Source organism: Mytilus edulis, chromosome 4, assembly GCF_963676685.1.
Source record: "Mytilus edulis chromosome 4, xbMytEdul2.2, whole genome shotgun sequence".
In the NCBI taxonomy this organism is placed as follows: domain Eukaryota; kingdom Metazoa; phylum Mollusca; class Bivalvia; order Mytilida; family Mytilidae; genus Mytilus; species Mytilus edulis.
Genome location: NC_092347.1, coordinates 22,975,052 through 23,119,230, shown reverse-complemented (window position 1 = coordinate 23,119,230; position 144,179 = coordinate 22,975,052). Strand labels below are relative to the sequence as shown.

The 144,179-nt window shown below is 32.5% G+C and overlaps 1 protein-coding gene across 6 annotated transcripts; it reads left to right on the top strand.

The window, feature by feature from the left end:
• The first annotated feature begins 49,244 nt into the window (after positions 1-49,244).
• On the top strand, positions 49,245-107,089 carry LOC139519243 (neural cell adhesion molecule 1-like). Of its 6 annotated transcripts, none has more exons than XM_071311191.1 (13): positions 49,246-50,123; positions 62,066-62,189; positions 64,865-64,989; positions 68,906-69,116; positions 74,964-75,002; positions 75,810-75,830; positions 96,389-96,682; positions 99,523-99,561; positions 100,414-100,434; positions 102,222-102,512; positions 103,253-103,276; positions 104,216-104,236; positions 106,077-107,089. In XM_071311191.1, exons 2-13 carry the CDS (start codon positions 62,093-62,095, stop codon positions 106,175-106,177), a joined length of 1,284 nt encoding a protein of 427 aa, XP_071167292.1. In that variant the 5' UTR covers positions 49,246-50,123; positions 62,066-62,092; the 3' UTR covers positions 106,178-107,089. The 6 variants fall into 6 exon arrangements, with proteins under 6 accessions (XP_071167295.1, XP_071167292.1, XP_071167291.1 ...); XM_071311190.1 differs by having other exon boundaries at positions 49,247-50,119; positions 103,250-103,276; XM_071311188.1 differs by having other exon boundaries at positions 49,248-50,123; positions 103,250-103,276.
• Positions 107,090-144,179: the final 37,090 nt, after the last annotated feature.

Sequence of the window (144,179 nt, the reverse complement as noted above, 5' to 3'; positions counted from 1 at the left end):
AAATAGGGGGGTCGACCTATTCCACGGCTCCTAGAGAAAAATAATGAGGGGTGTCACGGGGTATGACTATATAGGTCTTGTAGAGGAGAAACAGGCGCTTCTTTTGCGCAAGGTATCGAAGGGCGCTATGTTCAAAAATCTGAAACTAGAGCCCAAAATTTGAAAAAAAATGGTCCAAAATAGGGGGGTCGACCTATTCCACGGCTCCTAGAGAAAAATAATGAGGGGTGTCACGGGGTATGACTATATAGGTCTTGTAGAGGAGAAACAGGCGCTTCTTTTGCGCAAGGTATCGAAGGGCGCTATGTTCAAAAATCTGAAACTAGAGCCCAAAATTTGAAAAAAAATGGTCCAAAATAGGGGGGTCGACCTATTCCACGGCTCCTAGAGAAAAATAATGAGGGGTGTCACGGGGTATGACTATATAGGTCTTGTAGAGGAGAAACAGGCGCTTCTTTTGCGCAAGGTATCGAAGGGCGCTATGTTCAAAAATCTGAAACTAGAGCCCAAAATTTGAAAAAAAATGGTCCAAAATAGGGGGGTCGACCTATTCCACGGCTCCTAGAGAAAAATAATGAGGGGTGTCACGGGGTATGACTATATAGGTCTTGTAGAGGAGAAACAGGCGCTTCTTTTGCGCAAGGTATCGAAGGGCGCTATGTTCAAAAATCTGAAACTAGAGCCCAAAATTTGAAAACAAATGGTCCAAAATAGGGGGGTCGACCTATTCCACGGCTCCTAGAGAAAAATAATGAGGGGTGTCACGGGGTATGACTATATAGGTCTTGTAGAGGAGAAACAGGCGCTTCTTTTGCGCAAGGTATCGAAGGGCGCTATGTTCAAAAATCTGAAACTAGAGCCCAAAATTTGAAAAAAATTGGTTCAAAATAGGGGGGTCGACCTATTCCACGGCTCCTAGAGAAAAATAATGAGGGGTGTCACGGGGTATGACTATATAGGTCTTGTAGAGGAGAAACAGGCGCTTCTTTTGCGCAAGGTATCGAAGGGCGCTATGTTCAAAAATCTGAAACTAGAGCCCAAAATTTGAAAAAAAATGGTCCAAAATAGGGGGGTCGACCTATTCCACGGCTCCTAGAGAAAAATAATGAGGGGTGTCACGGGGTATGACTATATAGGTCTTGTAGAGGAGAAACAGGCGCTTCTTTTGCGCAAGGTATCGAAGGGCGCTATGTTCAAAAATCTGAAACTAGAGCCCAAAATTTGAAAACAAATGGTCCAAAATAGGGGGGTCGACCTATTCCACGGCTCCTAGAGAAAAATAATGAGGGGTGTCACGGGGTATGACTATATAGGTCTTGTAGAGGAGAAACAGGCGCTTCTTTTGCGCAAGGTATCGAAGGGCGCTATGTTCAAAAATCTGAAACTAGAGCCCAAAATTTGAAAACAAATGGTCCAAAATAGGGGGGTCGACCTATTCCACGGCTCCTAGAGAAAAATAATGAGGGGTGTCACGGGGTATGACTATTAGGTCTTGTAGAGGAGAAACAGGCGCTTCTTTTGCGCAAGGTATCGAAGGGCGCTATGTTCAAAAATTTGAAACTAGAGCCCAAAATTTGAAAAAAAAATGGTCCAAAATAGGGGGGTCGACCTATTCCACGGCTCCTAGAGAAAAATAATGAGGGGTGTCACGGGGTATGACTATATAGGTCTTGTAGAGGAGAAACAGGCGCTTCTTTTGCGCAAGGTATCGAAGGGCGCTATGTTCAAAAATCTGAAACTAGAGCCCAAAATTTGAAAAAAAATGGTCCAAAATAGGGGGGTCGACCTATTCCACGGCTCCTAGAGAAAAATAATGAGGGGTGTCACGGGGTATGACTATATAGGTCTTGTAGAGGAGAAACAGGCGCTTCTTTTGCGCAAGGTATCGAAGGGCGCTATGTTCAAAAATCTGAAACTAGAGCCCAAAATTTGAAAACAAATGGTCCAAAATAGGGGGGTCGACCTATTCCACGGCTCCTAGAGAAAAGTAATGAGGGGTGTCACGGGGTATGACTATATAGGTCTTGTAGAGGAGAAACAGGCGCTTCTTTTGCGCAAGGTATCGAAGGGCGCTATGTTCAAAAATCTGAAACTAGAGCCCAAAATTTGAAAAAAAATGGTTCAAAATAGGGGGGTCGACCTATTCCACGGCTCCTAGAGAAAAATAATGAGGGGTGTCACGGGGTATGACTATATAGGTCTTGTAGAGGAGAAACAGGCGCTTCTTTTGCGCAAGGTTTCGAAGGGCGCTATGTTCAAAAATCGGAAACTAGAGCCCAAAATTTGAAAAAAAAATGGTCCAAAATAGGGGGGTCGACCTATTCCACGGCTCCTAGAGAAAAATAATGAGGGGTGTCACGGGGTATGACTATATAGGTCTTGTAGAGGAGAAACAGGCGCTTGTTTTGCGCAAGGTATTGAAGGGCGCTATGTTCAAAAATCTGAAACTAGAGCCCAAAATTTGAAAACAAATGGTCCAAAATAGGGGGGTCGACCTATTCCACGGCTCCTAGAGAAAAATAATGAGGGGTGTCACGGGGTATGACTATATAGGTCTTGTAGAGGAGAAACAGGCGCTTCTTTTGCGCAAGGTATCGAAGGGCGCTATGTTCAAAAATCTGAAACTTAATTGCTCAAAACTAGATATAAAGGATTAACAGATACAGTTAAGTCTTCCTCATATCTTAACTTTCATCTAGAAATTGACAATGAGGGTCGGTTGAAAACATTTCCGACAAAAGAGATGATTTCAGCTTCCCAATTTTGAACTTTCCATTTCTATGTAGCAACATTCCAACAGCGCCTACATACTGAGTACATATCTCCAAATCGATACTATTGCCCAGGCTTGTATTTCCTATCATGATTTCCTTGAAAGAGTGTTGGTGATCACAACGAAGCTATTAAATCAAGAGTTCGAAAATATAAAGTTGAAATTATCCTATCGTAATGTTAACGGACGTCCCGAGTTGGTTGACAGTTATGGAATACCCGTTTCACAGATGAAATCGGATATGTTACTTACGTCGTAACTTCAACCCATTCCCCCATAAACAACGAATGTGACCTTCAGAATTAGACTATTTACGGGGTTTGTAATAACACTATCAACACAACGGGTGACGCATGTGGAGCATAACTGCTTCCTCTTCCGAATCACCTGAGATCAACCAGATTTTTTGGTGGTGTTCGTGTTGGTTAGTCATTAGTTTTCTATGTTGTGTTCAAAGTTAAAGGGTGCATATCCGATGTATTTATCCTTGTTTTCAGATCGTTGTCCGAAGGTTAAGTCTACATCATTAGATATATTTAAATGTAGATACTCCTGTTCACGATGTCTGAGGATAGCATGTTCAGCTGATTTGATAGGTTATGCATCTGCAAATCAGATGTTGGAGAAGCCAATGCATGTAGCGGTAAGATCGCAAAGAGGTCGTCATTCGTGTTGGTGGTCTGAGAAGCAGTTGTTTTCTCTGGACAAGCTACGAATGGTTGGAGGACTTGTTGAGTTCTTTACTCAACCTTGTTTGCTAAGTCTTTATTGTAAGTCACTAGACTTGATGGTGTGCTTTTATCCGGGACTTCTTGCAATTAAAGAGTTTCATGCTGTTTGGGATCGACAATTACTAGTATTACAAACATCATTTTATATATCGTTTGTAAAAACTCCATTAAACGTTTGAAAATGTTTTAGAAAACATCCCTTAGTGTTTGATAGCATTTGAAAAAAAAATCGATGCAACTGACTGTCTCTGTTTCATGTCAAATGCTAAATATGTTTCGAAGCTTTTAAACACATACCCTATAATGTAGTTGAATATAAGTGAAGGTAATTTAAAGTTCGATTCTCTCTTAATCGGTTGCTGTGGTAGTCTGTAGATTTCTTGAACTCTACAGATCGGCCTACATGATGATATCATCACCAATGTTGATGTTGAAACTATCGCGGGAACATACCGTCTAAACTATTGTACTTTCTCATGATCGACGTCGTTTTGTCAGTGACGTCGCCTTTGGTGGAAATAAGTACTTGTAGATTTAATGTAATGGCTGTTGTTGTAGTACATATTGACTTAACTATCATCTATATGTATGGTGCCGTGACCGATGGATCTCGAAAAATTGAAATCATTCATATCGGGGAACAGGAGTGCTGTTACCAGATTATTCAGAAGATTAGATAAAGCAAAAGAGAATTCAAATTTCAATTAAATAGAAATCATTGCAACGCTTGCAAAACTGATACAAAAACAAACATTGTTTGAGGACTTAAACGAACAAATTTTAAAGTTAACAGAACCGAAAAATGTGGAAAATGAGGTAATAGATTCAGTGACTATGGAAACGAAGATTCGACACATACGTAAGTTCATAAAAAATGTCCAAACCCCGCAGTCCAGTCATATTGAATCACATACAACAACCCACACTATTTTAATCCAGAAACTATAACGTTTGTTCCAACGCACAACATGGCCAACCCGAACAACGCATAGTCGTTTGAAAACCCATCTGTAAAACCCAGTTACACATTCAACATGCAACAAAGTACGTTTTCGTCAGCTAGTAATCAGAGTCACCGCCTACCAAAACTTTCGCCTCCAACATTCTCGGGTAACATTTTAGAATGGCAACCTTCTGGGACTCATATGAGTCGGCCGTACATCTTAACATGTCACTTACAAATATACAAAAATTGAATTACTTGAAAGCACAGCTAGAACATGAAGCCCTAGCATCAATAGCAGGTTTTGCACTCACAAATGTAAACTACAATGACGCCGTAATTTTTTTAAAGAGAGGTTCTGTCAACAAGACAAAATAATAAATGCATACATGTAGCCATTATTAGAAATCCCTTTGCTTAGAAATCAACTAACAAGCTTACAAAGTTTTTACGATAAAATGGAAGGTTACGTCAGGTGATTAGAAGCTTTGGGTCAGACACAGGAAACATACGGCCCTCTACTTGTTCCCATTATCATGAACAAATTACCCGGGGAAGTCAGACACCATATCGCATGAGAACACAGAACAAAACATGGCTATTACGGGACCTCCGTAAAAGCATATTAGATGAGATCAATATAATTGACGCAGGACAAGAGATGGAGTCGACATACGATTTGCCCGCAACACTGTCTTTCTTTTGCCGGATTATTACAAGAATATTGAGACTAGACCTTGCGCTTTCTGTCATGAAATACACGCACCTACTCATTGCAGTTAAATAACCGACGCAGAATCCCATATGATCATAGTAAAACGTGATAAGTTATGCTTTAACTGCGTTGGTAAACACAGAATAAATGAATGTTAATCTAAACACACATGAAAACATTGTAATAAGAAACACCATACAAGCTTGTGTAATGCACGTCCAACAAACAACATAAAACCAGCGAATGAGGTAAGCCATAGAAACGGGAATAGCAGCTCGTCAGGAATATGGTTATTGTTTTATTATAATTCTTTTCTGTGTGTGATACATTATAACGTTGTGTTTATGTTGTGTCGTTTGTTACCTCATATATTTGAGTGTGCATTCACATTACTATTAGACGTGTCACGGTACTTTTCTATCCAAAATTCATGTATTTAGTTTTGATGTTATATTTGTTATTCTCATTGAATTTTGTCTAATGCTTAGTTCGTTTTTCTGTGTGTTGCATTTTAATGTTGTGTCGTTGTTCTCCTCTTACAATTAATGAGTTTCCCTCAGTTTTAGTTTGTAACTCGGATTTTTTTCTATCGATCTACGAGTTTCGAACAGCGGTATACTACTGTTGACTTTATTTATTCAGCGCATATGAATTTTCGCGAAAAAGATAATCAGACCAGCAACCCGCCTAACGTTCATCTTGTAAATGACATTCATGATACGGAAGAAGATACTACCATTTTGTATTCTCAATCGATACTTTTGAAAACCGCCGTAGCTCAAGTAGGCTCGAATCAGCACTTTATCGATACGAACATTCTTTTTGACGAAGGAGCTCAAAGATCGTTTTTGACGCAGAACTTTGCGAAAAACCTCAATTTATAGATAGAAGGAACAGAGGTAAAACATTAACCGACATTTGGGGGTGAAGAGAAAAACATGAGACACTTAGAAAAGATAACAATCTATCTGAAAACCGATGCAGAACATGTATTGCCAAAGTACTGATAGTTCCGATGATCGCCACGCCTCTACAGAATCACATACGTAATAATGATACACAGAACAGTTATTTGCGTGGTTTAAAGTTAGCGCACACGATGACACAGCAAGATTCATTCGAGATATCGTTGCTTGTAGGCGCAGATCACTACAGGGATATTGCAGAAGACCATATTCTACGGAGAAACGGTCCAACCGCCGTGAAATATCCAATATCGGATATTTGCTTTCGGGACATACAAACGGTGAGAAAACTCACACGTCGGAAACTAGCATGTTTAATGTTTTAATATCACACAAAGATGAATAAAACAATCTAGAGATATTTTGGAAATTAGAATCAATAGGTATAAATAGTAAGGAGTTAGATAAAGACGACGATGCCCATATTAAAGCATATCAAGAAAGATCAATTGAGTTCAGAAAAAATAAATATTTCGCTTAGTAACCATGGAAACAGGATCATGATGAATTGCCTTCAAAAGCAGTCATGAAAAGAAGGACAGAAAACACCATTAAAAAGCATACTCTAAAATCTGATATATTAAAGAAGTATGGGAAGATAATACAAGAACAGGAACGAACTGGATTCATAGAGAGAGTGGATGAAACAGCTTACACTCAAGAAAAAAAACTGTATTCCTCATCATCCAGTACAGAAGGAATCAAGCATTACGCCTATCAGAATTGTTAATGACTGCAGTTGTCGCCAGTTGCCTAATTCACCAAGTTATATGGCTGCCTCTTTGATACGCCGTTGAAGCTAAATGACCTGACAAAAATTCTAATGAGATTTAGAGCCAACCCTGTCGTCATAACAACGGATATTGAAAAAGCCTTATTGCATGAAGGATTAAACGAGGATGACCCATACGCTACACGTTTCTTGTGGCTCAGTAACCCATCCGACCAAACACGCTATCTACAAACTTACAGGTTCATATCCGTTCTGTTCGGAGCACTTTTACGTGGACAATGTGTTGACAAGTTTACAGAACGAGGATGAGGCTAATACGTATTATAAGGAAGCGAGAGCAATGTTGAAGAAAGCCGGATTCAACCTATGAACAGTGAGAATGTACGCCAGATATATATATATATATATATATATACAACTCGTCTAAACATCAACCCAACAATGTTAGATCTGTAAATTTGCTTTCGCAAATTTTTTGTTCTTCCCTCGCCGGGATTCGAACCCATGCTACTGTGATATCGTGACACCAAATCGCCTGCACTGCAGCCGTCCCGCTAGACCACACGACCACCTGGGCTCTCAAAAAAAGACCTTTCGGTGGGCATGTGTTACCTTTCAACGTCAGTTTTAATCTAGCGGCGTACTACAGTACATGATATATAAGGCATGAAGATGTTATTGTTACAGATCAGCTAAATTATCTATAGTAAAGGATCCTACAAATTAATGTAAGATACAGTCACAGAAAATAATTATATTCATAAGTACGTCTGAGTCAGTGACAACCCTACAACAGATGTATTCATCGGATCGCCATCAATGATGGTGATACATGGCTGTGTACATAATGTATATGCAACTCGTCTAAACATCAACCCAACAATGTTAGATCTGTAAATTTGCTTTCGCAAATTTTTTGTTCTTCCCTCGCCGGGATTCGAACCCATGCTACTGTGATATCGTGACACCAAATCGCCTGCACTACAGCCGTCCCGCTAGACCACATGACCACCTGGGCTCTCAAAAAAAGAGCTTTCGGTGGGCATGTGTTACCTTTCTGCGTCAGTTTTAATCTAGCGGCGTACTACAGTACATGATATATAAGGCATGAAGATGTTATTGTTACAGATCAGCTAAATTATCTATAGTAAAGGATCCTACAAATTAATGTAAGATACAGTCACAGAAAATAATTATATTCATAAGTACGTATATATATATATAGCCAAGACCGAAAATGTACGGAAAAAAGATACGGACATGAACACAAAAGTGCTTGTTATGTTATGGAACAGAAAATCCGATGATCTGATGTACCAGAAATGTGAGATTCTATTACGAGACATTGTAAGGGAGATTTTGAAACATTCTTCGAAAATATGTGAATCACTAGGAATATTGAGTCCGTTAATAATACGAGCAAAGACGCTCATACAGGATCTATGGAAAAGTAAACTTGATTGGGATGAACAAGTTCCGGAAAACTTGAAGGCTACTTGGATTAATGTTGCAAGCGACTTACAGAAAGGGACACAAATCGTATTTCCGAGATATAATTTTCCAGTAATTCTACTTCGGAACGACTTGAACTACACGAATTTTGCGATGCGAGTCTAAAAGCGTATGAAGCGACTGCATATCTGAACAACGGAAACGAAAAAACCTAACACTACAGCAACTAGAACTTATGGTCGCAGCTATCGGAACTAGACAATCGTCACATGTAAAATCAACTTTTGAATGTAAAAAAGTAGTTTTCTGGTCGGATAGCATATTATTACACTGGTTTAAATCATCGAAACCGTTGAAACGATTTAAATGCGATTTGAGTGCGAGAAATTACGGAATCTACAAATCAATATGAATGGAGATATTGTCCAAAAGAATGCAATCCAACAGATCTCTTAACACGAAGAATTGACGCCGATCAATACATCAATAGCGTCATTTTGTAAAAAAGACCGAATTGGTTAACGAATCGGACAAAATGACCAGAAATAACTCCTACAAGTAAAACAGTATTGACAATTACAAGAAAAAACGACGACGAGGAGTTTAAAACAATGACGTTCATACTGGTTACTATGGTATTTGTAACATTATATTATTTCCGAACTTCCGATGATTGCATTGATGTCCTTGTATCGCTACAGAATGGTTGTTCAGCTTTCGATTAACTTACGAAGTTTTCGAATTACTAAGGAATCAATACCATTTAAGCCTCGGTCACACCTTACGCATGAACGGACGCCTAACGGATGAACATAAAAGTTGTCCGTTGACAAAATTGTTATCCGTTGGGAGTCCGTTGATGTACTGACCGAATAAAACGGACGTTTAACGAATGCATAACGGACTAACATCGGATATGCAACGTACGAGAAATGGAAACGTTCCGGACAGAACGGCTGTCGAACGTACATCCAACGGACGAGTACCGCATAAAACGGACACTTAACGGAAGCGTACCGATTAAAACGGATGAACAAGATATACGGAAAAATTAAAGGCGACAATAATAATACATGTAAATCTCATAAATATTCCAAATGATTCTGTGTAACTGGTTTTGGTTTGCTCTTCAAAATGCCACCAAAGCGCAGTGTCTGGCCTGAATAAGAGCTGCTTGATTGTGAAGGCGTCCCCATACTCTAAGATCGATTATGAATAAAAAGAATTCATGAACCTTAAGAAATCTGACAAACCAATAATTGGCATTTCTGACACGAATTTTTCAATTGGCATTTATCCGTTTCAGATCCGTTCATCATCCGTTTTATCCGTTATACGTCCGATAGAAGTCCGTTTCTCATTCGTTCAATATCCGTTTTATCCGTTAAACGACCAGTATAAGTCCGTTGGTAAAGCACCTTACCGGATAGCTCGAACGGACGCTTAACGGATAACTTTTTTTCAATCCGTTCATGTCCGTTAGACGTCCGTTCTTATCCGTTAGACGTCCGTCCATGTCCGTTAAGCGTACGTTTTATCCGTCGACGTCCGTTCTGTCCGGTGGAAAATTTTGAACGGACGTCCAACGGATAAAATGTCCGTTGAACGTCCGTTAGGCGTCCGTTTTGTACGGTATTCGTCCGTTTCGTTTCCGTTTTGAATCCGTTACGTGTCCGTTATACATCCGTTGGAGGTCTGGAAGATAAATTCACCAACGAACTTCTACCGGACGTGTAACGGATAAAACGGATGTTGAACGAATAAGAAACGGACTTCTACTGGACGTATAACGGATAAAACGGATGATGAACGGATCCGAAACGGATAAATGCCAATTGAAAATTTCGCGTCAGAAATGCCAATTATTGGTATGTCAGATTTCTTAAGGTTCATGAATTCATATTATTCATAATCGACCTTAGAGTAAGGGCGATTCTTCACAATCAAGCAGCTCTTATTCAGGTCAGACACTGACCTTTTGCGGTATTTTGAAGAATAAACCGAAACCAGTTACACCTAAACATTTTTATGCGATGTACATGTACTATTATTGTCGCCTTTAATTTTTCCGTATATAATGTTCATCCCTTTTATCCGGTACGCTTCTGTTAGGTGTCCGTTTTATGCGGTACTCGTCCGTTGGATGTACGTTCGACATCCGTTCTGTCCGGTACGTTTCCGTTTCTCGTACGTTGCATATCCGGTGTGTGTCCGTTAGGCATCCGTTACACGTCCGTTTTATTCGGTCAGTACATCAACGGACTCCCAACGGATAACAATTTTGTCAACGGACAACCTTTATTTTCATCCGTTAGGCGTCCGTTAGTGCTATCCGGTAAGGTGTGACAGATGCTTTAGTTATCCTCCAGACCTTCAACGGATGTATAACGGACACGTAACGGATACAAAACGGAAACGAAACGGACGAGTACCGTACAAAACGGAAGCCTAACGGACGTTCAACGAACATTTTATCCGTTGGACGTCCGTTCAAAGTTTTGAACATGTTCAAAATTTTCCACCGGACAGAACGGACGTCGACGGATAAAACGTACGCTTAACGGACATGCAACGGATATGGACGGACGTCTAACGGATAAGAACGGACGTCTAACGGACATGAACGGATTGAAAAAAAGTTATCCGTTAGGCATCCGTTCGACCTACCCGTTTAGGTGTGACCAAGGCTTAAGGAATGAATTACCCTATCTATTTTTGGTAAAACCTTTATGAATTTCGAGTTTCCCATGCTTTTCAACTTTATACTTAATTTGGTTATTTAAGACTACCCGTGTGATCTTTCCAGCATTGTAGTATATACTACAAATTTAAAACCTGGGGCAACCCCATGAAGGGATCGAACTCACATACGAACATACATTTGGAGGACCACCTATGGTTCGACCATCACTGGTTTTCTACGAAGAAGTATTTGTATGGATACTTTCTTTATAAAAGATAACATCTGGTTCTATTTTTTAGCTCTCTGTATATCCAAATATCCTTGGTTCTAATAGATTGAAGGTAACAATACGTAAGGCTAACACTAACAGCTGTTGCATGAGGTTTTGAACTCTTTGAAGGCTATGTCCGAACAATGATCACCGTGAATGTGTTGGATATTCGTGTTGTCTTCCTAAAAGCTAAATTGACAAACAAAGTTGGATCGACTTGCGCGAGAGTGTGGGGTAGAATTGACAGAGACAGAATCATTCAGCGTTGTTACATCCAACTCGGACGTAACAGTCTTTGCACTGAATCTGTCTACTCATCACCAAGTCATCATAGATTTTACAGTGGATGTGAATGCCCTTGAGGGTCTAGCATATAACATTCTCCTAATAGTGTTCGTAGACGAAAGCCTCGACGCTGCCATACTGCTATTGTTGGGAAAATACATCAATGAGAATGATCAGTGATGGGGGACACTCATCCCTTCGTAAGTTTTTCGCACCCCATCACGAGTTGGTTGAACGTTATGGAATAAGCGTTTCACAGATAATATCGGATATGTTCCTTACATCGTAACTACAATCCCCTTCCCTTTTATGAATGTAACCTACCGAATTAGACTATTTTTCCGGATTTGTTATAAGATGAGCAACACGACGGGTGCCACATGTGGAACAGGATCTGCTTACCCTTCCGGAGCACCGGAGATCAACCCTAGTTTTTGGTGGGGTTCGTATTGCTTATTCTTTAGTTTTCGTTGATGTGTCATGTGTACTATTTTTCATTTTCAGCCATGGCATTGTCAGTTTATTTTCGATTTATGAGTTTGACTATATCCCTCTGGTATCTTTTGTCCCTCTTTTAGTTTTACCAAACAGGAGGTTGCGTGTGTCTCCCTCTTTTAAGAATATCTTCCCCAGTGTTGTTTCTAGGAGTTGATACATAGGTGGAGGAAGAGATTTACCAAAGACGTACAAACTATCGTGACATAAACAATCCAATCGGAGCAGTAAAAATTTAGCAACGTCGTTTTACGGCAGTCTGAAGTATAAGAGAAGTACAGAGACAATTAGTTTTTTTACATTTAAATCTTTCAACGGGCGACGACGGAGGGTGGATCGAGGAAATTCCACCTTATGGGTACTACCAGTTGATGGTTGATAAACAAACTAAATAAAAACTCCCCGGTAGATGCATCGATTGAAGCAAAACTTTGCGGGACCTGGTACTACGTCGAACAAACGATTACTACAAAATCCTAAAACTTTGGACCATACCAATACGTGGTTCAAGCTGCATATCTTCGTGAATTCTGCTGTTTGTACACTCACTTCTTTGGTCCACTGAAAGGTGTGTTTACATTCTCAAAATACGGTTGCCAGGTTTCGCCGCCAAAGAATAAGACAGGTGTGACGATCAAGGATGCTTTTAAAACGGTATTTAAGTCACGCATTCCCACAAAACTATGGACGGTTAAAATACACAACAAAGAGGTCAAGGTGATATTTAAAAAAAACGACGTTGTTGTCTACTCTACCTATCCCAATGTAGCTCGGAAAGTCGAGTGTAGCCGACCGTCATAACCTCATCATGAAGGAGAATTCGAAGTAGTACACAAAGCATGATTGGTCCTTTGGATTATCACGTTGGCCAACAAAAACACTACCAACCAGACTTTGAAATGAATCTATTATAATCTGTTTATCGCTATTTTACCTATAACAACATTGTTAATTTCTTGGTTTCTATGGCTTATTTTTCATATCATTTTACTGTACTGAGAATGGAAATCATGTAAAAATTTCAAAATGTGAGTTTAAATTATAGCACCACTCAAAACCTTGCGCAACATATGCATCTGTATCTCCTCTACAAAACCTATATAGTCATACCCCGTGACACCCCTCATTATTTTTCTCTAGGAGCCCTGGAATAGGTCGACCCCCCTATTTTTGGACCATTTTTTTCAAATTTTGGCTCTAGTTTCAATTTTTTAAACATAGCGCCCTTCGATACCTTGCGCAAAAGAAGCGCCTGTTTCTCCTCTACAAGACCTATATAGTCATACCCCGTGACACCCCTCATTATTTTTCTCTAGGAGCCGTGGAATAGGTCGACCCCCCTATTTTGGACCATTTTTTTTCAAATTTTGGGCTCTAGTTTCAGATTTTTGAACATAGCGCCCTTCGAAACCTTGCGCAAAAGAAGCGCCTGTTTCTCCTCTACAAGACCTATATAGTCATACCCCGTGACACCCCTCATCATTTTTCTCTAGGAGCCGTGGAATAGGTCGACCCCCCCTATTTTGGACCATTTTTTTTCAAATTTTGGGCTCTAGTTTCAGATTTTTGAACATAGCGCCCTTCGATACCTTGCGCAAAAGAAGCGCCTGTTTCTCCTCTACAAGACCTATATAGTCATACCCCGTGACACCCCTCATTATTTTTCTCTAGGAGCCGTGGAATAGGTCGACCCCCCTATTTTGGACCATTTTTTTTCAAATTTTGGGCTCTAGTTTCAGATTTTTGAACATAGCGCCCTTCGATACCTTGCGCAAAAGAAGCGCCTGTTTCTCCTCTACAAGACCTATATAGTCATACCCCGTGACACCCCTCATTATTTTTCTCTAGGAGCCGTGGAATAGGTCGACCCCCCTATTTTGGACCATTTTTTTTCAAATTTTGGGCTCTAGTTTCAGATTTTTGAACATAGCGCCCTTCGATACCTTGCGCAAAAGAAGCGCCTGTTTCTCCTCTACAAGACCTATATAGTCATACCCCGTGACACCCCTCATTATTTTTCTCTAGGAGCCGTGGAATAGGTCGACCCCCCTATTTTGGACCATTTTTTTCAAATTTTGGGCTCTAGTTTCAGATTTTTGAACATAGCGCCCTCCGATACCTTGCGCAAAAGAAGCGCCTGTTTCTCCTCTACAAGACCTATATAGTCATACCCCGTGACACCCCTCATTATTTTTCTCTAGGAGCCGTGGAATAGGTCGACCCCCCTATTTTGGACCATTTTTTTTCAAATTTTGGGCTCTAGTTTCAGATTTTTGAACATAGCGCCCTTCGATACCTTGCGCAAAAGAAGCGCCTGTTTCTCCTCTACAAGACCTATATAGTCATACCCCGTGACACCCCTCATTATTTTTCTCTAGGAGCCGTGGAATAGGTCGACCCCCCTATTTTGGACCATTTTTTTTCAAATTTTGGGCTCTAGTTTCAGATTTTTGAACATAGCGCCCTTCAATACCTTGCGCAAAAGAAGCGCCTGTTTCTCCTCTACAAGACCTAAATAGTCATACCCCGTGACACCTCTCATTATTTTTCTCTAGGAGCCGTGGAATAGGTCGACCCCCCTATTTTGGACCATTTTTTTCAAATTTTGGGCTCTAGTTTCAGATTTTTGAACATAGCGCCCTTCGATACCTTGCGCAAAAGAAGCGCCTGTTTCTCCTCTACAAGACCTATATAGTCATACCCCGTGACACCCCTCATTATTTTTCTCTAGGAGCCGTGGAATAGGTCGACCCCCCCTATTTTGGACCATTTTTTTTCAAATTTTGGGCTCTAGTTTCAGATTTTTGAACATAGCGCCCTTCGATACCTTGCGCAAAAGAAGCGCCTGTTTCTCCTCTACAAGACCTATATAGTCATACCCCGTGACACCCCTCATTATTTTTCTCTAGGAGCCGTGGAATAGGTCGACCCCCCTATTTTGGACCATTTTTTTTCAAATTTTGGGCTCTAGTTTCAGATTTTTGAACATAGCGCCCTTCAATACCTTGCGCAAAAGAAGCGCCTGTTTCTCCTCTACAAGACCTATATAGTCATACCCCGTGACACCCCTCATTATTTTTCTCTAGGAGCCGTGGAATAGGTCGACCACCCTATTTTGGACCATTTTTTTCAAATTTTGGGCTCTAGTTTCAGATTTTTGAACATAGCGCCCTTCGATACCTTGCGCAAAAGAAGCGCCTGTTTCTCCTCTACAAGACCTATATAGTCATACCCCGTGACACCCCTCATTATTTTTCTCTAGGAGCCGTGGAATAGGTCGACCCCCCTATTTTGGACCATTTTTTTTCAAATTTTGGGCTCTAGTTTCAGATTTTTGAACATAGCGCCCTTCGATACCTTGCGCAAAAGAAGCGCCTGTTTCTCCTCTACAAGACCTATATAGTCATACCCCGTGACACCCCTCATTATTTTTCTCTAGGAGCCGTGGAATAGGTCGACCCCCCTATTTTGGACCATTTTTTTTCAAATTTTGGGCTCTAGTTTCAGATTTTTGAACATAGCGCCCTTCGATACCTTGCGCAAAAGAAGCGCCTGTTTCTCCTCTACAAGACCTATATAGTCATACCCCGTGACACCCCTCATTATTTTTCTCTAGGAGCCGTGGAATAGGTCGACCCCCCTATTTTGGACCATTTTTTTTCAAATTTTGGGCTCTAGTTTCAGATTTTTGAACATAGCGCCCTTCAATACCTTGCGCAAAAGAAGCGGCTGTTTCTCTTCTACAAGACCTATATAGTCATACCCCATGACACCCCTCATTATTTTTCTCTAGGAGCCGTGGAATAGGTCGACCACCCTATTTTGGACCATTGTTTTCAAATTTTGGGCTCTAGTTTCAGATTTTTGAACATAGCGCCCTTCGATACCTTGCGCAAAAGAAGCGCCTGTTTCTCCTCTACAAGACCTATATAGTCATACCCCGTGACACCCCTCATTATTTTTCTCTAGGAGCCGTGGAATAGGTCGACCCCCCTATTTTGGACCATTTTTATCAAATTTTGGGCTCTAGTTTCAGATTTTTGAACATAGCGCCCTTCGATACCTTGCGCAAAAGAAGCGCCTGTTTCTCCTCTACAAGACCTATATAGTCATACCCCGTGACACCCCTCATTATTTTTCTCTAGGAGCCGTGGAATAGGTCGACCCCCCTATTTTGGACCATTTTTTTTCAAATTTTGGGCTCTAGTTTCAGATTTTTGAACATAGCGCCCTTCGATACCTTGCGCAAAAGAAGCGCCTGTTTCTCCTATACAAGACCTATATAGTCATACCCCGTGACACCCCTCATTATTTTTCTCTAGGAGCCGTGGAATAGGTCGACCCCCCTATTTTGGACCATTTTTTTTCAAATTTTGGGCTCTAGTTTCAGATTTTTGAACATAGCGCCCTTCAATACCTTGCGCAAAAGAAGCGCCTGTTTCTCCTCTACAAGACCTATATAGTCATACCCCGTGACACCCCTCATTATTTTTCTCTAGGAGCCGTGGAATAGGTCGACCCCCCTATTTTGGACCATTTTTTTCAAGTTTTGGGCTCTAGTTTCAGATTTTTTAACATAGCGCCCTTCGATACCTTGCGCAAAAGAAGCGCCTGTTTCGTCTCTACAAGACCTATATAGTCATACCCCGTGACACCCCTCATTATTTTTCTCTAGGAGCCGTGGAATAGGTCGACCCCCCTATTTTGGACCATTTTTTTCAAATTTTGGGCTCTAGTTTCAGATTTTTGAACATAGCGCCCTTCGATACCTTGCGCAAAAGAAGCGCCTGTTTCTCCTCTACAAGACCTATATAGTCATACCCCGTGACACCCCTCATTATTTTTCTCTAGGAGCCGTGGAATAGGTCGACCCCCCTATTTTGGACCATTTTTTTTCAAATTTTGGGCTCTAGTTTCAGATTTTTGAACATAGCGCCCTTCAATACCTTGCGCAAAAGAAGCGCCTGTTTCTCCTCTACAAGACCTATATAGTCATACCCCGTGACACCCCTCATTATTTTTCTCTAGGAGCCGTGGAATAGGTCGACCCCCCTATTTTGGACCATTTTTTTTCAAATTTTGGGCTCTAGTTTCAGATTTTTGAACATAGCGCCCTTCGATACCTTGCGCAAAAGAAGCGCCTGTTTCTCTTCTACAAGACCTATATAGTCATACCCCGTGACACCCCTCATTATTTTTCTCTAGGAGCCGTGGAATAGGTCGACCCCCCTATTTTGGACCATTTTTTTTCAAATTTTGGGCTCTAGTTTCAGATTTTTGAACATAGCGCCCTTCAATACCTTGCGCAAAAGAAGCGCTTGTTTCTCCTCTACAAGACCTATATAGTCATACCCCGTGACACCCCTCATTATTTTTCTCTAGGAGCCGTGGAATAGGGCAACCCCCATTTCTTCAAATGTGTATGTTAGTTTAATTAAACAATGACATCACAGGTGCGATAATTTACAGGGTAGGACTACTTTTACATACGTTCTAAATTGATTTGGTACATTGGTGGCCCTACACCTACAAAGAATCCGTTGATAGATGCAGATTTACTATGGTACTGAATATTAGCCTTAAAAGAGATGTGACTAGTTTTATCAATGGATGGGATAAAAACCATTTCAAGCTTGAGTTTAAATTGCAATATTTGGACTGATTTTCTGCCTTTTTAAACATTTTTTGATTTAACGGCCGTTGCTGTCTTATTCATTTTTTTGGTTTCTCGATATATCGCCTTATTGTTCGCTGGCTTATTGTTCGCTAGCTATTGTTCGCTAGCTTCTGCCTGGTGGTTGGAAAATAAAAATATTAAATACTGTAAACCAACTTATTTTCGCGAGCGATTTATTCTCGCGACTTTCGCGAGTAGTAAAATAACGCGAATATTAATCGTCGCGAATATGTAATACTTGGATCATTCCTTATTGAACTTCAGAAAATCGTGAAATTAAATAGCCGCAAAGTGGCCTAGGAAGGGTAAAACGCGAAATTAAGTATCCGCGAAAATAAGTTGGTTTACAGTACCCTAAATTGGAAAAAGTGTGGCAAAGTGTGATTTTCAGTGGTTTTTCCCCCTTTTAACTCAATAACTGTATCGTCTACGTAAAATCCGTTGCCATTACCGAAAAGGATCAAAATAAGTACCACAAAGGTAAAGTCCGATCTAATCGGACGAAAAATTAAATCTAAAACACTTCATCAGGAATCAACCCCTTATATCTCAGAAATCGTTGACGCTACTCCAAATCTGTTGACATATTAGTACTAATGTTTCAGAATTTTATTAGCAATTAAAAAAATCTCCATTAAAATAAGTTGAAAATAAACAATCTGTATATGCCAATATGTGCTCATTGTTGAAGACCGTATGGTGACCTATAGTTATTAGTTTCTGTGTCATTTGGTCTGTTGTGGAGAGTTGTCTCATTAGCAAAGATACCACTTTTTCATTTTTTATAATTATCCACATAGCCATTTCGCATTTTGTGGGCACTACGTCGACTAAGCTTGCAGTCTTCGAAATTGGGTATTTTCTCACATAATTGGCGTTTTCTGTGGAAAAAAGATTGGTTCAAAGACAAATTAAAAGTCCTATCACACATATTTCCGACTTGGTATGGTTTTAGAGGAGTTGCGGCTCAATGAAATCGGTCTACTCCTTTAGTAGCATAGATTATATGATATACTAGATTTAATATCATTGTACATATTCAATGCTACATTGTACATCTTACCATTTACAGATTAATATTATTCAATAACATTTAATAAAACAAACCATCTCGCCATAGTATGCATCAGTAGATAATTTTATAGCTATTGTTATAAAATATTTTTTGAAACAGACTGTGATTTCAATGGTGTCTTTTGCAATGAATAGAAATAAGCAGATGTGGTATGAGAGCCACTGAGACAACTCTCCATCCAAGTCATAATTTGTAAGAGGAAACAATTATAGGTCATAGTACGACCTTCAACACGGAGCCTATGCTTAAACCGAATAGCAAGTTATAAAAGGCTCTTAAATTTGTTATCATTTTCTCCACAGCCGGAGATTTCTTCAGCTAGCTCCTGTATTAACTGATTTTAATCTTCAACCGAAATGTTTGAAACGTTGATTTTGTTAAATTACTTTGTCTCATTTTCCCTATAAATTGCACTTTCGCTAGCGATAGACACATATTTGAGCCGGGTTAATAGTTTACAGAAGCAGATCGGAATCAGTTATGACGTAGACAGTAATCATTCTAATCGTAATCATGTTCATTGACCATAACGACGATGAAAGCACATCATATAATGACGTTTCGACATCATATAATGAAGTAAACCTAACCACATAATATAAGAATACAAGCACATAATATAATGACACAACCACATCATATAAAGATGTTTGCACGTAATATAAGGGAAACTGCACATCATATAAGGATATGTACACACCATATAAGGATCTTTGCACATCATATAAGTAAATTTGCACATCATATAAGGATCTTTGCACATAATATAAGTACATTTGCACATCATGTAATAATGTTTGCACATCATATAAGAATGTTTGTACATCATATAAGAATGTTTGCACATCATATAAGTATATTTGCACATCATATAAGTATATTTGCACATCATATGAGTATATATGCACATCATATAAGTATGTTTGCACATACTATAATGATGTTTGCACATCATATAAGGATATTTGCACATCATATAAGGATATTTGCACATCATATAAAGGTGTTTGCACATCATATAATGATAAGTGCACATCATATAAAGGTAAAAGCACAGCATATAAAGGTAAATGCACATCATATAAAGGTAAATGCACATCATATAATGAAAATGGTCATAACAAGACAGTGTTGGCGTTCCATATCATCACTACACAATCATGTTGAGTATGCCAAACGTGACTATCACACAATTAGACTCCTTGTCTGTGTTGGCCATTAGAAACATAATGGTGTCGCATTCGAAAAAAGAAGTTATAATTTCCTTTAAGTTTCCCTTCGTAGGGAGTTCATTTTGTCTAAAGTTTTAGTTTCCATTATATGCTTTTGGGACAAATATTTCCTTCCTTATCCGTAAAACAATTCATCGATTAAACAGTTTGCATGCATGTTTGGTTAATCGATTCACGTCGAATGCTGTGTCTCTATAGCATAGGATACTCGAATAATAGCATAGGTATGGTTTCTCCATCCATAAATGTATTCAAGGTCGTACGGTGACATGTAGTAATTGTTAATTTCTCTTTCAATTGGACTCTCATTGAGAGTTTTCTCGTCGGCAAGCATACCACATCTTCTGATTTTAAGATATTTTAAATTAATATGACATTAATGAGTTCTGTTAGATATTAAGCATGTGCAGAATCACTTTAACGCTAATTGATATCAATCTTGTACTAATTCACTTCATCAAAAGTGCACATTAATCACAATATATATTATTGCTTTAATAGATTTGCATTTAATTTCAATCATTTATTCATAAGTTTAAAGAAAAAAGAAATATACAGACATTACATGTAAATCTTCACTTAAAATATAAAGTATGGCCATTTTTTGTTAATCTTTAGTTATATCAATGAACTATCAGCTGTCAAACAATTAAAAGTTTGATCTCCTTCATGTCTTGTTCTTACAATTTGTAGCATCTAATGACCATCCTGATCCTCATGTGCCATTAACATAGTTTTACCATGATCTCGAAAATCTTATCTTTTTATCAAAACGTTTCCCTCTACAAATTAAAATCATGCGTCTGCAAGAGGCAATTTTTTGTGATATTTCATTATTTATCTAATGTGATACAGGAGGGGTAATATCAGTTGTTTACATGTAAAAACTTTACTCATAAACCCTTGTGTATAACTAAATTATCAGCGATGATATACTTCTACAATTTTAATGTTACGTAAGAAACGAATATCCATTGAAACAAACAAAAAATACAATTTTTATTTAAAAATACATTTTGAAAACCCAAGTAATTGGCTACATATTTCTGTTTGAATTTAATTGCTAGAGGAAATGACTTACCAAAAACAAATATTAAGTCAATTACAGTACAACACTAAAAGTCTAAAAGGTTATAACTAAAATGTTACAAGTCTGTTCTAGTCTGAAATTTATATTAAAGAAAACGTACAAAAAAGTCTCTTGATAAACCCCCTGTACAATACTGTTCCTAACATTGGAGAAGAAACTGTTCTTTTTTTAATTTGTCTAGATTGATTTGCATATTCATCTACACTTCTGATTTTGATGAAGGTTGTTGTTCTCAATTTGATGATAGTATAAAGAAAACCGTAAAACGTTTCCACCAAAACCTTTAAATGCAAACAACTTAAAAACATTAAGCCAGCATAAATTACTGTTTCTCCTGTGCATGTCTCAAATCATGATCCTGTTGGCCAATGGATGTGTTTGATTACTATCGGCCGACTATTTTTCGTTCATTGAAAAGTTGTATTTTAAACTTGGCCATAGGTTTTCTCCTTTGAATTATTGCCCACTTTGATAGTTTGTATCTTTAATTATAACTCATTATATTAGAATGTTAATTTCGTCCAGGCTGACCCAATAGTCTCGAAATTACGGGTTTAAAGCCCATATTGTACATAATAAACTAACATTTAGCTAAGAAGAAGCAAATTTAATTTAAATCTTTTTCATATTGACATTATTTTGACAATACATCGACCTTTGCGTTTCATGAAAGAAACATTTTCTTGTCATATAAGAAGCAATATATATGAACATAATGATGAATAAAAAATCATGTGTGAACTTTGTTAATAATCATCTTTGTTGACTTCACTATCATTATTGGCGTTATAAAAAGCCTTAGAAATAGAATTTTATGATCGGTTTTCAGACATACTTGAGAAAACTATGTTGATACTATTAGTCGAAATGTATTTGTGTATTGAGTAATATTACAGATGAAACAAGACTTTGTTTAAAGAGACATATCGTTGACTTCATTACTGCCTTTGAACTTCAATAGTTTTCGAGAAAAATCCGGATTTCTGTTATGTTTCTTTTACCCTTGACAGCCAATGTGGTACCACAAACATTGCAATTAAATGCTTATAATGAAATACGTAGTTTCTACAAACATTTTATAAACATCAGTAGCGTTGATTAATTTCGACCTAATTTGAAATAAAACTTGGTTTGGTATCCAATTTGGTCAGATGCTTTTAACCATATGTATTTGATAATTCAACAGTTTTTCTTATTTATTATATTTTTTGATAAATTGAAGTACACACGTGTGTATCGTTTCTTTTAGTGACTAGTATATTATCCACAATATTTTTCGATATAAAAATGGGAGAATACGCTTTAAATTTATTGCTAGGGGAACCACACGCCATATGTTGTTGATAGTTCACAAAAAAGGTAAAACATGCTACACTTCTTATTTCCATTTGAGTCAGAGTGCCTTTAGACACTTGTCAGAAACAGGAAGATCAAAGAAGCCAGATTATTTAATTTCATATTTAAAATTATTGATGATGATCTTTCCATTTACAATCCAAACTCTCTTGATTGGGTTCCATTGATATATCCTTCAAAACTAGAAATATAAATAAAAACAGACACGCCTTTCCCCGCCTCATTTGTAGACTTATACCTTGAACTCGACATTAGTGATCATCTCAATATCAGAATCTATGACAAACAAGAGGATTTTGATTTTGAAATAATCAATTCCGGTCACCTTAGCAGCAATATAACAACTTAACTTGCATATGGGATATGCATTTGCCAATCCATCCAGTTTTCAAGAGCTTGCAGCTGCTACTCATACTTTATAAAATGTCAACAGTGTCGGAGCAGAAAATTGATGAACCAGGGTAACGTCACAAAACGGCTCGTATTTTTTCTCAAATTTTCTTCGAAAGATACCAAGACCTTATTGATATATATTCCATGTCAACTTCACAAATAATGCATGCTGGTCATGAAGTATAGATTTAGGTTCTGAGGTTGTTTATCATCTTTATTGCGTGTTATAGTGTTCTTTTATTTGCCTATGTAAGTTATTAACCTTTACTGTTTAGTCCGTTTTGGGTAGATCTAATATCCTTTTGTCTTTGTTTGGTACCTTATACAATGTACATCCCGCAGTTGTGTTATAGTGCTATAGTAATTTTTTGATATTCCCGTCTTTCATTTTTGATTATGTGGTTTGTCTATGTGGTTTTCTTTGTTGACATAGCTGTTTTTATGTTGTGATTTACGTTATAACACAATCTTGACTGCTGTACGCAAATGTTTGATATTTTAGCATGTTACTTTTATTTACTTTTCTACATTGGTTAGAGGTATAGGGGGAGGGTTGAGATCTCACAAACATGTTTAACCCCGCCGCATTTTTGCGCCTGTCCCAAGTCAGGAGCCTCTGGCCTTTGTTAGTCTTGTATTATTTTAATTTTAGTTTCTTGTGTACAATTTGGAAATTAGTATGGCGTTCATTATCACTGAACTAGTATATATATTTGTTTAGGGGCCAGCTGAAGGACGCCTCCGGGTGCGGGAATTTCTCGCTACATTGAAGACCTGTTGGTGACCTTCTGCTGCTGTTTTTTATTTGGTCGGGTTGTTGTCTCTTTGACACATTCCCCATTTCCATTCTCAATTTTAAGTCTGTTTATTTTGTTCACTCATTGTCAATATAAAATAAGTTTACGTGACTTTCATAAAAGTGAGAGGTTTAGCTATGCAAAAAACATGTTTGATCCAACATTTTATACATGAGGAAATGCATGTAAGAAGTCAGAAATATGACAGTTGTTTTCTACTCATTTGATTTGTTTCAGTTTATGAATTTGTCATTTCAAAAAAGGGACTTTTTGTTTTGATTTTTTATTGGAATTCGGTATTTTACGTTTTCGTGCAAAGCTGCATTTTCAAACACATACAAATCCCCGCTCCTATTTCGTGTGTGTTATTCAAAACCAGACAACAACAAAAAACGTCTTTTCAGGACAAAAGTACAAAATTACAATCGGTAATATGTAAATGTTATCGCCTGTGTAAATTGCCCCCAAGTAATTGATGATGTTCTTACATAATTCTGTTATTGTTTTAAATGTTCGGCTAATGTAGTATATTGGTCCGAAGTTAAGTGTCAGGTTATCAAATACATTGTCTATCATATGATGTATTCGAAGTGTTTTCATGGACAATTGTCGGTTAAAATTTGTCTGATTGCCGTAATTTCCTAACTACTAGACATCTTTGAGGATTCTATAACTACATTATAATGACCACTAGACCAGTTACTTTGAATACGTAGGGATATATAAACCTATATGTATGTATATAGATAGATTGGTAACCATTTAGAATGAGTTTATTCAAATGAACACTAAATATATATATTTAATATACTTTTTTGTATGGGGGAAATAAGTGGTCATATAGTTAGTTTGTACTAGTTATAAGGAGAAGTACACCATGTTTATATGGTGATGACTTTAGGACATTTTCCAGACAAATTAGTGGATGGAAACGACTAAAAAGTAGCGTTAACAGTATAATACCTGCAAGAAACTCTTACCGATAACTTGCGTTAAACAAAGAGGAAATAGATAAAATCGAGAGATTGAAGTTAAACATCGTTTTGCTTGAAATAATTTTCATCAATAAACCAATCATGAAAGTTTACTATAACTGTAGACTCAATGTTCAATTGTCTTTATCTCAAGTGCTTCATGCAATGTAATTATAGCTGCGAGAGTAAGAAATACATAAGAATATACAGGATTTAAACCGTCAATAAATCGTGTTGTTTACAAAGCAACCAAAGCAAGTGCAACATTCAAGTGGTAATTGAAAATAGAAAAATACACGACTATGCCTATACGAACAAGCTTATTTATTAATGTAATTTTTTAACGCAGAGATTGTTTGGATTGTTTTGTGATAATATCGTTTAATTTGACGGACTATCAATAACGCTAAATTCGACAATGGTTAACTTGTGTCAACGAAGAATGAGGTTTAATTGAAATTGATAGTCGTGTTTCCGTCGGAAATCTACTATTATTGATAATGAAATAATCGTTAGCAAACTGGAAATGGACATATCTCATTTTTGTAAATAAAGATGACAGAAAACAAATCTGAAACAAGAGGTCCTTACGAGTAATTTAGTTACGCATTACATATGATAACGTCAAGCCTAACAGGAACCTATAAATGTATTTTTTACCGCTGATATTGGAAGCAAAGTGAAAGTAATACTACCACTTTTTACTCAGAGGAATAAAGTTAGTTGAAGCATGGACCCTATAGTTTATTCTTATATAAAACTTTACAATCAAATTAAGTTATATTTTGATTTGATCACAAGTTAAGAAACTTATTATCTGCCAATCCAAATGTCACATTATATTTTATATCCGCGTTTTTACATTTGAAAAAAACCCGCAAATTACAAACTCATGTCTTGTTTTTTTTATCCCTACTACTTTCTCTATTCTGAATTTTTTTTCATATCGATATTAATATGGCGAAAACATCATAATAACATGTTAATCGATGCATATAACATCTTGATATTAGATTATTCACACAGGCAGTAACTTATTCAGAATAATCATATTTTCGATACTTGTTTCTTTGTTCAAAGTGACGGATCGAGTTCAAAGATAGAACAAATGTGGACTATATATGTATCAAAACCCTCCTTTAATACTATTGATCTATTTGCTTATTTACTTATTTATTTATTATATTTATTCTATTATATTACAGTCCAGTATTTTTTGAGAGACAATAAATCATCCTCCAGTCTGAAGGAGAGGTTTTTAAATGCGTGTTTGTTTTGTTTTTGTAATGAGTGCTCTGCATATTTTATATCTTCATTTTGAATAGCACCCTCAAATCTAAAAGTTACCAGTATCTATTATTATCATCAGAGTCACGTGCATATACTGTGTCCTAATATCTAGAATCTGCAAAGTATGCTAATGAGGTTTCCTTTGAATGTAGGCATTTTACATGTCATTTGATGTTGAAAGATTTCTATTAATAACATACTGTGGTCGTCCACATTTTAATTAAATCCATTACCGCATGTACAATAAACTACTGATTCCTAACCTACAGTCACTTAAATTGTCTTTAAGTATGTTTTTGTGAAGACAACACTTTTATGCTGCCAAAAACTGATCAATTAAAATTGAATGATACCGAAAGTCAGACGAAATCAATTACAGCGTTTCTGTTATTCCTATGAATTAAGAAGTTGAAAGGATAAAACTTTGTCGTGCTAAAACGAGACGTTTATTTACCGGTATTAATGACATCAAAAAAGCTACTATGGCTCCCATATTTACATTTATGTAAGTACACACTATCAACAGTCCTAGTTTAACAGAACTGGTGGACTTTAAATCAATTTAGATAATCTGATTAGGCAATATTTGCTTCGATCCTATCCAAAATTATATAAATAAAAGCAACAGTAGTATACCGCTGTTCAAAAGTCATAAATCGATCGAGAGAAAACAAGTCCGGGCTACAATTAAAACCAAGGGAAACACATGAACTAAATGAGGAAATCAACGAAACAAATGCAATAAAAACCGACAACAAGGCAACATTCATATAAACGAATTATTAGATAACAACTGCCATATTCCTGACTTAGTACAAGATATTTTAAGAACAAAATATTAGTTGAACCATTTTATGGTTAGCCAAAACTCCGCACTTTGTTTTACTAGTTGTTTTTTTACGTTATTCGGTCCCTTGTAGAGATGGATATCTCATTTGCAATCCTACCAAAACATTTCAGGTGTATAGGAGGAAGGTTACTATTATGTGCTAGAAAATTATGTCAAACGTAGTGTTTTGCTATTAAACGGTCTAATTACACAACAAACATTGCCTTTCTGTGTTGGTTATTTGTTTATTTTTTTTAGTGTGTAATGCTTTGGTATAATACTCTTGTATACTGTAATGGTGATCATGCAGTGATATCGGCGGATGCACGTAATATTCGGCTATCTAAAAGCAAATTGTCATAACACGAGACGTTTTCCCTACATGTAAATACAACAAGAAAAACATTGAAGAAACATGAAAAACATTACCAAACATGACACCAGGAAAGTTGTTTTTGAACATTTGAGCGACAAATGTAAATTTCACCTTTAAATAACAATTACCAGCTGTTGAGTAGCATAGCATTTTTGCTTTTAACAAATAGAGCTGTTGACAATTATTGACGACACCGTTGTTCATTGGCTTTGTGTCAAATTGATATAAGTAACTTGTGTTAACGCCCTATGTACTTTCCAGTACAGAATCAACATTAAGATAATCAAGGAAATAATGATTTTAGTGCAAATGTTTTTGTAGTATAATTGTTCGAAGAGAGTATTAACAAATGACAAGAAATAAATGAAATACTAATTGAACACGTTGAATTAAGATAAATAACACACATTCATCAACAACCATTTTTTTATGTAGAAAATTAAAACAAATCTTTTGTACTCAATAACACTTAAAATAGTTAAAATAAACACAAGTACCATGTTCAGCTGTCTGCCAATTGGCTTAATATTCAATCTTTCAGCTTTTTCTAGCAGGAAAAACATTTAATTATGAAAAATGTATTTTGAATTAAAGATTTACGATACTAATAAGCGATGCGATTACCTTCCGGGTTTTGATTGCTACATTAGCCATTGTGTTATCTTAGTGCAACTAATCAATTTCTTTGTGTTCTTTTACTATAGATTAGTATGATAGCATTTTAATTTTATCTGTAAAACTAATCTAAGTGAGAGAGAAAGAAAGAGTGAAAAAGGGAGAGAAACAGGCAGAGTTTAAATTGATTTAAATAAGCAAGAGATAAATATTGAATACCCTATTCTGAATCTTATACTAATAATTGATTTTTATTGTTACTTAAGCTTAAGTTGTGGCCTTAAAAGGAATCAAATATCTGTATACATAAAAAAGATAATTAATTACTAATAAAACCAGATGGTTCGTGAAAATATCATTGCTAATTACTAGCTATATGTTCTTTTTGTTTATCCATAATTAGATAAGCATCAATTTATGAAAACAACAGATACATGCTATAGTCATTGCCATTTGCAATGACAAAAGACATATTATCTGGTAATGTGTATTTCTGGAAAAACCTAACGGTAATCAACTCTTCATAACATGAACAAGTTCTTTAAAATCGAGTCGTTGACTTATATATACTGATTTAGTAATAGAGATAGGTACTTGCCATTATTATTAGCATTCTAATGATTACTAGATTTGTCTTGTAAAAAGTTATATTATAGTATTGAAGATACAGGATTATTGCGAAACAATTAAACGGGATATGTTTGGCAATAAAACTCGCATGATGAATGCCGGTTGTATCATATCTATGCAGCATTTGACTGTCCCTCTGGTATCTTTCGATCCTCTTTTATGAAAGCGCTAAAATTAATCTGGCATCTGTGTCCTTTGTTCAATCATCGCAGTAATAAATGCACTTCATAATTTCTGCAGTTACAGTACTCTAATATAGTAAAGACTATATATACAAACAACTGATAAACAGAATTTTATGTGCATGCCACAATACATCATGTACCGTGTAGTACAAGCCTATATATTACTAAACGAACGGAAGTGTTTTTTCATATAGCATAATTAGCCACGTACTCTATGCTAGGAAATGTTGGCACGATGCAATTGAAGTATACGTTCATATCCCGCAAAATATCATATTGATGGGCTGAATTTGATTACAGGTTTGATAATACTTCGTCATTTTTAATGAATATTTTGAGCCCAAGGCGTAGCCGTGAGTTTTAAATGTTCATTAAACATTATCAAGTATTGTCTGATCAATTTAAAACATATTCAAACCATCGAGTGATATAACAAAAGTTTTCCCTCATTGTAATATTCTAATTTTGATTTTAGCTCAAATCAAATTTCAACCTGGTTATCGTTATTAAAAGTTTAAAGAGATGTAAATAATTTGAACATTTCAACTAATGAAATCAAAGAGCAATGAGATAGTTTTGTGATAACAAAAAAAAGGATATATTATTAATAAATGAAGATTTCTTCTGCTTCAGGTCAATTTAACCTGGTGTATCTAGAATTCCTTCTTTTTAAAAAGCAACACTATATATCATATTTTTCTAAAATCATATTAATTTTAAAATTGAAATGAATTTTGTTAACAATCGTTTCAACATCAGATGCTTGCTGTTTTATTGACGAATGCATTAAAAAAAAACGTTATTGACTTTGAGGTCTTGTATAAAAATGAGATTCAATACTACATGTATTTTACCCTAACCTTTGCACTCTTTTCAATTCTTTTTTTTTGTAGTGGGAAGGGGTACGTCTATTTTTGTAATCAATAAATAAAATTAACAATGTAAAAATCTCAACTTAAAATGCTTTTATAGTTCTATTCTAGATCTCCTTTAATAGTATAATTGGACAAACAACAGTACTCCTCCTTTTTGTCTTTTTGTCTTTTCCTTTGGAAATTGCCTTAGGGAATTGTACACTTCGTTAGTGCAGTTTTAAAGAGTTCACTCACATAATTGATGTACAATAAAACGTCATTCATGTATAGCATTTTATAGGGCATGGAACACCATGTACTTTGAAAAATAGAAAGGGAAAATACTGACTTTCCATTGCACGAGAAAAGGTGAGTATGTTCTTAGAAGAAGTATTTGTGATTAGTGGCAGTAAAATTTTAAGATTATTGAATCTCTTGTAATGCTGTCACATACTGTATTATGATATTCTAACGCTTTTAAACAGTTGTTCTCTTCTATAAAGACACATGATTTAATTTGAAACCATTTGATGTGTTGTAATTTTCTGATTAATTGACAATATATATTAATGTTCTGATCCTATCCTCACCGGACACTGATTATTACATCCATGTCTAAACAAACAAATTGTCTGACCTTCGCTCACAGATTAAATTATCCAACTTTCATCTATATAAGTCATTCGAACTAATGAAATGTCGTGTTCTGACTGACTGGCTTCTTAAATAAACCTTAGGGCACAACAATTTCAATCAAAGTAATTGCCACAAATATTACCTTTGTACACATCGTATCAGTGTTTGAACAGAAGATACCAAAACAGAAACTAACACAATTAGACTAAGTTGTCATACATGATAGCTTGCAATATAAGGACATCATGGCAAGATTTTAATTAATTTATTGGTTGATTGATATAATACTTGACTTTAAAGAAGGATAAAAAAGAAGGATTGAAAAGAAGGATATAGAAAAGAAGTATAACTATAGCAGCTGAAGGATGACGAATGATCTTTACTGCAAAAATATCTGTAACCGGAACACTTTATTGCACCAGGGAATCCCTAAATAAATGATAGAATATCTATGTCACATATGATCAATGATATATTTCAATTATCGAAAACAAAATGGCGTCCTCTTTGCCTCGATTGTGACATCACCGAATTTATATCTATATATTTAAATCATGAGCAAAATGACGGATAGCATTAGTGTTATAAGATATTCTTACCCTTCCGTAGCACCTAAGCTCACCCCTAGTGTTTGTCAGTTTCTCTTCGACATACTATATTTGAATGTCCCCTTGGTATCTGTGTCCTATTTTTTTTAATATCATTTAAAATAATGACACGGAAAAAAATCATGATGATTACATTGACTTATAATGTAGAAATCATTTGGGACTGTTGTCTTTTATAATTTTCAATTCATTGTCTTTTGTATTGACGTAAGCATTTATTAGAAAGACAAAAATGGAAATATGATTGCGTGATCACACTGAAAAGCCGAACAGAATAAGTATATTTTTTTTAATTACAGAATTCATTTTCTTCCTAAGTCTACACTAGTATAGTAGCATAGATATAATTTCCTGTAAGACTATGTAATCCAAAACCCTGACTTTGTCATTGCAATTATTTCATATTTCATTCATTGACGATGTATTAAACTAAAGAAAAAAAAACGCTGACGATTTAGTCATTGGCGTGAGAGCACAACCTTGAATTGTGGTCATATATATCATGATGGTAAACGAAGGCAGCAGACGTATACCACTGTTCAATAGTCATAAATCGATAAAGTGAAAAAACAGATCCGGGTCACGCATTACCTATAAGAGGAAAACAAACGAATAATAGAAACACTGAACTGCTTAAAATGATCATACATAGAAAACTATTTGATAAAAACTGCCATATTCCTGACTTGGTACAGGTCATTTTGAAAACATATGTGGATTTAACCTGGTTTTATGACTAGCCGAACCTCCCGCTTATATGGCAACTATTTCACGTGAAAATCCGAAGATTAAAACATAAAGATCTGGTTTTATAATGACAAAAATTTAAATGAAACACTAATTTACGGTAAGCATTACAGAACGTTATCTTGAGATAAACTTGTCCGACTAAGTGATAGGGGAAAAATGATATTGCCTCATTCCCCCGACCACAAATTATGATCTGTTACCCATACATACATGGTATACAACTGTGCACAAACTTAAAGGTTGCGCTTTGTAAATATAGCTGTTTCTCAAAACACGCCTATTTTGGGGAGATCTTGAATATTCATAGAGAATTAAGTTTGTTTACATACTGCTTCCCAGTTATGCTCTCTGTGTTCCATCTCACAGAGACATAACTTGGGAATGTTACCAGTAAATAAATTGTGGCATATTGTTTACATTAAAATCTGTGGTAACATTTCATTCGAGGTAGGGGTAGTTAAGAAAATTAGTGTTAGTTTAAACTTTGAGAAGTTCAGGGCATATAAACGTTGAAAATATGCCGCACAGCCCTATATTTTGACCTTTGAAAAAAATTGTGGTGCATATGAACTTTCAATTCTAGGATAAGATTTTTTCAAAACTTCATATATAGTAAAAGTTGTACAGTTTTAGCCGTAAAAGGAGTTCCTATGAGAAATTGTATTGTCATTATTTACAGAAATGCAACCTATTAAAACCGAAGCTGTCTATATTCCACAATTTCATACTTATTGTAAGTATAACTTATTTCATAATACGATCGGTTTGATTTCCGAATGCTGCCCACAAAATAGTTACACGGATTTTTCATTGTTCAACAACCTTAGTAAGCTTCACCCTGAAGTGGTCATTATTTAGTTTATTAGTTTTCTATGTTGTGTTTTGTGTACTATTATCTGTCTGTTTATCTTTTTTCTTTTTTTCGCCATGGCGTTGTCATTTTATTTTTAATTTATGAGTTTGAATGTCCCTCTGTTATCTTTAGCCCCTAATTTACGAAGTATGAATGTCAAAGTTGATTTAATAGTTCCAAAAGTAAGAACTATGATATTTGCCTTTTTGTCCTTGTTTTTGAATTATTGAAAACAAATTCCGGAATTTTAATCATTATTATATCATAAACAACACGACCGGTAATTTGCTTTCTCTCTTCACCCTGTATAACCCCGATACAATTGATTCCGGACGTTGACGCGTTCGAAACGATAACCATGACAACATTTGGGATGACAACAATTTCGAATGCCTATCTAGAACTTATTTGAGTATATATAAATATGTCATGTTCATATTAGTTTATTTATTCAATTATACAGTTGTTGTAAGTTTTTGACTAGCATAAAACGTTTGATAAAACTGCTAGATGCAAAACGCACAGACATGGTGCAATTTCATACGTTTTATGAGATAAACAATGCTGAATATATTTTCGTGCATACACATTTGCGTATTAATATCTTGAGCAATAATAAATAACTATACGTTGAATTACTACGTGCCTTCAAATGTTCCCTAGAATTTAGATTAAACGTAGTATCATACTAAACAAGTTTTCTCTTACTGTATTGTTCGTTCCACCAAATGTGTCGCGTTCGTTGTGCGTTTTTAAATTATCAATGTACAGTTCGTTGACAAAAATCGTCACAAATCACTTTCTTGTCAAGGTATTCCAGATGGTGTCGGCGACTCTTTTTCTGTATTTTATTGTAAATGTTTATCTGTTAACTTAGTCAAATTAGTTGAACTTGAAATATCAGTCATAGAAAGCCAAAATTTCAATGTTTCACCAGCGTACATCATAAAGGAATGTTTCTATTGAAAATTGGGACTTTCGACGTTATTCCAGATGAAATGAACAGTTAGTAAATATATTCCAGAGGAAATAAAGTTTCAAAAAGTATAGTAAAGTCAATAAAACTTTATTGACTTACTTTTCACAATTTAAGGCTCTTTCAAATGCCGATGTTGGTCCAAATTCGCTTAGACGAAAGCAGGCATAGGAGCTCGTTGGACTTAGTTTGCCAAATGACTTACATGGCATTCCAATTGCTTTATCTTAGTTGTGGTTTTTTTTTTTACATATAAAGCTTTGTAGATGTGGTGTGATTGCAAGTGAGACAACTTAATACCTAAGTCCTATTTACAATATTTCACAATGAGGAAAACCTATTCCATATAATCTGCTAAAAAAGGCCCCGATATAAACAAAATGTGAAATAATTAAAACGAGGAAACTAACGGTTATATATTGATAACTTAAAAATTATGTATTAAAGAAGATCAAAAATATGACAGGACTGTATAACCAATGTACTACAGGCTCCAGATGTTGGACCAACACAAAAAAATGCGGCGGGATTAAACAAGTGAGTCCACAACCCCTGATTCAATATACCTCATTTTATCCAGTGGCAGTCCAGACTTCTCAGACGTAATTCCGAAGGGCATCCTTCCAGGACCTACATGTTGTATAAAAGAGGGACGAAAGATACCAAAGGGACAGTCAAACTCATAAATCTAAAACAAACTGACAACGCCATGGCTAAAATTGAAAATGACAAACAGAAAAACAATAGTACACATAACACAACATAGAAAACTACAGAATACACAACACGAACCCCACCAAAAACTAGGGGTGATCTCAGGTGCTCCGGAAGGGTAAGCAGATCCTGCTCCACATGTGGCACCCGTCGTGTTGCTTATGTGATTACAAATCCGGTAGATAGTCTAATTCAGTAGGTCACATTCATGAAAGGGAAGGGGATTGTAGTTACGACGTAAGGAACATATCCGATATCATTTGTGAAACGGTTATTCCATAACGGTCAACCAACTCGTGATGGCGTCCGTAAAATTTACGAAGGAATGATTTCAACTTCACCATTTGGAACTCTTGGTTTAATAGTTTCCTTGTGACCAGTAACCCTCTATCAAGAAAATCATGATAGGAAATACAAGCACGGGAATATCGTATCAATTGGGAGATATATTGTATCTGGTGCTACTGTGTGATTATCCTGAACACGCATGACATATCTGCAAGTGAACGTTAAGCAACCAACAATCAGCCATAACGTACGCGTGTCATTAACAAATAATTGGGTGCAGAAATTGGCCATTACCAATAGTTACTGTGAAACGTTTCATCTTTTATTGATAACTTTTAAGACATGAAAGAAGAAACAAAGCAAATGACTAAGGTTAGGTTGATGATTGATGCTTTGCTCAACCGCATAATTTACCGATGACACCAATGGTAAATGGTGAATATGAATATGGTCCCTTCTGTCTTCTCCAAAATAAGTCAAAATTTGAATGAAATGCATATGGGTGGGTTAACTTCAAGGTGCTAATAGTAACCAGAATTACGAATCATTCAGATTTTGCCATCACAGTAGAAAAACTGTAATGTTCGAGGAGGTTAAGCAGAATCTTTATACCTTGAAAATTAAACAAACAAAATAAAATTGAAGAAAGCAAACCAGTTGCATATTAAAAATGATCTCTTAATCTTTACATCTTTATATTAAAGGAACAGTATTACTATTTGTGGCTCTAAGTTATATGGTCATTGTATACACATGTTCTGTAGCCTTAATGTAACTCTATTGTAGTCTATGACCCCTAGGACTTGCCTCTTGAGATTCAGACCAAAAGCCTATAATCCATTGATTGTTTTTGATTGCTGCATATATCAAAACGAAGATGTGTCATTGAAACAACTCTTCGCAAAAGGCCAAACGACACAAAATGAACAACTATAGATCAACGTACTGCCTTCAACAATGAACAAAGCCCATACCACATAATCAGCTATAAAACACACCGAAATGACAAATCGAAAACAATTTTTACGAGAAAACTAGCGGCCTAATTAATGCACAAAATAGTGAATAAAAATATATATAATTACTGAATTACACGCTCCTGGTTTTAGACAGGCACATACAGATTATGGCGGGATTAAACATGTTAGCCAAACCCACCCTCTAACCGTACATTGACTGGTACGTAAACACTTTCAAAAATTGTATCCTATTAGAAATCGGACATGTGGATCTGTCTGCTTAGCCATATATGCATCTGTCGAGTTATTGTATCTTCAATTTTGAATGTGTTCTTAATTTAATAGATGCTTTTGTGTTATGTTAAATTGGTTCTTATAGAATTGTAAGACAATGATGACTGCTGTACCCATATTTGGACTATTTTATTTATTATGTCTGTTTATTTCAAGCATCATTGTAAATATACCGGAATTTGATGAGACTGTCGTACAAAGTGAGAGGTTTAATCCACCATTTTTTTACATTTGAAAATGCCCGTACCAAGGCAGGAATATGACGAATATGACAGTTGTTGTCCATTCGTTTTTTATGTGTTTTGTCATTTGATTTAGCCATGTAATTAGCGACTTTCAAATTTGATTTTCCTCTGAGTTCAGTAATTTTGTGATATTACTTTTTCCTACCAATTTACACTTTCGTATACATAAGATTTTTTGACATGTACAAAATACTTCTAAGAGTGTTCCAACAATACAACGGATATTTGGGGTTGCTGTCTGTATGTAATGTTGGTAAATTTTGTTTTTCTAACATGCATATTGGTTATAATCATATCAAAGAGTAATTAAATACATGAAATATTCATTGATAAACGCAATATTGTGTCAACGGAGCGTACATTATAAAAAGGAGTAATGACAACGAAGCGTACACAACATGAAAATAAAGGCACTTTAAAACGTGTATTTTTCTGTTTGTAGACACAACATAAAAATACGATCTTAAATAAGTTTGTTAATTTTAAACAATGAAATTTTCAAAAATGTATGTTTTAAAAGCTATGAGGTATTAAAACATTATTTGTTATTATCTTAATATACCAAGCACATTTTATCATTGATATCATCGTTCGTTTTTTAATGTTTGCATACAAAAATGTCACATATTTGAAAAACCTTTTAGTAACTAATGAGTATTATAGCAAAGAATATATTGGAGCAAACTATCCGAAGAATAGATATTGGATTTTCTTTCAAAGTAATAATTTTTTACTGTCTGAACTCAGTCTTACACGGTGTTTTCGATTCGAACGCGTCAACGTCCGGTTTTAACTGTATCGGGGTTATACATGGTGCTCTTGGACTATTTAAATTATGGGTCATATTCATCAATCATAAGTTTATATTTACATTATTGCCTTCTTTTTCTTTCAAATACCCATCAACAAATATTTGGATTCAATTATAAGAACGAAATTAATTATTTTTGTTACTGTAAAATTATAAGAAAACATTAATTTTACTATCATAAATACATTAAATGATACAAGTAAAAGGAGAAACGAAGGAACGAAGAGTAAAATAACAACAATACCGAACTCCAAGGGATATTAAAAAACAGTCCTTTATAAAATGATAAACCAAAAGATCATACTTATCTAAATTCCACGAAGAATAAAATGAAGATGAATCATTTTTCGCTTCACAAAGACGAAGCTATATCTCAAACAAGCTTCTCAAATACGAAAGCCTATTGATACAAGTGATTGCAGAAACATGATGACGTTCCTTGATCATACATCTTCAGCAAATGACTAATGGATAGCTAACCAATTTATATGTTACGAGTCATTTTGCTAGCATTCATTATGTGTTACATCTATAAAAATATGAAAATGGATAGTAAAAATTCAAGCAATGACTCACAACAAACCTTATATTAGAAGCAGTAAAGATTGTTAAAAGAAAGTATATTTTCTTTTGATAGAACAAGATATCGTCAAATATTAGGAACTGAAATTAGCAACCAGGTTACACCATCTCATGCAAACTAGGTGATAGGGTACTTAGAACCAATTATGTCCGACAGAATGGAAAGAATTTTGGAATTTCAAGTTAAACACAGGTCATAATTAGATATTATTAATAATTTCTCGACCGTCTTGTATAAATTTAGGTATTAAACAAAACTCTTCTATGAAATCGTTAATTCTACAAATAAAGGCAATTTTTGTATACCGATTTTCAACTATCAGACACCACAGAATAACAAGGAACAAGCCAATCAACGATAAAACAGAATACACACACGGGGACGTATTATTCTCACGAATATATACTCGTGAATTTCATACAATTCTTATCACACTACTAATACAAATCCATCGATCCAGTGTAGCATTGAGGGATATGAGAAAATAAAATTAACTTTTTTGAAACTTTCAATATAATCTCTAGGGTTTTCCTCCATCCGGGACTATCAAATCTAAAATTTATTAACGTTATTTTATATTTTTATGAACGTATATATAACAACAATTATATTTGTTAAAAACACAGAAGATACTCATCATTATATATTTTTTTGTTATGCATGTCACCCATAAAAAATAAGCGACAATCCTGTAGACATGTAGACAGTTCTCCTAGAATAGGATTGACTTGAAACTCAGGACTTAATAATATTTGAAAGACTTTATCCACCAGTTAAAGAGGGCATAGAGATGGAAGGCAGCTGAACAGCGAACAATTCAGAATTCCATGATCCTCAAAGCAGAAAAAAATAAACAGATACCTCTAAAAACGAGATATGCTTCTGGAATAAAAGCATGTTAAAGTTTATCAAATCATTCATTTAAATGTTTCAGGGATTACTGTGGCTTCCGTTTTGTTTTACTCGCATACTTTAATGTAGAGGGCTATACTAAATGCCGCCTTCAACTGCAGAAGTTTCTCGCTGCGTTGTAGACACATTAATGGCCTTTGGTATGTTTTGTGCTCTTTGGTGAGTTGTTATTCTCTTTGTTACATTCTTCTTTTCAATTTTCAATTCGGTTCATCAGATTTTATATTTATTATATACATAACAGAACATATTTTGTTTAAAAATGTGTAGTGATTAGTGATGCGAGTTATAAAGCAGAAGCAACTTTACCATTGGTTAATACCAAATTCATGCAAATATGACCTGCGAATAATGAAAGATGAGTTTCTGAGTTTTTATGTCTACCAGTGCGAATTTCAAACGCAAAATTTTACACCAGTACTGAAAACCTTCCATCCTTTACGGGTAGACTTTACATAGATAAATAAAATCGTATAAGATAAGCAAAATGAGGATGTTAAAATTGATGTATGCCTTTAAGTGCCCAGTCGTTACATTTGTTGTTTTTATAGTGATTAAGATGATAACACAATGTTGACCGCTGTACCCCTATTTTTGACATTTTTACTCTTTAAGTATGTTTGTTTTGTTCACGCATCGTTGACAATGTAATGAAATTTGATGCGACTGTCATACAAGTGAGAGGTTTAGCTAGCTATAAAACCAGGTTTAATCCACCATTTACTTCATAAGAAAATGCCTGTACCAAGTCAGTAATATGACAGTTGTTATCCATTCGTTTGATTTGTTTGAGCTTTTGATTTTGCCATTTGATTATGACTTATATCTAGAAATTGACTATAAGGGTCGGTTGAAAACAAAACTTTACGACAAAAGAGATGATTTCAGCTTCCAAATTGTGTGAATTTTCATTTTTAAACCAAGAGTTCCAAATGGTAAAGTTGAAATCATCACTTTGTAAATTTTACGGACGCCATCACGAGTTGGTTGGCCGTTATGGAATATCCGTTTCACAGATGATATCGAATATGTTCTTTATGTCGTAACTACAATCCCGTTCCCTTTTCAAGAATGTGACCTACCGAATTAGACTATTTACCCCTATTTTTGACATTTTTACCTATTGTTTTTGTTGTTTAGTTCACACATCGTTGTCAATATAATCGAATTTGATGCGACTGTCATAGAAGTGAGAGGTTTAGCTAGCTTTAAAACCAGGTTTAATCCACCATTTTCTACATTAGAAAATGCCTGTACCAAGTCAGGAATATGACAGTTGTTATCCATTCGTTTGATGTGTTTGGACTTTTGATTTTGCCTTTTGATTTTGGACTTTCCGTTTTGAATTTTCCCCAGAGTTCAGTATTTTTGTGTTTTTACTTTTTCTGCGTTACATTCAAGTAATGCAAATTCTGTATTGTGACTTTTAGGAAGTATCTATTTGCACTGTAATTGATTTTTTTGGATTTATTTTCTGTGATACTTCAAATCAATTTTGCTGGTAAGTCCTAACAAAACTTCAACCTCATTGTGTTTTAAATGATTTGCATTGCATTGGAAGATCATAATGTGTAACCCCAGTATAATGTTTCTATTTAGATGTCATTTGAATGTTCCTTTATGTCATATAGTGCTCTTGTATTTATATATTTTATGTTAGTCTTCAGTTGTTTTGTTTTAAGAAATTGCTGATGAAGGTTTATTCTAGAGACATCTTCGGATGCACCACGTTTATTAAATTCTATCATTGGGTCCTTGATGCTGTGGAGGAATGTATTGATATCAACTTTTCAAAAAAATCCGTTGATATATAATAGAATTGATTAAGAAAAGGATTTTCGACCCCTCCGCAGTAGATGATTTTTTCTCATTTGGCATATTTGACAAAGGTTTACCTGTTAAATAATTGTAACGCATCAAATTATTAAAGTGCAATAACCGTCTTTCAAGTACCGAATGGATACCGCTGCTGATGGACCGTTAGTTTGAGGGTATCATAATTCCACAAGCCTCTGGTGCACCACGGACAATATTACATATTTATAATATAAAAATAGTGTATGTTTTAACTTTTACTTGTTTCGATCTAATTAGTTTTACAGATGTACAAGAAAAGTTAATTTAATTAGTGTAAATAAAAAAAGTTAAAGAGTGTAAGAAGGCAGATTTAGAACTGTATCAAAAAAGTCACACGATTTTTCGGCATTAGTATTAGAGTTTAACTAGTACATGTAACTCCTCTGTGTATCGTTTGTCATTCATCTCTTGAAGATCAGGACAGAGTACTCAAGACGAAATATTGAAAGAACATCTGTGTACTGGTGTTAAAATCTCGTTAATTAACATTGAAGAGACAAATAAAGAAACAGAAACTCCGGGAATAATAATAAAAAAAAATGATACCAATGCATTAATAGGAATCGTCTACTTCTATGCCTCATCCCTATGGGATTCCTCTGTTCAGTACCGTGTATGGTTCAAACACACAACCGTAATGAAGATCAATCAACGTAAACATCTCGGCCGCATAGACACCTAGTTCAAATGAAACTGTAAATTTTGAATCTAACAAAAATCGGTCTAAACAGGAAGCTTACTGAGTGAATAAAATAGGCCTCCGAAGTAGACGTTCAAAGGAAGAAGACTCTTAGAATATGAAAAGTCATATATAAAATAAAAATTTAGATATCGCTAAGTAAGTGATAGAATTAAAGCATGGAAATGCAGAACACAAAATTATGCCCATATCAGATTGTTTACCTCACTGAAATTGTACAAACTTACATAATGTTGCGTTAAACTCTTCAAACAAACAAAATAAAAAATGTCAACAGAATGGAAAATATTAAGATGGATCGTTATATCGTTAACTTTAACAGAGAAGATTAAGGTTATTGTGGTAACATATCGGTCGGTGAAATTGATCACAAATGAGTAAATCCTTAATTTATCCCATTTAAACGAAATCTGTACTACTTAAAAAACATTAAAGAAAAATACAACGATTCATTGCGTTAAGTAACAACATCTTTCATCTATCGTTAAACTGATTTTTGTTCGCGTTTAGTAAAAACATATTGCTATACCTATGCACTGTTACCAATCTATCAATAGCATCCTATCAGATATTCAAATTTAAAATTACAGGTTGCCTGCAGACAGTCATTAGCCTTAATCTATTATCATCCGAAGATGTAAAAATAATTGAATGGACATAATGCATACAAATACTTAGCGCAACATTCATTAAAACACAGAACAAACTTTGTTTTGTTACTTAAGCCTATTAATTAAGAATCCGGATGTAAAATTGATTTTTTATGTAAATTTACGAAATTGCAAACTACATGTTTGTTAACATTTACATCATTTTTTTTACCGAATTTTAACACCATCATAAAACCATTTACTTGATAATGCATACATGCTATTGCAAAATTGGTTCAACTTTCCATTGCAAATTGCTGGAAAATATATATGGATTTTCATGAATTGTGATAAATAGTGCATTTTTTTTATTACAAGTTGATGTCTCTGGTAGAATTTTAACATCTGATTAAAAAGTAAAATCACAAAAATACTGAACTCAGAGGAATGGTTCCTTGTTTGCAAAAATGGCCATGAAACTCACCTAGCGGTTCACTATTACGAGATGAAATATTGTTTGAAAAAAACATGAATATAAATGTTAAGATATACCGACCATGCCTGATCACCACTTGTAGACGAGATCATCAAACACCCCTACTAGCTAGAATTTTAATATATAAGCCCAATTCAACTAGATTTTAACCGATACAAATCTGGTGAATATTCATTCTAAACAAACGAATATGCCATGACATATCTATGCTCATTGCATACAGATTGTGGAGAAAGGTAAGGACTTGCACTGGTTAAGATCCATGCCTAATTCGACCCATTTGTTTCCGAAAAATATTTCGATTAGCAGCGAAAACTATGCTGTTTATTTAATACACAATCACATATAACACATAAGTTGTTATAGAAATTATGCGTATTTAAACAAACTCTTATTTTACAGTTAGAAGCGAAATGAAATTGTAGGCTTCAGAAATATACCGATATTCAAATTACGTAAACCAATTAAAAGATACTAATCAAGATAAACGAAAATAACTGAGAGAATAAAAGTCAGACTAACTGTGTCTCGCTATAAAAATAAAATCTAAAACACCATCCCACATAAAATAAAGGATCATTGAATGTTTACAAATTGATATATAATTACACGTCTGATGCATTTATAATTTATAAGTGTAAAACCCGTCTTTTGTTGGCTTTTTGATTACGAAATAACATTACCATTTTAATGAAGTGTTTTATGCTCACTGATATGTTTTAATTCAGTTCGAACAAGTCATTGAGGACATATCTTCTCTTAACAAAACTATGCATAACTGAACGAAACATACATTTTCATTCATTTCTTTGGTGACCTCGGCTTTATCAATTACTCCAACAGATCTCAGGGTTAGTGTTGTTCGCGTTTAAATCAATTGACCACAATTTGACCATTATAGTGTTTTCAAAGTACATCAATAACAACAGTTGAAACAAGAACATTTCTGGTGTGGCAGGAGTTTTGTAATGTAGTTAACCATTTTTCTCATCGAAAATTATTTTTTGTTACCAGATACATATTTTTGTAACATGCTTTATCAATCTGCATATTTTTATTAACATATATTAGTTTGGTAAAAATAAGTAGCGTGTTAATTTATCAATTACAGTGTTTTCAAAGTACATCAATAACAACAGTTGAAACAAGAACATTTCTGGTGTGGCAGGAGTTTTGTAATGTAGTTAACCATTTTTCTCATCGAAAATTATTTTTTGTTACCAGATACATATTTTTGTAACATGCTTTTTATCAATCTGCATATTTTTATTAACATATATCAGTTTGGTAGAAATAAGTAGCGTGTTTTAATCACAAAACCTGTTTTTAGTAAATAGTTTGTCTTTATGTAATAAATACATGTAGCAGATTTATACATTTGTACCTTGCCTTGGGTTAATCTTCTAAATGCTTGGATTTGACAAGGTTGGTCGAGAAGAAAAGGGCATAAATAAGCAAAGCGCAAATTATTCATTTTGCTTTGTTATACTTATTGAGAAATTCAGAATATATAAAGTAAATAAGTATCACAAAAATACCGAACTTCGACGCATGTTTAAAACGGGGAAGTCCATAACAAATGACAAATCAATCGCTATCAATCAACGGAACAAGTGAAAAAAACAACTGTCATATTCCTGACTTGGTAAAGTTTTTTTCAGTAGGAAATATTTGGTCAAACCTGGTTTGATTACTTTCCCAACATACCACTTGTGTGACAAGTGGTTACACGTTATATATTCTTTGTTTGATGTGAATAAAATGCACTGTGAACGTCGATTAGATAGCAACACGTTGATACAAAAGAATGACATATTTCTGTGCAATTTTTTTTAACTGACAGACTTTATTTATAATTTATTGCGTTGAAGCGTTGAAAATAATGTTTGATCAGTTTCAATCATATCTGCCACTTTATTATTCTACAATGTACCATAGGGTTAACCAAAATATGAAAAGCGTTATGATAATCGTGTAATTATAATAAATAATGTATATCTCTATTGATTGATGTTTTGAATGGAATGTTCCTATGGGAAATTAACAGTATAGCACAATGATAAATATAGGATTTTTCGCCAACAGCAAAACGATATAATTAAGATGATTATTTCATGTTTAACCGAGGGTATCACCAGCTCAGTAGCAGGTTCTTCGGTACATGTCATGAAAATGAAAATATTGTTAAAATTGAGAAAGAAAATGGGGAATGTGTCTAAGCGACAACAACCCGAATATAGAGCAGACAACAGCCGAAGGCCACCAATGGGTCTTCAATGTAGCGAAAATTCCCGCACCCGTAGGTGTCCTTCAGCTGGCCCCTAAAAATATGTATACTAGTACAGTGATAATGGACGTCATACTAAACTCTGAATTATACACAAGAAACTAAAATTAAAAATCATACAAGACTAACAAAGGCCAGAGGCTCCTGACTTGGGATAGGCGCAAAATTGCGGCGGGGTTAAACATGTTTATGAGATCTCAACCCTACCCCTATACCTCTAGCCAATGTAGAAAAGTAAACGCATAACAATACGCACATTAAAATTCAGTTCAAGAGAAGTCTGAGTCCGATGTCAAAAGATGTAATAAAAGAAAAGAAATAAAATGACAATAATACATAAATAACAACAGACTACTAGCAGTTAACTGACATGCCAGCTCGAGACCTCAAGTAAACTGATTGAAAGATTATGTCTTCATCATATGAATATCAGGCACAATCCCTCCCGTTAGGGGTTTAGTATCATACTATCATAAAATATATGAGAAGAACATAACCCGTGTTATGCCAATAACTGTTTTTTTTAAAATAACTGTGTTTAGTTCCGATGCAAAGACCCTATAAGTGAATCATTATTAAAGCCAAAATATGCAATCTTTAATGACCTGACAACAGTATCGTAACTATATCCCTTCTTAATAAGTCTGTTTAAAGGTTTTGTAAGCTTTTGAGGTGAATATTGACATTTTTGTGCTTTGTAAAGAATATTACCATATAAGATTGGATGTGAAATACCTGAACGTATAAGATGTCTGCAGGTTGAGTTATATTTACAAATTAATTCCTTATACCGTTGATAAAATTTAGTAAATGTTTTGACCAGTTTCTGATATCGAAAACCCTGGTGTAATAATTTTTCAGTAATACTTAAATTTCTCTCGCTAAAATCTAATACTTTGTTACATACACGAGCGAATCGTAAAAGTGGGGATAAATAAACACCATAAGATGGTGACAAGGGAACGTCACCATCTAAAAATGGATAATTAACGATAGGAAATGAAAAATCATCTCTTTTATCATAATTTTAGTCATAAATTGTAACTCATAACAATACAAAAACAGGTCCGCAATAAGTGGTGCACAGTTAGTCCCCATTGGAATTCCAATAACTTGACGATATACGGAATCTCCAAAGCGAACAAACATGTTATTAAGTAAAAATTCAAGCGCATATATAGTATCAAAGCATGTCCAATTGACATAGTTCTTTTGTTTAATGCTACTAAAAAATGACCTAAAAGAGTTTGAACATATATACTCGCATTCTGACATTTTAAATGCCCAGTTAATAAGGGATGTGAATTTTTTCTTAATAAGAATATGAGGCAAAGTGGTATAAAGGGTAGAAAAATCAAAACTCTGAACAGATTCAAAATCAACAATATATGCATGCAATTTATCAAGTACTTCCAACGAGTTTTTGACACTCCAAAAGTAATTAATTCCACTATTTTCAAAGGCTTTATTTGACCAATTTATTATCAGGTTTTTTATTGTTCCAAGTGTACTAGTAAGTAAAACAGACAATTTAGTAGTGGAAAAATGGCTAGAAGATGAAATAAATCTATATTTGTAAGTTTTTTTGTGTAGCTTCGGAAGCCAGTACATAGTTTGGACTTTCATTGTAATTGGTTCTGCTTGTAAAGAAGTAGCTTAAAGTTTGTGTTTGTTACAGATGTCGTTTTCTGAAAATGAAGTCAGTTGGAATGTTGGTGAATTCGTGATTTCCTTTTGCAGAACCTTTATGTAAAATGTACGTCAAACAATAATGATATCATTAGCAGCTTTATCAGCCGGGACAAAAACAAATTTTTTTGGATAGTTCTTTTAGTTTATGTTTGGTACGCGAAATAGGGTTTTAATGGTTGTTGTTAAGAATAAAATGTTCTTTAAAATGTTGTATTCGAATATCAACTATCTTCATTACTGAATTAAAAAAAGGAGTCCAAAGACTTTTTGTCAGCTTTTTCCCGTTTTATCCATTTCAAACAGTAGGTATGGAGTAAGTCGTGGATGATATTACGACACTCATTCCAATTAATAATTGACGGGGGACGATATTTAGGTCCTTTACTGAGGAATGATTTTAACTTTCGGTCGCGAACGATGGTAAGGTCTCCTGTTATGAACTGGGAAATGGGGCCATAGGTTTATTCGGAATTTTTGCAATTACACGACATAGGTGTATTTTCAATGATATTTATATCTTTACACAATTGGCTATAATTACACATATATTTCCGGGTAGATTTCTTGTAAATATAACAAATAAGAGGGAGTTCAGTATTATCAAAATATCCAGGAATTTGGTCTTTAACAGAATGGTCGTTAAAAAAACCGGCAATATTTACAAAATCAAAACCTTTATTGACATACTTTATTTTAATAAAATGTTTTTTATGATCTTCAGGGCGGTCAATTTTTGGAAACAATTTAGAATAACAATAAACCATTATAATTTGAACAATTTCATACTTAGGACTGTAATATAAAATTGTGTTGCAATCCTTTAAAATTTTATTTAATTTATTTATAGGTAAAGAACAAAGCTTTGTTAACAGATAGTGTCTGCCGTTGATTTTTGAAACAGAAACGATTTGTACGAACAGTTTTAGAAACTATATCCAAAATGTTAACAAAATCGGTTCTTGATATATTGCCAATTCCCATGATATTATCATTAAGACCGAGAGGGTAGACTGTCTGTAATTTTTTAATCCAATTTAATTTAATTATTTTCCGTGCTCGTACAAACTTTGAATGAGATTCACCAGGCTGCTTATTTACTACTTCTAAAGGTTGAACTGTTAAGTATTTAATAGGATGATTTGCTTCTTAAGATGTTGATAAATGATACTTTTGAATTTATTGGGTCTTTTAAAACGTTTCAGGTGTTCTTGCGTGCGTTTAGATAAATATCGCCCAGTTTCACCTACGTACTGAATACCGCATCCCGATTTGTTTCATGTGAGTAAATACATAATACTGTTTGTTTTTCAAGTAATATCAGTTTCAAAATTTAAAGAAAATGTGCGACCATTAAACGTGGACCTTACCGTATTGTTGGTGGAAAGACGGGGACATGTAAGTCATGTTTTGGCATGACACTTATCGATAGAAGGGTAACCAAGATTTTTATTGTTAAAAATGTTAGCGATGGTAGTATTTTTAGATAAGCGATTTTGAAGATTGAGACGTGTAGATACCCTTTGAACGAGTTCAGTATTTAATATTTTTCCATTTCTAGTTTGTTATAAAACTTTAGAAATTAATCTAAATTCAGAAGTATACCTCCTTGAAGCATAGCTCTGTTTCTCTGCGTATTATTTGGTCGTCTTTGAGTGTTGTCAGGAAACATCTATTTAACGCAATCAATTGGTATTATAATATATGAAAATGAGGAGTATATGAGTAACTAAAATAATAATATAAAACAAAATGCGTGAAGCATCTCAACTGTATCGCCAAAGCATCTAGTTCTTCCCATGTCTGTGACAGATTATTCCATTCACATATCATATAGAAAATAGAAAAATACTAGCAATAATGAAATTGTTCATTTAAGGTATTAATTTGCTTTCACACAACAATGGTCCAACTTATGCATAAAGTTAATCCAGACGTCGATAAAAAAATCCGGGTTTTTGTGGCAAAAATAAGTAAGACACTTTGATTTTTAAGAACAGCGAACCCTAATTATTTTTGCATTACAGGTAAACGTGAGTATTAGGAAAATCTGTTTATACGACAATGAAGGGAATTATAATTATGTTTCCATTTTTAAATTATATCTCTATCAATGAAACACGTTATGTTGAAAATGTCAACAATGTTAAGTATTGATCTTGTTTTCATCATAGTATGCTACATGTATGTTTATGTATAAACAATAAGAAACAATCTGCTGTAGTCGGAGATAGATACCGATTCTTTCATTGGAGGTCGAAGTCGTCAATTTAAAGACAATAACAATATTGGTGTAATGTACACACAACAAACTATGCTTATTGTTGTCAAATAATTATATACATGTAGTTATCAAAATTCATTGCGATGCAAACTACTGCAAAACAAACAAAACAAAACAAACATGAATCAAAATATTAGCCAGTCATTGATAACGACAAAGAAAAAGAAGTTTAAATCATCGAATGCTTTATCATTTTTTTTTGTATATTGATAGGTTAATCCGATGTTGGATCTAAAAAGCTTTTTCCTTTTCATGTATTATTTAAACACAAAATAAGTCAGCACCTCTTTTTTGCTTCAGTCATCTATATTCTAAATTAAACAAGGTTGAAAGAAGTATGAAATGAAACAGAAACAATAGTTTTGGCTAGCTATAAAACCAGGTTTAACCCACCATATCTTTTCGGTAAAATACGTCAGGAATATGGCAATTGTTTGTCGCTTGTTTTGTCATTGATAGCATTTGATTTTGTCTGTTTTGATCGACTTCCCTGTATTAACCTTGGAGTTCGGTATCTCGTTATGTTTTGTTACTGTATAAGTTATACTATTTCATTATGATACCTTTTGGCCAATTAGTAAACATAATACTGGTGACACATTTAATAATGAGCCCCTCATGATATATACATCCCAGTAATCATACTGATATATTATTGATCATCCGGAATAAGCTATGCAAATGAGCAACATATTATCATGCAGACATGCGTTCAGGTAGAGTGATTCGTCAATTACTAGTGCAATAAATGAAATAAAAAAACAAGATGTCGATGGTATCTACGTTCTGAAATCGATGATATCATAGCAAAAGATAAGTTCACCATCTAAAGTGAAAATATTTGAATTAATTTTTATTCTAAATTATATTCGAGATTCTATTATGGTTGAACGTGCATAGCAAACATTAATTTCGTGTATTTGTAAGACCAACAAGTATAAATGATGTAAAAGCTATAGACAAAAAACGTGGTCAAAGGTCTTATATTTTGTTATTTCGAATATTTTAGTTCTCAAGAACGTATACATGTATTAGCAAATAATGATAGCTATAGCCTAATATATATTCTATTTATTATTTTAAATTTATGCAAATTTAAATAGATGATCATCAATAAGGTTTTCAAACATCTGTCTTTTATGTGAACCCTCCACCTATAATATTAGAATGAAACAAATTGAAATATATAATCCTATTGGAATACACTCGGTGGTTTCTACAAACATTTCAACAAAGTAGGGATTTATATGAAGGCGTTGATTTGCTTTCATCTGTTACTAATGTGATTAAATCACATAGAGAGTTTTAAGTAAAACATATTATTTTAACTATTCGTCTCTTTTTACAAGGAAACAGTCGTTCATTAAAGATAAGTGTGCATATCCTGTGAAAAATTATTAGTTGCAATCTAACTGACTTTTGAAATATCGATATATTTGATAAATACAGTATGCTCCAGGGATGTGAATTGTTAAATCATTATATTTAACATTTGCTTTCTGACTATCGATCTGAAAATTATCTGTAAATGTATTTGTTAAAAATAGTGATTTGATAAGTTTAGGCTAAAAGTTGAATACTCATTAAAGGCAATGAAAGCGTGTTGATATATTAGAAGTTGACTCTCATTGACGCTGCTGTATTTTATGTCCCTAATGGATTCAATAAGGCATTAATAGTTTTATTGACTGTCAGAGGAACCGTTGTGAAAATAATAAAAAAAAAAAACAAGTATGATGAAGTATGAATAGAGAATTTAAAGTAAATCATTGTCATAGCAGAACTACGTATAACCATCTGACTTATCATTTCAAGAAATATTTTATACATATAATAACTGTTTGATTGTTTATCGTGTAAAAGTCACCAAAGCAGTTCATTTCTATAAAAGGAACGTATTGGCGAGTTGAAAGCTATTCTCTGTGACTGGTATTATACACCATGTATTAATGAAATCTTCCAACCCGCTATGGATAGATTGAGGAATAAATGTGTACTGCTCCTTCAAATATTTATATTTCGGACCATATACAAACATTGACGAAATTAGAGAAGGATATAGCAGTCGTTCATTGATTGGTCAGAACATGTGTTGCTCTAATACTGATGGAATTATTATTTTCCTTCTATAAATGGATTTCTTCAAATTCATGCAAGAATATTCAATTGTAGGTATGTATTTTGATACTTTAATACTTCGTAAATCTTTCATAATAATAAGTACTTGTATGTTTCAAATAGTGTCAAATGTATATATGCATTTCGTAAGAGCGATCATTTATGTTTATGTGTACTTGCTAAGTTCGGCCTTTGAATACATTAACAAAAGCTAATTTTAATTTTACCCTTTATACGTTTAAATAAGGTATTGTTTTTATTATCAATATGAACAACTTCAGTTCTAGATTTATAACAGATTTCATAGACCACTGTGCTCAAAACTTTTGAAATTAAATAGGGACCAAGCCATGGGGACTTAAATTTTGGTCTTATAGTTTTGTCAAATTTATAAACAAGATCCCCTTTCGTATATTTATATTTTGTTAGTCTAGTGTCATGATTCTTTTTAAGTCTTTCTGCATTTGTCTTGAGATGTTTCCTGGCAATCTGATATACATCTTGTAATCTGTCTTGAAGATCTAAAGCATATTCATTTTGCCCTTCATATTTCTTGTCTGGCAGTGGATATATCAATTTTATTGGAATACTTATTTCTCGGTCTAGCATTAGAAAATTAGGTGGATAGTTGTCACATTGGCAGTCATACCACCTCTTCTTTTTTATATTAAACAATTCAATCCGGAAAGTACTGCCTTGATCACTGTGCAGTTCTAGTGGTATTCCAAATCTTGTTAAAAATTCCATTACAAATTTATGTGCCACGATATCAGCTTTTTGGTGTGCAAAGGGATAAACTTCCATCCTTCGGGTGAAATTATCTCCTATTACCAATAAATATTTCTTCTCTGTGTTTGCGGTAAGGGTCCAATTACATTACACTCTCTAAAGGGTAACCCACTCTATAATCAACCAACCCAGCTTTTGATTTTTTACTTTTACTTTTAGTGCAAATTACACAATTTTCTATGTGTATTCTGACGTCTTTTGTTATTTGATACCATGTAAAATAATTTTTCATTTTCTGGACTGATTTCTAATACCAAAATGACCAGAATATGCAGTATCGTGACAGCTTATTATTATTTCTTTCTTTATAGCAGCTGGTACCAAAAGTTGTAAATGATCTAGTTCAGTTTTAACTTCTCTCCATTTTTGGTACATTACTCAACCAATACGGAAAAGATTACTCCAATTCAGCCAATAATGTCTTACTGCTGGGCTGAAACTGGCACATTTATCTCTATCTGGTGTTTCTCCTGCATCCATCCATTTATGTAAAAAGCTGTAATCTGGGTCTTCTTTCTGGAATGTACTTATCTCTTTTTCTGTGTATTTAGTTAACCAACTGGAACAATTACCATCACTTGACTGTGTTACATTCCTTATCATAGGTTTATCAGTTAAATTCTTTACATTATCAACTTTTTTTCTAAATTCTGACCATTCTTGTTTCCATTCAATGTAATCGGCGCAACTGGAATCAAGATTACCCTCTTTCAAATGTATACAAAGATAATTTTCGTTATAATTTCTGGACAGTGTTGAATGTCAAAATTGTATTGACTAAGACTTTCAATCTAGCGTGCTAACTGTCACTGAGGGTCTTTAAATGCAAATATCCCTCGTAATGATCCATGGTCTGTTCTCAGCAAAAATGTTCTTCCAAGAAAATAGTGTCAAAATTGCTGTATAAATGTGACAACTGGAAGTAATTCTCGTCTTGTGACACTATCCCTCTGGTGTACCCTGTCTAGTTTCTTTGATGCATACGATATAACCTTTTCGTTGTTTTCTTGGATTTGAGACAGCACAGTGCGAATACCTATATTTGATGCATTTATGTCCAATATAAACATTCCGTCTGATTGTGGGTATGCCAATATTGGTGATGTTGTCAGTGCGAATTTTAATTTTTCAAAAGATTCTTAACAGGGCTGTGTCCATTCAAAATGTACATCTTTTCTGGTAAGCTGACTGAGTGGAGCTGCAATGTCCCTAAATTTGTATATATCGTCGCTGTTATGCAAAAACCTCGTATCTAAGGTTTTGATAATTTTACACCAGGCAGTAAAATCTGAAATCTTTTTTCGATTATTTAGAATTTAATATGTATGTTCCGCTGTATGCGAAAATATCTGATCTTCTAACCAATCAATTACCAAGACGAGCAAAAATTTCTGCACCTATATTGTATTTTCATTATTTTTAAGCTAATATATTAGCTTTGAGAACCTAAAATTGATAAAACTGTACCTGTAATAATGTCAGCTGCCGTGCAAAATTTTTTTCTTTTGAGATACGATATTTTTGCACAACAAAATGTCTCACCAATCCGACTACACTTTTTCGTCACATGTCAGAATTCGGGTTGATGATTGGTTAGAAGGTCAGATATTTTCGCATATAGTGGAACATACATATTTAATTCTAAATAATCGATAAAAAGATTTCCGCAAAATATTGAGATACGAGGTTTTTGCATAACAGCGACGATATACTGCCTGTAATAATTACATAGACCAAGGGATTGTTGTATTTCTTTTGCTGTTGATGGGGTGTTCCATCTATCTACGGACTATACTATCTTTGGATTTGGCTTAATTCCCTCTTTACCTACAACATGCCCTAGGTATATTATTTCTTCTCTCAATAGATCACATGTAGATGGTTTAAGCTTTAATCCTGCATTTATAAGTCTTAAAAAAACTTCATCTAGTCTTTTAAGATGTTCTTCTTCATCAGAACTATAAATTATAATATCATCGAGATATATCAGGAGTGTTTGGTTGCATGTATAGCATTTATTCGAGTTGGGTTTTTGTTGTTTTTCCCTAGGAAGCTATTTATTACTAACTTCTCTCTTCTCTGGTGCTTGATTCATCAGCTTTTCATCTATCATTTCTCCAACTGACTTAGTTATATCTTTTGTCATGGACTCTCTCAAGTCCCGTCCAAACTGATGAAGTCTCTCCTCAGTTACGAACAGCTGAGGACCTGCTTTTCTGCAGTTGAGATCTTCATAGTCATATTCTTCTTCTTCTTCCTTTGTCTCCACTTGACGAATCTGAGTTTTGCCTTTCATGCCATTCTTACATGTTATATCACCAGGTTTATCGTTTCTTCCATGGTTTTTGGTCGCTTGGTCAAAACATCATATGCCAGACTCTGATCTGGTAATCCAGACAACATGCTCTATCCTAGCAGCATATTCATGGATGCTTTCTTTATATAGTTTCTTGATGGTCTGTAATTCACGTCTGGAAAATTGTTGTTTCCAAAACGTCTTTTTATTTCTGAGTTAAACAGCATAAAGGAAGTGCGAACTTCTGGAGGTAACTCTGTGGCAATGTAAAGGCCTCATCCTTAAGGACTAGAAAAATGTCTTCTGTTTGCTGTCTTGGACTCCAGTTATTACGTTCTGCAATTATTTAAAACTGTACCATAAAAGTTTTCCAGTCTCCTTTACCATTAAAAATGGAATCTTGACTTGCAAATGATTCTGTTCGATTTCGCATCGGATAGGCTGTCTCACTAAATCTAGTGTCAGTGTAGTATGTGGAATTTTGTTGATTCCATCTATAAGGTTGTTGTTCACCGTGACTGCATAATATGTGCTGAAGGTTGGGACTCAGTAGTCTTTGTTTGCCTTGTATTAAATTCTTTCTCTTTTTCAAGGTCTTGTATTCTTCGTCTAAGTTCCATCACCTCATCAGGTTGATGATTCACGTGATATGTTGATTTGTTCAGATTGCTGTCACTCAGAGAAGATATTCTGGGCCGTAATAGGTTTGTCATGGTATTTGTCTGATTTGCTGTCATTGGTCGGGTCAAATTAGCATTACTATTTATTGGATTTGAATAAGTACTTACATTTATAATATTGGTACTAATATTTGTATGTAACCCCTAAGCAGGATATGACTGACTGTTTAACCTAGTACTAGTTGAACTTATAGTATTAAAGTTTGAAATGCTAGGACCTGAAATGCTGGGACCAGCCATTGAACTATTACAATTATTAACACTTGTAATTGAAGGGTAAGTATCAGAAATAACACCACTAGCACCTGGTGCACTATTCGAAATAGTTTGTGCTTCATTTTCTCTTGTTAAGTCCGAAAAATCGGAATTAACACTACATAAGGGACCTATTGGGGACCCTCCCCCTCAATTATTTAAAAACAGAGGAAGTGGTAGTTGTCTGTGTCTTAAATTCATATTTAATATATACCCGACTGAATTAATACTTAATTTCAGTTACCCTTAATGTTATTAAAATATTTTAAGAAAAAAATCACATTGAGTTTCAAAAACTCTTAGTGCTAAATATACTTGAATTTCAATAACTCTTGGTGTTCAATAATTTATTTATGGAAAAATACACCTTGAATTTAAAACCATTGGTGCTCAATAATTTATTGATGGAAAATACAACATGAATTGCAATAACTCTTGGTGTTCAATAATTTATTTATGGAAAAATACACCTTGAATTCCAATAACTCTTGGTGCTCAATAACCTATATGGAAAATATACACCTTGAATTTCAATAATTCTTGGTGTTCTATAATATCATATGTAAACCACAGTTTGAGTTTCAATATAAGCGGATTTGTATGTTGTTGTTCTTTTTTTTATGCATTACTTTTTTCCTTTCTTTTTCCTTTTTTTATATTTTTATTTTTAATTGTTCTTTTTACCGCTGCCACCAGTTGACGCGCCAACCGTTATTGTAAATGATTGTCAGATATTATACAAATATCAATTATAAAGTCAAAGTAATAAAGCTGTTTTGAAGTCAAAACTTTGAATAATCAAGAATAAGATTTGTTTGAATTTAATAAAAGCAGCTTTATTAAAAGCTAATATCATTAATAATAGTTATGAATCAATTACAATATATGTGAATAGAATTGCAGTGTGTGCTAAAACTGAAAATACCTGAATAGTAAAATCTAGGTCACTTGCCTAAAATCAGATGTTCTGTCTGGGATCTAATTTGAAACTGACTAAACTTTTCTCCAAACGTTTAAAAGATCAAGTTATTCAATACACCTAAAAATAGTACGTGTGTACACAATATGAAAGTAACCAAAATGGCCATAAATTTGACAAGTTCTATTTGGGATAAGTCTAACATTATAAAAGGATAAATATGGATTAAATAGGATGCATTTATAACTTCTGAATAAGGTATTTATGTTGTAACTATAGAAAATCATTCCGCATAACAAGCAAGTGTACAAAAGTGAAAATATGTAATTAATGATTGAACAAAATGATATATATATGTTCCGGACCATATGAGTATTTGGACCATACGCGTATGGTCATGACCATATGCGTATACTCATATGGTCGGACCATATGAGTATTATACTCGTTTGGTTATTAACGGGCCGGACCATATGAGTATTTGGACCATATAAGTATTTTTTCAAATATACATGCAATAGAAATAATACGTATTAATTTTACATTTCAAAAGCTACATAAACATTAAATATTGATGCCACAGTCAGTTGATCTTAGTTTTCATCGTTAATTGTATTCGTGTATGCTTTGTATACTTAGAATGACATTCACACGGTACCAACCATGTAGCTCAGTTTCTGCGATTGCTTGTTTTGGCTGCGTGTAGTGATATCTACTCGGACAATTCCGATGTGTCTACAGTGTTTTTAAGAAACTCTAGATCTCTGATTCATTTCCAATATCGTAAAATGAATATCACCGATCAAATTAAATAAAGGCAGTAGCTATTTCATGGCTCTTAAATGCTATTTTACCGGTCTTATAATTAAGATTGAAATAGAAGTATAGAAATAAAGAATAGAAAAAAATAAAGAAACATACACTTTTAATATTTTACTTGTCTTACAAAATATCATGATCCTTGTCGGTGATGTCACCTACTTTAAACAATAAAATTCCTTTTACAATATGTTCATTTGAATTTGACATCTTATAATTGTACTTACAAGTAGTAAGTTATATTAACTGTGTGAAACTATTTTTTTATAAGTTTTTTTTTAATATATAATAAAATGACATTTTAGTGACGTAACAACCAGAAGGGTCACACCTAATGAAGAGTTTAAAAGTAAACGTGTTGATATACCCATATGGTCATGACCATACGCGTATGGTCCAGATACTCATATGGTCCGGAACATATATATATAATTGGTTTTTTTAATATATCGTAGCTACTGCATATATATGTATTTATGTATTGTATATCAACAAAACATTTCCAACGAAACGTAACAAAAAATAACAATGATGAACAATTCTATTCTCCAGTAAATTTAAAATAAAATGTTGTTACAATAACATAACAGATACCTCAATTAGAGTGATACAATAATGATACAATGAAATTAACGAGTTACAAAGTAGTTCAATGAAACATTTACACCGATGACATGTTTATCAATTATGTTTTGAAAATGTTCTATAAATAAAAGTTATGTTTTTGGCGTCTATACAATTTTTCATCTCTGGTTAATCTTTAACATATAGATTTGACACGTCAGCACAGGTTTATGATTGCTGCGTTCACCTTGATAAAGCTTATTTTAAAATACAAACCAAAAAAAAACCCGCCTCAATCAGTAATCTCGACAACAACAAAGTACTAGTAGTACAAAACTGTCCGAATAAAGCATTTTCACTGGCTTTCTTAAAGGATAATTATCACAAGACGACAGGAATAAGCAAACTCCCCTTACTTTGGGTGTCGATAGAAAAATCAAGGGTTCCAAAAACCAACAAAATATCTTGCATGCGGGTAAATTTACTGATATGTTATGTAATGCGTCTCTATTAAATATATATTTTCATTACATTTTATTTGATTATTATCATCGTTAGTCTTATTGGGTCTAGATTGGCGATGTAATGTTGTTTTGATTATTTATATTTCTATAATTGTTTAAAAGATTACCATGACTATTTGTCTGTATATAATGCAAAACTAATTCAGGTATATCTGAATTCGTAATCAATACCTCTTCTCTATAAAAAGGCGAGATATGACATAATTACCAATAAGCCAGTCACCCATCGACGATTTGTAATATTCTTAGCTCCATTGTCTTTTTATTGACGTCTAGTGTGTTTTGAAAGCAAGGCAGTACATTAGCTGTAAGAAACAGTTTCGTAAAATATCTGTGTTATATCAGCATCATTCTTTAATTTCCATGGTTGAAAAGCATCCGACGCTTACAACAATGAAGAGCTGTGAGAGAATGAAACTCTTGACATACCAAACGCAATCTTGATAACTTATCCCTATATGTTTTGAAATGAAAATAATATGTTTTTTTATAAAATGGTTTATTCAAACTAATTAGACAATCTACGAAGAGATCTTTGATGGAGAAATTATAAAGTGGACTTGTTAAGAAGTGTATATACCATTGAATCAAAGGCTAGAAATCTAGTTACTGGTAATGCAAGCAAGACACGAATAGCATAGTTCACCATGTCAATGTGCCGTGTCTATGCATTTAGATTTACTGCTTTGTTTGTTTGTTATTGAATGTATATTGTTTCAACTGATATTATAACGGCCAAATTAAAGTTTTCATATTTACTTTCTAGTTTACCATAACTGACAATGATAGAAACTTGTTATCCATATACCTGTAGTAACATATTTGAATTGAAAATATGAAAATACTTTTAATGATAATTGAATAGAAAGATCAATTGTACTGACATGTTAAATACATGAATATTAAAACAAAAAATTAAATGTCAATCACTGATTATTCAAAGGTACACCAGGTTACATTAAGCGTTTATGTTAATTAAAACAAATGTTTAATGTCCTTCGTTATATTTTAAGCAGTTTGGCATGGTGTCTGGTCATTATAAAAAAGAAACATATGGCGTATACATCTCATATATCCCAGTGAACGTTTACTTAGTTAAATGCTATTACCGAAACACAAGGGTCTGCTTTATAATGCTTGGTCTTGATATTGCAGTTGACACAGATCGAAAAGTTCAAACTAGAACCTTATATAATCTCATTTTAAATATGTTACCATCGCGCATGTAAACGTTAGACGGAGGACATAAACATGGATGTGTTCCGTTACACAAAACCTGGTCTATCAGAACTGACCAACATCACATATATGTTGATCTAAATGATGTGTTTGTGTTACAACTCACTAGCAAAATTTGTTTAACCGTAGATCTTTAGAAATAGATACCAGAATATTCTTGGTTAAGCTGTACGTTTATCAATAGTGTCCTATTCCGAATTCTAACATTTTTACTGTGTGCTCATTCGTGTGTCAGGTGTTGCATTAAAAAAATAGGACGTTTATCCTGTTGACCAATCCGGTCTCGCTACTTTTGATTTCGTTCAATTTCATAAATTATGTGTGTTGCCTTGAAGTGTCGATTTACAAGATGTAGGAATCGTTGAACTATGGATGCTATAAATAATTCAACGTTGTTATTTTAACGCAGGTAATAAAACACACACATATTTAGTGTTTTTATTCTATTCATTTCTTGTAAATTCTTAACACGTCCTTCTGTTGGTGTAATATTTTGTCTTGAAACTGTGCTGCATCTGTTTGACATTTTAAAATTATGCACACGTGTGTGCTTTCGATTCAATGAAATAAGCTAACTCATAATTCGATGAGTTGTCGACTGAAGAAAAGAAAGTGTAACAAGTCATTGTAACGAAAACAAATTTAACCATCTTAAGAAACGTCATTCTTTTGACTATATAGCTTACTATACAGTCTTCGTGTTACCTATAATCATATTTTAAAGACCGTACGATGGCCTATGGTAATGTCGTTTACACCATATAATTTTGGTCTTTGATGGGCAGATTTCTCGTTTGCAATTATTTACCACTTCCAATATAATTTCAAAACAGCATAAGATAAACAAAAGGGCAATATACTAAAAATGCAAAAGCAGCTAAACAGACACACGGTAAAAAGTATAAACCAGCAGTTTACGAGTTGAAGAATTATACAGATACAGAATAATGTTTTTCTCCTATTTGTTTTGACCATACGACATTTAAGGGGCCATTTGTCATACTACTACTAATGATAATACAAGTAGTAATAATGATAATCATAATAAAGTAATATTAATCATTCATTATTATTGCTAAAAAGGAATAAAGAAATACTTGAATCAAAATGCTTTTTTTTTGTACAAGGCTAAAAACTAACCAAAGATACCATACATTTTATTTTATTTGCAAGTCGTGTGTATCTTCTACAAAAAGATCCATCAGTGTATGATTGAATCAAAACAGTTTAAGGTCCAAATAAATCCACGTTTATATAACTGTTGCTCAGTATGCGGAAACATCAGTTTATATCGAACAAATGAAATTTTCTCAAAGAACAGCTATAATTGTTAAAACAAACAAGATATTGGAAACGGGTCTTTCGAATTATTTGAGAAATAAAGAATTACTTCCGTTTGTTAGAGAATACAATATTACAAGTAATTATTAAATGATTTAAAACGATGTATATATCAAATCTAATTGTGTCTACAAATATGAAATAATTTCACAAAACAAGTCTTAGAACATCGATACATTGCCCTTTAATCAAATACAGAATTATACAAATCAAGTTGTGTTTTGATTGCATGAATTGTATTGTTAAGTGATGATTTGAAAACCGTATATTTTTTTTGTATTAAATCCGCTACAGTCTGAAAATTGAACAATATTTGAGGAAAATTATCAGGGGCAATCAAAACAATTAACAGAACAAAAGTTAGACCACACAGAGACCAGCCAACTACAATGTGCAAATAGATAGGAACAGTAACATCTCTAAAGCCGATATACGATATTCATTAAGAAGCACTGCTTTTAACATATTAGCAGTCAGTTATATTGTGTGTTGTTCAGGCAATACGCACACAATTGTGATCATCCGAATATAAAGATAAGTTCGTAATACTATGTTTTTGGGAAGCTAATTCATATGAAAACTCAGCAGGTACATGTTCACAGAAAAAATTGAAGTTGTTGATAAAACCAATAACATGTGGATACATGTATTTATAAACTAATTAACGTTCAGTTGATATAGTTTTGTAAATTGCATGCACATAAATTGGACGAAACACTCTAAGTATTACATAATAGTGAAGACTGAAATATATATCTAAGTACGCATCACATTACTTTATACAAAGTATGTTAAAAATTACCTAGTCAAAACGGTTTGCAATGACAATTGGTTAACAAAAGTGCTATTTTATTCTTCTTTTAAATCACATATTTATATCTACTGCTTTTTGTTTCTTATATTTGACATGTCCTCAGTCACTATTATAGTAAGTCTCATATATAACTATGTTACGTAACATAAAATTGCGTTGACTAACATTGTCCAAATACAAGCAAACTCTACGTAATACTACAGTATTTCGAATTTTGTGACAATTTGAATGCATTCAGATCTCATTCACTTAATCTGGATATTGAAAAAGGTGTTACATTAATATTTTCAATGATAGAATCATTCAAAAGTTAAGGAAATTGAACAACTATTACTGTATGACAATGAGCGTAAGAATCCGCCATAAAACATATTTCCTTTCACTCGTTTTATGTGTTTGAGATTTTGATTTTTCAGTTTTTGCAAATTCTCGATATTCCGTCAACTAAATGTTGTTTAAATTTTTTTTTATTATTTATGTGATTATTTCCGTTTTATTAATTTAAAGGTTTGGAGATTGATACGTCGATATATGATATAGTTTATAAAATTATAATGCAGGACATGTACATTATTATGAACTAAACCAACCTATGCTCCTTCACAGTAAAATATAAGATTGATTAAACCGGCTCAAACGAATGATTTTGGTTATATTAAGGAATCACTTAATGCATATTCGTCGGTCAATCTCTCTGTCCATATGCGCTCTAAAGGCAACTCTTCCTAGCTTGATTGCTGGATATTGATAACATTTACACAGTTGTAGTAATCACTACGAATAGGATGTACATAAAGCCCCAGTCACACTGTCACGTTTTATTCCGTTTAAAAATGCTACGTTTTAACTACGTTTTGAATAAATATTATCCGTTATTTTTAAAGCTAGGGTTAACTAGGTGTGTGCTACGTTCTAATCACGTTTTGCTACGTACTAGTAAGTGTAGACCCATGTTTCCACAACGCACTGATACGTTTCGATACGTAGTAAGCACGTTTTGTTACGTTCTGCAAGGCTTTGATACGTATTTACTAGGTCTCTACTTTGTTTTTATTTTCGCTACGTTTTTTGTTGAATTTTCAAAACATACGGAGCAGGTCCCGTTTTGAAGAAAGAATCACTACGTTTCGATGCGCTTCGTTACGTATATTCCCGATTCGCTACGCTTTCAAAACGTAGTAAAACGTAGCTCATTGAAACGTGACAGTGTGACTGGGGCTTTAACAGAATACAATCTTGTACGTACATGGCAAAGGGCAGATAATCAAACCTACTTACGTCGATATTTCTATTATGTGGTAAAATAAATCTGATCTGGGGGGTATCTTTGTGAGTTCACTCACACGTCCAGTTTAAACACCAAAGTTCATTTGTAAATTATAATATAGTTTGTGGTACAATTAACATTTATTTGAGTAAATTAAGCGACTTTTACTACGGTTTACAATTGTATCACATACATCTATACCGAATCGTTGACACATCACAGATGAGCGACCTCTACATACTTACTGTCAGATATAAGTAGAATTTGTACATCCTGAGAGACTAGTTTATGAATAAGTAATTAAAAGTAATAAAACGGTAATTAGCACAAACATCTTTATGTACCAATAATGGAATTGTGATTTTTCTTTATGAAACATTCTTCTTGATGTTGATATTAATAATGTTTGTATGATGCAGTACTTGACAACCATTGTCTTTATTAAGATTGTTATCAGAAAGTGAAGATTTCTTTTGAATTTACTTGCAGGGTTTTAAATGACAAAGATAGCGGTTAATGATGATTCGTAATGAACGATTATATAAAATTTCTAAAATAATATCCATACAGTATTATATAGTAGAAGCTGTCATTTTCCTGTCATCGTGGAGTGGTAAGTTGGCTTTTGTCTTATTGTAAAAAGAATTGCGGTTACCATAAAATTAATTAGATTAATTTTCTAGGCACTATAAATATATATTAAGAATGTCATGTATATATATGCAATTTTCGCTACATTTTATATTCTAAGCATTTACAAATCATAGCTTCTTGATTTATGCCACTAAGCCTCATATAATTCTGCTATACAATTGGTCATGCTCTCAGGCCCTTTAATGTTATATTTCCTGTAACAACAACTTATATACATGTACATGTATATCTGAAATGTAAACATATGTAATCTTCGTCACATTTTTTCAGCACGTAAAATGAATCGTAATTCAGGCTTATTATTACTTTTTTAACAAAGAAAAATGGCCAAAATAACAATTATTAAGAAAACAAACCAAACAAAAATTAGAAGTGGATTATAAAATATATATATGATAAAGGATAGAGAAAAGAAAAAAGAGAACAGATGTTTGAAAATATAAGAGAATACAGATTGAAGTGTCCCCCTCCTCATATCCAGATCCTCGCACGTTAGTTCCCGACTAAGTGCAATCACATCAATCTTGCCTTCTGAGTTTTGCTATTATATGACTACACGCTGAATTTTGTTTTTGACTGCAGCATTGCCAATTTCCGTATCTTTTGAGTGGTAACGTTTGTATACAGGTCACCGTCATCTGTATGTCATTAAGGTGTAATGAATTCTGATTGATATCAATTCAACATGGAAATAGGAATGATAATAAATGAATATCTCTGTCATTAACTAAATATTAGTTATAGCTGACTTAACTAGTTAGTGGAAATACATTAAGCATATTGTTGTTCGATGTGTATTGGCTTTTAAACTTGAATTATATCCGTCAAGTAGAACTATCGTGGTGCGTCATGAAAGGTCATGGCTGCTGGAAGAGAAAATGAATGGTTATTAATTCAATCAACTCGTATTTGATTGTTCATTTCCTTTTTGACTGTACATGCAGAATCGCTTTTAATTGAACGTGCATACGTCTATCAATTAAATATAGATAATAAATAAATTCAAATGTAAAAATGCAAAAAAAAACTAAACTAATGCGATATTTTAATTTTTATAGTGTATAATTATTTCTTTTCTTGACATTACAACAGAACTGGTTTTTTTTATTCTGTATTCCTCGTCATCACAGAAACGTACCTATTTTGTTTATACGTTCCATATGTTAATGTTTAAGAAACCTCAGTTGTATCTTCTATTAGGTTTTATAGAATTGCCCGCTTGATGAGGTAATTCTTTACGTTTGAACAGATTTAGCTACTGTCGATTGCTTGGGAGACATTTAATAAACTGGAACCAATATATAACATTAATGTTCTGTATTTTGACATTTTCATCACCATTTACGACGATACATGTAGGTTTTATCCATTAATAAACCGTATGATAAACAAGCGCGTATCACTATTATTACTTCTATTCCTCGACATAACGTTTAATACAGTAACATTTTTGCATTCTCAATATTATTTTTATCTATTTTTGACACGTCTGTGATATGGTCATAACTACACGTGTTAACAATACGTACATTTGTACTAGATTAATATATAGATTTATGAGTTTTAAATATTATTAAAATTAAAAAAGGATAAACCAAAACTGTTATGAAATTTTTGCTCAATTTTTTTTTCTTCGTCGCTTTTTGCCCTGCTGCAAACCTAGAAACGCTAAAAATATGTAATACATGATTCATGTACTCAGGTACCGTAGTTTTGACAGTTTATAACCTTTTGAAGATTATGTGTAACCGTTCCATACAGGTTACGACTAAAATAATGCAAATAATTGTCTGTGATAACACAATCTTCAATATAAAATCTTGATGTTTCAGACTTCAGAGAGTTCTATCTAGCTTCTACATGTATGTGTTTAAAATATTTTTGTAACACTGGTGAAAAAATTACACATTTTCAGAAAAATTATATACATGTATGTTGTTCAAAGGAGTAATATTCCATTGGAGTATATATGTAGTTTGTTCCTTGGAATATTATACAAAATTATATGCCACGATATTTGATTCATCGTTGTCTTAAATTTATTATGAAATCTTAAAATACATGGAGTTATAATAGGTACAAAAGGATATGATATAACAAATTTTACAGTCATATAACTTCAAAAGATCGCCGTACAAATAGATTAATGTCATTGTGACTGTACTTAATGATGGTAGTAATGCCTTTTACCGTCAGTCGTCAAACGGTAATTTTCGGCTACCGTTAGCGTCAAATTGGTTTAAATGATTATTTTTAAACGTGATTCGTCAAAATCATTCATTCGATTTTTTTTCGTCTAAAAGAAAGTGCAATTGTTATTGAAAGTTTAAAAATATCACATTTACCGTCAATTGACAAGACTTTTACCGTTGTTTGTCATGTAGGTACCCCCATTACCACCCTCTTTAATGAGTATGAAATTCCGATGTGTTCCTTAAAAGTAGATTGATGGAAGAAACATACGAAATGTATAAGTAAGAATTTAATGAAGGCCGAGTCCATGATGCATGTATATACAATTAAGAATATAATATGTAAATTGATAATACAAATTCGTGATTATTATAAATGTTCAGATTTATCTCTTGTACATGTATCCATCTATTCATTATTATATGTTTCTTTGAATTATAGCCTTATCTGTGAAAGGTTTACAAGCCAATGTTCCTCTGTTTGAACCTAGAGAAAACAACGTATCATTCTATGCTGGGGATACTGCAACGTTACTTTGTTCAGTCACGGGATTACAAACTCGCCTTGTAAGTATGCTTTCTGACAAACATGAACAATTTTTAACTTATTGTTTACAATATGCATCAGAAATAATTATTCAAATACTTGTCTAATAACAATAGTCTTATGTTTGTATTTTTTCAACTTAACAATTAAATCTAGTAATTTCATCAGTTACAAATTTGTATACATGTACATGTATTGAATAACTAATCGTCATCCAGTATACAATGTAGTAGTTATATTTTTGTACCGAACCTATCTTACTGAAGGACTTGACGGACGGAGAAACAAGCGAAATTACATTTTCAAACGAAATCGTAGCACTGGACTGAGGAATGAATAATATATCTGTTAATACTTTGTTTATCATGTTGTTCATTTATTATTGTTTAGTTATGGATTTTCTATCATTTTGAAAGCATCAACATCAACCCGAAAATTAATTAAGAACAAAGAACAAAACACCAATAACTTCCGAACTGACAGCTCAATAGAATGTAACATTTGCTTCAGCAAATATTTCATAATCTAGTTAGCAGAGATTAAAAAGATTCAATTTGGGATGCTGCTTAATTGAACATGATTTTAATGAAATTTTGTACACAGCCAGGATCTTGTTTAGCATTAGAGTTTTATTTGATTTGATGGACTATCAATAACGTCAGATTGAATTATGGTAAACTTGTGTCATCGCTTAACTTACTTTAATTGTAATTTATAATTATATGTCCCTTTAATCCGTCAATATTTAGTTATCATTAGATATTAGAGAATCGATCAAAAACCACCGTTATTTGGATTTAATATGTTGTGGTTTCTTGTCTAAGCACACTCAAACGAACTATTTATTTCACAAACTAAATGAAAAATATGTAAGAACAATAAAATGAAACTGAAATAGTATCTCGTTTGAATAACACTGATTCTTGCTTTGAAGTTAAATCAATTTGATTGTTTCTCTTAAACACGAACATGTTTACACAAGTATTCAATCGATTTTATCTTGAACTTTTAACTTTTTATAACTCAAGTGCCATTCGTTAATTATTTCATGTACAGATCTAGCAATAAAATACAAAATGTGAATACAAAAGTTCGTATGCAATAGAATGAGCATACGTAATTATTCCTTGTTACATAAAAGTAAAATTTAGGACCTGTTAGTTGCATACCGTTACATGCATATGTTATGAGTGTAACACTTAGGGACTTTCCGTTTAAAGTTTTCCTCGGAGTTCGGTATTTTTGTTATGTTAATTTTTGATATATATAGCTGGTCTTAAGAATATTCTGCTTCCTTCTAATTGTAATGCTAATAATTAACTAGGGAATGGGGGTATCGATACCTGGAATTCTCCAGTTTGAAAGTAAAACTCATATTTAAGAGGAAATTGTATTAAGCTTTTCGGGTGTTCATATATAACGATGAAGCAATGTCAATTTAAATGGGAATGTCTGGTATAGAGAAATCACACGCTCGTCAATTCAAAAGCACTATCAATATAGCTTCGATTGGGTGACCCTCTGTAAAGCTAACTATGACTTTTTTTACCTGGCTTTAATTTTCGTGTGGCTTTCCAAAGTTGTGCCCAATTTTTAGAACTATTACAATTATATATTACAATTTAAACCAAACAAATTTTAGAAGACGAAATCGAAAACAACAACACACACAAAAACAAACACAAAAACATCAACCACAACAATAACAACAAACAACAACAAACAACAACAATTATAACAACAAACAACAACAAACAACAACAATAACATAATGAACTCTTTTGGAATAAAAATTAACATTAAACATTTGTGGGACCAAAATAGTTCTTGTATTATATTTTGTATTGTATTTTTAAATTGACACAAATAATTAAAAGTAAGACAAATAAGACATTTTCTGTTCTTCATAAAATTTGCTTTTTTGATGCATTTGAAAGTTCAATTAACTTTATTATTCCCTGATGACATGCATTAACCATGTCTGTTTGAAATTCACATATAAATGTGTGTGTGAAATGAATGGTTTTATATAAACGTGTAGCACGACTTTCTCTCTAGGTATCAAGACGGGTCTCGTTGGTTTAATAGCTGCGTGCTAACCTCGAGTGCAGAATGGCATTGGTTCTATTACCTGTCAGATCAAACCAAAGTCTTACTTATTTGTATTTTCTGCTATCCGATGAACACGTGACATTTTGGAGTTAGAGCAAAGACTGGTCGACTCGAATTTGAAATATTGTGTCCGGGCGGTTGGCATGTCTTTCTGCATGATATAGCTTCTGGTATCCTGATGACCGTTGTAGTCAAACGGGCGATAAATGCCAGCACATTGCAATATAAGGAATAACTTAAATCAAATAGATTGTTTTCGCAGTAGGTGGTTGTAGACTAGGCATGTAATACACATTGCTTTTTAACGTGTCACTGTTATTTCTGTTTTGCAAAATGAATTCTTTATTTGTCCTGGATATTTCGAATTAGATTTTTTACTGTGAAACGGAATCCGGATTCTAAAACCGTAAATAATTTTGCCTCAGACGACTGGTTTTTCTAATCCAATCAACAAAAGTGCCGCCTGAGTTCGTGTGTGGTAATATACCATTATTAAGTTTTCAACGGAAAACTCAAATTGGTGTAAAATTGATATACTTCCATTCCGGTGGTGGCACGTTTCTCTCAGTATGTTCTCTTTAATTTTATATTTTCTCCATGCGAACAGAAGCAAGTCTCAGTGCATATTTTGGTTTGCCATCACGGATGATTCTCGAAAGGATAATTATCCGTTTTCTTTAAGCATATCATGCAGAAAAGTATAATCAATGTATTTCTCAAGTGTATTTCTTATATCTTTTTTTTCTGAAGAAGATAAGGCGTAAATAACTGTATATTTTGTAACCTTTTGCCGATCTAATGATATTGGTTCTTTTAATACATCAACTAGTTCCGGTTAATACATTGTTTTACCTTAAGGAAATGCTATTAGAACAAATTTGTTAAAAGAAAAATTTTGCATTAATACACTTGACACGTACATCTTGAATAATTCCCTAGAAACATTGGTTTATGTAAGAGTTGATTATATTGCAAAACGTATTTAAGCCGCGACTGATCATTCGATTTTCTTAAGATGAAACAGACAGGACCAATTGCATTTCAAATTATTCCCAGCCAAGACGTCATTAAAATCTTTATTTATTTTCAGTATCACAGTTTTTTTTGTTCAAGTTTAAAATCTGAAATCATTTACGACGTATATCTCAACAAAGATTCAATTTGCTTCAAGCTAGTTAACTAGAGTTTTGAAAAAATCGAATATGAAGGACATTCAAATAAAAAAAAAGTTTTATCGGTTTGAAAGCAAAGCATTTTCACAAGTGTTGCTTAACAGATAAAAAGAAATACTAATTCCTAGTCTTTATCAAATCCTTGATTTCAACATCAATGCTTGCCAAGAAACGTCGTAAAACGTTTTCATTTAGTTGGTTATGTGTTTTTTAATGTTTGAAAATTTAATAGTTTATTTTCAAAGTTCTTTCCTATTCGAATGCACTATCCAACCTGATCTCCGACTGAAATTGGCAATATTTTCGATTTGAGATGAAATATCTTAAATTCAACAGGTTCTAGAAGAAAACAAAATATATAAAACGTTCAGATGTAATCAAAACATAAAGAACATAAACAGAATAACTTAATGCGGCTATGGCCAATTCTATCTCAGAGTTTTAAAACCTCTTTATAAGTCTAATTTCATTTTGTTTGTATATGGATGTTACATATAGAGCAGATTCTATTAACACTTCTTAAAACCCAGCGACCATTCCCGGTATTGATTAGGTTCGGATGGGTGACACTCGTTGGAAAGGAATTTTATATCTGTTCAGCTATTCTTACCATTTAAAGAATAATGATTTATCAAATTATATGTAATTTCAGGTAGTTTGGAGGAGAACATCTGAACCTAACCCATTAACAATAGGTGATTTCGTATATAGTCCTGACGACCGCATCACCGTACGACGTGTAGAAGACAAAAGTGAATGGAATCTAATAATAAAAGATGTACAAATAGCGGACGCTGGAATATACGAGTGTGCAGTTAGTTCTCGGGAGAAGTACAAAAGACTTGTTTTACTTCGAGTTAATGGTCAGTATCACAACTTCATCCGTTCCAGTTTACAATCGGAAATCATTAACGACATATTTCTCTAACAAAAAACTCAATTTGCCTCAATATAGTTCAAACTGCTAGTAAGATAGATTGTGAAAAAAAATCGAATATGAAAGACATTCCAAATGAAAAGTTTTACTCGGTATAGAAGGAAACATTGTCACAGGTGTTGTTTAGCAGATGAACAAAAATATATTTTACATCCTTCCACACAGAATTTTCAAAACGTTTATTGTTTCCTTGTCTCAAATCTTTAATTTCAACATCAATGCATTAGCTAGGAGACGCCATAAAACGTTTTAATTTAATGGATATGTTCTTATTCGAAACCACTATTCAATTTATTTCTCCGACTGAAATAAACATGGATGAAATTGGTCATTTGGTTTTCCAATCAAATATTTAAAACTTCGTTTTTATTAGAAAGAAAATATTAAAAACCGTCAAGATGCAATAAAATCCTAAAATAAACAAAGAGAGAGCTTAATGTGACTCTGGTCAATTCTGTCTCAGGGTTTAAAAACCTGTTTGAAAGTCTTAGTTCATTTTGTTTGTACATTGATGCTATATGTGGTGCAGATTCTGCTTACACTTTCGGAAACCCTGATATCACCCCTGGTTGTGATTAGGTTCGAGTTCTGGATAAGGACATCCAAACTTAACCCATTGACAATAAGGGATTAAAAAAAACCATAGGTGATTTCGTCTATAGTCCTGTCGATTTTATCACCAAACGAAGTATAGAAGACAAAAATAAAGAATTTAATCATTAAAATGTAAAAATTACCGACACTGGACCGAAGTATATGAGTGTGCAGTTAGTTCTCGGGAGAAATACAAAAGTTGTTTTTTAAATCGTGCTAATGGTAAGTTAATAACATAAAAGATATGGAGTTTTAAGTAACATGTACAGTGGGAAGCGAAACTAAATACGCCGTGTTGAGACAAAATGAAAACAACAACAGTGAAAAGTCGCATTCTTATTTTGAATATATTAAAGAACTATATTATACCGTGCTGTTTTTATTTTGAAATTATTGTCAATATCGAAGATTCGCCAAAAAAATATATGAACGCAATAACTTTGGAATAGGAAAAGACATAGTTGACATAAATTTCTAGTGTCTGTACTCAATAACTTTTAACCTAGACAAGACATCTAGTGAGCAATGAATTTATGGTTAATCATTGGAAATAAGAAATAATGGAAAAAGTGTATCGGAAATAAAACCGCATTATTCCTATATGATTTTTTTATTTGATTTAATAATCACAAGTTATTGTAGCCAAAAGAGATAGCAAATATTACTTAAATCTCTATTACATAATCACAAAGACTTGATGGTAATCGATGAAATAAAATATAAAATATATGTACTCTGGTTATACCTTTACAATATAATCTCTTTGAACTGTTCAATACTTTTTAACGATTTAATTTTAAATATACATATTTCTTTTTTATGCTTGAAGTATTGATTTCGAAAATTCAGAAGAACAGACAAAACTGTTTCGTTCGTGTATTTTCACATTTTTACAATGAATATAGTACAAGGGTGTTGAAGGGGCACTAGCTGTCAAAATCATGGTCACCGGTTTAACTCAAACTATCATATTTGATTTATAACAATGCAAAGAAATTTTCAAAATTATTAAAAGTCTAAAATAAACAATATACCGGACATGGGCTCTATGATATGTAGCTTCGTTTGAACACGCACAATGTATGTGGTATCCATCTCTACCTAAGGGGTTAAATTGAAGTTAACACAAATACCGATTCAATGAGGTCGAATTATTCACTTCATCATCAATGTTTCTTAGCTTATTTTGACAAAATTAAACCATACTAGCAGCTAAAAGAGGTATTTTGTTTTCACTATTTCACTTTCATGAAGGATTACACACAAAAGAAAAATCCTATTTCAAATTATTTATTTATCTCGTAGCTACTGCCTTCTTATTAATTAAAGGTTCAATTAGAAATATTTCCCACAAATGTTTAAAAAGACGGTTTTTTTAATGTGTCGTTTAATAAAATGGTTATCTCTTGTCAAAATGTATAATTAATTACAGTATTATTGTAATATAATATAGTTAATTGTATAATTGCTACCTCAGTTTGATATAATAAATATTGCATTTTTTTGTTATTAAATGTTATATCAGTATTTAAGGACAAATATAATCTTAAATCTATCCTAATTCTATCTTATTTTTGAGAGATAGTTTTAGTCATTTAAATGTGACGTCATTTTTGGGGCTGTTTTAGAATTTCAAATGTGACGTCATTTGTTGTGCTTTTTTACATTTAAAATGTGACGTCACTTTTTGCGTTGAGGCTTAAGCTACCTCTGGTGTGTATTTTTGTGTGTTGGATTATGTTGGTTTATTTAATGTATCCGGGTTTTTTCTGTAATTAGTTAATACTTCAGTTTTATCATGTATATCTGTTATATAGTCTTTTTTATAAAATTTACTGTTTGCAAAAGTATAAATTGCTCTAAATAATAAGGATGTGTTTATCCCAAGCAGACAACACTAGCCGTATTGGGCACAACCTTTTTGAACCTTTGGTCCTTAGTGCTGTTCAACTATGTACTTGTTTTGACTTTCAAACGTTTTTTATCTGGGGGTCACTAGTTAGTCTTGTGTGGACGAAACGCACTTCTGGTGTATTAAAGTTTAAACCTGGTGCATTTTGTTAGCTATTATTCGCGTGTTTCTTTGTCCAAACTGTTCTCCTATTTATTTGTATTGTAGTCCTGTAATGTTATGTTGTCATTTTAATGTTATATTTAACATTGCCATTAAAGCGGGAGGTTTGGCATGCCACAAAACCAGGTTCAACCCACCATTTTTTTAAATGTCTTGTACCAAGTCAGACATATGGCCATTGTTATATTATAGTTCATTTCGGTGTGTGTTCCATTTTAATATTGTGTTTCTGTTGTGTCGTTTGTTCCCTCTTATATTTGAGTGTGCATTCTCATTACTATAAGACGTGTCACGGTACTTTTCTATCCCAAACTCATGTATTTAGTTTTGATGTTATATTTGTTATTCTCATCTGATTTTGTCTAATGCTTAGTTCGTTCCTGTGTGTGTTACATTTTAATGTTGTCTCGTTGTTCTCCTCTCATATTTAATCCGTTTCGCTCAGTTTTAGTTTGTAACCCCGATTTGGTTTTTTTTTCTATCGATTTATGAGTTTCGAATAGCGTTATACTACTGTTGCCTTTATTTATTGACCTCAATCATGTGTTCTTGCATAGATATCATAAATCAGAATATTGCCAATTTGTCCAATGTATATATCTACAAAAAGCATTACATACAAGTATAATGCTACTCAAATTAGATTAGCTTATCTTTATACCATAGTATACTATAGTCTACCATTGGAGTCTTTTTGGTAAATAGTTTTTTGTTTTAGATAACTGGAACTGTAAAATGTGTCTTTACCAATAAACTATTGGCTCTTTCGTATCGATGGTCTCGTTGTAACGGGCTCGCCTCAAGCGCGGGAGTTAACACTGGGTATTTTCTGTTTATCCACTAATCATGCGGCTTAAAGGAGAAAGAGCAGCAACTAGTCTGCTCGGCGTCAGAATAGTGTGTTCGTGTAAATTAACATGTGAAATTGTGATCTATCACGTTAACAATCTAGCTAATGCAGTGTTTTTAGTCTGGTACAAAGCAGGGTTAATATTGATATCACATTTACATGTTCTCGTTCTGAATGTGTATACAATTTGTCACTGGACAATAAGTAACCAGCAATCAATTATTGCTGAAAGTTTCTCTTTTCCGAAAACCACTAATATGCTGGGGGATATAAATCTTATCATCCATAAAAAAGAAAGTTGCGTAGAATGAAAATATGAATGATTTAAGTTCCAAAAATTATAAATTGTAAAAATTGTGTGCTGCTTTAAGCTATCTATAAGTATCTCTCATGTGGTCACATGTTTATTATGAAGTCAAGTTGTTGACTGAATATCGAATTACTAACATTTATATAGATGGAATTCTTTGAGTTTTAGCGAGGATAGTAATATGACTTGACAATGGTCGTGGAAAATAGTCTTGACCTTCTGCTGTTGTCTGTTCTTTGATCGTTTTGTTATCTCTTTGACACATTCCCCATTTCCATTCTCAATTTTATTTCTGGAAAATTGACTCTCACCTTTTAAACTATTTAATATAAATAAATAACACCTAACGAAATGTGTTCACCTCATATTAGATTCTATTGTAGTTGTTTCCCCATTTGTTTTACATTTTGAAATATAAAGGACAATAATGATTCGAATCTCATCGCCCTGTTTAACATACTGTTAATTAAAAATATTCTTTCGTTCATAATATCTAATGGCTAAACACGATTCTGATCACATTTACAGGTATTCTTAGGCGTAATTTTGGAATCATTTTGCTGGTGTTAATCAAGCTAAGCTTGAGCAAAATACTTGTAATTAATATAACAATATCTTTGTACAATGCATTTAATGACAATTTAGACAGAACTCAAGGCTGCAATAAGAGACTCGCTACATCAGCTACATATTAAGGATTAGAAATTCATTTTTAATTATTTTGAAAAGGAGCAGATAATAAAAAATGCTTTCTGATGAAATTGAAGTTTAAAATGAATTGCAAAGGTATCGATCGATACTCTGTGGACATACATAAATACTATTAATAGACATTTTAGATTCAAACAAATTTTAAAATATGTAATTGAAGAGCCTATCAAATGTGCTGGCGACGTTTGATTCAAAATTTTTTAAAATTTAAGTACATAGTTTAGGAGGAAATTGCAACAGAAATGTGTTTGGTTGACCAGATATATACAAAGAGGTAAATAGAAATGTGCTTGAGCTCCAAACTAAGTGAAATAGGATTTATCGACAATTTGATCGTCGACTGATATGCATCGAATATAATGATGAATTTTGTAGAAAAATGCGACAAGTTATTTACACTTTAACACTATCTGTTAGATTATGATAGTTTTCGTTAAAGAAAAAAGAAAAAAAAGGTTGAAGGATAAATGTTGAAAATCACCACTTTGTATTGAATATCAAGATTGAAACCAAATGTAGGTGTTTTTTTTCTTATATGTCGAAAGAGTACATAAAATTATTCACGCCACACCATTATATGCAAAGAAAGTTGATCAGCAATGAATGTGTAAACGCATTATACGTTATACTGAAATAAAGCTTTATATGAAGGGATGAGTGCGATAAAGGCCATATTTGACTTACTTTTTTTTTTACTAAACTGGGATGTGTCAGCATAAAATGAACGTTATGTATTTTAAAATTAAGGTATTTAATAATAAAAAGTACTTTATGGTCAATTTAGAATAAATCAAGTTGTAGAGTCTTAGAAGTACACATATTTGTTTTCATAAAAACTATTTATGGCTTGCAAATATTAAGTACAGCCAATATCACAAGCGTCTACTGAAACGTTTTTCGAAATTATGGTCAATTGTTTATCTATTGATATAAGTTCCCTTTCGATTTTGATAAACTTTGGTGTATATCTTTTGTTATCAACTTCTTTAGTTTTTTTGATACTATTCTGATATGACATTGAAAGTTTTTGAACTTTATACTGTGAAAAAGTTACGACTGTATCATGCACTCATAACTCTTTATTCGTAAAATTTGCGCTATTATGTACTTTTGCGATGTTGATATGTTTGTGAATAGCAACAATTTCTTTCAAATTCAACGGTCATGGGAACACAATACAATGCATATAATGTTTCTGATCTTAAGTAAAGCTAAAATTGTTTGTGTGTTTTAGGAACACCACGACGTTTTAAAGGTTCAGCTCATTATAAAGGTAATTTATTGTTAAAATGTTTATAGTATTATTTTCATGATAGAAAAAGAGAACCAAATATTGACCGTTTTGATAAAGGATTTGTGTTATGTTGTTTTATGTTTGTTTGCTGTTTTTCGTATTGTACTTTGTTTGCTTTTTGGTTGCTTCAAGGTATTTCATTTTTTTTGGATTTGGTTGTCTTAATATTTATTAAAAAAATGAGCCCAACCCTTTTCAAAGACATTTGATTTGTTGCTGCTCTACAATCAAAGTAACCATCATCTACCTATCATTTTTGATTTTGCTGCCAAGTTTTCTGTTTGTCTAGGTCTTTCCTATATGTTGATATTTTTCGTATCGTCCCAACTAATGTCAATCAGTTATATTTGTTTTATTTTAAAAAATTGTCATATTTCACTTACAAATTACCAAAGTGTCAGTAGGTAACAAAAAGGAATAAGTAGAATTTCTGTCAGATTGAATGATTTACAAAAAAGTTATATCATAGAAACAGAATGAATAATACTTGTCTTCCATCAGTATTGCACTGGTTTGGTGTTTGTGGGTGTTTTATTTTTTTCGTGGATTTATTGGTTTTGCATCGTAAGCCTTGAGTTATACACCATTTTTGTGAACATGATAATCATAACTAAATAAGAATTGAATTGAATTTAAGAAAGCGATAGTTTTTGTGTTATCGGAATGTAAGAAAAACTATCCATTCGTTTGATGTTTGTGAGCTTTTGATTTTATCATTTAATAATGGACTTTCTTAATGAATTTTCCTCGGAGAGCAATAATTTTACTTTTTTTTCTTTTTTTCAGATCAAGATAGCATAAAATCTCGTAAGTATAAACATGTAATATATACATTCATATCTAGAGTTTTTTTTCATTTATAGTGAGAAAATGCGAAAAAACAACACCTCATTTTGTTGTTTCCGGAAAACCTTTCTAGATGTATCTTCTCACTCAATTCCATTGCGTTAAATGTATAAAATAGACAACTAATTGAGGTGTTTCAACATATATCTTTTTTTTTATAAATCTGAACATATTTATAAAGATTTTTTCAACAAGGTACCGATTATCAGGTTGTTTGTATATTGATATTGTAAAATATCAACTGCGAGTCACAATATAAAGCTTATTGTCGAGTGAGCGCAGAGAACGAAAAAAAAAATGGTGTCAAGTAGCTGGTAATTATAGTGATTTTTATGGGATTGAAACTGTCTTTATAAAGACGATAGGCATAGCACTCGTATATTCTGCCATTGTTTTTCATAACTACATATTAAACATTCATGTTAATAACATATTTAGCTACGGCTATCCAAATGTCATATTTTAAAAGCTCTTAACATTCTCTAAATCTAACAGTACAGAAAAATGTATAGTATTAAAAGGAGTAAATCTAAATATAGTGTATATTTGATAAACTTATTTTTTTGTAAAATACATATATTGTAATTACAATTGTACGTATAAGCCTGACATTTAAGTTCATAATTGTAGAAACGTGTCATCTTTTTTTTCTAGATTTCATATGTGGCATCACCTCTTGCACTGGTATTAAAGAGATAATAGTAACTGCAATTACGATTATCCCAATAAGGCGACGGTAGATATAGGTAAAATCTTTACACTAATTTTTCTTAAATGTAGCATGCTTTTGTCAATAGTTACTCAGCTGCAAGGTTTATCTATACCATTACATCATATTTGAATCGTAACGGTGCACTGGAATCGTCTGAGCGCTTTGAAAATTGCCGTTGAAAAATTCGGTATGATAATCGTAACTCTATGGTATTTTTCTTCTTTGATAATCGTAATTTTCTTTATCGGATAATAGTAACTGAAACATAATAAATGTGTCTTTCAGCATTTCAATGGTATTTTGTGTGTTAAAAATGCAAATGTCAAGTTTAACGATGACATAAACGCATATAAAAATAAATGAAGAAACTTACAGGTTAATATCTAGGACAAATTTACCTATATATATATATATATATATATATATATACAGTCATGGGACTAAAGTGAGTTCCCAGTAAAAAAAAGTCCTATCATTTCAACTTGTATATCTATTTATAACTGACAACAATATGCATAACCTTTTAGTTTAAACATATTTTACTTGCAAAAGTAGCAAAAGGGATTGGACACAAGTTATAACAACATTAGAGACGATCTCTCCCAATATAAATATAAACACAAAGTACATTAGATAATGGCGAAAAAAAACACAACATAGTAGTAATGCATGTAATACATACTTCAAACAAAAATTAGAAATAAAAAGAAAAAAGAAAAAAAAATACAATATAATAAGGAATAATAATGAAACAACTAGACTGAAGTGAAAGGTTGTAAAGTAGAAATTTGGAATGTTAATTGGCTGCTTTAAATCTTTGTGTTATTATAATATAAGATTGTACGGACTCAAAATGTCTTTGTTTTGCTGAAAAGAAAGGTCACCGTCACCAGCTAAAAGAAGCTCAATGGATATAACATAACTTTCTAATTTTGAAAACAGTATTTCTCTGGCTTCGTTGTGAAGAGCGCACTGTAAAAAATAGTGTATACTATCCTCAACAGGGTGGCCACAGCTGCATGCGGGACTGGGTTTAATATTAACACGATGTAAATCTGAATTTAAAGAACAGCACATATTTCTCAAACGTGTATGAATGATATTAATTTTCTATCCCCACAACTAAAATAGGAAGGTGGCTGTATCAATTTGGACTTCATCTTTCGTTTAAAAATATTTATGTTTTGGACGTACGTATGTCGGGGGGAAGGCTATTCCATTCAAAAGTAGTGGATGGGAAAAAGAATTTTCTAGTTATGTCTAGTCTATAACCGGGTACTACATAATTATTACTGTTTCGCAAATCGTAGTTAGATACTTGACCAACAAGCGGGGGCATTAAATCACAGAGATAATCAGGGGCAGTCTCATTATGTATAGAATAGAACATATTGAGCATTCTGGATTTTCTCCTGTTCACAAGCAATTGCCAGCCAGTTTCAAAATATATAGCTTCCCGACTAGCAAACACGGGCAACCCAGTTACTAACCTCCCTGCTTCTAACTGAACATGTTCTAAATTGTCGGCTTCTTGTTGAGTACAACCATCCCATAACTCACATGCATATTCCATAAAAGGGTCTTATAAAAGTTAAATATATACGAGCAAGATAATTTCTATTCAATACATATTTCAATTTTTTAAGAACATTTAATCTCGTGCTTGCACACTTTAAAATATTTTCTATATGTGTATGGAATTTATCATTGGAATCAAAAGTAATCCCTAAGTGTTTATGACAGGAGACAAATTCTACTAATTGGTTTTGAAATTCTATTTCAATATCATCTGGGGAGGTATGGCGGGAGAATATCATAGCCTTTGTCTTATTAGGGTTAAAGTTAATAAGCCAATCTTTAGACCATTATTATAACAAAAAATAGATGTGGTTTTTCGTCTTGTTGATGTTTGTGAAGTAGTATGTTGGTTGTGGAGTTAGTTGTTCTTTGAAGCCCCATTTTCTCTCAACAGAAGAATGACTCTGTGAGAGTTGGTATTATGTTGTTACATGCTGGGGGAAACTAGCCGGACGTAGATGCCGCTGTTAAGGCATACCGCCGGCCGTTGTTGGCAATGTAGAGGCAGGCCGGGATCGACTGACACCTATAAGTTTCAAAATTCAAACTTTTTAATAAAATAAATAAAACTAAAAATAATACAAAACAGTTACAAACAACAATAAAGTAAAACAAATATTTTCAATTATTTCCCTAACAGAAAACAATAAATATTTTGATAAAACTCTATTTATGATCGCTATTAATTATCTTTATTTCAGTTAAACTTATTTCAATATATTTTACTTTAAATCTTTTACTTTTAAAATCATGACTTACCTATAAGTTTCAAAATTCAAACTTTGACGTCTCAAAGCAGAATTCCTACTTATATAGCAATCATTAAATTGATGTTATGCCAACGTGGCTTTCTTTGTCACGATTTGATTAGAAATTATCTACTATGGTTACTGTCCGAAATAAGGTCAAATGTTGCATAAGTAAATGTTCCATGTATAATAGAGAGGTCAATTTGACTTTGGTGATAACAAATAATCTTTAAATGGCCAGAGAATTGTTTGCATTATCTCACGGTATACATATATTGATAAACAAAATCATTATTTCTTATTTATATAAAATTTAATTAATAATTGTAACTTCAGCTATGTCCAATATGTATGTCAAATATCTGTCACAATACATCACTCTCTTAGAAATTTTGGACTCCAAAATAAAATAAATTATAAAGAATATTTTATAGAAATTGTGTAAATTTGATGTTAACTATATTAATTTGAAAATGGATTTATAACTTTTAATTATTAATGTAAGTAAATAATCAATATCCATATTTAAACCTCAAAATAATATAGAAGACAAGCAATTGAGTGATGACAAATTTATGGATACATAAACATAGAGCATTTAGTATTTGATTTTTAACCGATAAAAAAAATTTGAACTTATTTTTTAACATTTTCTCTTTTTTTTTCTTTCTTTTTTTTCATTTTTTTTTTATTCCTTACTCATACTATTCAATTGGTGTTTTCTTTTCTTTCTTTTTTCTTTTTCTTTTTTAATTTAATTGATGTTATGATGATAAGATACTATTAAGTATCAATTATAAGTCGTTGTTCTTTAAAGTTTGTTACCCACATGCTAACAAAAGAACGTTTATCTTTACAGTTGATGAAATGTAGTTATAAATATATGAAAAGTGTTTAAACAAAATGTTGCAAAAATATATGAAATATGAAATCTTGAATAAATCCTAAACAGAATTTGATTTTGCTAATTGCAGTCTCTAATTTACTGTCTTATCATTTTGATGTGTTCCTACTCTTGAGGTAACCCATTTGTCATTTGATTGTGGCGTCCCTGCTCCTGAGGTGACCCATGCATTTATTTTTGATGGCGTTCCTTCTCTTGAGGTAACCCATTATCTATTATTTGTGGCGTCCCTGCTGCTGAGGTGACCCATTATCTATTATTTGTGGCGTTCCTGCTATTCAGGTAGCCTGAGCATTATGCTTGCCTATATATATATATATATTAAACTATTATAACTCTGATTTTTCAAAAATGTACAGTAAACGGCAACAAGAATTTGACTAACTTGTTCCTAATAGGTAACTTACAAACAAGGATATTTACGTTATGTAACTCTCAATTCAGTTTGAACCTATTCTTAAAGACGACTGATTGCAAATATTAATATTGACATGCGTTTGAAATACAAACATTCAGTTCTATTTAACATCATTCTGAAAAGTTATTCAATGGATGATTTAAATGAATAAAATTTTACAACATTCTATGAAAAACATAATTTTATAACTTACATGTATTTAGACAGTTTTTTAGAAAAGTTTTTCTTGAAATTTTAAGACATGAAACGCAATAGGATTTGTGAAATGAAAATGAACATTTTGTTTCATATTTAAAAATGTAAATTAAAAATTTAGATTTTAGATAAGCTTTATGGTGTACTTACAGTTTCATGAAAATATATGTTTACAATTGAAATACACAATAATATAAATTAACTTTTAATGTCATTGATGTTGATAAAGTTCTTCTCTTATGATAATATGATCCTTCATATTCAGCTGATGTCTTTGTTAAATGGTGTATTTCGACTATTCACAAATAAAGCATTCACTGTACATATATAAAATTATATAGTCCGAACGGTAAACAAATTATGTCCAACTGTAAATCTTCTGGTTCTAAATGTTGAAACACTGTCTTAGTTTCTGGCATGCTGTAAGATAGGTGTCGATGTTTGGCGTCCAACTTTTAGTAACGGGCCTCCACCAAATATTATAACAAAAAATAGATGTGGTTTTTCGTCTTGTTGATGTTTATGAAGTAGTATGTTGGTTGTGGAGTTAGTTGTTCTTTGAAGCCCCATTTTCTCTCAACAGAAGAATGACTCTGTGAGAGTTGGTATTATGTTGTTACATGCTGGGGGAAACTAGCCGGACGTAGATGCCGCTGTTAAGGCATACCGCCGGCCGTTGTTGGCAATGTAGAGGCAGGCCGGGATCGACTGACACCTATAAGTTTCAAAATTCAAACTTTTTAATAAAATAAATAAAACTAAAAATAATACAAAACAGTTACAAACAACAATAAAGTAAAACAAATATTTTCAATTATTTCCCTAACAGAAAACAATAAATATTTTGATAAAACTCTATTTATGATCGCTATTAATTATCTTTATTTCAGTTAAACTTATTTCAATATATTTTACTTTAAATCTTTTACTTTTAAAATAATGACTTACCTATAAGTTTCAAAATTCAAACTTTGACGTCTCAAAGCAGAATTCCTACTTATATAGCAATCATTAAATTGATGTTATGCCAACGTGGCTTTCTTTGTCACGATTTGATTAGAAATTATCTACTATGGTTACTGTCCGAAATAAGGTCAAATGTTGCATAAGTAAATGTTCCATGTATAATAGAGAGGTCAATTTGACTTTGGTGATAACAAATAATCTTTAAATGGCCAGAGAATTGTTTGCATTATCTCACGGTATACATATATTGATAAACAAAATCATTATTTCTTATTTATATAAAATTTAATTAATAATTGTAACTTCAGCTATGTCCAATATGTATGTCAAATATCTGTCACAATACCATACTGAAATTTGTTCTAAATCGCTGTTTAAGACATCCTATATAGTGTAAGGGTTATTGCTGGAATAAAAAAGAGATGTATCATCAGCAAACAATCGAGTTAGACTTGTCAAATTATCAGCTATGTCATTTACATAAATTAGAAAATAGTAGGGGACCTAATACAGAGCCTTGCGGAACTCCTGCATTAGTATTATCAAAAGGCGAATAGGCATTTGAAACGAAAACGCTTTGTTTTCTATTTGAAATATAACTTTCAAACCATTTATACAGATTTCAATCAATACCATACGCTTTTAGTTTTATTAAGAGGCCACTATGCCATACCCTATCAAAAGCTTTCGAGGTATCACATAATATAAGAGATGTTATACAGCGATCATCAAGTGACATGCATATCCTATAATAAATTTCTATTAGCTGGTGAACCTTTTGATATATACATGTACCTGTTAAAGATACGGAAAATGAAGCAGCTGTCGAGACAGCTATTGTGGTAAGTAGATATTTTGATTTTTTTCAAAGTTTTAATGTTGTGTGCGCGTTTAAGTCCGTTTTTGTTTGTTTTTTTTAGGGGGGAGGGGGAGGGGGGATTAGCTATATCCCATAACCCAAAAGTGCAATCCTTTCAATTCATTGCTCAAAATGAAAGTCACGTATACCACATTTTCATATGTCATATATATGTTTTGCCTCCAATATCACGTTTATATTAAAATTCTGCGCGAAATGAACAAAAGTTTCCGTCAATAACTTTATAACTGCATTATCGGATTTAACAGTTGATACCTTTATCGGTAGATATGAGTGTTCATATTTCCCTTTTCCTTATAATTCAATAAATATAGCCGTCCATTTTTTCCCCTTTGATTCCCTTTTTTCTATTTTATACTGATATAATATATGATTTTAAAAATTTACTTCAAATGTTTTGATCAAATACCCATGTATTTTAGGACGTTTCTTTAAACAGTGTGTATGGTAAAGGATCTAAAATAGTTACAGTTTATTGTTACTATTGTTTATTGTTACTTTTGTTTATAGTTACTTTTGTTTTTTGTTTTTTTTAGCCTTACCTATAGTCTTAATACGAAGCACTTGACGGACTGAAAAAAACACACACAAATATGTATATTGATAAATTACATCAGAAGGCATAACATGTACATCATCACAGTCGGAACTTGTTTAATTTATACAAAGATTTTTATAGATTTTACAACAAATATTTTGTGCTTCAGAAAAATACATGACAATTAGGTTAGGCTAATTTTTGTTTTCATTTAATAGAAAATAACTTATTGTATGGCAAGTATGCAAATACAAAAATGTTCCTTTTTAGTACCTTCAATATTTGTCTCTACAAAATCTTCCATGCATATGTATGCATCGTACTTTTCATATACCGAGTATTTCTGAATTTTTGAATTAGTTTGTTTCTAATATTGCGGAATATGCGTTATTTTATTCTCCACTTTGCAGTCATTCTTTGAAAAAGTATTCCTTGTAAGACAATTTAAAGCCACATCAACTTCAATTCTTCATTTTCGGGCTTTTGGCCAAACTATAAGAGAACACAAATCATTGTTTGTCAAAGAACTCCACGTTACTTAATTTCATAATACACAAAAAATCCCAACCTTTCTCTATTCTTATATAGCATTAACTGTTTAAAGGATGTCATATTGTTATAATTAAAAATTAAATTTGTGTTGTTTATAGTTATTTTCTGAGATATCGAAATTTCAGTGACAGTCATGAAGTAGCTAAAATGCCAAAAAAATATGGTATGATTAACAACGAGACAACTTTCCACAAGAGACCAACATGACTCAGATATTAACAAAATTAGGTCACCGTACGGCCTTCAACAATGAGCAAAGACCATACGGCATAGACAGCTATAAAAGGCTCCGAAATGACAATGTAAAACAGTTTAGACGAGAAAACTAACGGCATTATTTATTAAAAAAACTAAATTTTATGATATACTAGTATGTAGATATAAGAAGATGTGGTGTGAGTGCCAATGAGACATGCAACTCTCTATCCAAATAACAATTTATAAAAAGGTAAACCATTATAGGTCAATGTACGGCCTTCAACACGGAGCCTTGGCTCACACCGAACAACAAGCTATAAAGGGCCCCAACATTACTAGTGTAAAAAAACAATAGCATAACATTACAACATAGAAAAACACACGTTAAAATATCAATTGGCAGACTTAACTCAATCAAAAAACATAAATTAATACACATATGTAGCTGTTTTCCTAAGAACTGTTAATAATATATGCATAAAAAGAAATGTCATAAGATGTTGGAACGTTTCGTAAATAATTCATCGACATAACTTCATTATATGCTATTAGATATATGTTTTAAGTGTCAATATCAATAAAACACTTTCCAGTTACGATTATCTTTCCATTTTTAAATACCATAATTACGATTATCTTTTTTTCCGAGTTACGATTATCATACCGAATTTTTCAACGGCAATTTTCAAAGCGCTCAGACGATTCCAGTGCACCGTTACGATTCAAATATGATGTAATGGTATAGATAAACCTTGCAGCTGAGTAACTATTGACAAAAGCATGCTACATTTAAGACAAATGAGTGTAAACATTTTACCTATATCTACCGTCGCCATATTGGGATAATCGTAATTGCAGTTACTATTATCTCTTTAATACCAGTGCTCTTGGTCATTAATATGTTAGTTACAAAGTACAAAATATGGTATATTAAAAATATATCAGCAAAACCTTTTAGTAATAGCTCCACTTTTAAGATAACTGTCTAAAATTTTGCAAAATAATGCAATAATAACAAAACCCAGATTTATTGTTATTGACAAAAATTGTCTTAAATTAGAATAATCGGACATTCTCTTATCTTTTAATCAAATTTTCAGAATTGATCGAGGTTTAAATTGTTTTAATCGTAAAAAAGACTACGAAAAGACAAACAGAGCCACAAATCACTACATATCCATCTATAATAAATAACTGTTGCATTCTCATTCCTTAAATCTTAATTAATCTATTCATCCATCAAATACACTATAATTTCACTTTTTTTAAATGACAACTTGTATCAACCGGAAGATTTGCAGATATTGACACCTGTGCGTTTGGATTAGCATTAAAATGTTCCTGTATTTTTATAAGAAATACTTTATAACACAATCTTGGACTTGTACAAGTATATATATGCATCTATAAGTCCAAGCATGTGCATACAATAATGCATGTATTTACATGTATACGCATGAGTTTCTCGCTACATTGAAGACCCGTAATATAGGCCTTCCTCTTTTGTCTGCTCTATAGTCAGGTTTTTGTCTCTTTAACACATTCCCCATTTCCATTCTCATTTTTTGTAATATACGACGGTATATTAGGGAGCGTCTAAACACCACCTAGGCCGCCTTAGTGCACTAAGCTCCTCAAGAAGCTGCACTAAGCCCATGATGGGATGGTGCTATGAATGTAAAAAAGATACCATCGGACGCTGTTTTTTTTTAAGATAATGTATCTGATTTTTTTAGTCATTAGAAATTGTAGTTAAGTCGTAATTTGATTTTTTCTGTCATTAAAGGTTTTGTCCGACGACACGTGCCAGTAATTAACAAGGTAATAAAATCACTGACCCATGTAGAAATAAAGAAACATAACAATTACACGGCTTCCACCTTTTTGTTTGCCGTGTTATATAATTGTTTGTTTTTGTAGGATTTAAAACAAAACTTTGTATTTCTTTCTTTTTTGAGTGTATTTTTTTATAGGTTAATTATTTTGACTTTATGATACTTTTTTGGGGTTTTTAGTCAAACTTCATTGTAATTCGAAGTTGATTTATTTTTGTAAAACGATGGTTTTAGGTGGTGTTTGTTTCGTTGTATTTGTAAAATTGTATGAAAGATTGGTTTGTCCTATAATATAATATGAAGCAGGTATATGGGGTCAAAAAAACATATTCCTGTATTAACTCTATACATAATAGGGCTTGTAGATTTTTTTTCTCGGAGTACAAAAATATGCACCAAATGCTACAGTTACTAGAGACTTAGGAATACCACCTAATTTTGATAAACAGTGGAAAAGTAGTATTCGTTTGTGGTGTAGATTAAATAACATGAGCTCAAATCGGTTAAGTGCAAAAGTTCACAAGTGGGCTGATAGTGTGAGTATTAAGCATAAGTGTGTTAAAAACTGGATTTTCTTAGAAAAAAAACCTTCTAGCTAAATTCAAGTCATTTATCGTGTCCTGAAAATATGGACACTAACTTTGTTGTAATTTTTTTTTATGTCAAAATTGTTCCTGCAACAAATACCATGTACATGTACATATATGAGGCTATGAAAGTAAATAAATAGAGTTTACAGAAATAAAGATGATAATGGGATAAGCACTTTAAATTACAGAATAAAGAGATGAAAATATAAAGAATAGATTAAATGATTCATGGTTGCTTAACGACCAGTTACAAATATTACACTCTACCCTCCATGTTTTTGTCCATCTGATGAGTTAAGCCTATTTAAACTGATTATTATAGTTCGTTTTTATGTAGTACATGTACTTTTATACCACTGACCGAGACTAGGGGGAGGACAGGGAGCCCGCTAACAATTTTAACCCCGCCACTTTATTTATGTATGTGCCTGTCCCAAGTCATGAGCCTGCAATTCAGTAGTTGTCGTTTGTTTATGTGTTACATATTTTTTTTCGTTCATTTTTTTTGTTGTTATATAAATAAGGCGGTTAGTTTTCTTGTTTGAATGGTTTTACATTATCATATCGGGGCCTTTTATAGCTGACCATGCGGATTTGGCATTGCTCATTGTTGAAGGCCGTACGGTGACCTATATTTGTTAATGTCTCTGTCATTTTGGTCTCTTGTGGACTGTTGTCTAATTGGAAATCATACCACATCTTCTTTTTTTATATTCCTGTGCTTTTAAAATGCCCATTATAGACATATCATGATACATTAAGCTTAGGCCACACCAATTTGATCCCTTGTTCGACGGACCCGCCCGCACCTATTTTTTTCAAAACAGATTTTTTTTTTTTTTTATATTCCCGCTTCCCGCATCCGAAATTGTAATTATGTCCATTTCCCGCACCGTTTTTTTTTTGGGTAAATATTATAAAAAGATATCAACATTTGTTAAATCACAGTCTAACCTGTATATAACGATTTTAAACATAAAAGCACCCCACCACACTGTGTAAATATCTGTGAGAATATTTGTTTCAGCATGAAACCTGGAGTGCACCGATAAAAAGATATAACAGCGGGTATTTCCGTGAAGAACAAAAAATGGTTTCTTTCCCCCTTACTTATATTCCCTATCAAAAAATGTTCGTTGTTAGAATACAGTACAAAGAACTTCTGAAGGATTTGCCTTCAACTGCAATTATATTGTATGCTGGCGAAACAACACTATCCATATCCGCTGAATGTTTATGCACCTGTCCCGATTGATTCAGGAGCATGTCGTTCAGCAGTTATCGTTTGTTGATGTTGTTCATTGGTATTTTCCCGTTGGGATATATAAATTAGATCGTTGGTTTTCCTGTTCGAATTGTGTACGCTAATAATTTTGGGGTCCTTTATAGCTTGCTGTTTGGTCTGTAACAAAGCCCTGTGCAAAAGGCCGTACTTTGACCTGTGTTTGTTATTATCAGGTTGAGAACAACCCTCCCTCAGACAAGGGGTCATTTTACTGATGTAGAAAAGAAAATAAAAATACCAAGGATTTGTATAGTTCTTCTATACAAAACTTTGAACACTTAGAATTTTGTACTCAAAAAGAGGAGAGTTACATCATATTTTAAACAAAAATTTCTAAAACAGGGGTCCACCTATTTTGAATAATATTAAACTGTTAAAGTAAATGTGTTAACATGGTTAAAGTCCAGGAATATTACTAAATTCTTGGACATGTTTTGACCATTTAATACCAGATAGATATATAGTTCTATGAGAAAATATGAGCCCTTTTGTACAAACAAATATATTATAACTTATATTGATCCCTCATAAAACATGTAAAAGGGATATTTAAAAATTAAGGGGTTGCCCCCAAACTGATTATGATTTGGATGGAGAATTGTCTCATTGTCAGTCACACATTCATAGACCAGATTTAATTATTTCTTGGTGAACAGGGAAAAATACAGAAATTAAAGAAATGTCAAAGTACAAGTGATAAATCAAGTTGTAATATGGTCAAAACCTATTATTTTATGTTTACAAAAAAAAATTATAATCGCTCGCCTTTACTTTTCAAGCTTCGCCTCAAAGATTTCCAAATTAAATATTTTTTTATTAAAATTTTCAAATCGCTCGCTCGCCCCAAATTTTGGAGTCCAAAAATCCGTAGAACAAGAAATTAAATTGGTGTGGCCTTAACATTTTAATTTATAAATATCAAATAGCGAACAATTTATATATTTATTCAATAACGACAATGTTGCTGCAATAGGTGCCAGAAACATCAACAATATTATATTGAAAAGAAACGGCATTTTATTTCACTTGTTCTTAAAGAAAAGGATGTTTAATTTCATTTAGTATACGGACACTGTAAATTTTGAATGTAAATGAGTAAAAATTTGTTTATATTTATTTATTGTGTCTTATACGGCTCTCATTTATCTTTTTAAATTATTGTTTAGTTCTGTGATTCTCATTTTATGTTTGTATGTGGTGAGACTTTGAAATAATAATAATGATAAAATATTGAATCTAAAAATATTTAGAAACTATAAACTTTTCTTAAATTTATACTTGAGTCAGAAACTTAAAACCAGCAGTGTCAAAAATATTTTTTTAAGCTGACAAATATTTTACACTCAGCGGCATTCAATGTCATTGACATACTATATAGCACTAATCGCAATATACATGTACATGATATTTTGGACATCTTATCAGTAATCTCTCTATTGAAGATGTTGAAATCTATGTATTATAATTATTCGCTTATTAGGCAAATTCATTTTCTACAAAGATATTTTCCATCATTTTAGTTTTGATAAATACCATTACAAATAACATATTTGTCTCAGTCTCCTGTGTGAGGATATTCGATTGATAAAAAACAATAAACAATTTAAGGTCGTCAGGTAAATGTGGATTACGGATTAAGATGTTAGATGTCAAACTTGAATTAACAAACTGAGGTGAATTTAACCCGAATATGTAGTTTCTCTTCAACAGTGTTTTAATTCCAAGTTCCTTATTTTCATTTAAACTAAATTAATTATATAGAATGATAGAAAGATTCGGAACTAAAGATAGTCACAATTAAAAATATGTATTTTGAAAAACCGCCAGATCATATCTGATTTAAATCCAGGGTCCGTATATGCATCTTCTGACATCAGACTCAGACTTCTCTTGAACTGAATATTAATGTGCGTATTGTTATGCATTTACTTTTCTACATTGGCTAGAGGTATAAGGGGGGGGGGGGGTTTGAGATCTCATAAACATGTTTAACCCCGCCGCATTTTTGCGCAAGTCACAAGTCAGGAGCCTCTGGCCTTTGTTAGTCTTGTATTATTTGAATTTTGGTTTCTTGTGTACAATTTGGAAATTAGTATGGCGTTTATTGTCACTGGACTATATATATATATATATATATACATATATAGAACTCGTCTAAACATCAACCCAACAATGTTAGATCTGTAAATTTGCTTTCGCAAATTTTTGGTTCTTCCCTCGCCGGGATTCGAACCCATGCTACTGTGATATCGTGACACCAAATCGCCCACACTGCAGCCGTCCCGCTAGACGCAAAAAAGAGCTTTCGGTGGGCATGTGTTACCTTTCCACGTCAGTTTTAATCTAGCGGCGTACTACAGTACATGATATATAAGGCATGAAGATGTTATTGTTTACAGATCAGCTAAATTATCTATAGTAAAGGATCCTACAAATTAATGTAATCAAGATACAGTCACAGAAAATAATTATATTCATAACTGACTCAGACGTACTTATATATATATATAGTATATATTTGTTAAGGGGCCAGCTGAAGGACGCCTCCGGGTGCGGGAATTTCTCGCTACATTGAAGACCTGTTGGTGACCTTCTGCTCAGTGTTGTTTTTTTTTTCTTTGGTCGGGTTGTTGTCTCTTTGACACATTCCCCATTTCCATTCTCAATTTTACAATGGTACGTAAATTAAGATTTTATCCGAAAAGACGGATTTTCTACGTGTACTACAAAAAATTTGTACAACTATTGAATATTGTAAATGTTTAATGCATAAATGTCCAGATCTAGATCGAACTTGCTTTGCTTCGTCGAAAGTACGAATATAGAAAAATCACAGATTTATATTACAACTAAAAGGTCCTAGAACAGTTGCAGAAATCATCAGAATTTGTTTATTGTTAGTTTTTTGTACATGTATAACTATAATGCGAACCCGAAGTTGTGAAATAGCAACTAAGCGTGAATTCTTTGGAAAAGCGGCGGTTCTATGAAAACCTATTGTCAATTTCAAGTTCTGTTTCGACATCATTGTAATATATGTCACTGGACGTTAAAATTTAATCCTTTATTTCGTCTTCGTCTTCGTCAAATATTGCTGTTGGTTTCTGCCGAAAAAAATCTTTCAAAAAGTTGTAACCTTTGGAACTTTTTCAGATAATTTAACCACATGACAAGAAATTATACAATAAACATTGGTCACGCACGATAGATTCTGATGTAAGACACGTACCGTTACAATACCCAGTTTACACGCATCAGCGCACACAGGTTTGTCGAATAGGCCAGTTGATTGGAGGAAAGTTACCAAAAACCACGCCTACCTTTAACTATTATCCAATCAAACGCCTTTGACATAAACTTAAATAATACATGGGTAATATAACAAAGATTTTGAAAAAAGTTGAGACTCTAAATTCTAACTTAAAAGTATAGATTAATGCTCGTAATGCATTTTCGCAATTTACATTAAATTTTATACATACTTTCACCTATCTAGTGAGGAAAAAATACAAATTTAAAACAATTGCAAATTACAACTATTTTGAATTATAATGCACAGCAAGGACGTATATTAGTTATCCGTCCTTGTGCACAGTTTGTGATAAATGGGTGTCAAAATGTCTTATAAACAAAAACCCAAAGACCAGTTTCAAGAAGAATTCTTTGCTTTTATTGCAGAATCGCATAAAACATAATGTTGTCGTATTTTCAAAAAGAATTATCAATTTGAAAACTACTTTTCCTTTTTACCTTTCTAAAATAATACATTACGCAGATATAGATGTGGTAGTTGCCGATTGAGTCTAGAAGGTGTCAGGATTTACACAGAGAAGACAGAATATGCCGTCTCTGTGACACAAACAACATTGATGACGAGTACCATTACATAATGAATTGTAAAACATTTAAAATATAGAAAAAGAAGGAAATGTTTAAGGAACTACTGTTAGTCAAACCCTTATATCTTTAAAGCTGTTCAACAGTTAAACTCATCAAATATTGTAATATTAGAAAAACTATGTAAGAGTTATAAATGTAAAAGTCAGTCCTCCAAGTTTATTTAATTGTATCGTTTACACATGCATGTGAAAATTTTACCTTATAGTTATGTTTATGTATGTTCTTGATAACTAGCAATTGAAGTTTTATGAGAAATAAAGTATTCGTATTCCTTTAAACCATAAATTACAGTACACGAAGACCGCCTACGGGTAAAGTACAAGTGAATATATCACAAAGATCATCCGTACGCGTCCTTGTAAATGCAAAACTCTGGATTTTCTTTGATAATTACCCGAGAGGTTATAAAAGATCTAGAAAAGACTTCCAAAGGTGTTTGCCAAAAATGAATTGAAATAAAAGATTTTTGTGTAGACGAGTTACAACATTACATAAGCATGATTAGGAAATTTGAACAAAAAATGTAAGTGCACATCTTTCTAGTGGCGAAAAACACGTATATCGAGCTACGTAGACGAAAAAGAATAAGTTCATAATGATTATGATGTAAATTCACGAAATTATAAGGTTATAATTAGAAAACAATTTAAAACACGATTCGTCATTCCCCATGTATATAGATTAAAACAGAATTATAATTTTCTAATTCTTAAATTAAATTCTGAAATTCAGAAGACATGTTTCTGATACTTGACAGTTCAGCGAACACTATTACATGAAATGCACGATGATATTGACCGAAAACAAAGGTGAAAGATTCAAATTGTAAAATCAGCCGCTGGACGGTAGAATTTCTATCAATCATTCAACGATAAAAAAAAAAAAGAAAAAGAAGACTATTGAATGTAAAAGTATGATAGAAATACTTTTAATTTATTATAATGCCTGTTAAATTGTTCCAGTCATTGGTTACTAGTGATTGTCAGTCCATTTCGATATTTCAAAGCACTTTTACAAATTCTGAAACAAATAAAAGAAAAAGCTAATTTTCCCATGGGAAAAATATATCTACCCATGAGAAGAAATTTGTCCCGCACAGTGTTCAACTCCCAAAAAGGGAGTCTAACCAACAAAGAAATGCTTTATCATCTGTAGATTGATTTTTATATATGAAACGATGTGTATTGATTTTACTTGGTTCAATGTTCAGTGGCAAGTATTTTATATATGCGCAGGTCCTGAGACAGAAAATCAAATTATTCATTCACTTAAGGTCTTCAAAAATAACGATTGCGAGATGACGGACAGGAAGACTTCAAACGTAACAGTTTGAACCAGCTGTCAGAAACTTAAGTACTCTCAGATCTTTTCTGCTATTGTCGTTTTGTTCTTCTGGTAAACAAGTGATTCTTTCATTGTTGAAGACTCTCTAGCGACTATAGAGATGAACAGGAATAAAACGCTGACCATTGATAATTTGTATTTTTGTTTAGCTCTGACTTTGTGTTCGATAAGGTCCCGTGTACCTTTACTCCATATTCCTTTATTTTCTATAAAGGCGTCTGTCTTGACAGTAAGTTGACACGACTTAATACCAGTTAAACCCTTAAATGTAAGACACCAGATGGAAGTACTAAAAAAGGAGAGCCAGTTTGGTATTCTGTAATGTTAGAGTTCAATTCTTCATGAAGAAACGACTACTAGTATATGTTTTCTGTATTCAGCATAGAATCATATCTTCTAAACTATATTTTTTCGCACAATGTCTGGATATTGGTGGACATGCATCATTGCGAAACCAGACATTTACAAATGAAAATTAATACTTGTACTATAGCCATTTAGTAGGAAAGTAAATGCACAAAAGACAAGTAATTCAGAAACATGCATGGATCACGCAAAATTATGCAGGGGCGACACCGGAGTAATGGGAGTTTGCTTCTTGCAAGACATTCGCCGTGAAAACAATTTGATATGAAGACAAGCCTTTGTTTCAACTTTGTTTTAAAATTTCAAACATGAGGCTGTTACGGCCCAGGTCAATGTTCTTAAGCAACACATATTTTCCTTTCATTTTGCTGTTAGCTTTCTGATATAAATTTATACATATTATAGACTATTATGATTTTTTTTTTCAATTTCAGTTAAACACTATTTATGATTTGCTTTTAAATAAATTTTAACATGTTTAAATGTCTTTTTCTTTTTCTTCATCTTTTTGAAACCCTGGTTTTGTATTACCACTGACCAGTTCAGTAAAGAAACAGCTGCTTCATGTTTGCATAAATGTGTTTGTAACCAATCTAACATGCTATTATAATTTCCTTAGTTTTTATTCCGTGTCTATCATCGGGGAGGCAAGATTTATTTTGTCTGTTGGTTGCTTGGCTAGCGTAAGCTAATCGATTTACCTCACATTTTGAAGTTGGATGGAGATTGTTTCTAGATAAATGCCGTACCTTTGTACTTTGGTTTCCTGTCGGATTTTTCTCAATTTTAAATTGGAAAGTTTTATCATTTGTTTTGCATAATTATTATTTTTGACTTGCAAATGAACGATTAATAAATCTAGTCCCGTGTGTGCTAGCGAAATGTCTTTAGTGTAATCTCGGAGTGTAATTTTTATTTCAACTTTTACGTTTGCATCAGGACGACCTAAAACACGAAAACTTTCTTTTTTTCAAGAATGACATTCGTTACTTCAAACAAAAATCGCTTTTATCTTCTTTTTTTTTGCAGTAAAAGACCTGTTTCTTTTAAAAAAAACTTTCATACAATCGACTGATTCGGGAAGGTCAAGGATTAAAACATATTTTTCGTAATTCTGAAAAACTTTTTAGTAATCTCTGGTGTATTTATGATGGCTTGGTTTGAAGCGATAACAGACGAACTATGCTTACTAGTGCTGCATAAAAAAACACGAGGATATGGTTTGTCCTTTATTACAAATTTGACTCCAATAAGGATAATTTTTGTCTCCTAGAAAAATCGATAATTTATTTTTCGATTTTTATCGGATATAAAAGTTATTTTGAAAAATACAAACCGGATTATTATTTATTAAAGTTTCGTATGCATCATAAATCAAGCTCCGGCAACTTTTGACTTGTTCTGATATAAATAGTAATGATTTTCATCGGAGAAAAAGATAGATATTTTTGTCGTGATTGGAAGAATCGTAAAAGTGTTATTTTTCTGAATTCTGTTTGTTTAATCGGACATCGTAGAGTTTTAATTTGATTTCTTTTTGCCGAACTGGACTTCATATTGTGTATTGATTTGAAACATGAACGAGGACCTCGATGAGAACACCTGGATTGAAAGTTTGCAAACGTTCCGACCAATGAAATTCATTTTAATATGTAACGAGAGCACCTAGCTGAAATATTTTATCTATACTATACAATCAGTTTTAACTTAGAAATTTCCGCTCAAATATATAGGAAATAAAATTATATGAAAGCAGCAATGCAGAATGTTTCTTTTCCATTTTCTGTTTTTTTAACAATGTTTATGTTCATTTCAATTTGGAAAGTAGACTTATATTAAATGCCCAAAACGTAAATGTATGTTTTCTTTTAAAACATTAAAAAACGTAAGAGTATGCCGACAAATAGCCTGTCAAGGTCGTTAAACTTAAATCAACTTACCCATCTTTATCGCAGACTAAAATTTATCTCATATATACAGAATACATGTTAATTTATTACAAGTACGTCAGGGTGCATGACAGCACAATAATCTTTTTACAGAGTCGTAAGAACAATATTTTTGTTTGATATTTGTTTCTCTTCCACAATTAACGCCCGATTTGGCCAGTGACCGGTATTACAATTTAACACAGTTTTAGAAGTTCAGTGGGCTGCTGCTTCATTTAGAATTTTGAGCATGCCTTTCTGTTTATCATATTCAACGTCAACATTATCTTCGTCGATTTTATTATTCAACAATATCTTGTTTTTCATTACAAGCTTTTCCAAATATCAATATACAGCAAGAGAATGAATATATGTTGCTTCAAGACACATCGATTTAAATTATGTACACACATTATGTAGTTTTCCGTGTCTACATTTGATTTACGAGTACAATATAGTAAAACAGAAAAAAGAGAAACGGTAAATATACAGGAATACATAAAGTTTTGTAAATAGTTGCAAAGGACCACACGTTACTTACGATATATACATCGAGGTCGTTTTGCTTGAGTGATTTACCTGTAAAAAGTCCGCGGGTCTCATCCATGTTTAAAACGAATTAATGCATGTTTGAAATAGCTTAACAGGGGCGTGGCCTATTAGTTTGACCCAACTGACCACTAACTTGATTTCAATTGATCGACTGCAGAGAAATCTATTTGACTGGCGTTAAAATGAATTGATATGAATTGAAATGAATTAAATATAATTTTTAATTTTTGTCAATCTTTATCAAATAACGATCAATCTCATTTAAATAGCGTTAACACGTTTTTGTCCGATCAAGTTAAATTCGGGTTACTAGTGTATAAAGCAAAGAAAAGGAATTAAATTGGTGATATCCAGTATAATGAAAATCTTTTTTAAAACAAATTCACAATACTAAACCTCATTCAGAATGACTCAAATTCAAACACAATTATTATAATGAATTCTTTTTAAAACTATCTAAATCAGTAGACAACATTGAAAAAGAAATCAAAAGACGCTTATCTTTTTTCCTAACGAACTCATATTCCTACCTCTTTTATTTCTTAGATGATTGAGTTAAGAAACAAAATTCTTTAATGACTTGCTGAAACGAAAAAGAGCATTTCAAATGATGACTCCGAATAAGTTCTCATATATATGATCTTCTTTCAAAGCTTCAGGATTTTAGAGTTAAAAACGTAGCCTTTAAATGTAAAGAAAAGTCTCATTTAATCAAATACAGTTGAAGTATACCTATTTAGCAGAATAAAGAAAATCCCACACTCCGAGGGAAATTCAAAACTGAAAATCAATCGATATCCGTGTTTGAAATCAAAATAATCCTAACAATTAAAAAAGTGTTCTAGGCAAGATGTCTACCCATGTCTGTTGGTTTTTCAATTACCTCGTTCAAAACAGTACAACTTCCGATAGTGTATTTTCTATTAAAAAAACCAGTTTATACAGCTGTTATCTTCATTGAATGTTTTGTTATTTTTTGAAGAGGTACTTAGATTAGGCTTTATGTATGACTGATTTTTTTTTTTGAAGAGGTACTAATATCAGGACAAAGATTTGTCAGCAAAGGTCAGACTATACTACTTACCTGTAATGCCACAGGTGTGGACTTTGCCCCGGATGGAGTAGACTGGTATATAAATGGACAAAAAGTCAATCATCAAACAATGCCTCGTGTTAGAATTTACGATCCAGTGGTTGACAATAATAAAAGAACTTTACTAAGCACTTTAGAAATAAGACGTTCTTTAATGCATGATAAAGGAATATATGTATGTTTAGGTCCAGAACACAGAACAGGTAGTCTGGCAGTCCATATATTAGACGGTAGGTATAAAAAAAGCCGAGTAAACTCTAAACTTAACTTTAAATTATGCAATCTTCGTTCATGTATACTGAACAGGATAAAGGCTAAATTTTGTACCAACAAGTTGACATCTTCAACAATTTTTTGTCTTATTCTTAATATTAAATTCTTGCAAACTGTCTTTTGGTCACATTTATTAAAACTCTCATATTTGATTTACAACATTCAAAGAAATTGTCAAAATTATTAAAAGTCTAAACTAAACAATATACCGGACATGGGCTCTATAATATGTAGCTTCGTTTCGTGTTCGTCTTCTAATTAACGTTCAAGTTGGCCTCAGAAGATCTCCGATTGCCACATTAGCGATACAAACCAAAATATAGATATAAATAGAAAGCGGACTCGTGTATTTGGATTTTACTTGGTAGATGTTTAATTTCACATTATAGATTAAAAATATATGTAAATCATCGTGTTTACCTGTACAAGAATGATTTTTTGTGGATCGAATCAGTCAATCTAATGATTTAACTTTCAAAATGTTTCACTTTCAATGTTGGTATTCTTATCTTTTAAACAATTGAACACGCACAATGCATGCGGTATCCATCTCTAGCTAAGGGGTTAATTTGAAGTTCACACAAATACGAATTCAATGAGGTCGAATTATTCACTTCATCATCAATGTTTCTTAGCTTATTTTGACAAAATTAAACCATACTAGCAGCTAAAAGAGATATTTTGTTTTCACTATTTCACTTTCATAAAGGATTACACACACAAAAAATCTTATTTAATATTATTTATATATCTCGTAGCTAGTGCCTTCTTATTATTTAAATACTCGATTAGAATTATTTCCCATAAATGTTTAAAAAGATGTCTTTTTCAATGTGTCGTTTAATAAAATGGTTATCTCTTGTCAAAATGTATAGTTAATTACAGTATTATAATGATTGTAATATGATATAGTTAATTGCATAATTGCTACCTCAGTTTGATATTAATAAATATTGCATTTTTCATTGTTATTAAATGTAATATCAGTATTTAAGGAGAAATATAATCTTAAATCTATCCTAATTCTATCTTATTTTTGAGAGATAGTTTTAGTCATTTAAATGTGACGTCATTTTTTGGGCTGTTTTAGAATTTCAAATGTGACGTTATTTGTTGTGCTTTTTTACATTTCAAATGTGACGTCACTTTTTGCGTTGAAGCTTCAGGCAACTCTGGTGTGTATTGTTTTGTGTTGGATTATGTTGGTTTATGTAATGTATCCGGGTTTTTTTCTGTAATTAGTTAATACTTCAGTTTTATTATGTATATCTATTATATAGTCTTTTTATAAAATTGACTGTTTGCAAAAGTATAAATTGTTCTGAATAATAAGGATGTTTTTATCCCAAGCAGAAAACCCTAGCCGTATTGGGCACAACCTTTTTAAACCTTTGGTCCTTATGCTGTTCAACTATGTACTTGTTTTGACTTTCAAACTTTTTGTATCTGGGGGTCACTAGTTAGTCTTGTATGGACGGAACGCACTTCTGCCGTATTAAATGTTAAACCTGGTGCATTTTGTTAGCTATTATTCGCGTGTTTCTTTGTCCAATATGTTCTCCTATTTATTTGTATCTTAGTCCTGTAATGTTATGTTGTCATTTTAATGTTATATTTGAAATTGCCATTAAAGCGGGAGGTTTGGCATGCCTCAAAACCAGGTTCAACCAACCATTTTTTTTTAAATGTCTTGTACCAAGTCAGGAATATGGCCATTGTTATATTATAGTTCGTTTCGGTGTGTGTTCCATTTTAATGTTGTGATTCTGTTGTGTCGTTTGTTTCCTCTTATATTTGAGTAAGCAATATCAATACTTAAAGACGTGTCACGGTACTTTTCTATCCCAAATTCATGTATTTAGTTTTGATGTTATATTTGTTATTCTCATCTGATTTGTCTAATGCTCAGTTCGTTTCTGTGTGTGTTACATTTTAAAGTTGTATCGATGTTCTCCTCTCATATTTAATCCGTTTCGGTCAGTTTTAGTTTGTAACCCCGATTTGTTTTTTTTTCTATCGATTTATGAGTTTCTGATCACGTTTACAGGTATTCTCAGTTAATCAAGCTTAGCTTGAACAGAATACTTATAATTAATATAAAAATATCTTTGTACAATGCATTTAATGATAATTTTGACAGACTCAAGGCTGCAATAAGAGAATCGCTACATCAGCTACATATTAAGGATTAGAAATTCATTTTGAAAAGGAGCAGATAATAAAAAATGCTTTCTGATGAAATTGAAGTTTAAAATGAATTTCAAAGGTATCGATACTCTGTGGACATACATAAATACGGAAATGCAAACTATTAATAGACATTTTAGATTCAAACAAATTGTAAAATATGTCATGAAAGAGCCAACCAAATTTGCTGGCGACGTTTGATTAGAAGTACACATATTCGTCTTCATAAAAACTATTTGCAAATATTAAGTACAGCCAATATCACAAGCGTCTACTGAAACGTTTCACGAAATTTTGGTGAATTGTTTATCTATTGATATAAGTTCCCTTTCGATTTTGATAAACTTTGGTGTATATCTTTTATTATAACCTTCTTTAGTTCTTTTGATACTATTCTGATATGACATTGAAAAAAATTTGAACTTTATACGACTGTATCATGCACCCATAACTCTTTATTCGTAAAATTTGCGCTATTATGTACTTTTGAGATGTGGATATGTTTGTGAATAGCACCAATTTCTTTCAAATTCAACGGTTATGGGAACACAATACAATGCATATAATGTTTCTGATCTTACGTAAAGCTAAAATTGTTTGTGTGTTTTAGGAACACCACGACGTTTTAAAGGTTCAGCTCATGATAAAGGTAATTTATTGTTAAAATGTATATAGTATTACTTTCATGATAGAAAAAGAGAACCAAATATTGACCGTTTTGATAAAGGATTTGTATTATGTTGTTTTCTGTTTGTTTGCTGTTTTTTGTATTGCAATTTGTTTGCTTTTGTGGTAACTTCATTGTATTTCATTTATTTTGGATTTGGTTGTTTTAATATTTATAACAAAAATGAGCCCAACCCTTTTCAAAGACATTTGATTTGTTGCTGCTCTACAATCAAAGTAACCATCATTTTCCTATCATTTTTGATTTTGCTGCCAAATTTCCTGTTTTTCTAGGTCTTTCCTTTATGTTGAATTTTTTTCGTATCGTCCCAACTAATGTCAATCAATTATGTTTGTTTTATTTTGAAAAATTGTCATATTTCACTTACAAATTACCAAAGTGTCAGTAGGTAACAAAAAGAAATAAGTAGAATGGCTGTCAAATTGAATGCTTTACAAAAAGGTAATATCATAGAAACAGAATGAATAATATTTGCCGTCCATCAGTATTGCACTGGTTTAGTGTGTGTGGGTGTTATATTTTTGTTGTGTATTTATTGGTTTTGCATCGTAAGCCTTGAGTTATACACCATTTTTGTGAACATAATAATCATAAGTAAATAAGAAATGAATTGAATTTAAGAAAGAAATAGTTTTTGTGTTATCGGAATGTAAGAAAAACTACCACCATCATGTCCAGATGATTCAGGCATTTCACAGTTGGTATCCATTCGTTTGATGTTTGTGAGCTTTTTATTTTATCATTTAATAATGGACTTTCTTAATGAATTTTCCTCGGAGATCAATAATTTTACTTTTTTTTTCTTTTTTTCAGATCAAGATAGCATAAAATCTCGTAAGTATAAATATGTAATATATACATTCATATTTAGAGTTTTTTTTTCATTTATAGTGAAAAAATGCGAAAAAAAACAACACCTTATTTTGTTGTTTCCGGATAACTTTTCTAGATGTATGATCTCACTCAATTCCATTGCGTTGGATGTATAAAATAGACAACCAGTTGAGATGTTTCAAAATATATCTTTTTTTTTAAATCTGAACTTATTTACACAGATTTTTTAAACAAGGTACCGATTATCAGGTTGTTTGTATATTGATATTGTAAAATATCAACTGTGAGTTACAATATAAAGCTTATTGTCGAGTGCGCGCAGAGAACGAAAAAAAAATATTGTGTCAAGTAGCTGGTAAATATAGTGATTTTTATTCCTTATAGTGATTTTTATGGGATTAAAACTGTCTTTATAAAGAAGATAGGCATAGCACTCGTATATTCTGTCATTGTTTTTCATAACTACATAAAACATTCATGTAAATAACATATTTAGCTACGGCTATCCAAATGTCATATTTTAAAATCTCTGAACATTTTCTAAATCTAACAGTACAGAAAAATGTATAGTATTAAAAGGAATAAATCTAATTACAGTGTATAATTGAGAAATTTATTATTTTGTAAAGTACATATATTGTAATTACAATTGTATAAGCCTGACATTTAAGTTCATAATTGTAAAAACGTATCATCTTTTTTTTTCTTGATTTCATGTGTGGCATCACCCCTTGGTCATTGATATGTTAGTCACAAAGTAAAAAATATGGTATATTAAGAATATATCAACAAAACCTTTTAGGAATAGCTCCACTTTTAAGATAACTGTCTTAAATTTTGCCAAATAATGCAAAAATAACAAAACCCAGATTTATTGTTATTGACAAAAATTGTCTTAAATTATAATCGGACATTCTCTTATCTTTTAATCAAATTTTCACAATTGATCGAGGTTTAAATTGTTTTAATCGTAAAAAAGACTTCGAAAAGACAAGCAGAGCCACAAATCACTACATATCCATCTATAATAATAAACTGTAACATTCACATTCCTTAAATCTTAATTAATGGTATTAAGCAAAGAAAATGAAATTACTACCATGCATTAAATTGGTGATATCCAGTATAATGAAAATGTTTTTTTAAAACAAATTCACAATACTTCACCTCATTCAGAATGACTCAAATTAAAACACAATAATGAATTCTTTTTAAAACTATCTTAATCAGGAGACAACATTGAAAAAGAAAACAAAAGACGCTTATCTTCTTCCTAACGAACTCATATTCCTACCTATTTTATTTCTTAGATGATTGAGTTAAGAAACAAATTCTTTATTGACTTGCTGAAACGAAAAAGAGCATTTCAAATGATGACTCCGAATAAGCTCTCATAGATATGATCTTCTTTCCAAGCCTCAGGATTTTTGATTTAAAAACGTAGCCTTTTAATGTAAAGAAAAGTCTCATTTAATCAAATACATTTGAAGTATATCTATAAAGCAGAATAAAGAAAATCCCAAACTCCGAGGGAAATTCAAAACTGAAAATCAATCCGTGTTTGAAAATCAAAATAATCCTAACAATTACAAAAGTGTTCTAGGCAAGATGTCTACCCATGTCTGTTGGTTTTTCAATTACCTCTTTCAAAACAGTACAACTTCCGATAGTGTATTTTGTTTTAAGAAAAAAAATACAGCTGTTATCTATTCATTAAATGTTTTGTTCTTTTTTGAAGAGGTACTTATATTAGGCTTTATGTATGACTGATTTGTTCTTTTCTGAAGAGGTACTAATGTCAGGACAAAGATTTGTTATCAAAGGTCAGACTATACTACTTACCTGTAATGCCACTGGTGAGGACTTTGCCCCGGATGGAGTAGACTGGTTTATAAATGGACATAAAGTTAATAATCAAACAATGCCTCGTGTTAGAATTTACGATCCAGTGGTTGACAATAATACAAGAACTTTACTAAGCACTTTAGAAATAAGACGTTCTATAATGAATGATAAAGGAACATATGTATGTATAGGTCCAGAACAGAGAACAAATAGTCTGTCAGTCATTATATACGGTAGGTATAAAAAAAAGCCGAGTAAACTCTAAACTTAAATTGAAATTATGCAATCTTCGTTCATGTATACTGATCAGGATAAAGGCTTATTTTTTTTAACAACAAGTTGACATCTTCAACATTTTTTTGTCTAATTCTTAATATTAAATTCTTGCAAACTGACTTTTGGTCACATTTATTAAAGACAAGTGTCATTGAGGAAACATTGAAAACAATCTTAGTATCAGCCACAATCACAAATATGGAAATGCTCAGATAGATAAAACAATTAAGAATGAAATTTGAGAAATAACGAGAACTTTCATCTAGGAACTGTCACTCAGATCGAGTAAAAAGTTAGTAGTATTAGAAATGTAAAGTTTTAAAAATTCTCAGGAGTGACGCTCTGTACGTCATGAGAATGTACTGATGAAACTGATTTGATATATAAAAAGTAAAAACACAAAAATACTGAACTCCGAGGAAAATTCAAAAAGGAAAATCAAAAATCAAAAGGCAAAATCAAAAGTCCAAACACATCAAACGAAATAATTTGCAGAAATCTGATAAATGGCAAATTATATAGGCGCCAAGAGCAAACATATCATATAGCGGTATTTCTCTGAGAATAGAAGAAATGAGTTTATTCGATTGAAAACCTTAAAACAACTATCTTTATAACGATTAATCTTTATTAAATTCCTAGTAATGTTCTAAGTGAAAAAAACTATGTTTAATTTCTTCATGTTTTGTTTCAGAAGAAAAGTCAAGTATAGATAAACGTGGTAAGCCAATATTTAAATATTGTTATAAAAGGTACTAGCAAGATCCAGATCACTTGGTTTGAAACAAGGATCCCATTTTCAGGACATAATAGAATTCCTTATAGATATTTATTGTTTGCATTTGCTTTTAAAATATACCTTCATAGAATATTACTGTTCAAACATAAAATTCAAATATTGAAATAATATTCAGAAAAAATTTAAAAGTGGATAAAGATACTAAATTGACGAAATGCTTCATTCGCTTGTCATGTTTTTGAATTTTTGTCAGATTTTTGGAATCCTCTGGTTTTATCCATTTGAATGCCTTAAAAGTATTGCCCATTGACACCCATTTCTCTTTTTATAAATCTTTTACATGTCTGTTAATAAGCCATCTGTAAAAGTCCTATAATTTTTTTATTTTTTTTTAATAGTTTTGGGGAGCTTAAATTTGTCAATGACAAAGCTACGAAAAGTCAAGAGACAATATTTCCCGCCAAAATTTCAATGTCTAATATCTCGAAAACAAGCACATTGACCTATACCTTTTTTTTGGCTCTTTTGATTCCTTTATTCATCCCCTATCTATAAAAACTAGTGTTTTGAAAGGTTAACTATTTTAAAACTGACAAAACTCCCCTAATATTCAAATTAAATATAAAAAAAAACAATTATATACATTGCAATCAAATGATTAACTCATCAGAATATAAACAAATGTACGCAAGACGCGTATTTCGTCTTTCAAACAGACTCATAAGTGACGAAATAAAAGAATGATGCAAACTTTTGAATTTTCAAATTGATAAACTTGTATTTAACGTCAATATACTCGTACACATGTTGACATAATTAAAATTCATATTTCGTAACAACTAGAATTAGAAATTGCCTACAAATTTAACATCTTGTGTAATATTTTGATTAACATTTCATATTATTTTATTGCCTTCACAGATGATGGATCTCCATCTCATGGTATGTATCTTATTTAACTAATTAGATTAAAGTTGTAAAGCGTAGATTAGTTGTATGATTTTAGTGAATGACATGTATGTTTTGTGGATGACTTTGTGTTTGTATCTACACAAAATACTGCTAATGAATCTAAAAATCAATAGAAATAACCATGATAGCTTAGCAGTTAGAAATGATAATGTTCATTGAATCAAAGAACTAAAGAATATGCACTGATATATTTCGGTTTTATGTCTGTGTTAAAGTGAAATTAAGAGACATGTTAGTTGTTTTCTTGCTTAACATTTTGTGGCATTAATACCAAATAGAACACCAAGTAGTCTAACAATCATCTATCTTAGCTAAAAACTTGTTTTACCAAATGTTGTAATCCATGTGCGTTTAAATCAAACCAAGTGGTTGTTAGAATATAAGACGCCTTGCTCACATTACCGTTATTTACCATAATAAGGAACGCTAGGTCTAAGATGCTTTGAATTAGTATGAAGTTATCGGAAATTTAGGGACTGATCAAATATGAAAGCTCGGAACAATTAATTACTGTTAATGATTTTAAATAAGTTTGTAAATTTGCGTTTGTATGTATGATAGAAACATAACGTACATCCGGTTTCATTCGAAAAAGAGTTGACTCGTAAAAGATGCTCCCTAAAATTTGACATCCGTGGTAAATTAATTTTGTTGCACAATAACATTTGTTTTAAAAAGCACATTTTGGTTTTAAATTGGTGCTTCTATTAAATATTTTAGAAACTTAAGGTCACATATTTACTAAAACTTGAAGACAAGATAAAAGGGTTATCATTTGATTAATTTACTCCCGGTGATGGTTAACATCTTACAGACAATGAAATGTTATATGAAAAATTAACTCTAGTTCTACAAAGGATTAAACTTTACTCATCCCAAGATTTTCTTCATTTGAAACACAGATGGATTCTGCAAAGAAATTTGTCACACGTTTTGAAAATTCTAAAAAGGGAAAACAATGGTGGTTTTACTCCCCTATTTAAAGTGACTTTTTGTGGTGGAATAATTCAGTTTAAATATATTGTAAAATTGTTCATGACTGGTGAATAATCCCGCTATGTAAGATTATATTGATAGAAGTGTGCCAAAGTTCAGTGCATTACAATAGAGTTATAGACAGCTGTTACCATTTATCCTGCTCTCTGTTAGAATATCACATGCTATAAAAAGTGATCACCTGTTAAACATATCATTATATAATATAGGATCATTTACCTTGTCAATTCACACTGTGCATTGTAACAAAATCATCATACTGAACTATAATAGAATTAAAATTACTTCGCTTCTGCAATCAGGCTATTTCGTTATTAACAGCGACCGTCACATTAACAAATGGTAAAGTCTCTGCTCTTCCTATTTATTTAAATGTTTATCAAATTCAATTGTTTATAAATTTAGTTTCAAACAATCAAAAAAAAAATGTGGGAAAAGAACAATCAAGAAAAAAAATCACATTTAAAAAAACAAAGCTTAATTTGAACGATGACAGTATCGGACTAATGTTTAAAATTACTATAACTCGCTACAAACATGATAAAGGATTACCGATCATTTCTAATTTTCCTGTTTGAGAACTATTTCCACACACAAAACTTATATTCATCTATCGTATTGTGACGAATGCATGTGTCTTGGTATTTATACAATTTACATAATGTGCGAGCACAAGTGATAATTAAAAGAAATGTAAATAAAAAAAGTAGCCTTGCCTAATTGTTTCTCTTAAATCAAATATGTGTTTAATTTAAAACTTTTAAGTATCATGTTTAAAAGTAATTTTTTAATTTCGATATTCTATTTTTTTTAGGTTACGTGAGTGATTCTGCTATCCCATGTTGTTCTTTCAAGTGGGATAAACAGTGCTCAATAGTAATGTTATGTTTATCAGCAACGTGGTTTGTCACGTGATATACAAAATATATAGCTGACAAGAATATTAAGCGAAAACGTATTACATGAATGATTTCCTCGATCAAAAGTCGTTTATGTGGAAATTTGAACGAATTCTTTTAAGCAGAAAAGAAAGAAAGAAAGATACTAGAAGGACGTTCGATTTGAGAAAAGCGAATAAGCCAGAACCTTTGAAGGGTCATTTGCAGATGAATATATGCATTTAACATTATATTTTCTTTTTTGTTTTATTTTATATATGCATTTAAGAGCACTTGTATATGTCATACACTTTTCTTATCTAATTTTGATGTTCCCATATTTTCATGTATATACGAAGTTATGAAATGTGATGGTAAAACAAAACAACAATAAAGCATTAATTTTCATTTCCAAAGATGGTAGCAACTGAGTACTGTGACTTTTGTGTAATGCAAAACATTCTATTTCATTCCAATAATATAGGTCCATTAAGTAGCTCATGTGGATGTTTAATTTGTTCTGAATGCAGTTGTTATTCTATTAAAATGATATTTTTAGAAGTATTCCTTATTTTGTCTATAGGTTGCACTTTGTAATACAGCTGTTTCTCAAACAACGCCTCTTTTTGGGAGATTTAGAATATTCATAGAAAATTAATTTTGTTTACATACTGGTTCCCAGTTATGCTTTCTGTGTTCAATCTCATAGAGACATAACTTGGGAATGTTACCAGTAAATATACATTTGCATATTGTTTACATTGAAATCTGTGGTATACCTTCATTCGAGGTAGGGTTAGTTAAAGAAAATTAGTGTTAGTTAAAACTCTGAAAGGTTCAGGGCATCTAATGTTGAAAATATGCCGCACAGCCCTATATTTTGACCTCTGAAAAAAAATTGTAGTGCATATGAACTTTCAATTCTAGGATAAAAAAAAATTTTAAAACTTTATAGTAAAAGTGGTATAGATTTTGCCGTAAAAGGAGTTCCTATAGGAAATTGCTTTGTCAATATTTACAGAAATGTAACCTATATGTTGTCAACTACCGTAGATTAATCTTTAAAGGTTTATATCAATATGTTCAAGCAGTCAAAATAATTAAACACAGTTACATGTCCTGCTGCATTTCAACTGTAATCAACACATTTGTTCTTATAAATATTTGGTTGCTTTTAAAAAATATATCTACAAATGTATATCTGGAGACACCTACAGATCGTTGATTGTCCTGTGTGAATTGTTTTACGCTAGTCATTTCAGGCCCTTTTTATTTAAGTTGTTTTATTTATTAATTTACTTGTATGTGATTGTATTTTGTAATTTACCTCACATGTCAATGTGACGGAGTGTTTTTGAAATAAAAGCATATTGTATATTGTATTGTATTTAGTTTCAGTGTGAGCCAATACTCAGTTTTGAAGACCGTACTTTGACATTAATGGTTTACTTTTAAACCAATGTGACTTGGATGGAGAGTGTTGCACTAGTATTCATGCCACATATTCTTATATCTATGACAATTATCCCTTAAATGACACATTCAAAACATTGTCTGGACTTACAATCCTCATATTGCAACACCTCTCCGAAGACAAATCGATTCGACATTTGGAACTGTGAAACCATATGGTTGGAATTAAAAAAAATGATAAAGTAATGTATTCTTTCTAGTCTTTCCATCAGCTCGGTGAATGTGATGCACCCGAATTAACTCTTCTCATCGGCGTATAAGCGGTCATTGTCATTCATCACACTTGCAAGAGGCTTTATTCATTATTACTTTCAATAGTTCAGTCACTGTATAACTTATGTTTGAAAACTAATCCTCATTTAAACCAATTCAAACTGATAGCTATTATTTTGGATATTGCAATTCACAGACTTTTCAAACTATAGTTCGCATTGGCAAAGATGAAAAGGAGAAAGGATCGTTAATGAACTTTTCATTTGCCAAAAAAGGCCTCGATGCCATTAACTTGGGCAATATTCTTCCTCATAATTCCGTTAACTCAAAAATACATCCCTGTTTGAAAGATCAGTCTGTACGTATCATTTTGTATACATATACCAATTACAAACATGTGACCATAACATTGTCAATAACATTTTTCTACGCAATGTGTTATATCCAAAGGACCGGAATATCGAAAACCTAAATCCATTAATTGCATCTTATTAATTGAAAACACAACTTCAAAATACTGATTGGTTTATCCGAGGATTATGACGGGCAATGGGTTAAACGCAAGAACGAAAACGTAGATACTTCGAATGGATTGAGGTTGACATGTGGTATTAAACAAATTAAAATTAAAGAAAATAAATGGATATATTTTTACACATGAATCATCATTCTGTAAGATCCAAATGTTGCATAACACGTATTCTACCTCCATGACAACTATGTTGGTCCTTGCAGCGAAAGTCACAAACAACATCGTCTTTGCGTGTACATCACAGAGCATAAACTGCTTGATACATGGATTAGATATTGAAAATCGACTTGGAAACTCAACATAAACCCCACGGCACTATAGAGGAAATCCTAGATAATCATAGGTCTGTTCTATGTTTCGTTTTAATTTCAACCAAAGACGATAAACTAGATCTGCCATCACTGTATAGAATACTTTAACTACATCAGGTTGTATACACACAACGACATGATGCTGGGTCTTTACGTGCTCTGCGAAACCTTTTTCTAATTCATAATCATTGACATCAATTTTATCAGCAATCAACGCCAGGCTTCAATGGTATTATGAAACTACCTATTCTAGAGATGGCCTGAATCAGATATGGATACTAACAAGATCAAAAGATCTTTAAGAGTACACACCATCTACGACTCTTGCAATACTATCAGAATAAAAACATTTGACATTTCTACACTTAACACAAGTATTCCCCATTACAAACTAAAAGACAACCGTAATGAGTCTGTCCTGTTTTGTTTTATAAAAAGAATGGCCAACTTAGATACAAGTATTAGGAAGGGATAACTCCTACTGTGTAAAAATCCCTCAAATATTCTCTGAAACTAACATTATTAATATGCCCATCAATGACACTTGAATCAAAGAAAGTTAAATAAGTAAAATGAAGAACGAAGTTGAAGACCATTGAGGACCACAAATTCTGTATAGCTCTGCCACATACAGGTAAGGTTATCTATCCCTGATGTAGAAGAGCCTTGGTATTTGAAACATTCATAGTTTTGTTAACAGTTAATTTAAAATCATGACCATATCAATGATAATTCATGTCACCATAGAAGTGCTGACTACTGGTCTGGTGATACCCTCGGGGAATAAAACTTCATCAGCAATGGCATCGACCTAGTGGTTGTAAATACATGTCATCATAGATACCAGGATTGGAATTTTGTATAAAGCGGCAGCCGTCCGAAAACCCCATAAAAGAACATAAAAAGTCAATCTACATGTTAAGTATTTCTCTCAATTAGAAATAGATTGGAACTTTAACATTAGCAGCTATGTAATAAAATATTTTCATTTGAAAATGCAAAATAGTTTGGTAGGGGGGAAATTACTCTTCTTATAGATCATTTCGTTGCAATGAGAGACAATAGTGTTGCACCCATAATACTGTACACGTAGACAGTAATTGTGAAAAGAAAATAATGCAAAGTATAAACACAAAAGGAGAAAAAATGATATGATTGCCAATGAGGCAACTCTCCATCAGAGACCATAAGACGAAGAATGTTTTACTACTATCCAACATAAACATCAACATAATTGTTAACTTTTATAATCAGTGAATTGACAATAAAGTTTACTTGTATGGTGAGGTTAACATTTTTGGTAATGGATGTTTATGAGAAATTTTCCTTAAAAAAACACGTTTTAGTGTTCAATTATGGTTTGATCTGTTAACTGCAGTAATATGTCTTTTAAAGACAAAAGCCATAATGCTGAGATACGGATCAATTCTGGTAATTACTTGGATACCGTCTTTTTAGACAAATATATTAATATTTGTCTGTATGATATGTCAAAACTCTATCGATCATGGGAAAATATTTGAAGTTTCATTTATTTTGCTATCTATGCTTCTTCGAACGATAATAACACGTTGTTTGACTGCTCAATTGATACATTGTAGTCTATCAACAATCGGGACTGGATTCGCTTAAATGGGAAAAGAAAAACTTTTGACGTACGATAGATGGTTCAATCATTTCTCGTTAACCTGACGTGCATGATTACATTCTGGTTTCTCTGAAAAAATGACATAATACTAACGCCAATATTTTATCCACGGCCGATTTCGCCGTTCTCTATTATAACTAGTGTTATATTCAATTACACTATATTGGCGTTTCTACTTGAGTTTGATGACTCTACTCAAATCGCATAATCAGATTAATAAATATAAGAGCAGGATCGTTAAGCTTTAGCTGTATGTTAAGATTGCTCTTTATCACGTTATGGCAATTATATTAGATGTAAAATTTTCTAAGTAATTTCTAGAGGGTCAAACGGTTAATTTGAGTGCAATCAGAAATGATGTATTTCTAAAGTGCATTATTTGATTTACCCAGAAATTTTAACGACATTGACACAGATTGTCTAAATCACCTTTAAATGTTAATTTACATTTCTTTGAAAACATGATACAAGCCTGTCTTTTCGGGAGCAAAAGGAGATAAAAGAAATGTAAGGAACAATAGATATATTTACAATATTGGGCAGAAAGTCGGTAGTCTAAAATTGTAAAAGGAGTACACTAGAGCGTCAATGAGAATATATTCTTATACAATGTCGTAATAAATAATAATTTGTCAAAATTTCAACAAGAAACACATAGATCTGTGAAACCATTAAAAGAAGATGTTTTCATAATCTGGTCGTCTTCCTCGAACTTAAGCAGACCCACAAAAATCGTTTATCTTATATCTACTACATAAGCGACGATTTAAGTTCATCCCGTGTTTCGGTAGTAACACATAAAATTGAGAAAGGAAATGGGTAATGTATCAAAGCGACAACAACCCGACCATAGAGCAGACAACAGTCTTTATTCAATCGAAAGATATGAACATGTCTATTTTGAAGCATTCACTCGAACATTTTCACATTTCACTTTATGAACATTTAGCGTTCCTGACCCCAAATGAACTCATGGCGATAGTACGGATATAAATCAACTTAAATCGAAACAAAGCCAGTTAAATCGGTATTACCAATATTCGCGTCTAAGGTAATTTTTCATCGTTGTCTATTCGTTTCACTTACCGGTTTTTTAATATTCCCTATACATTTTTAGCAGTCTAGATTCGCATTGCATGTGATGTTATCAAACGGCCGGTACAAACATCATTTTAGATATGAATAAAATGTGGGGTACGCGTGAGTATGATCATAAAATTAATAGATCTAAAATCCTGTCAGATTATAGTCATCCTTATACTGATTATATAAAGAAACTATATGTCCTTTCGGAATAACACCATCAGTTCTATGACCAGACATCAATCCAACAGGGAATAATAATATGTTGTTCACAAAGTAATGTTGTCGCGCATCAGTTAAAAATATCTATTTCAAGGTGTAGTTAATTTGCCTTCTCATGCTTTATCATATTATAATTTACTACGAGCAGTTGTAACTGACATACGAACAATATTCGTCTGACCACTACACAAAATGTCAATTACAGCATGTCTAGAATAATGAAATAAAGGCGAGTTTCTGCGTCAATTGACACAATCTGTCCCGCGGAGAATTACTTGTCTTCCTGTTTAATGAATACAATTAACGCTGGACACAATTATAATGTAGATCTCTAGGCTCTCTATTTATTGACCAGAAAAGTGACCTTTTTGCTTCAGGAATGGACAACTACTTGGTATGCGATAATATGATCATGTGTCTCTAATATGTCTCAGACGGCTGTTCGTGTGAATTTTCTGTATAGTTTGCATACATTAAGTATAATTATAATGGGTTCGTGTAATATACAATACAGATTAAGTTTTATCGTGCACTGAATCAAATCAAGGGTTTATTTCATGTTTCATGTTGAAAAGTTTTTAAAAACGCCCTCATAATTATTTAAACGTATTGCTAATATTGCTAATATATGTATGGAACGCCACAGCTGTCTTATGTGGAAATCTGATATTACTTTGTGTTGTTTTATTATTACTGAATGATATTTTGTCTTTACTTAATATGGTTTTGACATTAAGTAATGATGTTTTAATATAACTCAATATGGAATAGTCATTATTTAATGATATTTCGATATTACACGATATGGTTTCGTTTTGATATAGTTTTGTCATAACATAATATGGTTTTGTTATTACTCGATGTGGTTTCACCATTATTTGTTATGGTTGTGTCATTAGTCAATGTGGGTTTAACATTACTTGATGTGTATGTGACTTAACGTAATGTTGTTGTTTCATTACATGATGTGGTTTTGTTATTTCGTAATGATGGTTTGTCTATTCTTTATATGGTTTAAACATTACGTAATGATGTTTCAAAATTTGACGATTTAACACTACTTGATGTGTTTTTTTTCATTATTGGATGTGGTCCTGTCATTCTTTGATGTGGTTATTCCATTATTTGATGAGTTAAAACACCGTTGATTTCTTACATCCACTGCATTTAAACTCTGGTGGATAAATGTCTCGTTGACAATTACTCCACATCTAACTTTATTTCAACTCCTATGTTGCGTTTTGTATACTGCAACATTGTTTATTTAGTACGCATATCCCGGAACCCTCTTTTCGGAAGCCCAAGCAAAAGCCCTTGTTCCGCGATAGAAATTTGATTACGAACTCAAAAAGACATATAAAATAGCTCGAATTTCAACTCGAAATCTTAATTTATCTAAATGAGACTTAAATTCGAATCTTACTCAAACTCTACCTTAAGAAGAGACTCACAATTGTAACTAGAAGTCTGCCTTGAAATGTGACTCAAACTCGAAGTCCAACTCGAAACTCAATGCTAACTAGACCTTTAATTCTAAGCATGACTTAAATTCGAAAACTAACTCAAAGTGTAACTCAAACAGTAACCCGAACTTTAACTTGAATACTAATTAGATGGATGGCCACACGCATTCAAAGCACATACAACATCGATCGAAAAATAGACCAAGTTTTTACGAATTGGTCACGGTGTTTTACCTCAGCAAATAATGGGATAACCACATCAAAGAATGACAGGACCACATCCAATAATGAAAACAAACCACATCAAGTAGTGTTAAATCGTCAAATTTTGAAACATCATTACGTAATGTTAAAACCATATAAAGAATAGACAAATCATCATTACGAAATAACAAAACCACATCATGTAATGAAACAACTACATTACGTTAAGTCACATACACATCAAGTAATGTTAAAACCACATTGACTAATGACACAACCACAATAAATAATGGTGAAACCAAATCGAGTAATGACAAAACCATATTATGTTATGACAAAACTGTATCAAGTCAAAACGAAACCATATCGTGTAATATCGAAATATCATTAAGTAATGACTATTCCATATTGAGTTATATTAAAACATCATTACGTAATGTCAAAACCATATGAAGTAATATCAAAGTTTCAAGTTTTCAAGCTTCAAGACAGCTGTGGCGTTCCACATAAGACAGTTGTGGCGTTCCATACGTCCTTAATATATAGGTTTGTGGATCAGGGCAACAGTAGTTGTTAAGATAAGATAAGATAAGAAATTTTATTTCAAGTCGGGTTACATTAAATACAAACATAAGCTCTGTTCAAGTGAAATGGTGAAATCTTGGACAGGTCTGATGGTTGCATATTTGACAACAATGGCACATAATCTCATTCATTTTAGCAGTTTATGAAAATAAAACTTTATAAATTTCCTGTTTCCGAGGTTCCCTTTGTGGGTTAACCTTCATCTGAAACGCTCAAACTATAACATTTATTCATAAAATAATTAGGTAAACACTTTAGAAATTCTATGAAAGTAATGTACTTTGTAAGGAGCTAAGTGATTACGTTGATTTCAATTAAACTTCAACATATGAAATATCAGTTTACCCTGATTGTTTAGAGATAAATTCTTACTTTAAGTGTGGTAAATTAATTTAACAGTAGCAGTATCATTTTGTTTTTAAATATTGGTCTGATTGATGTATATTTTGTGAATATTTAACACAACCTCGTTCCCTTTTATCGCTGGGATAAGATGTAACAATTGCAATGTGTTTCACTAGGATATCTGTTTAGGTGATGATGTTGAAATGCTATTTCTTATGATATAAAATAGAATGGCATGAGGAATAGATATAGAAATGTAGTAAAAGGTTTTGAATAAACATAAGTCTACTCCTGGAAACAGCATGAATGTATATTATATAGACAAATATACAATGTATTGCACTGTCATAACAAGTAATTCGAAAACAAAAATGCTTATTTCATTGGAATATCACGTTTCATATATAAAATATATATCAGTGTTCAAATATTCTATTCATAAGAGAAAATATTGAAGAGAATCGAAATAAACATGTAAACACAAAAAAATAAAAAAATTGATATTAATGCAGACATTGGATACATATTAACATCTTTGATCTAATTCCGCTTTCGTATATAAAATTCATCAAAGGTTAGAACACTAATACAAAGCCATTTTATTGCAGTTAAGGAATTATATCAGAAGAATTATTCATTGGACCATAGTATATACAATCACTTCTTGTGTACAGGGTATTGCATTCCAGCTCCTTTGTTCCAGATCACCCCAGTTTGAGTTTTTTTAATAGTTATCCCACTCAGTGTAAGATCACCCCGATGGCCGGAGGCCAGAGGGTGATCTAACACTGACACACCAAGTCCGAGTGGAATAACAATTTTGCATCCCAGTTGTTTTAGATTAGACAAAAAACTATTTACAATTCATAAAATCTAGTTAGGAACGCCACGCAACCATTATAATATACTTTATATATTACTATATGATGTATACCCTTTTGACCCCCGAACACGATGAGTAGATATCAAACAATTTCAACTCGCCCACTTGCCAATCGGCCCACACTATATCGCCACTTTATAAAAAAATCGCCCCACTCTTGTTTACCGACTGGCCCCACTTTTGAAAAAGTGTAAAATCAAATTGAACAATCAGTCTGACAACTCACTTATTATCGAAAAAGGTTTAAACCCCACTAAATAAAGGTCTGCCAACTCGCCCCACTTATAAAAAGAGCTTGCTTTCGTTAAGTATGTTAAAAAACTGTAAGTTCGTATCCAGTCGTCCTAGTGTAGTGGTATATGGCGTGGCTTAATATGCTAAAGGTCTTGAGTTCGAATCCCAGCACATATATACACTGGATTGGGATGTAATTGTTATGCCGCGTCGTTGTGGGATAACTATTAAAGAATGCGTATAACAGACCAGAAATAAAGTTCAGTCAATGAAAGGAAACCGGTGTTATTGTTCTTATCATCATGATCATTGATAGGAGAATAATTGGAATCCGCCTGTATTATCGTACACAATTGTTTTGAGGTAGATAAGAAGGATTTGAATTAAACAATTACACGATTAAATTTCCTAATACTTTGTCAAAAAAATGCAGTTTATATCATACTTTTGTTTCATAAAAACATAATGCAAGGTATAACGCGTCATCTTGATCAAGGGGCTATTTTTCAAGGTAGATGACCTGCAAAATTATCTAATTCTGTATAAATTTTAAATGGGATGTGTTTTTAGTGAGAATAGTAAGAAAGCCAAACGATTGAATTTCAAAAGGAAATATGAGAAAATATCTTTTATAACGTGCTTGCAGAAAAAGAGAACAATCGGGATCATGGGACTATATTTTCTTTTCGCTACGAAACTTCAAATGAACATTCACAGTGACAGATCATTTATCGGAACACAATTCCTTGAAACACCTCACCATTAATTAATACAAAAACAAACACTGATCAAGTTACTGACTCGGGGATAGGCATACACACATGTGTCGTTATTAGTTTGTGCATACATTCGGCCGTTAGTTTTTTTCTCGTTTGAATTGTTTCACATTTGTCATTTCTTGGTCTTTTATAGCTGATTATTCAGTATGGGTTCTGCTCATTGTTGAAAGCCATAAGGTAACCTATAGTTTGAAAATGCAATTGTTGGCCTTGCGTGGAGAGTTGTCTGATTGGCAATAGTAAAATTTCTTATTGTAATGAATATTGATGAAAAACATGATCTTATTGTTGTGAACTAGAAAGACAAATGTCGTTCACCTTTAAGTTTGATGTGTTCGAGCTGTTGATTTTGCCAGGTATTGCTATTATCTTACTTTTTATCAAAAGAATTTAATACACGAAAAATACGCTTATGAGACAACAATCGAACGACACAAATAACCAAAATGCGTCTGATTGAATGTTTGTTTGTCATGTTCTTTCTGTAATCATGATGCCTGATGAACTGACACTAGTCATCTTTGTTGTTTTTTATAGCTTGCTGTTCAATGTGAGAAAAGGTTCGGTGTTGAAGACCATACTTTGGCATAAAATGGTTTACTTTTGCAAATTGTGACTTGGATGGAATGTTGTCTCATTGGGACTCATACCACATCTTCTTATATATACACCTTCTTTAGTAATAAAATAAGTACATTCTTATCTTTAAACTGTCAAAGTAAGACAATATACATAAGTGTATATATGTTCGTTCCTCCATAGCTTAGCGTTCACGGAATATTTTATAAAATTGATTCACATAGAACTATCCATCAGTACTATTAACGGAGTTAATAAGTCAGGCATGTTTAAGATTTGGAGTTATATTTAATATCTGAAATTCATTTGCATGTAATTAAAATCAAGATAAATATGAAAATGTGCATGCACTGCAAAAGAAGCAAAACCCTTCAAATGTTGATACAACAGCTGATATTTTGATATAACGAATTGCATCTAGAATGAATATGCACAATCGACATACAAGAATATCTACGAAGAGGGTCAAGGTACATCATTATTCTTAAATACGTTACGTTTTAACAGAAACATTGTTAAAGTAATTGTTAGATTTAAATTTATTAATAGTAGTCAGAATACTGTAATATAGTGGATTCAATATAACAAAGAGATGGACCAAGAAGATACAACTACAGTTTTACTGATGAGTTTGAAGTAAGGAAAGGCCCTTTGGATCGTTTTAGAATTTTTATTCAAGTATAATGACACTACAGTTACTATCAAAATACTGTAGTAAATAAGAGTTTTAAATCTATCCCAATTGTCAATAATTATTAACGAGGAAAGGAAAGTGTAATTGTAACACAGATTATCAGTAAAGTTCAACTGTTATTATGACGACTTCAATTTGCGATGTGCTTTTCCCTTACATCTGCGTTTATTCGTATTAAAGTACCGTAATGGTTTATTCGTATTAACGTACCGTAATGGTTTATTCGTATTAAAGTACCGTAATGGTTTATTCGTATTAAAGTACCGTAATGGTTTATTCATAAAATGGAAAATTTATTTAATTTTTTTTCAGTAAGTCATCAAGGCAGTAATTTGCCCTTGGCCGATATATACTGATTATAACTGTGAAAATAAGTTAACAAATAAAGTACAAGAATGGTTGAGCTTACACATTGAGCTATGGAAACATTTAGAATTAGCAAAAATCTAAACGTGGCGTCTACGTTACTAATAACATGTCGATACTGTGTATAATACTTGTTCATCGTTTTAGTTTCATTTTCGATCTCATTTTAGAAGTACAGATTGTTTGCCGTTTAATAAAAGGGATCTTAACAAAGACCAAAAGCAGAACAATGAAACTAAGGTATTCGATATTACCATCACCGCTTCGGAAGTTGTAAAATTTAGGAATTTCATTTTGTGTTTGTTTTATTAAATTTTCAATATCTCTGACACTTGTATTTGTATATTATCCCCCACATGATATTTCGGTTGGCACTTGTATTTTTGTATCGCTATATTATCCCCCACAAGATTTCTGCATATCAGTAATACATTCTGACGGCTGAACCTGTAAAAAACATTTTCTAACAGACGAGATAATGTTTGTGATAATTTTGAAATAATCTCACCTCCTTGGTATACTATTTCTCAAATCAAGATACCTGATTGATAAGACTGCTTCAAACTCTAGGAAGAATTCCTAGGTAGGTATATCAACATTTTTTGATTGTTTACCCAAAGTGTTTTGAATTCATAGATTGTTTATTTATCTTTAAGATGTTAACCATTTTGTTTATTAAAAAACGGAATGTTAAAATTTTAACACAGTGAACAGCAAAACTAGATTTTAAGATAAAAAACTATGATGAGATATAGTTTATGAATAAAGACGATATAACGGCATCAAGACAAATTTATATAAAGCAGGTCTCAATTATATCAAGCACAAATGTATTAAAAATACTTCATTCATTTAATTTCAAATTAAACTATATGTAACGTGTTAAATGTTAAAATGTAAATCATTTAATTACAAAGATAAACACGAGAAGACGTATTAAATGAGAAAACAATCATACGACACACAAGACATTCACTTTGGTTAATAGAACTGTCGAATCCGACTTTAAACATTTATCTGTATAAACCCTAAATCGAGCCCAGTCTAATAAAACTGGGTGTACATTAAACAGAAAATATTAAAGATCGATAACACTAAATAAGTGTTATTACATATGACATTAGTCAACAACTTTCGGGTTCCTGACGTGGGAAACAGTGTCTTACAAGGATTCAAGGGTTTACTTCCGATGACAAAATACATTATTACAAAACGGGACCTTCAAATTTTATGTCAGAAAACAATTTTTTTAATGAATTAATTCTTACTTTGTCAATACCTTGTAAACGCCTTGAAAACAACATCGATGATGACTTTTTAACCAAAGCAACATTGCTTGTATAATAAGGTTATGGTAAGAATACATTTTTTGTGAAAGATAAATCAGTATAATACATCATCTATAAAAAGTATACATTGACCTTTTACCCCTTGATATTTGAGTATGACGACAAACGTCTTATCTTCGATAAAGATTCTTACAACGGCGGCCAAAAATAGGCAGCAAAAACATTGTATAACGTAATTAAGATGCTCATCTTGCTGATCGATTTTACTTTTCAAATATTACAAGTAAAAGTATACATCTTCTTTCTTGAGATCATACATGAAATCTAGTCTAATCAATTTGGACGGATATTCCCAGATTACAAATTGGATATCTTTTGAACAAAAAATGAGCTATTAATATTTTCTATGTAGTATTGTTGTATTCTGTGTTTTGTTTATCTGTTTGACAAGCATTGTACTTCTAAAGCCAAAAAAAAATTGTGCTACATAGCTGCTAAGTCAATACATCTTCTGGTGGGTAGTTTATTATCGAAAATAGTATTTATATTTTTATTGTGTACGATCGTATATACGGGCTTACTCTCAACGGTTATCAATTCATCATTGTAATGCGATCTTTGAATATTGTTTTCGTTGGTAAAAACAATGATTTTTTAATCAATAAGTTACAACAAAAGTAAACAGTTATAGAGGCCTACGGTTCTACATCCTGTCGTAACTTATATCATTTCACAAAGTTATGTTTTCCTAGACACTTACTAATTCATTTGATGTGTACTAACTGATAAATTGTCTTAAATACATGCTATTATTGACTTGGAATCATGAACTGCGAGTACTCTCATATCTGTACCTTATGTATTCAGTATTTTTGTTTTTAATAGTTCTTTGTATTGATCTGATGAGTCAATCGTTTGCAACCGTGTTGTATAGTTTGTTTGCATATTGCATTGGTAGTTACACTACGGTCCAAGGTGTATGGGAATGGGGTTGGCTATGCCTATGTTTATTTGTACCCGTTCCATGCCAGAAAGCTATATTAGAACGTCAATGACACAACTATCCACCATAGAGAGGCCAAATGACGATGATGTTAGCGCAACTTTAGGTCGGCGTTTGGCCTTCAATAATGATTTGACCCATATGGCATACTGGAAGCTTTAAAAGTTTCCGAAATAAAAATCTTAAACAATTCAAACGAGTAAACTTAGGGCATGATTCATGTACAAAACAATTTACGAAAAACCAATGTGATATACATGAACCAACAACAACCACAGAACTACAGGTTCCTGACGTAGTACAGTCACCAAAAGTAGAGAACTCAAGGTTACTAAAAGCTAGTTAGTTTTCTTTGACAAAATATCTTAGAAATAAAAAAAAACTATGCATGTTTATACATTAACTTAGCTTTTTGGGAATCATAGTTTCGATACAGCCTGGAAAATTATACGTTTGTACCAATAACCATATATTTCATGTTCTCCTTTACATATTCTATGTTAATGGCGGACAGGATAGAAGGTGTTGATTGTCGCTCTTAAATTTTTTTAGTTTAATAGTAAACCAAGAGAGAATTCTGACTTATAAATGTGTACTATCATTAGTATATTGGATATTGAACATTTATTTGTACATAAAAAAAGCAAGTATGTACAACAGAGCCAAGTAATTAACATATAATGATACTCTGAAATTGACCATTGTTTACGATTGTAAACAAAAATGGCGGACCCTGAAAATCGCATTGTAAATAACTAATTAGTGGACACTCCTGTTGGAAATTCAATCGAAAGTGCACGCCAAGTTTTATATGGACAACATCTTAACTATGTACCTTTCAACACGCCAGCAAACCTGCATGGAAATCCACAACAGAAATTGTTTTTCTCCGATCAACCCTCCCCCCAAATTTCGAACGCACAAAATACACAAATCTGTCTAGAATCTATATTAAATGACATTTATACAAAATTGTCACATCTTGATGCTTTACCGTCGATTGATAACATCTAGGGCGCGGGATCGAAAGCAGATTCTCAACATTAGAGACAGTACTTTCCGAAGTCAAACAAGATATGAAGCAAATAGAAGGCAGAGTAACTGGATCTGAACACGTAGTTAAAAAGATTGAACACAGATTTTGCTTTATAAAGGAGCAATTCAATAATATGAGACAAGAAAATATGGAACTAAAAGAAAAGCTTCTCGACGTTCAGGCAAGGTCGATCAGGGAAAATCTTCTTTTTGGTGGCATACTCGAAGATCCGAGGGAAGAAGAGGACCATGATAATATCGAAACGGAAACAGTCCTTAAGAAATTTATCAAAGAAAAACTTAAGATAATCGAAGAAATAAAATTTCATATTGTTCACCGCCTCCGACAACGCAAGGACGCTAAACCAAGAACCATAGTAGCTAAATTTGTCGAAAGGATAGAAACAAAGTTCTTAGAGCTGCCCCTGCTAAATTGAAAGAGACATCTTTCAGCGTCTTTGAACAATATCCATACTAAATAGTAGAAAGAAGAAATGTTCGATGGCCTATTTACAAACGAGAAGAACGTCTAGGAAATCATACCCGTCTTAAGGAAGACAAGCTATACGTCAATGGTCACAGAATATATCCTGAAGATGTACCCAACAAATCTTCGCAAGACAACATGTATCCATCTCAACAAGGCAGTCAATTTCTAAGGGAGCACTTTGGCTCAAGAGACGACTCAACAGCAGGTTTTGGCCGTCCCCGCCACATGTAGGACAGGCAAACAAGTTGACAATTGAACTTTAAACCCAGTATATGTAACAATGCTCACTCATTAAATATTTCATGCTTCAATGTATGTGGCCTAAAATAGTTATCAAAGGTACCAGGATTATAATTTAGAACGCCAGACGCGCGTTTCGTCTACATAAGACTCATCAGTGACGCTCATATCAAAATATTTATAAAGCCAAACAAGTACAAAGTTGAAGAGCATTGAGGATCCAAAATTCCCAAAAGTTGTGCCAAATACGGCTAAGGTAATATATGCCTGGGATAAGAAAATCCTTAGCCTTTCGAAAAATTCAAAGTTTTGCAAACAGGAAATTTATTAAAATGACCACATTATTGATATTCATGTCAACAAAAAAATCGATTAATGTTTAAAAAATTTACTGATTTGATTGAACTAAATGACATTTTTGTATGTATTGAGTCAAATCTAGAAGATTTAGATCAGCTTAACTTGCCTGAGAGGTGTGATTATTTTACCAAAAATAGACAAAAATTTTAACGAAAATCTGAAGGTTTAACAGTTATTTATAAATAATGTTTAAAAATATTTCTTAAATTTATTAACACAAACTCTGAGTTTGTACTTTGGATCAAAGTAGATATTCCAATGCAATTAACTAAAATTATGGTTGGTTGTATTTATGTACCTCCCGAAAATTCAAGGTACTCCTCCAAGGATGCCTTTGATGAAATTGAAACAGAATTAATTACGTTAAAAGATCAAAGCACTGCAACTGCACTACTTGGCGACTTTAATGCCAGATCAGGGTCTCTTTGTGATTATATTATACCAGACGATGAACTTTCAAAGATTTGAATTATGATGGAATAGATGAGATAGATAGATGTTTATATGACTATCATCATGATCATAATTTATGTTTATATAATGTACCCTTACAAAGATCGTCTGAGGACAAAGGTCGCATCAATGTATATGGTAACAAACTTTTGCAATTATGTAAAAACAATTGTTTATATATTTCTAATGGCAGAATTAGTAACGACAAAATTATGGGCAATGTAACTAGCAAAGAAACTAGTCCAGTTGATTACTTAATAGTATCAAGAGATTTGTTCCCCTATATTACGGAATTTGAAGTTATTGATTTTGATTCGCTACTTTCTGATTTTCATTGTAGATTGCTTCAATCTTTCAGAGATGTTACCAGATGATTTGCTTGATAAAAACAATTCACCGAATGTGCCTAGTAAGCATATTCGTTTTTTTTTGTCAAGAACATATTGGACTATATTTACATTTTTTTTTATCTTATTCTATGCAGATGACACTATCATACTTGCTGAAACAGCAAGTGATATGCAAAATACATTAGATATGTTTGAATTATATTGTACACAATGGAAACTTTCTGTGAACACAGATAAGACAAAGATTATGATATTTTCAAAAAGAAAAAGGAAAAAATAACACTTACATGATTTCAAATTATATGGTTCTGATATTGAAATAGTAGATTTTTATCCTTATCTAGGCTTGCTGTTTAATTGTAACGGTAGATTTACAAATGCAAGAAAAAAATTGATAGAACAAACAGAAAAGGCACTTGATGCTCTCTACAGAAAAAAAAGGAATTTAAATATTCCTATTGATTTGCAACGAAAATTGTTCGATTCTTTGGTTGAACCCATACTGTTTACTCTTGTGAAATATGGGGTTTCGAAAACATAGATGCTTTAGAAAGAGTTCATTTAAAATGTTTGAAAAGAATTCTTTCATTAAAAAGGCACTAGCTACGAGATACATAAAAAATCTAAAGTTTGATTTTTTTTCTATTCAATCAATAATGAAAGTGAAATAGTGAAATACCAATTCGCTTTTTGCAGCCAAAAAGGTTCAATTTTGTCAAATTACGCTAAGAAACATTGATAATTAGTTATTCACTCGCAAGTGAATGAGTCGACCTCTTTAAATCCGTATTCATGTGAACTTCAATTTAACCCCTAGCTAGAAATTGACAACGCATGCATTGTACGTGTACTGATTATTTTAAGAAAAAGAATGTCATCAATGAAAGTGAAACTACGGTAAATCATTTGATTACTTATTCCATGCACATAAAATCATTCTTATACAGTTAAAACAATGAAAAACATCTATTTTTAATCTATGAAAAAAAATCAAACAGACCTATACAAATCCAATTGCACGTGTTGGTTTAATCTATTCATATTTTTATTTATGTTTACATAGCTTATATGGTCATCTGAGGTCAAATCGATAGTTAATTAGATGGTGTCAGGACTAAAATACACACGAAATGAACCTATATATTATCTACCCCATGCTCTGTAAACTGGTTATTTTAGACTTTTGATAGTTTCGATAAATGTTTTACATTGTTATAAATCAAATATGAGAATTTGAGTCAAATCGGAGACCATGAATTTGACAGCTAGTTTCCCTTTAAGAAGCAGCACTACTAATTATATGGTGTACGATGAAACTGGCAGGTATCCCTTGGAAATTAAAGTACGATTAAGAATTTTATCATTCTGGTAAAAATTATTATTAAACAGAACGAAATTATCAGGATTATTATACCAATTTTTGTATACAGGCATAATTCTGGAAATATTTTTTCTAGGTGGAATAATTGTATGAAATCTACATTAGAACACACAGGTTTGAGCTATGTATGGAACAATCAATGTATTTTAAGAAATGTTGACATCAAGATATATACAAAACAAATTTTACATACCAGTTTAAATACCAGTTTATTCAAAAGTGGTTTAGTGATGCTGAAAACTCCTCTAGAGGTGGATATTATTTACTGTTTAAACACGCTTTTTGCGTAGAAAATTATTTAGTAAAATTGAAAAAAGAAAATAGAATATATATTACCAAACTTAGATGCTCAAATATCAAAATTCCACTAGAAACTGGTCGATGGCATAGGGAGACTGCACTGGGGTAACGGCATGTGTATAAGTGAGACTGCACTATGGTAAAAGTATGCATGATTTCACAATTGTTTATTCAGATTGCACCTAACGGAGGTTCAAAAACCAACAACAAAAACTATACGCTACAAGAATATCACGGGCATAAAACCAAACTTGAAAATGAAACTATTCAGATAGATAAAAATAAATTGAGGACAAGGGTTGTAATTTTCACCACTGTCTAATTTTTGTGATTGTTAAGGCTTAATATTAATAGGAATATCATATGTGGTATGAGTTCCAATGAGACAACTTTTACATTCAAGTCACAATGTATAAAAGTTAACGATCAAAGGTCAAAGTACTGCCTTCCACACGGAGCCTTGACCTACACCGAATAGATTTTAATACACGAGAAGGTGTATATCACTGACATATTCATAAAATATACCAAGTCAATTAGGCTATCAATAGATTGAGTTGTTGCGACGTCAACTTTCAAGGTGTAGTAATAATTTCAAAAAGTACAAAATTCTATATACTTAGTACTTGAAATAAAGATTATAAAATACATATATCGCCCATTTAATTACTTGTCAAAAAGCTTTATCATATAGATCATCCTTCTTTGTCGTTCGTCCGTCACCGATATAGGTTGTTTCTCTAATTGTTAAAGTTGGTCTTGACATATAGTTATCATTGACATTTCTTCGTGGGTCTTAACTGTTTTAAGGTTGTTATTCATTTAAAATTGTAAACTAATTATATCTAAAGTTTATGTCTATTTTACAGTTTTGATACTTCTTTATCTTTTAAAAATACCGATATATCATATAAATACATTAACTTAAGTACCATGCAGTATAAATTTTAATACTTTAGAGAAAAAAGCATATCCTTAACTTTTAGAACCGTCAGCTTTTTGTCGTTAAATTATGTGAAATTCTTTTTTAACTTTGATAAACAAAAAACTGATAGAAATCTATGCTAACATTCGAATGCGTCAAACATTTTTGTTTTTAAAGACAGTACATTTTATTCATTCTTCATGCTTATAAAAGACTATTTTGTATATATTGCATTGGTATCACTTGAAGCTTCAATTCAGTAGTGACCAATGAAATAAAAAAAAAGCAGATTGGCACATATTCCTTGTGACGAAACAATTATATTTAATAAGCTACCAGAACAATCAGCCCCGAGTGCTGTCGGATGATTTGTCGAAATAAAGACAAGAAAACAAGCAAATTATTTTCCTATTCATGCTGAGTTCACACGTAATTCGAATTCGATTCGCATTAACTAATTCGCATTAGACACGTTTGACGCTCTAACGTCAATTCTAATTCGAATTGCAATGCGCGTCAAATTCGCTTCACTGTCGTAACGACGTTAACTTGTATGCCTCGTTCACACGGACTATTCTTATTATAAATATTTGTGTTGTTCTTTTTTTATATTTTCGAAAGAAATAAAAAAAAATGTATCTCTTATGCCTCGTTCACACGTACATCTAATTCGAATTGAATACGAATCGAATTCACACGTTTCTTTTTTAATTCGAATTGATTCGAATTGGCTTATTCGAATTACCCAATTAGAATTAGAAATACGATTTTGTTAATACGAATTAAAAGTTAACGTCGTTTGGACAGTAAAGCGAATCTGACGCGCATTGTAATTCGAATCAGAATATTGACTTTAGGAAGTAAAACGTTTCGAATGCGAATTAAACTAATTCGAATTAGTTAATGCGAATCGAATTCGAATTACGTGCGAGCTCAGCATAAATTCGTATTAACAAAAACGTATTTCTAATGAGAATTAGTTAATTTGAATTAACCAATTCGAATCAATTCGAATTAAAAAATGAAGAGTGTGTGAACGCGATTAGCGAATTCGATTCGCATTCGATTCGAATTCAATTCGAATTAAATATACGTGTGAACAAGGCATAAGAGATACATTTTTGTTTTATTTCTTTCGAAAATATAAAAAAAAACAACACAACAAATATTTATAGTAAGAATAGTTACATATTAAGGTTACTGTACCAAATATTTGTTCGGGCACTTGGAAATTTATAAATATTAGATACATTGCCGTCAAATAAACGATGCATAGTACAATATATGTGTAAACGCATAAGTTCCAATCAAATCATATACTATTTGTTTGTATTGATTTTATAGTTCCGAAAGTCGTTCTGATTATTTAGATGAAAGGTTAAAAAGATCTCATTTCCCAATATTTAAAACGCAAGTGCTGTTGTATCTTTTTTGATGTATGTGTTTAAAGACAAACTAACATACATTACTTTGACGAAACTACTTTGTGTTATGTATGCAAAGAACAGATGCCAGTGGGCTCAAATTGCCTTTTGCGTGCCATTAAATTTGTCAATTCTGAGTATACAAGAACCAATCAAAGAAATCAAAGTATTATGATATAAAGAGAAGACCGTTATTATATTACCCCAATGAATCTAAAAACTACAAGCACGCAAGATGAAAGAACAGATTTATTATTAACAGACCAAATATCTTACTGTACAAAGCTGACAAGAAAAGACAGCATTCGTGACAACAACTCATAGTGCAGCCTAACTAGTTTGAATAACACAAACAGTTTCCGTTTAAAGTGTTGAAAGGAAAATTGGTGCAATGAGAAGTTTATCATTTAACTGTTTGCTTATTATGTTTTAAATTAACTGATATTTTTTATCTGTTGTTTCGTTTCCGACGTACGCGTGTTGTGCAAAATAGTTCATTAATCAGCTAGGTTCTAGTTTAAAAACATTTAGAGAATTATTATACCTGGATAACAATCAGATTAAAACTATTTCACTTGACAAAATATATAAATACATAGAGAATCCAACCGAGGAGTAAGTTCTTTGGTCTCCTAGAACTGGAACATTTCTTCTCTACTTCTTTGATATTGACAGTGAATTGGTCTTTGATTGAATTATAATGTAAAAGTATTCCATTTAATCAAATAACTGTTAATATAATCTGAATAAAACAATTGTCGTAGAAAAACAGATACAACGTAACAACATTGCCACAGAACAAGAGATAACAACATGACCAAAGAACTACAGATACAAAAATGGCACAAAACATAACAGAACAACTGATAATACCATGGAAACAGTCAGAACAGATAACAACATGGGTACAGTCAAAACAACAGATAATAATTTAATTTTTGAAGTAATTCGTCTTCTGATTGGCTGACGTCGTTTTGTTTATCAGTCCATAGGCACAATTTTGTCATGTGACCGTGACGCCATCAACGTTTTTTTCATGATTACTCCGATTTAAAATAGATTTAAGAATTAAATTATAAGCAATGACTGTAATACTTTTTCTGCATATTCGAAATAACATAAAAAATGTGGTGACCACTTTAAATAACCCGCTACGCGGGTTATTCACTGTGCACTTCATCTTTGAAGTTATTTCTTCATACACAGAAAAAATATTACAGTCATTCGGTTAATCACTGTGCACCACATTTTTGATGTTATTTTTTCATAGACAGAAAAAATATTACAGTCATTCCTTGAATAAAATGACCACAGAACAATAGATAACAACCTGACCATATAACAACAGATATAAAAATGGCCACAGTCAGAACAACAAATAATAATATGGCCGTAGAACAGCAAACAAAATGGTCGTAGAAAATTAGATAACAATGCAACATGGCCACAGAAAAACAGATAACAGCATAGCCATATATCAAGGACGAAAGAAAACAATTAGTACAATTTACACACTATTATACACAGAGATAAGTTCATTCGCACTATACAAAACAAAAAAGGTAACACACCATACACAAAAAATTAAAGATTGGACTGTATATAAACCCAAGCAAATTTCAAAATTTAACAGAAAGATAAAAAGTTACGATTCTACGATTGGAACCATAAATTATAGATATTAATAAATAACCTTTATTAAGAGTCGGCATAGTATACAAACAAGGACATAACATTAGCTGTAATGAGCTATGAAATGACGTACAAGTGGAACATAATCGTAGTCATCTGTAACACACATATTACATACAATATAATATGAATTTACTAGGTTCATTTATAATAAGTATAATCAATTTAATGACTTGAATCGACATATATCCTAGTACTCGTTAATTAAGTTAATATGGCAAGTCTTCTCAAGAGTCAAAGTAATTTGTCAGGTATATTCCAGGGTGAAATCTTGTTATATTCACACATTCGCATTTGCAACAGTTAGCAACTAAGCTGATATTTAGTTTAATACTTTTTATGAAATTCAATAATTAATGTTTTTTGCCGGTGAATGAGAGCAACAGAACATTCTAAAATAACTATCTAATCTCAAGTTTGCTATGGTGTAAAGAAAAAAGTCCCAAGATCATGAAATCTACACAAAAGAAAGGAACACATAGAGTTGTGAGAACATTGTAACCGGAAGTGGAATCAGGATCAGTATTGGAAATAGACTGCATTTCTAGTCCGACAGTATTTGGAACATTTTTGTATATTATATAACACTTGAATACTATCATTTAAAGGGTAACCTCTTTGTATAATTAAGGAATACTTATCTTGTACGGATGTTTGGTTTACAGACCGAGTTGTTGTTAAATCTTCAAATAATGGATAGTACCCTCCATTTACAAAGAGTATTATTACGAACAAATTATTTGTATTCCAAATACATCATGCAGAGTTAAGCCAGTCAACATGTGATTGAATTACAAAATGTTTTTGATAATGTTATAGTCATTACATAAGAGATGCAGGTTTATCTTTGTTAATTCAATAAGCTGTCTTGCAACCCTAAATTTGTCCATTTCTATTTCAAAGGGATTACTTCGTTGCATTAGATCTTCATCAAATTATATAATGTGCAAACTCACTCTTCGTGAATAAATGAGACTTGATTCTTTGAAATGAGAAATTGAGTGGGCTTAAACTGTTTGACTTATGAGTTTGTTTTAAATAGTTTACTGTGCCCCACCATTATTATTTTCAAGATACCGACGACTATGTGGAAATATCGGAGTGTATAGACACTGAGTGTGAGAAATTGTCATAACTGTTGTCATGGCATTGCTACTTTGTTCCCGACTTATGAATATCTCGTTTGTATCGTTCGCCTTTTTTTCAAGCAAAAAAATGATATTTAATTTAATATGGTAAAACAAAACTGACCCCCCCTATGTACCCATATTTTGGCTCATACTTTGTGTCTCTATTACTCCCTTTATATTTTCAGGTGTATACCAAACATATTTTTGTCATTATTTAGACACTGATGATTTCAGTATCGGAATCCTATTAAATATATATTATATCGTCGTATCAGCACTCCGGCATGGTAAATTTATTTACGGCTGTGAAACTACTATAACATTTAGTTATTTGTGATTTTCAGTATTTTGTATGTACAAATAAGAGTTGTAGAAATCATAGATCATAGACGGCCAAAAATTTCGCCAAGCTGCAATGAAGAAGAGAAGAGATATAAGATGAGACGGCATTTCACATGAAAAGACTACATGACTATTGTTTAAACTATTGATAGTGCAAGTATCATAGTTATAAGCGGATCTTTACCACTTATTTACAAGAAAACAAACAAACAGAAACCAGAGCGACACAAATATAGTCTCAAAATGAATGTTACCACTATTCATATCGATTTTGAAGATTTTGAAGACGAATACATGTCGTAGTGAAAGAGATTTTCACAGACTTTATCACCGCAGATGGTTTTCTTCCTATACATAAAACACCAACCTCTGAAGAGTGTGTTCTCAAAATCCGTTTGGAATGAAACTTCATCAATTGCGAGAACCTAAATACACTTTCCAAAAAAACATAATAAACAATGACAATTCTGGGCGATTACAATAGGCATACCTACATTTTTGTCATAACGAATATGATACAGGTGAAAAGTCCGAAGAGATTCGTTTTTAGAGGTTTAGCTAGCTATAAATACAGGTTCAATCCACCATTTTCTACATAAGAAATGCCTGTACCAAGTCAGGAATATGACAGTTGTTATCCGTTTGTTTTATGTGTTTCAGCTGTTGATAATGTCCTTTGATTAGGGAGTCACCTTTTTAAATTTTCCTCGGAGTTCAGTATTTTTGTGATTTTACTTTTTTTTATATGTGACCTCAAAAAAGAAAACAAAATTATATCTAATTTTTTAGTCGTAGCATTCAAAATATAAAAATAAACAGTCATAAAATGTCATTATGTGAAAATGCACCTCATTAGCCAAAGTTGAATTATTTAAAGTGTATTATTCTTTAAATAATCTCAGATAACTTAATTGTGCGCTATATTTCGTGGTTGTATAATAATTAAATTTTCCTAAACTTTCGAAAATCAATTATTATTCTCATTAAGCCGAAAGTCGAATACTTTCAAATTGTCAAGTTACTTAATTGAGAAGAAAAAGATACAAATTTTATATATGAGGTGTCTCTTGTGAATGTTAAACACATTGCTGTCCTCATCCTACCAAAATTTAATCAATCAATTAAACAGTTCTGACCGACATTCAAATCTATAGTGGCCTAACTTATTGTTTTCAATTAAACATCTCTTTCATTAAACACATCATTTCATTTTTATGTAATTCCGATTTAACTTAACAAACGTAGCCCACGCAAATGCCATATATAATAGACAGTGTAAGAATCTTATGCTACAAAAGGAAAGTTTAAACGTCTTATATGATATCTTAAATCATACCAAGTTATACTTAGTCATACACCCAATTGCTCCAATAAATAAATCCTGGGGTTCTTCTTTTTTTTGTTATGTTATTCTAAATGCTGCTTTTCACCTTCATGACACATCTATTAAACATATAATTAAAGATATAAACTTTAAAACAAGTAAGACGAAAAGAAAATGCGTTTTCATATGGTCCGTTTTTCAAATAGAAAACTCAAACGCTCAAACACATTAAACGAATAGAAATAAACTGTCAATGTCATAGGACTAGTTTCACAATGCGACCCTCTTAACATCCGGGGAAATATTCAATTTTGCCACAAATAATCTCCAGGTAATATTAAAGATAAATTATTAAGTAGAATATTGTGTTAATTTGTATGCGATTTTCTCAAAACCTATCAGAGCAATATTCATTTAGTGTATAAAGGTATTATAACCTGCATCTGAAATTTCCGTATTTTTTAACCAAAGTTCCACTACCATATACAATTGTCTGTACAAATATGTAGAGGATACATAATAACTTATCCTCTCGGTTTATGGTCTCTGGTGGATAGTTCACATATTGACAATAATACTACGTCTAATTTTAGGCCCCACCTACGATAGTAGAGAGGTATTATGTTTTCTGGTCTGTGGGTCCGTTCGTTTGTTCGTTGTACCGTTCGTTCGTCCCGCTTCAGGTTGAAGTTTTTAATCAAGGTAGTTTTTGATGAAGTTGAAGTCCAAACAACTTGAAACTTAGTACACATGTTCCATATGATATGATCTTTCTAATTTTATGCCAAATTAGAGTTTTTACCCCAATTTCACGGTCCACTGAACATATAAAATGATAGTGCGAGTGGGGCATCCGTATAATTGGGACACATTCTTGTTATATTTACTAAACTCATCACGGTGACCGAATTATAACCCTTTCTTATTCAACCGATTAAATCTATGGAATAATGTCTCAACAAAATGGATACACTTCGTTCCTCAAAATACAAATACATTTTTGCATATGCGCCATGTGCCATTTTTAAAGATATTCATTCTGCACTTTTTACTGATTCATTATCGTATTGATCTTCAGGTCTTTGTATTTTATTATCATGATGGAATATAGTATTATTGGAGTTCTTCAGACTAAGACGACACTTTGGTTGGAACTGAAAAGTGAAATGTGTTAGGCAATGAAAGTTCACCAAATGCAGTTGTTGATCAATATTTAATCTGTGTTAAACAGCTTACATTTAAATTTGATGGGGCACTCCAGTCGATCAACTGTAATGACCTAATTACACTGCTTCCATTCATCTTAGCCTGTAGAGAAAATTGAGTTCGTAGCATAAATAATTGATGTTAAAGATCATATCTATTGTGTCCCTAATCAAAACTAGGTATATAGTGCGTATACCTCATTTCTTTTCATTTACATGATATTGGTTGAATAGGAAATAAATAGATTTATTTGCATCAGTGTGAAGTGACTTAAAATCAAAGATGAGCATATTTAAGGCTTAATATATATAAAAAACAATATGCCAATATGCCTAAAACGGTATGTTCGTATGCAGGACATTCTTTCTTCCTGATGTGTGTCAGGGCACTTTTTCCGTGTCTCTTGTTTTCACAGTAACCACATAATTCAACTTTGTTGTTATCATATATTTTTTTGTCTTTGGCAACATTGGCATTTCGTTTTCGACGGTGGGAACTAGATGCGGCTTCAGTGCCTTGGGAATCAAGAAGGCGTGATGAAGAGCTATTACGAGTTTATTTGCCTCTCGAATCTAAAGACTTGTTCCAGAGTCATGTTCTGATGTTTGTCCCCTAAGAAATCTAACTGAATATAAGGGTCACGGATAAGTACGTTACGTAAGATAGATTCTGTGAAGTCGACGCAATGTTCACATCCTGGAACATCATGTGAATTTACAAACGCTGGCTTGGACTCGGATTTTGGCTCCAAATGAACGAACTGTCTTGTCGCGATCTTGTGTCATGCCATAAAAAGAAACACGCGTTCCCATATTGTTTCCTCTTTCACTGCGAGTGTTTAAAAGGCTGCAAGTACTTTTGTTCAGATTTATCAACTTGTGGACCACCGTTAGATCTTGAAATGTCTCGTCGCAAAGTTTCATCACAACATTGTAGTAGCTGAATAACAAGGTCTTGCTGACCTTAGTTGCTTGTATTTCAATCGAAAAACAATATGTCCAATCATTACTGAAACAAGCTGATGCAACAGTTGGACTTGATCATTTTACTTTTTATCTATTTTTGCTAAAAAAAAAATGGCACAAGCGGCTGCTGAGTGAAATGCAGCATGAGTTGTAAGTAATGCTGTAACCAGAACAGCGTCGAGATCATCCGTCTCATATTGGCAATCGGGTACTGGGCACTTCACTGCAGGCATTCAATCTCCCATGCAGAGTTATCAGTCCTTACTCTCTCTCAATTGAGCAAGGACCGATAACTCTGCATGGGAGATTGACAGGCGTTATGTAATTTTATGTCAATAGTTCTCAAAAGTGTCGAGACATTTCCATCATAAATTAGTATAACACTGTTTTCTCATATCATTAATTGACATCAGAAATGATGGAGATCTGAAACAATGAATAAATTAATTAATTGAATTAATCAATCAATAAAAATCATAAAGATTTACCTCTAATATATACGAAAAAGTGAGGATATCACGAAGCTCGTATTTGTCTTTTTCGAATCAACGCATATAATTAGGTGTTTTATTTGTATTTAATGTATCGTGCAATGATCCATTTATGTCTGAATGTTAAAAACTTTGTCTTTGTACCCATGGGTTGCAAGCTTTGATTCTATTCATTTGTATTTTTTAACAAATAGAGTATAGAATATAGTTTAAAATGTGGTATTCCATGAGAACTGTTCTATATATTGTTTTTAACGTAGCGAAATGACTTCAGATGACGCATCGTTTGATTTTAGAAATACTTTAAACTGGTTGAAAACTAAATAATTTTATATCCATTTAGATATCTTATGACAGTTTTGTCGTTGGAAAGTTGTATCATAACCCTATACCCCAGTATTCCGTGTATTGATAAACTATAGAAATGGTAAAAAGCACATGAATTTTTGAAATGTCTAAACAACTTTTACATTACTACTTCAATCATACCATCGTCAATTGAGGATTTGGTGTTTGCAAATACAGTTTTACTGACGACACTGATATCAGTTGCTGTCCCCAACCAAACTAAATATTGATATTAAAATATGAAGGATTGAATGCAGTGGTGTTGGTTTGCTTTATCCTTATGTTTAATGTATATCAAATTATGGTATCGCTGCTAATTTATGATATGGAAACATATGATCTAATCCAGAAACAGTCGCAAATTTTGTTCGACTGGTTGAAACGTTGAAGTGAAGTTTAGGAATTTAAATTATTCAAGTTCAGGGACCAAACCTGCGCTTTCAAAACGTTTGAAAGTTCCAACTAAAATTTTCAATTTAATACGATGAATGTAATTAATTTCATAAATACAAAACCAATTGCTTAGTAATTATATATTTGACAATAAGGCAGATGTTAACCGTTCTGTACTTTATATAATTATGAATCCGATGTACTTTAAGACCAGATACCGCTACAGCTGTCACCATATCTAGCTTATTATGACACTTTATAGAATTATGAATCCGACATCGATGTACTTTTAGACCAGATACCTCCTCAGTTGTCACCATATTCAGCTTATTATGACACTTTATAGAAGAATTATCTTTTTCAGTCCTCATCAGGATGATGTGTAATGGGGTTTGACAATTCTAAATAGTCCTTTATTTAATGTTTACAACCTTATTAATGTCTGACAATAAATTTTATTGTTGTTAATGGTTACACCATTACCAAGGGACGTAACTGTGATATAATAAATCATTGATGCTGTATATGGTACTAAATTCACTTATAAATATCTTGACATTCATAACTCACACTTAGCTGTCTAGACTGTTCCCAAAAGTTGACTTAACCACATTTTCCCCCCTGACATATTCAATATTGAACAAAAGTAAAGGTGAAAATGTGAACAATGGTAAAAGTATTTGTCATACTTTACAGTGTGATATGAATGTTATTAAATTTCAAAAAGAGTTACTTTGAGCTTTTTATGTCTGTAAATCCACGCAAATATGATCTGATATAGTATTTAGTTAGTACTGTTTAAATTCTGTTTGCGATTTTGATTCTGGGAATTTTTCATCTGCAATACCAATATTTATCAAATTTAAAAAAAAAATAGGAGATGTTGTGTGATTGCGAATGAGACCTATCTAATCGGATTTATGATGATTTTAACTACTTACTATTCTTCGTTCCAAGCTGTACTATTGTTCATATCTGCATGTGTTTAGCTATTCAAGGAATTAGGTGATGATGATAAATTTATAGATTATACCATGCCCTTTTCTGTATTAGCCCTGGTATCATCCCGAGACTCCCATATAACCGTCATATCCAAAAACCAATGTTTTCGTGACAAATATGTGATAGCAATCGATATGTTTAGGCCTTCCACATGTTTTGGTTCGATCGCCACTGAGGTGTCATATGAAACAGAACATGCGACTGGCGTACTATATTTTTAACAAATTATCTTTGACGGGCTTCCAGAGATAAAATTGAATTTTTATCCGATCAATTACCTTTGATAAAACAGTACACACAAATTCTTGAATATTTACGAAAACAGCACACTAGCGTTATATTAAGTCCTGAAATTATAAAGTACAACGCATTATGACTTGTTTTTCTTTATAGAAAAGCATATTCTAAATAAAAAGACATCGAAAACCCTGCAATTTAGGTTTTTAATACATTTACCAAGAAAGATACAGGGTAATCGTCACATGCTATGCTTGCATCAAACGCAATACATATTCAGACTGGAAAAAAGAAAAAAAACTCTACTATAAAACTTGCACAGCAGACGACTAGTGTTGTCCATCTAAGATCGAAAAAACATTTTTCTCTTGAGTTGAGACACAGACATTTCGAATCGGTCAACACATTTGTCAATGTTATTTTGATTGGGCTGACGATATGGATGGAAGTCTTTGCAGTTTCTTTGGGTAAAACACTAAGCATAAACATGCACAAATGAAACGTACAAAGAAATGACTTTCTCTATTTTTTTCATCGTACAAAAGGTTATATGTAAAATAATTACAAATCTGTAACGCAAATTAGAGATAAACAATCCAAACATTATATCTCAAAAAAATCGTTTAATGACATTCAAAGCAGAAATATAATTATATGGTATTAAATATGTACGTATAACTCATTGGCATTTCAAATTTAAAGCTTCATAGAAACTTGATCCAACATTGCTTAAGATTTTAATTATAGTATACATGTATCATACTGAATCTTATGAAGAATGAAAAGAAGCTAGCATTATCTCTTAACTAACTATCCGCTATAAAGATGATGTCTTCTCACTAAACTAATAATTCAAAGTTTTGTGATTATGTTGAACGCCTCTTTCCCATCGAACTGTAAATAAAGGATACAGCAGATACAGTTAAAGCTGCATCTTATATTGACTGATGCTTATGCACGCCTCCAGGTGCGGGAGTTCCTCACTGCAGTGAATATCATTTGGACGCCTCCGGCTGTTGTCTGCACTTTGGACGGGTTGTTGTCTCTTTGACACATTCCCCAATTCCACTCTCAAATTGAGTTCATCTTGAAATTTACAGCAAGTGTCGGTTGAAACAAAACTTTTTGACAAAAAAAATAATATGTGAATTTTTATTTAGTAACATTTCAGCAGCGCCTAGTTGATACAGTATTACGGGACTTGCGTGTACTTCTTGCTTTTCATGATACAGGTTTGCTGCTCAAAACGGAGCTATTAAACCAAGAGTTCCAAATATAAATCATCCCACTTTCTTTTTTGAATTTTACGGAGCAATCACTTGTTAGTTGTCCAGTACGGAAAGCTGGTATTTGTTTTAAAAATGTTGACGGATATGTTCCGGATATTTAACCACAAGCATGTCTTCCTTTTCCGCGAATATGTCCTACCGAATTAGACTTATCACCGGGTATATACTTGCATGAGTGGGGTTCGTTTTGCTCAGACTGTAGTTTTTATGTTTTGTTTTGTCATGTCATTGTCAGTTTATTTTCGACTTCTGTGTTTGCATTTCCCTTTGGTATCTTTCGGCTCTCTTGATTAATCACTTAGATTTTTATTTATCAGTACAATTATTAAAAGATGTACTCACCATTCTTTATAAAAACTGTAAATAGAAAAACTGCTTGACTTCAGCAGTCACTGTGTTTCTTATCGATGTCGTTTTATAATGTAAAAGCGTAAAAAAGGTTACTGATTGTAAAAAGATATGGCTGATCAAATTGAAAATCATTCGAATTGAGAAATTATATAGTTATTTTAACCCCGCATTATGCAGATGCATCTTTCCAAATCTATGATGTTTAGAAATACCTGTCAGGGGTCGTCTTTTTTTGTCTTATGATTTTTTCAATTTGTAAGTAGAAAACAGATAAGCCTGCTGTTCATTTTATAATGTTCTTTGTTCTTTGTTCTTGTCCCAAAGTATTACTTATTTAATATTTTAATGTGAATATAGTTTAAGACTGGAAGTAGATGATCCATGCAGTAGGATAAATCGCTCATTTAGATTTCCTTTCCCTAAGTGGTAGTTAAAGATCAAACAACTATAATAGTCATTCTGTTCTTTGTGTATATCTAGGTCGTGCTTTCATGATGTAATATAAGTAAGTATCTGTTTTGTGCAGAGTAACTGTTATTTATATGTCATCAACAGTTATGTCTTAATGATGTAATAGATTAAACAAAGATAAACCAAGCAATATAACTTAAGTTATTGATTTCGCGTAAAAAGAAGAGAAGCGTGCAGAATTGTTGCTTATAAGCAACGAGTTATGTAATAGCGAATTAATACTTTATGGACATACAGGGAGTACTTATAGATATGGAAATTTCATATCCGTGCTTCGGAAAAGAAGAAATATTGGATGTGAATAAGACATCAGTGTGATTTACTTTAAATTAACTTCAAAATCAAATAACGTTTCCTACTCGCATACAACAATTTCTTTACTGACATTTACGTAAAAGTTATTATTTTATACAATTTGTTCCTCATTACATTGAACTATTTTCAAGTTTTCATTCTGGGACATACGTAAATGAATCATATGTTTTAAACAATAATATAAACTTTGTCACGATATCTGAAAATATAAAAAAATAAATTCAAAGGGATATTGTCTGATTAGTTGTACGTACTGTGTGATCTTAAAATTGATTAAAATCTTCTTTTTTTATGTTATATACGACTGTCTATAAAAAAAAATGCTTTTTATACATATGCCCACTTTTTCATTTTTTTCCAAAAACATACTTTCTTTCTATTTTAAATTAACTGTCGAGAGTGGAAACATATGCATTGTAATGGGCGAGATTCGGAATTGGAATCGTCTTCACGTTTGACTGATAGACAATATGCAGGCAAACTTTCTATTTCTTATAATATATATATATGATCTGCCTAATAATGCGTTTTTTATATGAGAAGACATCAGGAATGGTTGCCTATTTTTCAATGCGTCATAATTGCTTTTTTTTCAGAGGAAATCAAGACATCACAATGATGTATTGACCAATAAATATCCATAATAATTATGTTTGTTTATAAATTTAGACTAAATACAGGTTGAAGTATCACATCACCTATTGAAAAAGTACAACAAAGTACGCATACTGCACATTCGAACTAACAGATGCCAGAACTTATTTAGTTCAACTAGTACAGTGTTCGAATAAAGACAGCCACTATTTAATTTGAACCAATTTGTCAACCCGACTATCTTTATGATGCAATATTTACATGAATACAGATAAATACGTTTGCAAATGGTCAATTTATCATCATATACCTAAACAAATGACAGTGATCATTTTCTATAAAACAAAAAAAAACACTTAGTCTGAACAAACTAGCTGAACTTTTCTGATGGTGACCTACCAGTTTCAATTACGACATCATTAATTTATTACATTGATTTGTGATTTTCTCTAGACGCATCCTTTTTTAGATCATCCATTACCATGCTTGATTCTATTTGTACGTATTTTCTCTAAGGACTTTGCACAGTGAAGACGGTCATTACCACACGCCACAGCCTATCAAGGATGTCTTTGATCGAGTTTTCGCCCATTAACCCAGACATTCCATTGCAATGTTAACATGATACCAAAAACAAAAGGTTTGTACCCATATGAATTATTTACAAGCATAGATTATCATTTGTGTGCAGGTCTCAAGAGACATGCTATGTTGTTTAATTAATCTTTTGTAAATTATTTACCAGAAGAAACATTCTTCTGGGAGTCTTATTGGTACTGTTCAGACAATCAATCATATGTATCTTACATATGGACAGTATAAATGTCATATTGCTTTGCGTTTTTAACTCTATGCCTTCCTTTAATTCTGTTTTGAAAGGAATACATTGCTATAGTTACTATGCTTTGGACATTGCTATTGTAACACACAATGAGGATAATAAAATTGAGAAAGGAAATGGTGAATATGTCAAAGCGACAACCACCCGACCATAGAGCAAACAACAGCCGAAGGCAACCAATGGGTCTTCAATGTAGCGAGAATTCCCGCACCCGTAGGTGTCCTTCAGCTGGCCCCTAAAATATGCATAATAGTACAGTGATAATGGACGTCATACTAAACTCCGAATTGTACACAAGAAACTAAAATTTAAAATCATACAAGACTAACAAAGGCCAGAGGCTCCTGACTTGGGACAGGCGCAAAATTGCGGCGGGGTTAAACATGTTTATGAGATCTCAACCCTCCCCCTATACCTCTAGCCAATGTAGAAAAGTAAAAGAATAACAATACGCACATTAAAATTCAGTTCAAGAGAAGTCCGAGTCTGATGTCAAAAGATGTAACAAAAGAAAATAAATAAATAAATAAAATGACAATAATACATACATAACAACAGACTACTAGCAGTTAACTGACATGCCAGCTCCAGACCTCTATTAAACTGATTGAAAGATTATGTCTTCATCATATGAATATCAGGTACAATCCCTCCCGTTAGGGGTTTAGTATCATACTATCATAAAATATATGAGAAGAACATAACCCGTGTCATGCCAACAACTGTTTTTTTAGAAATAAATGTGTTTAGTTCCGATGCAAAGACCCTATCAGTGAATCAATGTTAAAGCCAAAATATGCAATCTTTAATGACCTGACAACAGTATCGTAACTATATCCCCTTTTAATAAGTCTATTTAAAGGTTTTGTTAGTTTCTGAGGAGAATACTGACATTTTTGTGCTTTATAAAGAATATTTCCATAAAATTTTGGATGTGAAATACCTGAACGTATAAGATGTCTGCATGTTGAGTTATATTTACGAATTATTTCCTTATACCGGTGATAAAATTTAGTAAATGTTTTGACCAGTTTGTGATATCGAAAACCCTGGTGTAATAATTTTTCAGTAATACATAAATTTCTCTCGCTAAAAGCTAATACATTGTTACATACACGAGCGAATCGTACAAGTTGAGATATATAAACACCATAAGATGGTGACAAGGGAACGTCACCATCTAAAAATGGATAATTAACAATAGGAAATGAAAAATCATCTCTTTTATCATAAATTTTTGTATTAAGCTTCCCGTTTATGATATAGATATCAAGATCGAGGAAAGGGCAGTGGTCATTGTTATCATTAGCTTTATTTAAAGTAAGTTCTACAGGATAAATTTCTTTAGTATACATACTGAAGTCGTCATTATTTAGAGCCAATATATCATCCAAATATCTAAAAGTATTGTTAAATTTTTGTATCAAATGTTGTTTTGATGGGTCTTTGCTAATTTTAGTCATAAATTGTAACTCATAACAATACAAAAACAGCTCCGCAATAAGTGGTGCACAGTTAGTCCCCATTGGAATTCCAATAACTTGACGATATACGGAATCTCCAAAGCGAACAAAAATGTTATCAAGTAAAAATTCAAGTGCATAAATAGTATCAAAGCATGTCCAATTGACATAGTTCTTTTGTTTATTGCTACTAAAAAATGATCTAAAAGAGTTTGAACATATGTACTCGCATTCCGACTTTTTAAATGCCCAGTTAATTAGGGATGTGAATTTTTTCTTAATAAGAATATGAGGCAAAGTGGTATATAGGGTAGAAAAATCAAAACTTTGAACAGATTCAAAATCACCAATATATGCATGCAATTTATCAAGTACTTCCAACGAGTTTTTGACACTTCAAAAGTAATTAATTCCACTATTTTCAAAGGCCTTATTTGAACAATTTATTATCAGGTTTTTTATTGTACCAAGTGTACTAGTAAGTAAAACAGACAATTTAGTAGTTGAACAATGGCTGGAAGATGAAATAAATCTATATTTGTAAGGTTTTTTGTGCAGCTTCGGAAGCCAGTACATAGTTGGGACTTTCATTGTGTTTGGTTCTGCTTGTAAAGAAGTAGCTAAAAGTTTATGTTTGTTACAGATGTCGTTTTCTGAAAATGAAGTCAGTTGGAATGTTGGTGAATTCGTGATTTCCTTTTGCAGAACCTCTATATAAAATTTACGTCAAACAATAATGATATTATTAGCAGCTTTATCAGCCGGGACAAAAACAAATTCCTTGGCTAGTTCTGTTAGTTTATTTTTGATACGCGAAATAGGGTTTTTATAGTTTTTGTTGAGGGTAAAATATTCTTTAAAATGTTGTATTCGAATATCAACTATCTTCATTACTGAATTAAAAAAAGAGTCCAAAGATTTTTTGTCAGCTTTTTCCCGTTTTACCCATTTCAAACAGTAGGCGCGGAGTGAGTCGTTGATGATATTACGACACTCATTCCAGTTAATAGTTGACGGGGGACGATATTTAGGTCCTTTACTGAGGAATGATTTTAACTCTCGGTCGCGAACGATGTTAAGGTCTCCTGTTATAACATGGGAAATTGGTCCATAGGTGTATTCTGAATTACTGCAATTACACGACATAGGTGTATTTTCAGTGATATTTACATCTTTACACAATTGGCTATAATTAAACACATATTTTCGGGTAGATTTCTTGTAAATATAACAAATGAGAGGGAGTTCAGTATTATCAAAATATCCAGGAATTTGGTCTTTAACAGAATGGTCGTTAAAAATACCGGCAATATTTACAAAATCAAAACCTTTATTGACATACTTTATTTTAATAAAATGTTTTTTATGATCTTCAGGGCGATCAATTTTTGGAAACAGTTTAGAATAACAATATGCCATTATAATTTGGACAATTTCATACTTAGGACTGTAATATGAAATTGTGTTGCAATCCTCTAAAATTTTATTTAATTTATTTATAGGTAAAGAACAAAGCTTGGTTAACAGATAATGTCTGCCGTTGTTTTTTGAAATGGAAATTAGGTCCGAAATATTTGTATGGTTGGTCCGAAATTTTCTTTGATTGCGATTTTTTCTGCGTCCATGAGAACGATTTTTACGAACAGTTTTAGAAACTATATCCAAAATGTTAACAGAATCGGTTCTTGATATATTGCCAATTCCCATGATATTATCATTAAGACCGAGAGGGTAGAATGAATGTATGGCAGGAAATTGAATAATTTGTAAGCTAGCAGTTTCATATATGAAATGTTCAGTGATCAATACGGAGTGTGCAGTTCAATAGTTGGTAATTTATCGATAAGTTGTAACAACTTATACCTCTCTGCAACTTATTTCTAGAAGTTTTTTGACTCCAGGAAGATTTAAGCTGCTTTATTATTATTCTTCATTTGACCAAGTAATGCTGCTATGAACGAAGTAGGGTTACTTTGTTTGATACTTTTGTCATCAACTTTTGGTCAAAAACTAAGAGCAATGATACATAGTATACCCCAAAAAACAACACGATGAAGAAATAAATAAAACTAGCTAAAGGATATTACCAGAACAGCCATAACCTTGTACGGTCAACTTTATTTAAAAGGTTTTATATAGATATAAGAAGTTGCGGTATGAGTGCTCTGTCCAAGTAACAATTTGTTAATAATAAGTAAACTTTAAAGGTCAAAGTACGATCTTCAACACGGAGCCTTGGCTCACACCGAACTGCAAGCTTTAAAGCCGCCCACCCATTCAAATGTCAAGTTTAAAATCATTCAAACGGGAAAACCAACGGTGTTATCTATATAAAAAACGGGAAACGAGAAAAACGTATTTTACAAAGTCTTTTTAAATGTTTATTGTTATTTTTGCAGACATTTCTTGTTTCTAGTTCCTTAGAAACCCCTATGTGTTCAGACATTTAACTTCCAGTTAATCAAATACGGTTAAGTAGCTTTTACGACGGGATCTCTACAACACAAAACAATCGAACACTATCAATATGTTCAAATGTGATATCGATAAGTATAGATATCTCTAAACAAATTTAAACCTGCCCGACTATAACATGTAATATGAGGAAGGTGCTACCTTAAATGCCAGCTTTATACCAAGACAATGGCCTATATATATTGATTGGTTGTTGGTTGCTTGACGTCCAGTGGCAAATATGTTATGCATGTTCAGGACGAATGT

Coding starts and splice junctions, on each gene's coding strand:
- LOC139519243 (XM_071311190.1), top strand. CDS start 62,093: ATGATGATTCGTAATGAACGATTATATAAAATTTCTAAAATAATATCC. Junction 75,831..96,388: donor TCAAGATAGCATAAAATCTC/GTAAGTATAAAC, acceptor TTTTTTTTGAAG/AGGTACTAATATCAGGACAA. Junction 99,562..100,413: donor AGGTTCAGCTCATGATAAAG/GTAATTTATTGT, acceptor TCTTTTTTTCAG/ATCAAGATAGCATAAAATCT.